General features: G+C 32.4%; 10 protein-coding genes and 5 pseudogenes across 28 annotated transcripts; 6 read left to right on the top strand and 9 right to left on the bottom strand.

Annotated features, from left to right (window-relative positions):
* Nucleotides 1–12,836: 12,836 nt before the first annotated feature.
* On the bottom strand, nucleotides 12,837–15,479 carry LOC114169328 (uncharacterized). Its single transcript, XM_028054440.2, has one exon. The coding sequence runs from the start codon at nucleotides 15,362–15,364 to the stop codon at nucleotides 13,016–13,018; it is 2,349 nt and encodes a 782-aa protein (XP_027910241.2). The 5' UTR covers nucleotides 15,365–15,479; the 3' UTR covers nucleotides 12,837–13,015.
* An 18,378-nt stretch (nucleotides 15,480–33,857) lies between these two features.
* Nucleotides 33,858–35,370, top strand: LOC114168551 (PLASMODESMATA CALLOSE-BINDING PROTEIN 5-like). The gene is made up of 3 exons (XM_028053425.2): nucleotides 33,858–34,432; nucleotides 34,544–34,571; nucleotides 34,949–35,370. The coding sequence occupies exons 1-3, from the start codon at nucleotides 34,099–34,101 to the stop codon at nucleotides 35,097–35,099; spliced, it is 513 nt and encodes a 170-aa protein (XP_027909226.2). The 5' UTR covers nucleotides 33,858–34,098; the 3' UTR covers nucleotides 35,100–35,370.
* A 743-nt stretch (nucleotides 35,371–36,113) lies between these two features.
* LOC114168550 (RING-H2 finger protein ATL40 pseudogene) lies at nucleotides 36,114–37,212 on the bottom strand (annotated as a pseudogene).
* A 4,520-nt stretch (nucleotides 37,213–41,732) lies between these two features.
* Nucleotides 41,733–45,179, bottom strand: LOC114168798 (transcription factor TCP4-like). Of its 3 annotated transcripts, none has more exons than XR_014986111.1 (3): nucleotides 42,693–45,179; nucleotides 42,213–42,323; nucleotides 41,733–41,989 (listed from the first exon to the last, which is right to left on the bottom strand). XR_014986111.1 is itself a non-coding variant. In XM_028053752.2 (3 exons), the coding sequence occupies exon 2, from the start codon at nucleotides 43,686–43,688 to the stop codon at nucleotides 42,735–42,737; it is 954 nt and encodes a 317-aa protein (XP_027909553.2). In that variant the 5' UTR covers nucleotides 43,689–44,117; nucleotides 44,237–45,179; the 3' UTR covers nucleotides 42,021–42,323; nucleotides 42,693–42,734. The 3 variants fall into 3 exon arrangements, 2 of the variants coding, with proteins under 2 accessions (XP_027909553.2, XP_027909554.2); XM_028053752.2 differs by lacking the exon at nucleotides 41,733–41,989 and having other exon boundaries at nucleotides 42,021–42,323; nucleotides 42,693–44,117; nucleotides 44,237–45,179; XM_028053753.2 differs by lacking the exon at nucleotides 41,733–41,989 and having other exon boundaries at nucleotides 42,021–42,323; nucleotides 42,693–44,117; nucleotides 44,512–45,179.
* Nucleotides 45,180–56,117: 10,938 nt separating this feature from the next.
* On the top strand, nucleotides 56,118–57,903 carry LOC114170079 (GTPase-activating protein gyp1-like). The gene is made up of 4 exons (XM_028055560.2): nucleotides 56,118–56,361; nucleotides 56,703–56,788; nucleotides 56,989–57,090; nucleotides 57,637–57,903. Exons 1-4 carry the CDS (start codon nucleotides 56,202–56,204, stop codon nucleotides 57,796–57,798), a joined length of 510 nt encoding a protein of 169 aa, XP_027911361.1. The 5' UTR covers nucleotides 56,118–56,201; the 3' UTR covers nucleotides 57,799–57,903.
* Nucleotides 57,904–58,289: 386 nt separating this feature from the next.
* On the bottom strand, nucleotides 58,290–59,417 carry LOC114169995 (pentatricopeptide repeat-containing protein At1g62350-like). The gene is made up of 3 exons (XM_028055446.2): nucleotides 59,109–59,417; nucleotides 58,632–59,027; nucleotides 58,290–58,512 (listed from the first exon to the last, which is right to left on the bottom strand). The coding sequence occupies exons 1-3, from the start codon at nucleotides 59,400–59,402 to the stop codon at nucleotides 58,483–58,485; spliced, it is 720 nt and encodes a 239-aa protein (XP_027911247.1). The 5' UTR covers nucleotides 59,403–59,417; the 3' UTR covers nucleotides 58,290–58,482.
* LOC114169996 (uncharacterized) lies at nucleotides 59,171–60,320 on the top strand. The gene is made up of 2 exons (XM_028055447.2): nucleotides 59,171–59,344; nucleotides 59,618–60,320. Exon 2 carries the CDS (start codon nucleotides 59,686–59,688, stop codon nucleotides 60,181–60,183), a length of 498 nt encoding a protein of 165 aa, XP_027911248.1. The 5' UTR covers nucleotides 59,171–59,344; nucleotides 59,618–59,685; the 3' UTR covers nucleotides 60,184–60,320.
* On the bottom strand, nucleotides 60,301–61,417 carry LOC114169994 (endochitinase PR4). Its single transcript, XM_028055445.2, has 2 exons — nucleotides 60,962–61,417; nucleotides 60,301–60,878 (listed from the first exon to the last, which is right to left on the bottom strand). Exons 1-2 carry the CDS (start codon nucleotides 61,362–61,364, stop codon nucleotides 60,469–60,471), a joined length of 813 nt encoding a protein of 270 aa, XP_027911246.2. The 5' UTR covers nucleotides 61,365–61,417; the 3' UTR covers nucleotides 60,301–60,468.
* A 6,537-nt stretch (nucleotides 61,418–67,954) lies between these two features.
* On the bottom strand, nucleotides 67,955–72,223 carry LOC114168478 (pentatricopeptide repeat-containing protein At2g37320 pseudogene; annotated as a pseudogene). Of its 2 annotated transcripts, none has more exons than XR_014986193.1 (2): nucleotides 69,688–72,223; nucleotides 67,955–68,299 (listed from the first exon to the last, which is right to left on the bottom strand). The product of XR_014986193.1 is annotated as a pentatricopeptide repeat-containing protein At2g37320 pseudogene, transcript variant X1 (transcript). The 2 variants fall into 2 exon arrangements; XR_003600682.2 differs by lacking the exon at nucleotides 69,688–72,223 and adding an exon at nucleotides 68,482–68,614.
* A 2,045-nt stretch (nucleotides 72,224–74,268) lies between these two features.
* LOC114168467 (pentatricopeptide repeat-containing protein At3g58590-like) lies at nucleotides 74,269–80,397 on the top strand. 10 transcript variants are annotated; one of them, XM_085668987.1, is made up of 6 exons: nucleotides 74,269–74,535; nucleotides 74,648–75,354; nucleotides 76,779–76,848; nucleotides 77,047–77,097; nucleotides 77,826–77,965; nucleotides 78,082–80,397. In XM_085668987.1, the coding sequence occupies exon 6, from the start codon at nucleotides 78,130–78,132 to the stop codon at nucleotides 80,320–80,322; it is 2,193 nt and encodes a 730-aa protein (XP_085525113.1). In that variant the 5' UTR covers nucleotides 74,269–74,535; nucleotides 74,648–75,354; nucleotides 76,779–76,848; nucleotides 77,047–77,097; nucleotides 77,826–77,965; nucleotides 78,082–78,129; the 3' UTR covers nucleotides 80,323–80,397. The 10 variants fall into 10 exon arrangements, with proteins under 10 accessions (XP_085525113.1, XP_085525109.1, XP_085525117.1 ...); XM_085668983.1 differs by having other exon boundaries at nucleotides 74,269–75,138; nucleotides 75,250–75,354; XM_085668991.1 differs by having other exon boundaries at nucleotides 74,269–75,354; nucleotides 77,055–77,097; nucleotides 77,826–77,885; nucleotides 78,148–80,397.
* A 9,452-nt stretch (nucleotides 80,398–89,849) lies between these two features.
* LOC114168473 (pentatricopeptide repeat-containing protein At2g13600-like) lies at nucleotides 89,850–93,301 on the top strand (annotated as a pseudogene). The gene is made up of 2 exons (XR_014986643.1): nucleotides 89,850–90,118; nucleotides 90,212–93,301. The product of XR_014986643.1 is annotated as a pentatricopeptide repeat-containing protein At2g13600-like (transcript).
* A 3,182-nt stretch (nucleotides 93,302–96,483) lies between these two features.
* LOC114168471 (polyadenylate-binding protein-interacting protein 3-like) lies at nucleotides 96,484–104,958 on the bottom strand (annotated as a pseudogene). Its single transcript, XR_014986574.1, has 14 exons — nucleotides 104,883–104,958; nucleotides 104,634–104,684; nucleotides 101,333–101,469; nucleotides 101,001–101,190; nucleotides 100,086–100,263; nucleotides 99,739–99,969; nucleotides 98,879–99,006; nucleotides 98,685–98,751; nucleotides 98,542–98,575; nucleotides 97,981–98,294; nucleotides 97,731–97,871; nucleotides 97,322–97,417; nucleotides 97,178–97,234; nucleotides 96,484–96,873 (listed from the first exon to the last, which is right to left on the bottom strand). The product of XR_014986574.1 is annotated as a polyadenylate-binding protein-interacting protein 3-like (transcript).
* Nucleotides 101,379–104,952, bottom strand: LOC146881819 (pentatricopeptide repeat-containing protein At2g13600-like). 3 transcript variants are annotated; one of them, XM_085669135.1, is made up of 4 exons: nucleotides 104,883–104,952; nucleotides 104,634–104,684; nucleotides 102,679–104,294; nucleotides 101,379–101,469 (listed from the first exon to the last, which is right to left on the bottom strand). In XM_085669135.1, exon 3 carries the CDS (start codon nucleotides 104,217–104,219, stop codon nucleotides 102,684–102,686), a length of 1,536 nt encoding a protein of 511 aa, XP_085525261.1. In that variant the 5' UTR covers nucleotides 104,220–104,294; nucleotides 104,634–104,684; nucleotides 104,883–104,952; the 3' UTR covers nucleotides 101,379–101,469; nucleotides 102,679–102,683. The 3 variants fall into 3 exon arrangements, with proteins under 3 accessions (XP_085525261.1, XP_085525262.1, XP_085525260.1); XM_085669136.1 differs by having other exon boundaries at nucleotides 102,699–104,294; XM_085669134.1 differs by lacking the exon at nucleotides 101,379–101,469 and having other exon boundaries at nucleotides 102,528–104,294.
* A 12,035-nt stretch (nucleotides 104,959–116,993) lies between the features above and the next one.
* On the top strand, nucleotides 116,994–121,446 carry LOC114168472 (pentatricopeptide repeat-containing protein At3g58590 pseudogene; annotated as a pseudogene). The gene is made up of 2 exons (XR_014986527.1): nucleotides 116,994–117,675; nucleotides 118,387–121,446. The product of XR_014986527.1 is annotated as a pentatricopeptide repeat-containing protein At3g58590 pseudogene (transcript).
* A 17,130-nt stretch (nucleotides 121,447–138,576) lies between these two features.
* LOC146881818 (CLAVATA3/ESR (CLE)-related protein 12-like) lies at nucleotides 138,577–139,264 on the bottom strand. Its single transcript, XM_085668579.1, has one exon. The coding sequence runs from the start codon at nucleotides 139,256–139,258 to the stop codon at nucleotides 138,974–138,976; it is 285 nt and encodes a 94-aa protein (XP_085524705.1). The 5' UTR covers nucleotides 139,259–139,264; the 3' UTR covers nucleotides 138,577–138,973.
* Between the last annotated feature and the right edge of the window lie 4,915 nt (nucleotides 139,265–144,179).

The following is a 144,179-nucleotide window of genomic DNA, read 5'->3' as shown; positions in this document are numbered from 1 at the left end:
TTAAATTAGTTTTTTATAGTATTCATTATTAATCTAATGCTTTGTATCTCATATTTATTATATTACATTTTAATAGAAAGGTATTTGTATTCATCTTAGACAAATCTTAAATACATGTGCTGGATTTCCAATATTATTTTTCATCCGAATGAGTTATTGAATTATTTATTTTTTGAAAATAAGATTATTATTTTCATGTGTAATTTGTAATAGAATCTTACACGTGTTATCAAGGGTCACAAAGATCTACATTGAATGAAATTCTTTTTCTCTATTTTCTAATTTGAACCAAAAGATTCCTAAATAAGTATATATATATATATATATATATATATATATATATATATATATATATATATATATATATATATATATATATATATATATATATATATATATATATATATATATATATATATTAATTTTTTTCTTTATTAAACCAGATAATTCCTTCTCTATTTTGGGTTTGGTAAATATCTTTTTTGTAGATCTTTAGTGAGAATTTTTTAATTCATTTTTAACAATTCAAAAGTAATTCTTAAAGTATCCTTGTCATCTTTAATTATACAATGTTGTGAGTTGTCATGAGTTGTTGAACGAGGTGGTGGATGACAACACCCTGATTTTTCTGCAAAAAATGATTTATAGTTATTGATTTAAATTGCAGTTCTAATACATATTTTTCTGCGAGATTTATACTTGTTGATTATAAAGTTGAAGTTCATTATTGTTATCATAAGTGAATTGGGTGGGTGATGGAGGAGCATGGAGAGGTTGAAGGGCCTAAAAAGGATGAAAAATAAGGACCGTCATTGAGATGTTGGAGAAAGAAAAGAGTATGGTGCAAGAAAGGCCAGATTTGGAACTTGAAAATGAAATAAGAAGGCATACACAATGAATTTGTTTGGAACTTGAGGAGAAAAAAAAGAAGGCTTATACAATGAATTTGTTTGGAACCTAAAGATAAAACAAGAAGTCATGAGAACATTGACCTTTTTATGGAGAAATTATTCGAACAAAAGAGTCACCAAGAGAGGGAAAAACTAGAGCTATCCATGTTATAGGATATTCAGTTAAACATGAAAAAGTTAGAGGATCAAATATCATCGTAAAGAATGATATAAGAATATCAAATGAAGGAAGCAAGATAGATTAATGCATTGACTTTAAATGTAAAATTTGTCTTAGTTTGTGTGTATGTGTGTTCTTTTTTATATTTACAATGATGTATTTGGGAATGAAATATTTGAGTATTTTGCTAACACTAACCCAAAATAGGTTTATTACGTCCAACATTTTTTGCTTTTTACATATAGTTTATATCAGACGTAGATTCGAACGTAAATTTACGTCTTGAAATAACATACGTAAATTTACGTCTAATGACATCATAACATGATTGTGTGTTTGAACTTTGGCTTATGCAAATTAACTTTCTTTTTGCCAAATTTAGTTTTGGCATGAATGTGGTCTAAGGGGGCAGCTAGAAGGGGTTGGGAAACCATCTTGAATGGTCGTTGATGAACCATTAATCACAAGATTAATGTAATTTTAGTTTTACTCTTTATGACCATTGAAATTAAGGTTGTAGAGTAAGGATAATAGGAAAATTAGAGAGATAGAGCATTTTGTTGGTACAAGCACACAAATAGCAGTGAAAACATAGAGTTTATAGGAAATTGGAATCACATTGGAAAATGAGATTAGAAGGAGTCAAGGAGGGGGCACAGTGCTAACACAAAGGACTAAGATTTTTGAAAATTAAGCAAGGAATCCAAGTTAGGGGTGTTGAACTCGTAATTTTGATGTGATTGGTTAATTGTATGTGTATGAAATAAATTGTGCATCATTTCTCTTTGTAAAATCTTGAGTTTCTTGTTTCTGGAAATTTTTCAGAAACCGCTTGACGGGCCTTCAAAGCCGCCTCTTTGTAAAATCTTGAGTTTCTTGTTTCTGGAAATTTTTCAGAAACCGCTTGACGGGCCTTCAAAGCCGCCACGCGACGCATGTTGGACAAACCCAATTTATGGGTTTCTGCTTTGAATCGCTTGGCAGTGATGAACTGCCGCCAAGCGATATACGCGGGTGTTGTTGCATTTTTTATGTTTTTTTTTTTGTTTTCTGGGAATTTTAGGGGCTCGAGGGAGCCTCTATGATAAGAAACATTATGCTCATTAAGAAATCGTGTGAGGTGACCCTTTAATTATAGTGAATGGGATGAATTAGAGATTCAATGGATATTAGGTTTTTATAAATTTGGGGAAAAGGAGTGTGGCATGATTTGGATTATAATTGGTGATGAGATTTTGAGCAGTTGAATTATACTCTATGAAAATGGAACGGGACGTGATAAAGAGTGGTTGTGAGAGAATTTGATAGGATGGTATGGTTGTTGGATATTTGGGTTTCATACAGGTGCAATACCAATTTGGAAATTGTCCAGAAAGTAATGCATCACCTGACGGTTCCTAAATTGTCGCCAAGCGACAACGTGACAATGGTTGTATTGGGAATTTTGTGGATTAAGGCTCCCAAGGTTGGAATCCTATGAATGGGTACTTTAGTTTATACGAAGAGAAAATAAAATAAGGAAACAATAGTGAAAGTGTGTCGTGATGGGGAGTATGCATTGATAGTGAATAACTAAGTAATAGGTACGAATGAGTTGTTCATTTAGGTTTGGTTTAAGTATAAGAGAATGAAGGTTATTACAGGAGAGAAAGGGTACACATTGGGTAAATACCTATGGGCAGGGACACAATGTGCGATATCAAAAAGTCTAAGGATGTCATGGTGGTACCTAGCTTCGCTATAAGTTAAGGAAACTGTACATAATTGAGACTTCATGCTTAGATCTATATTACTAGCGAATTGATGTATATAAAAATTAAGTATGATGAATTGGTACGGGGTGAATATTGCTAGTAATCTAGGATGCAACCTGGGTGGAAATTGGTAATGGTTTAATGACCTTAGACAGCAATCAGGATTGTCAAAACCAGTCAACTCGGGTACTGGTGTGGCACCTGGCGATGGTGGTTAAACCGTCAAGCGACAGCTGCAATTCCAAAAGGTCACAATGACATGGGGCGCCTGACGGTGAGTGTCGTTCCGCCAGGCGATACTTGCAGAAGTATTGATTGTAGAGGCACTTGGCGCCTAACGATAGATATGTCCCACTAGGCGGTCTGAAACTGAGTTTTGCCTGGCAACTTTGGAGCAGCGCCAGGCGATAATGCAGAGGCAGAATGGCTATTTGCTTTTTATGTGCGTGGTCTACCAGGATTTGGTGATACCTTAAAGATCGATTTGTTGGAGTGTTCCTTAAGTTATGGCTCAGAACGTATCCCTTGAGTTGTGGCTCGGGATAGGGGTTAAACACGTGTCATTCCTTGAGTTGTGGCTCAAAATGGCATTTCTTGAGTTGTGGCTCGGGATGACAGATGAACACGAGGAATCCTTGAGTTGTGGCTCGAATTGGCGAGTTGTGGCTCGTACTAATGGGTCGAAAAGATTGCTCTCCTCAATATGTAGCCGACGAGTTTGGTAGTCTTGGGACATTATGAACTATGTTCGTATTGGAAACTCCACCTGACGTTACGGAGTGTGGTCCGTAGCAGGTTTCCCGTGCGTGTTCTCTAAGTTATGGCTAGTAGGAATGGCAACAAGGCATCTTGAGGTATTCATCTAAAGACGTAGAACATGGATTACATGGTGGTGGTCATGTGGCTTTGTATCAAAGGATAGAGTTCCTTTGATGAGTGTATGTTATGTAAATTTGAATTATTATATGTTACTGTTAGCTCACCCTATCTGCTTGTGTTTGACGATGATCGTGTATTGCGTTACACAAGTGCATATGATATTGCAGGTGGTATTGGTGAAGCATGCAGCCGGAGCAAGGCTAGACTGGGGGAAAAGATTTATCAAAGTTTTTATTATTTATGGTTTTGAATAATTTTGTAAACTTTTATGTTACCAAACTTGGTTATTGTATTTGAATTTTATAAAGTTTGGATTTTAGTTATTTTCTGATGTAATAAAGTTTTTAAATTTCCTGTATTTTTGGAAACGATAGTATAATAAATGATGTTTAATTATTATTTTATTTTATTTTATTTAAATTTGTAATATCCGATCGGGATGTTACACCAGCACCCCCGTGAAACCCAACGTGCAAGCCACATTGGAACTCAACAACAAATTGGAGCTCCACCAAATCTCGCCACCATCCATGCACCACACCATAGACCTTCAAGTTGCACATCAACATATCAAATCGCGAAACCGCAACTCTCCCTTTCTTCGAAAAAATGCAAAGAGCGACAACCAAACATATTTGCATCACCGGAGCCACGCAAACCACCCTGCCTAAATTTGTAACGCAATGGAGGCCCTCCAAGGTTCGTGGTGCTCACAACATGTTTGGAAGGTGGTTCATGACGTCTTCACATGGTGGTTCGCAAGCTGTGAAGAAGAAAGGGAAAATATAAGTGGCGAGAATGAGAGTTTGATATTAGCAGAAGAAAAAACAACAAAACATACACCAATGGAGTGGTCATGGTGGTCATGAATGTGTTTGTTGGCACTATTGTGAAGAAGAGACTAAAAATCAAAGTGATTTGAGGGGTTGTATATGAAGGGATTTACATCTAACCCCTCTAGGTCAAACATAAAATTTGATTTTTACGTTTGAATTGCTATTACCAAACGTAAACTTATGTCTGACCTCTATCTACCAGATGTAAATTTACTTTTGACCAAAAGGATTAGACGTAACTTTTGACAAATTATTTTCAAAATTTTATTGTGCGTTTTTTACATTTGACATTTAATGACCGAACGTAAATCATGTGACGTAATAAGCCCATTTTGTGTTAGTGTAATTCAAAATGTTTGTTAATTTTTGTTGTACTGACATAATTTTTTAAATGTTTTAAATCTATATTATTAAAAATAGATTTTATTGAATTATGAAATTATAAATACAGGGTATAATAATAAATAATTAAATATTTGAATTTTGACATTTATAAATGTCATAATATGATGTGAATTATGACGTTTATAAGTGTCATTGTTTCATTGGATTAGTTTTTTAACTGTCATTAGTTACCTTTTTAGAACTTCATTTTATACAATATATAAAGTGGTATTTGTTGCAGCATTTGACTATAAAACGCCATATTATATTTTGTGGCAGCAGGAATTATGTCGTTTTCAAAAACTCCACGCGCGTAAATAACGTTTGAAAACATTGTAATATCCAAAAAATAAGCACTACAACCTCAGCCCTGAGATTGATATTATTTTAGCTTATGAGGCTTGAACCTTATAGTTATTACTACTTGTTCATTGGAACGGATACATTTTGGTTTAACCTAGCTACCATGCAAGACTCTTATTACACTTCGTTTACTACTACAGGGGGTTAGTGTATTGTGTAGGGCCTGAGCCTGATACATCTTAGCCAAGGTAGCTCAGTGAATATGGGATGTAGGGCTTGAGCCTAATACATCTCAGTCAAGCTAACTTAGTGAATTTGGGATGTAGGGCCTAAGCTTGATATATATCAGCCAAGACATGATAGAAGTGTGTTGTATAAAGAGTATGATACATAATGACCAAGCCAATTTGGTGTGAGGGCCTGATAGATGTCGGCCATGCCAATTTGATGAATATAGGATGAGGCTGGATAAATCATGACTATTTTGGACATGGACCTACTATTCGACAAGGCAATTATTTTACCTTTTAACATTACAACAGTTATAATAGAGTATTTATTAACATTTATGAAGGATTTTAAATGTCCCTAAAGGTAATTAATAAGGACCATATATATAAAGGTGACTCATTCCGGTAAAGTTATCTTAACCTTGTTATCATTACTAAAGTGGCTATATATTCCTCACCATTGACTTGAGCGTGGAGTACTTGCAGGTACCCACTCCCTCAAGGTACATTATAGACTTGGCAAGGACATCCCAATCTTGAAAACATAACATATCCCAGCAACTAGTAGAAGAATAATATCATATCTTGTAGGAAAACTCACTTCCATACAAGAATAGAATGAAAATGTAGTCATGCAAGAATCCCACTTTTTTTACAAATAGAATTAGCACATTAGCATGTCAATAATTAGACTACAATATAAATCCTAGTAAAGTAGAATAAACCTATAATAGAAGCTTTAAAAGCACAAATTATATCATCAAGAAGGTAGCATTTTAGCATATGAATGAATATAACATCATAACGTCCAAGTGAAGGCAAAAAAGCAAATACATTACCCGTACATAGTTGAAATAGACTATTATGTGAAAAACGGCAAGTGCACCGGTAGCACGTAACAAGTAATAAATATATCGTTCTCTCCATAGGGACTTGTGCAACACATGACAAATCTCACAATTCACAACTCAAATAGACAACAAAGCCCACAAAAATACAAAGAAACTCTTTTTGGTATTTTATCAAACAGTTGGTGTGCAACAAAAATTTAACATAGACTATATACAATTGTCAATACTAGATTTCATTCACTTTATTCTCATGCATTCACAAACATCTCAATTCCAATTTCAAGTCAAAATCAACTCATAAGAATACTCAAATCTTATTCCTAGTGACTTTGAGTCTATGATAACTCATTAAGTTCCAATTTCCTGAATCCTCAAGTGAAATCATGCATTAAGTTCAAGAGTCTTAAGATTACTAATGAATCATGTTCTATCCCTAGATACAAGCTCCATTAGGCATTCAATTTCAATTGTAGGTTCAAAAGACATTTTACAACACCTCAAGAACCATAAATCATGCATGAATGGCTAAACCAAAGCAAACATTAAGCATGGAAATTAATTACTAAAATAGAAATGGAAAAGCACATGGTTTAACATAAAAAAATGCATAAGATTCAGTTTATTACATCTAATCTCAACACATAGGTTTAGCTCTCCATGGAGGAGAACCTAGGGTTTACAAATAAAAGAGATAGGAAAGGAATTGAAACCAAAGAGAAGATGCAAGCGCTCTCCCAAGGTTCTTGGCAACCACTCCTTGTTCCAATTGCGCCTCTCATTTGCATCTCCATCTCCCAATCACAACCCATCTTCCTCTCCAACCCCAAAAGGGGGAAAAACCACCATGAATGGGCAGTTTGATATTGTTATGTATTTGAAGCACTAGGCGTGATTCCAGTGGCGCCCGACGCGGGTATTTGCTTCAAAATCAATATTTTCTTGTCAAATCATGTTCCCTTGAGTTTTTGCTTGTTTTCCTCCACCACAAATGTTTCCTATTAACTTATTTAACATACTTAAAAGAGATATTAGAGGCAAAACAAGCATAAAACAACTAAAACACAAAAACAATACAAAACACACTAAACTTGAGGATATAACAAGACAGAAGCTAGGAAAGAGTTGATTTATTCATGACAATAAACACACAAAAGGAGGTAAAAAGGGACATTATCATAAACCATATTAAAAAAATTATAAATCATCTAAATCAAAATGATACAAAAAAACATAAAGTGTATTCAAATACAGTGAGACTTTTAGCTCTTACCTTTTATTCTAGTCTTACTAAAAAATGTTATAGTAAAAGCAGTAATGTAAATATGATAATGCGACATTATTAAAATAGAATATAACTATATTAAAACATTAAAAATAATCAAATTCTAAAAGGATGCAAGAAACACAAAATTGTAATTAAGTCGAATAAAACTATATTAAAAAGTTAAGAACGATCAAATTCCAAGAGATGCAAGAAACACAAATTGTAAATAAGTCCAAAAATTTGTTAGTTTTACCTTTTACTTCAATCATTCTAAGACTCACAATAATCATATTTGACTATTTCATATTTAATATATTATAATTAAATTGTATAACAAAAATATCCTTAAATCATAGGGATCTACCTATATTTTTCAATAATATGGATATAATGAACGAACAAAAGTATAAATGATAAAAAAACAAAAAGAATGGACACATGCATAGTAAGAACATGAACATTAAAAAAAATTGAAAATGAGAAAAAAAATCAATAAAAGAAAAAGATGTGAGGAATATATACATGAATAAATGAGTATTTTTCATAGCAATTTGTTTTCTTAGAAACTTAATTAAACATTGTCAAAGTACATTGAGTACTCTTACAGTAAGACAAAGACCGAAAAACCAAGAAAAAAATCATGAATTCAAAGCATATTGATGGGTATGATGGTAAATTAACGAACAAAAGCGTAAATGACAAAAAAAAAAGAAATGGACATGTGCACAATTAGAACATGAAAATTAATGAAAAACAAAAATTAAAAAATGATGGAAAAACCAATAAAGAAGATAGATGTGAGAAATATATGCATGAATAAATAAGTATTTTCAATGGAAACTTGTTTCTTAGAAAGTTAATTAAAACTTTCCAAAGTACAGAAAATACTCTTACAGGAAGACAAAGATCGAAAAACCAAGAAAAAAATCATGTATTCAAAACATATTGATGGGTATTATAGTAAATTAACAAACAAAAGCGTAAATGACCAAAAAATAAAAAGAATGGATTGATGCACAATAAAAACATGAACAATAATGAAAAACAAAAATTGAAAAATGACAAGAAAAAAACAACAAAGAAGACAAATGTGAGAAATTTAGACATGAATAAATGTGTATTTTTTTATGGTAGTTTATTTTCTTAGAAAGTTAATTAGACCTTGCCAAAGTACATTGAGTATTGTTACAGGAAGACAAAGACCAAAAAACCAAGAAAAAGAAATCATGAATTCAAAGCATATTGATGGGTATGATGGTAAATTAACGAACAAAAGCGTAAATGAAAAAAAAATGGACATGTGCACATTAGAACATGAACATTAATGAAAAACAAAAATTAAAAAATGATAGAAAAACCAATAAAGAAGATAGATGTGAGAAATATATGCATGAATAAATGAGTATTTTCAATGGCAATTTGTTTTCTTAGAAACTTAATTAAACATTGCCAAAGTACAGAAAATACTCTTACAGGAAGACAAAGACTGAAAAATCAAGAAAAAATCAAGTATTCAAAACATATTGATGGATATGATAGTAAATTAACGAACAAAAGCGTAAATGACCACAACATAAAAAGAATGGACTCATGCACAATAAAAAAACATGAACAATAATGAAAAACAAAAATTGAAAATGACAAAAAAAAAACAAAGAAGACAGATGTGAGAAATTTAGACATGAATAAATGTGTATTTTTCATGTAGTTTGTTTTCTTAGAAAGTTAATTAGACCTTGCCAAAGTACATTGAGTATTGTTACAAGAAGACAAAGACCGAAGAACTAAGAAAAAATCAAGTATTCAAAGCATATTGATAGGTATGATGGTAAATTAATGAACAAAAGGTAAATGAAAAAAATAATGGACATGTGCACATTAGAACATGAACATTAATGAAAAACAAAAATTAAAAAATGATAGAAAAACCAATAAAGAAGATAGATGTGAGAAATATATGCATGAATAAATGAGTATTTTCAATGGCAATTTGTTTTCTTAGAAACTTAATTAAACCTTGCCAAAATACAGAAAATACTCTTACAGGAAGACAAAGACTCAAAAACCAAGAAAAAAATCATGTATTCAAAACATATTGATGGGTATGATAGTAAATTAATGAACAAAAGCGTAAATGACCACAACATAAAAAGAATGGACTCATGCACAATAAAAAAACATGAACAATAATGAAAAACAAAAATTGAAAATGACAAAAAAAAAACAACAAAGAAGACAGATGTGAGAAATTTAGACATGAATAAATGTGTATTTTTCATGTAGTTTGTTTTGTTAGAAAGTTAATTAGACCTTGCTAAAGTACATCTGGTATTGTTACAAGAAGACAAAGATCGAAGAACTAAGAAAAAATCAAGTATTCAAAGCATATTGATAGTATGATGGTAAATTAACGAACAAAAGCGTAAATGACCAAAAAACAAAAAGAATGGACACGTGCACAATAAGAACATGAACAATAATAAAAAACGAAAATTGAAAATGACAAAAAAATCAACAAAGAAGACATATGTGAGAAATATAGACATGAATAAATGTGTACTTTCCATGTTAGATTGTTTTCTTAAAAAGTTAATTAAACCTTGTCAAAGTACATTGAGTACAGTTACAAGAAGACAGAGGCCGAAAAACCAAAAAAAAATTATGAATTCAAAGCATAATGATGAGTATGATTGTAAATTATCGAACAAAAGTGTAAATGACCAAAAAATAAAAAGAATGGACACGTGCACAATAAAAACATCAACATTATTGAAAAATGAAAATTGAAAATGAAAAAAAAACAATAAAGAAGACAAATGTGAGAAACATAGACATCAATAAATGAGTATTTTTCATGATAGTTTGTTTTCTTGGAAAGTTAATTAAATTTTGTCAAAGTACACCGAGTACTATTACTGGAAGACAAAGACTGAAAAACCAAGAAAAAAAATCATGAATTCAAAGTATATTAATACGTATGATGATAAATTAACGAAAAAAAAACGTAAATGACAAAAAACAAAATATATGAATAAATGAGTATTTTTTTTGTGACAATTTGTTTTCTTAGTAAATTAATGAATATTTTATCGAGTTATTATTAAACACAGCATTAATTTTAAATATTTACAACATTATAGTTTTATTTTATTTTTAGATACTAATGCAGATTATTTAATATTTTATTAAATTTAGTTGCCAAAAATTATTTTATAACTTTAAAGCCTGAATATAATAATAATAATAATAATAATAATAATAATAAACATTATTTTAATTAGAATATGTATTTTGAATTAAAATTTAAAATAATGGATATTTTTTCTGAATTATGATAATTTACACTAGTTTGAGCCCTCAGTAATTTCTATAATAGAACATATAATACAAATTCAAACCATGTAACAAGTTACCATTTGATCAATTTTACTTAAGCCCTTCACGGTGATACGACAACGTTTGGGTTCTTTCTACATAGGCAAGGTTTTCATAGAACTATTCCATAATAGCAATTTCATGCTAAGATTCAACATTTTTTGTTAAGCGAAAATGGAAAAATGGTGAAACTTTCATTATTTAAGAATAAAATTAATTCAATAATGTTTTCCATTCAATTTCATGTAAATTAACCCGTGGAGTTTTTCCCTAAGATGCCCATGCATGACATTCCTCTTGCATTTGCAGCACTCAGTCAAAGCTCCATAACTACTCCAACGGTAGTGGTTTAATCTTCTAAAAAATAATGCAAGCTTTTTGTCTGGATCTGGAAAGAAATAGAAATAAATTGTTTCCCTTACAATGATATCATTTGCCTTGTTTACTACTGAATCTAAAATTTTATTTTCATCTTATTTCTTCTCCCAGATAAAAATAATAATTAGGTCCAGCCTGATTATTTTTCCTTCTGTAAAACCATTTTATTATTTTAAAAAATTATAAAAAAAAACGATGCTTTGAAAAATCCCTTTATGCATGTCTCTTGATTGCCATAATGTCTCACCAGCCTCAGCTACAGTTTCCTGTCTTCATCAACTCCGACAAGAACGACCACACCCTTAACATTCTATTCTAAGGTCTAATACAGAGGGTTGGTGATTAGGGTGCGGGGTTATGAAAGCATACAAGACCGGTTATTGTTTCTTATGTGCACATAACAGAGAAACAATTGAAAATCGGAAACTATTTCCTACCTGTTCTTGTATTTTACTTTCTGAACCAATGTTTTCAAAACAAATTTCAGAACTTCGTATAACTGTTTATCAAAGCAGTTTTAAAAAAAAAAAAACTGAAAAGAGAAACAAATAAACCATTAGGTATATTTCTGTTTCTTTTTCCTTCCACAACACAAACAAGGAATAAAAAGAAGAACGAAACCTCCATAGGATGCAATCACTAAAGATTCCACTAGAGGTACTTAATTTTTTATCATAAAGTTCAATCCATGCTGCAAGTCAGTGGCAAGTTATGATTTTTACATACATCTAATTCGCAGAAAAATTTGTAAACAGATGGCCAACCCATTCCCCTCAAGTAGCAATCAATCTCGTGATTCTAAGCATATCATGGGCACGTCAAGGCACTAGCAGGTTATCTCTTTCCAATACTAACACGTAATTCAGTACAACTCAATGCACACTACTAACCTCTGATAGTAAAGCTAAGGACTTTTTAGATCTCATTAGTTTACGCAGAAGGGCCTAAACTTCTCAATAGCTTGGATGATAATAGGGTACTATCCTCAAGGTAACAAATTTCCATAATTTGGCCATCAAGGAAACAGGCCTGGTAATGTAATGGTTTAGTTTCATGTTATCGCCTAAATTTGCAGAGAGGACCGAAAAGCTGGAGATCACAGATCAGGTTTCCCTTCTTCTTACAGTCGAATAATTGATAAATGTAGGTTATGAAACATGACTACTAACATACATCAACAATTGTTTCTGTTGATTTTTAAAAGTTAATACTATCAACCTTAACAGAATGTAGTCCGAAATTCTACCACAGGATATACTAACAACCTTCCCAGTAACTGATAATGCATGGCGCTCCAAAGAATTCAACTATCCAATAAATCAATTATTAATCAGACAAAAGATCACCCAAATGAATGTTTCTAATATTTCTTCTATAACTATCTGATCACATTTTTTCAACAAGATATAAATTGGTCAGAAGATGAAATAACAACTAGAAGTGAGTATCAAACACTATTAAAATTGCTAGCAAAGAATAGCAGAGAACATAGAAATGCAAAACATAAAATGTTTCCACAATTTGTGACTTCATCTCAAGATAATAAAAGGTAACAATTACCCTAGTTAAAGGTCCTGGTTTCAAAATAAAGCTCTGTACATTATATTATAATTATAAACATAAGCAACCAGCAGCCTTGAATTGGTATGAACTAAATTTAATCAACTTCTACTGGAAAAGCTAAACCTTACTAAGCAGTTTCTCCTTCAGTAGTTGGAGCACTTTCAACAGGATCAGAAACCTTGCGATTAGTATTCACTTCATTCAATTGTTTCATTTTTTCCTCCAAAGCAAGAAACCTCTCATTTAGAGATTCAACTCTACTCAAATAAGCTTCAAATTTACCAGACCATTGAGATTCAAAATCAGTACAGTTCTTGTCAAACTCTATCATAAAATCCCTCAACTTCGCCCTTTCTTCGGCTTCTTTCTTTAGACGTTCCTTCTCCACCTCCATCACAGTCAAAACAAGTCCACCGGAGCCAGGAACATCCGCATACAGTGGTTCGTCACCTTGAGGATAGCGTGCTCTATATTCAGTAAAAGCCTTTCGTGTTTCTTTCAAGGCCTTTCTATATCCATCGACAAGGCTTTGCATCATATAAAGTTCTTTCTCAAACCTATATACCTCCATCTGTCTTTTCTGACTCTCCTCAAACTTCGCTTTATGCAAATGTTCAATCAAGTTATCTCGCTTCTGTAGCTCATCCATTAAGAGTTGTTGATTCATTGTAGATTCTTCGCAAGCCTGATCTTTTGTGGCATACATCATTCTAGCTTTCCCCATCCAATGTTCCATCTGTTCCATGCATGTTTCAAAGTCCATTGGTTTGGTATTCCACGGGCTATCACTTCTCAGCCTCTTATTACTTCCATTCAAAGAATGATGAGAGTTATGATTATCCAGGGCTAGGCTGTCTCTCTTGTGACCATTACCAAAAAGTGATGAACCAGAAATCATCTGAGGCTCATCCCTGGATGACAGGAAATCCCCGACCGGATTGTCACGAAGATCAATCCCAGAACCAAAAGGCAATTGTCCAGCATCCATCACTTGAAGACCATTTCCAGAAGCTATCCCCTCCATAGGAATACACTTTGGAGAGAGATGGAACCCGCCCTCGTGCTCATCCTCTTCTCCATCCTCCTCTTCCTCTTCCCCTTCCTCCTCTTGCTGCCCATCTTCTCCTTCGTCCTCTATAAGTTGTTCACAGTGCAGACCCTTCAAATCACCATGACAGGGCCGCAGAAATGGCTCTTCCACGCAGCTCTTTTGATCCATAAGCCACATCCCAGGCTCTTCAACGTCCTTAACCTGCTCAAAATCCATCATTTGTTCCTGTCCACCCTGCTCCTTCTCCACTTCAACCTTCTCAACATTATTGTCTTGCCCAAGACTCAACTCAATGTGGTGCTCCTCCAATTCCTGAACCTGACCCTCCAATTCCTGAACCCGCCCCTCTAACTCCTGAACCTGACCCCCATCAACCTCGCCCATCTTAACATCTCCGCTCCCATCCACCTCCTCCTTTACCCCCTCCTCATCTTCATCTTCCTCCTCTCCTTCCTCCTTCACCTCATTCTCCTCCTCCCCCACCTCAACGCCTTCCTCATACAACTCCTTATGTTGCGTCTTAATCAAAAGCTGCAAATGCGAAGCGTAATAACAACTCACCAACTGCGGCGCCCTCAATTCCTTCTCAACCATACACCAAATCATTCCCGCCCAATCCATCTTCTCGAAATTCCCCTCCTTTATCAAATCCAACCACCCTAAAATTTCACCAGTCATCATACAAGCATCATAAGGCAAAAGCATCCAATGATACGCTAACTCCTCAACAAATGCAATAGATTCATTCAAGTCTACCGAATCATCGACCACAGCAGCGACCGCAGCGGCGCCAACGTTCTTCTTCGGCAGCTTCAGGGCGCGGCCGAGATCGGCGCGGCTGACATTGATCCTGAACCCGTTGACGTAGCCGCACCGATAATTGGGGACATAGCTTGCGATGAGCTGCGCAAGGAGATCGGCGCGGAGCGCCGAATCGAACTCGACGTTGACAAACTCCCAGAGCCCCAGACGCTTCAAGAGGCTCTGGTGTTTCTCGAAGTCAAGGGTTTTCGCAGGCGTGAAGGGAATAGGTTTTAGGGTTTCGACGATACCCGGAATCTTCTCCCGCCACTTTCTCTCCTTCGCGGTCCTCCTGTTACCCATTTTCTTCTTCTTGGTCGAGCGTCGTATGTTAGTACCGCCTCCTCCGACGGCGGCGCCGGGGATATTGGGCTCCGCATCATCAGGCTCCGTATCATCAACGGTGACTATGGGAATCGGTTCACGCATCATAGAATCATGATCTTGGTTAGGGTTGGACAATCTCGGATCGGGATCGGGTAGGGTTAGGGTTTCAGTTTGGGGAGATTGGGAAACGGTGGGTGGTGACTTTTGAGATGGTGATGGGTCCTTTGATCGGCATTGTTCGGCGGCGCTAGGGTTAAAGGCTTCGTCGGAGATTTCACTCTCGATTGGGTTGGTCATGGCGAGAGGGAAAACAAGAAAAGAGAAAACTTTTCGAAATGGAGAGAGAGTGAACTGTGAGAGATCAAAGGCCAAGTTTTTTATACTCTTAAGACGGGTTTGGAGTGCAGAGTGGAAACACTTTCACTAATCGCCCCTTCTTATTCCCCTCACCCACGTTATATTTTTAATTTACATTCAATCAAATAAATTTAAACATTAAACAAATCTTATTAAATGTAGACTGTCAGAATTTTTTAGGGACAATAAAATTTGTTGATATTTAATTGAGATTTCAAAATATTAAAAAAAATGAGTTTTAATAAATTATTCTGTTAATTACATACTTTTCAAATATTTTATTTTATATTTATAAATATCATTTTTAAATCAAGTATGTCATTCAGATTTTTCATGATCATAACCGTTAGGGTATCATTACTTTCTTCCAATTTCAAATATATATATATATATATATAAGGTAATTGTTTTGTGTTATGTTTCTTACAATCAATTTTTAGTTTATTATTAATATTATTACAGATAATGATTCAATAAATAGATAAAAACATTATATTTCTTCTTTAACTAATTGTGTTTTTAAATATTTTCTTATTAATCATGATATTATCAAAATATATTTATATATATATATAATTAAATTTCATAAAGATCGAGAAAGATTTGTGTTTTTTATTATTATAATACAACTAATAAATATATAGTAAAAGGTTGAAACAATTATATTTTAAATTACACAAGATAACTTATTTTATTGAGTTTTTTGTAAACAAAAATAAAGGATAAGCTTGTTTATATTATATTTTTTTAGAAAAAATACTAATTGTAATTTTTTTATTTATTTGTTTAAATTATTAAAATAGAAACAAAAATTTCTAACCGAAGTTAAATAATTTATTTTAATAAACTATTGAGAATAACTCATGGATATAAACTATTGTAGAAAGTAATTACGAAGACTCTAAAGTAAATTTTATAATTTCTTTTTATAATAAAGAAAAACTACCTCTCTAATTAAAAACAAATGTCTCGTGTCTTCTTATCTTTTATACACTACAATCTCGTGTCTTTCATTCTTCATTTTATTTTCATTTTTTATTTTCAATATTTAAAACAACTATAATAATAATTATATAGTATTATAATAAATATGAGTTTCTTCTCTTTTTCTTCAAGAAATAATTCTCAGCTCATCTGTTTTTATTAGTTTTGTACGCAGAAATCAAGCAATATAGTAAATAAAATAGTTATAAAAGTCTCTATTTTAGTCATTATTATTTTTACATAATACTTGTTATAGTTAATTCAAAGCATGTATGTTTCTGTTAGTTAGTTTACACTTTTTTATCTGTACTTAATTCTATAAATAGAGTCTTTGTTTTTTGTATTCAGCAGTTGCAGTAATAAAAATCTACAAAATCATTTCATATAGTGTGTGCATACATGCTACATGCTGTTGTGTGAGAGTGCTCTGCCTTCTAATAGTGGTATCAGTAGCAGCAAGGTTCAGGACATGTGTGAGAACGTGTTGTTATGGTAGATGGAGGAGGAAATTTTCTACAAATCTCCCAGTTTTTTATGGCATACATGTTGTGTGTGTATGAGTGTTCTGCCTTCTAATAGTGGTATCAGTAGCAACAAGGTTCGGGACCTGTATGAGAACGTTTTGTTATGGCAGATGGAGGAGGAAATTTCCTAACAAATCTCTCAGTTTTTTATGGCAAGAACTTTGACTACTAGGTGATAAGAATGGAAGCCATTATCGGTTATCAAGAAATGTTAGAAATTGTAAGAGATGGTGTCTGAGGGAAGGATGATGATGCAACCAAGAAAAAGGACTGCAAGGCTCGTTGTTTGCTTCATTAATGTGTGGATATGGTGAACTTTGAGAAAATATCCAAGGCAAAGATAGCCAAGGAGGCCTAGGACATCCTATAGAAGACGTATGGAGGTGTTGAGAAGATTAAGATGGTGAAGCTCCAGTATTTTTGAAGGTAGTAAGAGTTATTTTCTATAGCTAATCAAGAAATAGTGGATGAATACTTCAATAAATTGTAATTGCTGGTAAATTCCATTAGGCTTGTGGAGAAAACATCATTGATCAACAAATGGTTGAAAAGGTGTTGAGGACATTATCCTCTAAGTTTGACTATGTTGTGGCAGCAATAGAGGAATCCAGGATTTTGAACAGATGAAGATAGAAGAACTTCAAGGATCACTTGAAGCCCATGAATTAAAAATGGTAAACAAGAATGTTGAAAAGGTTATAGATGAGCAAGCATTGCAGGCCCAAGTGTCGAACAGATGCCATTCTTCCCGTGGCAGGTGGAAGAAAAATAGTTTCTGTGGCAAGTTGAACAAAAGGAGGATGATCAACCAGTCAAGATCACGCAACGGGTGAAGGAAAATCAGAATTCTTTGGCAAAGCCAGTAGAGGTGGTTTCAATGGCAGAGGGAGAAAAGGAAAGAAAGTGCAAGATTTGAGAAAGATCCAATGTTATAACTGTAAGAAGTGGGGACATTATGCGGTAGATTGGTAGCATGGGAAAAGGAAGTAAAAAAGGGAATCTGGCTTTGAAGCACATGTGGCTCAGGGTGAATAAGAAGAATGACCAGTAATGTTGATGGTTACTATCCAGAGTGAAGAATTTGGGTCAGAAAGTTGTTTTCTTGACACAAGTTGTAGCAACCATATGATTGGGCATAAAAATTGGGTTTCGAATCTTGACACTAGCAAGAAAAGCATGGTCAGACTTGTAGATGATAATACAATTGAGGCTGCTGGAATTCGTGATATAAAAATCAAGAAAGATGGAAGAATTGTGGTTTTTATTGAAAGTGTGTTGCATGTTTCAAGCATGAAATGTAATCAGCTTAGTGTTGGGCAGATAGTAGAAAAGGGGTTTTTTTTTGTATGCATGAAAAATGATCTATTAAAGGTGTATGATTTAAAATAGGGTTAAATATGTTTTTGGTCCCTCAAGTTTCAGCGAAATTTGGAATTAGTCCCTCATCAAAACTTTTGACCAATTTAGTCTTTCATTTTTCAAAATGCGTGAATTTAGTCATTTTAACCAAATTTTGTTAAGTTTATCTATAGTTTCGAGCGCATTTCATAATAGTATTTAAATTAACATTGAAGCAAAAATGTGTCAAACAGTATAAATAATTTAAATATTATCATGAAATGCGCTTGAAATGTCAGATAAACTTAACAAAATTTGGTTAAAAGGACTAAATTGACGCATTTTGGAAGATGAAGGACTAAATTGGTCAAAAGTTTTGATGAGGGACTAAACCCAAATTTCGCTCAAACTTGAGGGACCAAAAACATATTTAACCCTTTAAAATAGAAGTTGATTTAAAGCAAGGATGTTATTGTGAATGAAGAAGGTTCTTGGGACTGGACAACTCAAAGCACACCTTGTACGCATAACATAACCATTAACCCACGTGCTTTCTCACGTTAATATGCACACCACATATTTAAAAACACATATCTTCCAACCCAAAAAAAATCACCTCAATTGGACATCTGTAAAAAATATTATGAGTAAAACCGTAACAAATATTGGTGTGTAACGCTGACACTATTTTGCAAATCCATTCGGAATTTTCCAAATTAAACTACAACTTCTACGAAACTCCAAAAATTATGTTCTAGTAATCAAATTAAAGTTAATTGAGTCTAGATTCTAAGAAAAAAAAGAATCAAATCATTTGAAGATTTTTGGAAAAAGTTATAAACAAAATAATAAGAAAAGGCCACGACTACTAGAATACAATTTTAACTATTCTATGACATTGTTGGTAAAATTAAGTTTTGATTGCATGAATTAATGTTATGGAATGTGGATTTCGTGTATTTGATTTGGAATATTTGAATATTTGTGTTTTTCTTTCCTTTAAAAATAGTAGCATAAACCTTGGTGGAGATGAGGCTCGGTTATTATTATGTTTTGAAAGCAAAAGGCATGTATGGGTAACATAAACATATAAAGATTTGGTGTTTTTTTGGTATTCAAATATTAGAGTTATAAAACACATATGTTAAAAAGTGGTTGTTGAATATATGGTATATTATATCCTTATAATAACATTAGGTTATATTAAATAAAGTTATGGTCGTTGAGAATTGTACGTTTGGATTCTTTTTAAACTACGAACAGTATATTCGAATATTATATAATATTGCTAAATATTATATAAAATATAGCTTATATAATTTATACATATTGTGGATGTGGAAAGTTAGTTTGGATTATTGTATAAAATAGATACACATAAAAACGTTAACAGGGTTGTTTTCTTTAGCATTTTGATTTTTCATTACTTTTTATGTATAATAATAATAATAATAATAATAATAATAATAATAAGAAGAAGAAGAAGAAGAAGAAGGTTGGCATTTTAGTTTGGTTTGGCAATTAATGGCGTTAGCTACCTTTTATGAAATTACTATGAAAATTCAAGTTTGAAGGTTTTTATGCGAATGCAATAGATTAAAATAAAAATATGGGTACACTCTTTAAATCCAATTTAATTATGAATTATATATTAATTATAACATAACATATATCTGATATACTTTGAGGAAACGAAGTATACTGTATGATTTGTATGAGATAAAAAGAGAATATTTATATGGTATAAGATTGATGTTGTTGATTCTAAATTCAATTGTTGTTGTTTTTTTCAATTAAAATGTTGTTGTTTACAAAATGAAATATTGTGTTGTTTACCAAATAAAATGTTGCCTTTTTTTGTTTGGGAGGTTTTTGTGATGATGAAACAAGTATAATATGATCTTGTGATGTTATTGTATGATGAACTCATATGATATGTTGACGATGTATGATCAATTTTATGATGATGATTGTATGATTGTATAATTTCTAGGTGATGCTAGTTTTAGTTTTTTCACGTGGATTAAAGGTAATGTGGATTTCACTCTTGTCTGCACGAGTGATCTTGAATGATAGGTTGTTGTGATGTTTTTTGTCGTATCTAGAGACCTAGTGATGACTCTTTCGCATGTGTGAAGCAATGGAAAGGGGTTCTCTTTGCCTGTGTGAAGTAGTGGAAGAGGATTGGTTCGAGTGTTGTACTCTCTCACTTGTGCGAAGCAGTGGGGAGGGAAAATGTGTTTCGCCTTAGTTATGACTCGTTGCTCAGTATAGTGCCTGATATGTGATGCATCAAACCGTCTATTCTAGAAAACTAGATGATGTGGTTGGGAAAAGGTGATGGGAAAACCAGAGTGTGGTTATGATTATGATGCTTGAATATTTTACTTGGATGATATTATGATTAGCTTACCCCTGTTTGTTTATTTGTTTGTGTGTTTGTTGTGTGTGAGATGATCGTATGACATGTGTGTTATACGAAGCGGGTGATATGCAGATGCATCTGGCATGGAGTAGATTGACGAGAGGATGGGGTAAACTCGGAATTTTATTCATATTTATTAAGTTCTTTTAAAACAAAGGTTAAAGACGATGTAATTTCTTTTAATTGACATTGTTATTTGAAAATATTTAAACACATGATGTTTTAAACTACGCAACTTAAAATTAAATTATAAATTTTTACTTAAGTACATGTTGTCAATGATCATTTCCGCTAAAAGTGTACGTTTTATAACTTTCCTGACAACCCAATTTAGGGTGTTATTAAAGCCAAACATGGTTTTTGACTGAGTTACTTATTAATAAGAAACTCATTGATGTTAAATGGATATTCAAGTTAAAACTCAACCCAAATGGAACTATTGCTAAAAGGAAGGCAAGGCCGGTTGCTAGAGGCTTTCTACAGAAACAAAGTTTAAATTATTCAGAGGTATTTGCTCTAGTGGCTAGAATTAAAACTATAAGGTTGGTGGTAGACTTGAGGAAGAAGGTGTGAAAAGGGTGGCCTATGTTTTAGTTGGATGTAAAATCAACATTTTTAAATGGTCCACTTGAGGAAGAAGTTTATGTGACACAACCTTCTAGGTATGAAGTTAAAGGGAGAGAGAACAAAGTTTATAGGTTGAGAAAAGCCTTGTATGGCTTAAAATAGGCCCCTAGAGTATGGAACAAATTGATTAATGCATTCATGATAAAGCATGAATTTCATAAATGTCTAGTAGAGCATGGAATGTATGTGAAGTTGCAGAATGGTGTGAATCTGGTACTGATGTGTATCTATGTGAATGATTTGATGATAAAAGGAAGTAATCTTGCAGAGATTGAAAGGTTTAAAAATACCTTGATGATGGACTTAGGGAGGTTGAAGTATTTTTTGGGAATGGAATTTGTTGAGATTGATAAAGGGATTATTTTGCACCAACATAAATATGTTATTGAAGTGTTAAAGAATTTTAGCATGGAGAACTACAATGCAACAATCACTCCAGCAGAGGTAAAGGCCAGTGAGATAGAAATTGGAGAAGAGGTGGACAACACTCTATTCAAACAAATTGTGGGTTCACAAAGATATCTCTACAACAATAGACCAAATATTTGTTTCTCAGTGGGAGTAATCAGCAAGCATATGCATTAGCCAAGAAATGTGCATTTATATGCTGCCAAAAGAGTGCTCATGTATATTGAAGGAACAATTGGGTTTAGAGTACTATTTCCTAACAATAATCAGGTGCAAATAGATTTTTTGGGCTATTCAAACTCTGATTGGTATGGAGATTGTAATGACCCGAGAAGCACAAATGGGTTTCTGTTTTAGTTCATGGGAGCACCAATTTAATGGGGTTCCAAAAAACAGCCAGTAGCATTATCCTTATATGAAGCTGGGTACATCGTAAGCAGTGGCGGATCTTCAACCAATATTTTAGGGGTGCCAAAATTTTGGTTGAATTATTCTTTTGATCCATTTTTTGTCCAAAAATATCAAGTTGGTTCTCTAATTTTTTTTTAGTCTCAATTTGATCTCGATTTTTAAAAATTGATGCAATTTGATTATTTTTGTTAAATTTCTTGAAGTGGAGGAAGGATTTTTCATCAAACTTGACATTAGGATTATGTCAGTTACACCAACAAAGCAAACCATTCTTATTCACAACTTCAATTTTGATGAAAAAACCTTAATCGATTCAATAAATTTAACGAAAAATGACCAAATTTCATCATTTTTTTCAAAAATTGGGATTAAATTGAGACTAAAAAACATTACAAGACCAACTTGATATTTTTGAATGAAAATAGGAACCGAAAATTCTTTATATATAGATCTAGATGTATAATTTTTTCTTAAAATATCAAATGTGTAAAATATATTAAAAATATTTATTTTTAAAAAAATATATTTAAAATTATATAAATATAAAAAAATTGGGGGGTCATGGCCCCCTTAGTCATTACTATGGTCCATCAATGATCGTAGGTGCTTATGCTACATGCCAAGCAGTATGGCTTCACTTGGTGCTAACATAGATGACTATAGAAGTTAAAGAACCCATTCAGTTACTTGTGATAACAAGTCAACAATTAATCTAGCTAACAATCCAATGTCACATGGTAGGAACAAACACAGAGGTCAAAACAGAGGTCAAATTTCACTTCCTGAGAGAATAAGTTAATAGTGGGAAGCTCAAACTCACATATTGTCCTACTCAACAACAACTAACATATATTCTAACCAAAAATTAATTAAACTAAAAATATAAGTTGATAAAAAAATGGTTAATAGAAACTTTAAAAAATGACAAACAAGTAGAAGTAAAAATCTTTTAAAAATTTGAAAATTAAAACTATATATTATGATCCCAATTTCGTCGAGTGGCATCATAAGGGTCAATCACCACACATCCAAGATATTGTTCGCTTTGGAGTTTGTGTTTCGTCACGATTTTATTCTTGAAAGACATATCAGATCGTGAAAAGAGTATCTAAATTGTCTTTTGCTTCGACTCCTAAACAATATGAGATTATTGTGTGTGATAGAAACGAAAAACATAAATAAATAAATAAATATTTTTAATTTAATTAAAGAAAGTTATGATATTTCAAAAACAAAAATATTTTGTAATAAATTAAAATAACACATATATAAGAATGTTTTTTTTCTAAAAAAACATGTTATATTTTACCAGTATTAAAATCTTTTATATAATTTTAGAATAAAAAAATTATAATGACATTCTCACACACGTTAATAATTACTTTTAATCAAAAAATGCTCTTTTATAATTGTAATCAAATATAATTTTAAGTCTCTTTTATAAAAATCATTTACGAATTAATTAGTTTTTGATTAGTTTAGGTTAGTGATGTACTACAAATTACAATTTTATAAATTATGGATAAGGTGTTTGAATTACATATGGTTTATCATTTAATAAAGAGTTGTGAAGAGATTTACTTAGATATCAATGTTTTCTTTTTTGAAATACATAAAATCCTTTAAATTTGTGTATATCAATTAAATTATTTTGAATATTATGACTTCATATTTTCTGTAAATCTTTTAAAATCTAAATTATAATCAGAAAAGTCTCTCAATAATATTATATTCTTACCTTATCTTTTAAAATTTATGACTTTTTTATGTAAATTTTTACTATAACATATTTAATAATTTATTATTTTATTTGTTTATTATAAACGTGAAGCCCTTTCTTTTTATTTCTTTTATTTGATTTTCTAAGCCTAAGTGCATCAGTTCACCTCACATTGAACAAAACACTCCTCACCCCCCACACCAGTTTTCTCTCAAGTTCTCCTCCTCATAACCCCTCTATTACCTCCATAATTTTGCAATCAGATTGTGGAAGGGAAACTCCTGTAGAGCTCCCAGTTAATTCCACTTCCAACTTCCTTCCTCAAAGTAAGTCAATCCTCCCATGTTTGATCCTGTTTAACTTTGAATTCGAAATTCTGCCTCTGTTCTGGGATTTAATCAGGTGTTTTTCCTTTTCCTGTGTTATGGTGACGAAATACTTTAGGTTGAATTGAGGTTATGTGCCCTCACGGTTGAGGTGGTGCCTTGCCAAGTTTAAATTCAGAAAAAGGTAAGGAAAGCTAACCATTTTCCTAAAATTTGTATGGAAATTTGTTCTAATGGCTCTGGATTGCATGATTGAGTGTTGAATTAATGTTTGGACTGCATAATTGGGTGTGTGTTTGAATTGTGCAAAGATTCTGAGCTCTTGCATGTGGGAACAAATTAGAAATATGGCATTTTCGTCTAGACGAGTGGCTCTCGCCCGAGCGAAAACACCAGAAAACCCACGCCTGTTCCTATGTGAAGTCTCGCCTAGGCGAGCTGATTTCACTTGAGCAAGAGACACTCTCGTTTAAGCGAAACAGCTTAGCTTGAGCGAGAGTTCGCCCAAATTTTCAATTTTCCCACTATTAGAGCCTCGCTCAGGCGAGAATGACCCGCCTAAGCGAGATAGCCTCTCGCCTGGGTTAGATCTTCTAGCTTGAGCAAGAACCACTACAGTTGAATGTGTAATTATCTGTTTCAATGGATGAAATGAGATGTTTGAATGTGAAAATGTGTCATTAGCTTATCGTATGCTTGGATTGTCGTGACTGGTAACATGTGTGGTGGATTTGCATGAATTTGGATCATGAGGAGATGTGGTTGAACTAGAATTTCAAGGGAAATTCAAAGGAGTATGTTAGTGTGTGTGTGTGTGTAAGGACATGAGGACTCCGGATTGGTTGGTATCCTGAAACTCCAATAATCATTCACGCTCAGATAGAGCATAATGGATTATGTCGTGAGGAGTAGCAGGAGGTCCTAGTCGTTGGACTTGATTAGTCTTAGACGCGAAGGGGACTTACCTTGGGAGTGGTCGAGTGATAACCCCTTGCGCCCAAACTCTGCAAAGTTTGGGGACCGTCACAGGTGCATGCCACCAAGAGATCCAATGTCGCTTACATAATCCGGATATTCAGTCTAGAGTCATGTATTTGTGCTATGTTGTGATGCATTTAAGTAATTATAATGATTATGAACATAATTGACTGATATTCATAATTTGAACTGCATGATTCCTCTTATTTAAGTTAGCCTACCCTTCTTGTCTATGTTGTCCCATTTGTATGTTTTCTCCTTTGCAATGATCACCTTATAATTGGTGTGAGCAGAGAAAGAACCAAATGAAGACGCTCCCCTCTTGGACAGGAGCTGATCCATGGCTTGGGATATTCAGTAGTAGATCTAGCTCATGCCTTGTATTAAAGTTTTTGGGATGTATTAGTTATCTCTTTCCAGTATAGGTTGTGCATATGGCCAGTGACTTATACGGTTAGTTTGGATGACTATACTAGCACTCCATAATAGTTTATTCCTACCATCTGTTTTGTTTGATCATAATATAATGTTTTATTTAGTAGTGTAAAAACTATTAAATGGGATGTTACAATAAAAACACAAGATTTGGAAAGAGTAATAATAAAACTAATAAAAATGTTAAAAATTATATAATATAATAATATAAATGATCGTTTATAATAGGTATAAATACAGATTTGGTATCCCAACTTTTTGAGAAAGTTCAATTTGGTACCCGAACTTTAGGAATTTTTAATTTGGTACCCAAACTTTTTAAACGGGTTTATTTTGGTACCTTCCGTTAAACACTACATAACGTTGCTTGGCTTCTGTTGAGGTAACACTATGCATGGCATACGTGGCAAAAACATGGTTGGGCACATGGTTTTTATGGTAAAAAAAATTCGAAGTAAATAATTTGTGAAGTAAAAAATTTTACAAAAGCGTTCTTCTCGATTTGAGGAAAACATTAGGGATGTGAAATCGAAAAATTTGCAGAACGGAAAATTAGGGCAGAAGCTAAATTTGGGAATTAGGGTTCAGTGGTTGATTTGCGTTCGGTGATCGGAGAAGAAGGACAAAGATTTCCTTCCGTTCGTTGGAGAGGGCGAAGCTGGGAAGAAAAAGCTTCAGCCGTTCTCCAAAATTGTCTCCCACCATTCTTGATAGTTCTAGCCATTCTCAACACAGTTTCCACTCCGCAATTGCATGTAGGTGCTTCACCCAACCCTCTACAGCCACCACTAGTACAGGACAAGCTTTGATTTCGCATCAACCATGAATTATGAGAGCAAGAGGAAAATGATTGAGCCCTTAACATTTCTTCAATGTATAGAAAAATCAGAAGAAGAGAAAACCACCTATTAGGGCACTCTCCACAAAATAGGGCACTTAAAGTTTACAAATAAAGGGGAATTCCAACTCATTTTATCTGAACCATTGTTTCTGCCACGTATCCCCAGCACAGTGCCACCTCAACAGAAGCCAAACGTCGTTATCTACTATTTAACGGAAGGTACTAAAATAAACCCGTTTAAAAAGTTTGGATATCAAATTGAACATTCCTAAAGTTCGGGTACCAAATTGAATTTTCCCAAATAAGTTGGGGTACCAAATCAGTATTTATAACTTTATAATATATAACTACTATTTATGTATAAGTCTTTTTATCTTTTTTTTTTTCTTCTTATAATTTTTGCAAAGAAATATATTAGCTTTTAAAATTTATTAACAACATATATTAAGTTAAGAAATAGTGGTAAATAGAAATATGGTCAAGTCAAAGCTTTTAATAATATTTTAACTAAGAACAAAGTTAAAGAGTTAAAAAGAAAATTTTTATTAAAGTGAATAAAAATATAGGGATTTTTGTTATAATATATATATATATATATATATATATATATATATATATATAAATTTCTTATATTTTTTTACCTTTGAGGATAAACAATCTTGTTTGAAAAAGGATAAGTCATCATTACCAAATGTAGCTTAATTATATAACTTTCTTTGTTGGTTACAAATTTCAAGGACTTAGGAGTAAGTATCATATGCAAACACAATTTTGAGTGTAATACAAATAACAAAGTTTGTGAAAAAAAGTAATTGTTATTCTTTTATTGAAAATTTTTATCTTTTGTAGGTGATCCTTATTTCCTTTGCACTACTATAAAAAAAATGTTATATTGGTTATTTATAAGTTTTCACATTAATTTGGTTATTGATGTGACATCCCAATTTAATAGAAAAATTTTAATAAATAAAGCATAACATAATTATAAATAATTAAAGCACGAGTCATAAAGTATAAAAGACTCAAACATCATAGTTATTCATAATATACTAGAAGTAATACCAAAGGCATAAGACAATGCCAATAACAGAACTAAAACAACAACAATTTAGCAAAAGATTGCTCACAGAGCAAGGAATTTAAAGTAGAATAGTTCCAACAGGGTGCTCAGAAAGTTATAACACTAAAAAATCTAGACTAAACAACTACGTCTCCACCGACATCGCGATCACCTCCACATCTGCTCACACCAAGTATTTGTGATCATCACAAATAGGAAAACTAAACAAGGAACAAACACAACAAGAGAGGGTAAGTTAGAGATAAAAAAAAATTCTTCATCATATATTTAAACAAGCATATTTTAAACCAACATTTTCAGTAAGCACACAAGGCATGTGATGGCAAACAATAAAGACCCTCTGACTCAATTATCCGGATAAATATAAAAAGATCAGATTCATTGGATGCTTGCACTTGTGGTGGCCTCTACCGCTTTACAGAGCCATTGCCAATGGGTTTCACCCTACCATGCACAAGGTTAGTCCATAATCATTTAGGGCTATTATCCTGCCAAAGACTAGGACCTCCTACTACTCTCACCACTTGAATCAGTCTACTCTATGTGAGTCTGATTGATTCTTTAGAGTTTCAGGATGTAACCTTTCTTGAATCCTTATCTGATTATATACACTACAACACCACTGTGAAATCTCGCCAAAAGTCTCATGGAATTACGTCTAGCTCATACTATATCTATATTTCTCAAACCAAATCCACATGTTATCTTAAAACATCATAATTTCATGTCAATGCACAACCAACCAACCAAGTCATGTTTCACTTCATACCAAGCACATCAATTCTAGTCTCATTACATCGCATAAAACATACATGGTATCATACTTTATGCTTTAAGGAGTAAATCAATCAATCATGGAAGCAACCAAGCAATTAAAACAATTATGTTGTCAATCTCGCTCAGGCTAAAGAGCTCTCACTCAAGCAACATGAGCCTCTCACTCATGCTAAAAGCTCTCGCCTGGGAGAGATTGCAAACATGGAGCACTGTGAGGTTTTGTAAGTTCTCACTTAAGCGAGACCTCCCTACTTGGGCGAGATCACTCTCGCTCAAACTAGAGCTCATCACCTGAGCGACAACTCAAGCAGAAACCTGGGTAAGTTTCCTGCTACTCTCACTTAGGTGAGAGCTACTCGCTTGGGCGAGATTAATAAGCTCATCACCTGTTCGCACATGCAAAAGACCAGAATCCAGTCCAAACCAAACACAACTCATTTTCATACAATCAAAGCATCAATCAACATTTTAAACACAATTTTGAGAAAAAACAAGCAAGACATACTTACGCGAAAATGAGACCATAACTGAGACTCACGTGGAACCATAGCTACCAAACAAAAAAGAAATGAAAGGATAGGGGTTTAGAGCTATACTTACGCGAAGGGGGAGCGTTTAGTTAGCTTGGAAGAGAACGTGCAATAATCTCAAAGGGAAACTTGCAAGTGCCCTAACTCAAGTTCTGCTTTAGTAGGGGGAGAAGAGGGATGAACTATTTTGGAGAAAGGAGATAAGAAAGGAAGTAACTGGGCAGATGGAAGAGTCTTGGGAAAACAAGTGGCTAGCTTGGGCCTTTACTCACTAGAGTTAGGCCCATTAACTTAAGACACATAAAGTGGGCCTCATAATTGATGAAGATATTACTGGTGTAAAAAATGAGACAAATTTTTCATTTATTGTCAAACTAATGTAATATATATATATATATATATATATATATATATATATATATATATATATATATATATATATAGCAACAGTTTAAATATTGACTAATATATAAATGGATTGTAAAGTTATTTTGAAAGACACATTATATTGGTTGAGAAAATGTTCCCTCTTTTACATCAATTTATATTTTAGCTAGAGTGAAATTGACAATATTACATTGTTAAGTTTCAATGTAATATGTTGTGTTATTTTTTTGTAAACAATTTGATTACATTTGTTCCTTTCCCAACCTATAAATGTAAATCATGAACATACTAGATTACAAAGAAAATAAACTTTTGCATTACCCAAACTTACAAATAAAAAAAAAACTTGTCCAAAAATAAAGTATATCAACACTTTAATGTAAGCATTAAAATATAAGTAACCATAGTTATTAATAAAAACTAAACTAGCTATCTTGAAAGACAATGTCTAAGAACCACAGATAGCCATAAATCATAATAAGCATAAGTTTAATTTGTGAAAAGTCCTTTGCTCATTCATGATGAATTTCTTTAATTATGTTTGTGCCCAATGACTCATCATCTATAAAAGTTCAAATATAAAATAATATTGGTCTTCATAATAACATATATGAAACCTCTAATTGGTTTTCTAATAATATTTAGATGTGTTAATATTTACTCGTAGGATTCAACAACACTAAAATGAATTATGATCCACATCCAATGCACTATATTATAGCCACACTCAAAATTTCCTTATTGTCTATTGTACTAATATATGAAATTCAACGAAGTTAATTTATTGAAAAACTAAAAAAACATGATTTTAATAGTTTGAATGAAAAACTAAATACCTTAAAATAAATCCAACGTAGATTATGAAACAACGAAGTGGATTGCATACATATTAATGACACTAAAAAAGGCATTAATAATTTACTATTATACGAATTATAATTAGATATTATTTTGTAATTAAAACATACACTTATACTACAAGTTTCACAAGTTTCATATTTTTCCGTGATTTTCAATGTAATGAATAAAACCACATGACAATATTGTTGGTGGGACAAATAAGCATCAATCGTTAATGAAGCCTAAAATAATTAAATAAATTAGTAATGTTACTTTAATTATGCAACATATAAAGGTAGTGAGTTATAATTACGAATTAATAAAAGGCACCATGTAATATTAATTTCAAGATTGTTGAATCCACCATAGAACGTAAGTTTGACATTCCATTTTTTTTTTTACAAACTTTTGCATAGATTGAGGCTCATGGAAACCATAGATTTCAACATTCCTCCTGTTGACAATTAATTGATTTATATATCTACATTATTAACACAAATATATGCAACAATAGTCGATCTCATGAAACATAAATTGAATAAATAATGTTTAGAGATTTAAAGTGTACTCACATAATTCATAATTGGATTATAATTTTAAGCATCTAATTACCTTAGGTGATTTCAAAAACATCATTGATATTTATATACAATGTTCTATTATCATTGTCGACATTAAAATTGTTGTATCCCAAGGAATGACACAAGATGTCTGAAACAAATAATGTGAAATCATGACCAACTTCTAAATTGTATTAACATTTTAGTGTATTTGTGATTGAGGCTCAGAACTAAAAACAAACAAAATTGGGACTTTTGGTCTCTTCCTGGGATCTTGTAAAACATAATAACAAATATTGTGATATGACAATCTAAATAAGACAAATATATAGATAAAAAGATATATACCAAATATACTAGATTGATTTTTGAAATTTTCTTAATTTGGTGTAGGTTATGCAATGAGTGTTCCAAGGGTCTCTCCCACTAATGTAACCTCCATTGTGGGCATTACAATTGGAGTAGTGGCACTTCTAACTTCTTTGACCATCACTATAGTGAAATCATCATGCATGGATAGGGTGTGCATGGTTGAGCCTCTTGGTTACACTCTTCTAATGATCACTAAATGAGGAAAAACTTATCCAACAAACAACCTACATTAATGGCACATATCTTTGTGTATTTCCTCCTTTTCTAAGCCCTCGATAGCACAACTACCTTTTATGATAACATGACCATGAGTAGGAAGTACATATGGATCAACCTCATTATATGAATGGTAGATGCCCATAGAAACCGTTGGTTAAACTCACATCTCAACTCATGACTAGAGTGATCTTTAGTAATAATATCAATAATCAATATGTCATGACAATCTTGGAAAACAAAACTTCCTTGTGAGTTTCGCTAGTATACGACTTCCACTAAACAACAAGTCAATATGTTATTCATAATTAATCATGAAATACGTATAACTAAAAAATAAAACATTATTAATAAGTTATTATGACCTTACATTTTGTTAGACATCCTCTAACAATTTTACAAATCTCATTTGACCTCCTTCTATAGTTTTTCGCGACATCCACTCTCATGTTTATTAAGAGGAGATGCAAGAGATAGAACTCCTTCAGGAAAAGTTTTTTTTTCTACCTCTTTATCTTCTCTTCCATTAATATGGGGTAACTGTATTAATATTCTTATATTCGTCTTCACTATCTATTTTGTTTTATCATTATATAATATTTTGTTTAGTAGTTTAAAACTATTAAATGTGATGTTACAACATATAGATATGTCAATTTGGCTATTGACCCATGGGTCAGTCCTAACCCAAATGAAGGGGTCAAAAAGAGTCTCAACCCTCTAAGCCCCTTCTCAAGTGGGTTAAAGTTAGGGCTAAAGTGGATTTGACCCCACTAAAATACTTTAATTAACTCTTTAAAACGATACTAGTCTGAGTCAAAGATCGAGCCGAGTCTCTTAGGCCAAAGGTCGATACAGGCTAATCTAGATCAAAGGTCAAGACAGGCCAGCTCGAGCCAAATGAACGATTTGACTGAAGGTCAAGACAGACCGACCTAAATCGAAAATTTAATAATATATTTAAAAAAAATATTTTTATGTTTTAAAAATAAAAGCTCATAGACTTACCTGACCTACATAAATTTTGTGAACTTTTCAATGTGAGATTTTTTGGCCTTGTGAATTTTCTTTTTTTGCCTAAACCCATGTGGATCAAGCCTAGGGTGAGTTAAATTGACATTTTTATCTACATATTTTTGAAAGAAGAGAAACTAATATATATATATATATATATATATATCTATAACTATATATAAAGGGGATTCCCTCTTTTGTGTCCACATTTCATAATTCCAACTTTACCCTTTATAATTTAATTATTTATTAAATTTTTAAAAATTAACGGTTACTTTTACAAGTTTTTATAAAATTATTTACTTATCTCCTTTTTCTTTTTTTCTCTTACTATTCATCAACAATTATTTTTCTCTTATTTTCTCCGTACATTTTATTTTATTTTTTATAAATATACTTTTATTTTGTTTATTAAATTAATAACATTACAATATCATCAATTATTAATATAATTCAAAAAATGCGTACACACAGGCGCGATAGCGCCTGTGTTTACACTAGTATGTATATATATATATATATATATATATATATATATATATATATATATATATATATGTAAACCGTTTTAATACCGAGGGTGAGTAGTTTCATATCTATTATTTTTTTTTATTGGTTCATGTTCATTTTCATATTCATTTAGTTTTGACATGTAAAAAGGAAGATGCCGGAAGGAAAGAAAATATAAAAATGAAGAAACATTACAATGCAACCGAAAAATTAAAAAATATCAATATTAGGTTAAAACATTTTTACATGTAATGCTAGTATTATATTGTTCACCAGGAGAGCCTTTTTTTTTTCTCATCCATGCGTTTCAAAGAAAAGAAATTATGTATATTGAGACAATAACCAAAACAGGTTTTATACAATATATGACTTGATTTATACTATTAAGTCAGAAAAATGAGTTAAGAAAATGTTGAAAGCATGATTATTAATTATTATATAGGATGTTTAGGCCAGAAAAAACTATAACAAAGTGAAATATTACATTCATGATTTTTTTTTATTCACTATTTTTTCATACTAATTTGCTGTCCTGATTTCACATTTTACATTTGGTACATTAAGTTTTAATTTTAGCGTGATATTTTACGGTTATCCTAGAGTTTCTTGTGGATAAGAACACAATCAATTTTGTTAAATGGTTTTATGTTAAAATGAGCAAAATGAATATTTTAAGGGAGACTTAAATGAGTTTCATAATTTTGTAAATTACACATGATCTAGAATGGTGAAGAATGATAAATATAAAGTTTATTATAATCTTTGCAGATTGTAAGTTATTATATAACCAAAAATAAAAAAGTAAATTGAGAAGCCAATAAATTAAACTAAAATTTTATAGTTTATCAAATAAGTTGAGAAATATAATTTATTGGATGCTCAATAAAATTCATCATAGAACTAAATCTGTTTTAAATGTTTTAAAACTTCATCCACCATAAGATGAAAACACTAAAACATAAAAGATTACAAAAGTAAGATTTATTTAAATTAAAGTTAATTTATTCTATAAGAATTATATATATAAGTGTAAATAAAATATTAGCACATGTGAACGTTGTACTGATTTTAGTAACAAAATAAATGAAGAAAAGAGAATGCAAGCAGACAAAGATCCAGATGTACAAGACAGTCACTGTTGCAACTCCAAAACACGTTCCTTTCTCTCATTCATTCCTTCTCTGTCTCTTCAGTTTCCCTCTTCAAACACAAAAACGGTCACATTTCCAACATCCCAATAACTCCACCATCTTCCATCTTATTCTTCTTCTTCTTCTCTTCACACTCTTAAATTCCACACATTAACCCAAATCCAAACCCAACCCATTTCACTTCCCTCATCTCCTTCACTTTCCAGCCACTCTCCCACAATGTCCACCTCAAAAAGCCTTGTTCTTGCGCTCTTCCTCCTTCTGGGTCTCTCGCCGCTCATCGCCGCCGCCAACGGCGGCGCTCCGCCGCAGGAGCTCTGGTGTGTGGCGAAGAACAACGCGGAGGACGCGTCGCTGCAGGCCGCGCTCGACTGGGCCTGCGGTGCCGGTGGCGCGGACTGCGGCCCAATCCAGAGTGGTGGGCCCTGCTACGACCCCAGCAGCGTGCAGAATACGGCGTCGTTTGCATTCAACGACTATTTTCTCAAACACGGCATGACCGACGATAGCTGCAACTTCAACAACAACGCTGCCGTCACTTCCCTGAACCCTAGTCAGTGAAAAACCCCTTTCTCAATATGGAACATTGATAATAGTGTCTTCAGATTCGGTTTGTTTTTTAAGCAGAAGGCTCATTCTTTCTCGTTTTGTTTTTTTTTTTCAGGTTTTGGCAACTGCAAGTTCCACTCCGGGTAAATTGAGCTTAGATTTTATTTTATTTTTATCATGAACCTTGTTTTATTTACTGGGAAGGTTTTTGAGTTGAGGAGTTTGGCAAATAAAGAAAGTTTTGATTTTGGTGATTGAAAATTCATATACGTTTATGCATTGCTAAACTGAAACCGTTGGCTGGAGGTAGAAAGGTTTGCATTTGAAATGCATATTTTAAGTTTGATCTCATTTACCAAATGAATGAACGAGGAAATCCCCTGAATGCAGATTTCAACACATTCATTTTGTTATATATAAACATAATATTGATTAGTTTTGATTTTCCTTTCCAAATTTGTTACTATATTCTTGAAAGTGAGTTGGATCCTGTCTTGAGACATTCTTCTCGGTGATGCAGTATGGTAGGGAGCAATGTGAGTTTTTCTGGGTCGGCACCTTCATCTTCTGTTGGATTGGGACCAAGTGAAGATTTGAGTGGGTGCAGGAAAGTTTCTTGGGGGTGGTGGTTATGGCCTTTGATGTTTATGGTTTCTGTTTTTGGATCATAGGAGGTGGAAACTGAAAATAGCCCTTGATTTGATAGGGAATTGCCAAAAAGAGAAAGTTTTGCTTCTTCGCATTGCACAGGTTAGACATCTTAGGATATATATCAAATTTTGTGTTATGTTATGGCAACCTAGATCAGAATGAATGTACCTGTTTTGTGCCTAGTTTTTGAGTTTTGGTAATGCTTTATTGTAGACATGTTCAAATTATGGGAAGATTGCCAATATTACTTTTGTGCGGCAAAGTTGAATAAAAGCATACGTAATTACAGTAGAGATAAGAAGAGAAGAGGAAATGTGAGACAAAACTGGAAACTGTAATGAAGAAAAACAGAGGAAACTAACAAAGATTGCTATGCATGAGGTGGTCCTTCCTTGACTTCTGCAAATTAATTCTTCAAATTCATATATGATGATGCCAGTTTTGTATGACCATGTGATGCATGACATAGTATTCGTTAAGACATTCAATCCTGAAAAATCTGACTATGGTTTTCTTTGAGAAAATTCTACCTAAATAGTGGTCAACCTGTGTGAACATGTTATAAGGTTTGGAGAAATAAATATATTTTATTATAATATTTATTTCAACATCTAAGCAAACAAAGTCATGTTTACATGTGATAAAAGAGATATGGGGAGTTTGGTAGTAGCAAGTTGCGTGGAAATGACTGTTACAAGTTCGTAAGTGGTCATGTGTTGAGACATTTTAGGCAAAACAATAATCAATGCTTTGATTCTCATAATATCAAAGTTAATAATTCGGAATCTTGATCAATTTCCCAAAAGAAATTAATTAATTAACCACTCACTGACAAAAACCAAAAGCCAAAAGAAGCTTACATGGTCTACTATCTACAAGTTGGTGTGATTCACACCAAATCTCTTCAACTTTAACTAATAACGCGTAAAAAGTAAATTAACTAAAACAAAATACTCAGAACCTTTTCTAAAGTGTTTTTCTGATGTTCTGCAACTGCAACGAGTTCATCTTATTAACCTGTGTTGGTGTTGATATTTCATACAAACTTTTAACTGTATACTTCACAAAAACATGGAATTCGAATTTCAATTGAAGATCAATATAAAAAAAGACACCTCCAATTTAAAAACCAGAACAAACATTGGTATATTTCTCCTTCTGTATGTGCATCACTGACGAGAAAACTAAGAACACCAGATTATGAACACAACCTACCATAATAAACTCATTGTCTCTCCAAATCATGATCAACACCACCATCCTCATCATGGCCATTCGGTTGAACTCTTCTGGAAGATCTTTCCCTGCTAAGCATCCTTCTAAAAGAGCTCAACCGTGAAATCGAACCATTACCTTTGAAAGATTCACCATCATCAACCACAGGAGGTGGTGCATCATCAAGAACAAGACTAACAGGATCTTCACGACCATGTGGTTGGATCCGAGGTTTCACCTCGGCTCGACAAAGAGGACACGTAGAGTGAGAACCAAGCCACATGTCAATACAACTAACATGAAAAAAGTGGTTACAGTTGGGTAGCAGCTTCACTTTTTCTTCACCTTCTAGGGCATTCAAGCACACAACACACTCCATTACCGATGAAGCATCACCACCGCCACTGTTATTATTATCACCACCACCATCTCTTAAAACCTTTGCCTTCACGGTGAAGGTTGGCAGCGACGCTACTATGCCAGGATCGAGCCCTGTATTTGCAGGTTCGATCCTACGGTTTGCAGCGTTGATGTCGGAGACATGAAGGGCTGCAAGGGTGAGTTGGCGAACGGAGGCACGGTGGCGGGACCGGCGCGTGAGCATGCACCGCGCGTAGACGTAGAGGGAGAAGACGAGGAACAAGACAACTGTGAAGGAAACCATGGATATGTAGAGTATTTTTTTGTTTTCGTTGCTGGTGTTGTCTGAGTCGTCACTGTTTGGAACATATGGGAGGTCATGTTCTTGATGATCATTGTGGAAGATATCCATGGTTTCAGGTGAGAGAGAGAGAAAGAGAAAGAAGAAAAGAGAGAAAGGGTATCTGTGAGATGGAAGAAAAGAACTGAGTGAAGAATTAAACTTTGTTTATTCTGAGACTTGGTTTCTTATGTTATGCGTTTGTAGGTCAAGAACATTCCAAGATTTTTCTTTTTCTTTTTCTTTCTTATTAAAATTTAAACTATTCTATTTAAATTATGTTGAATAATTGACTTTAATGTTTTTAATGTATAATATACAAGGCTTTCACATCTAGAAATTGTGTCCACAAAGTATGGTTTTTAAGTAGTATTTAAAAAAAAAAGTTTATTGCTCTCTTGGATTTTTAGTTAAATGATAACCTAAAAAGCATTTTTAGATTTTTGAGCCTAGTGTTGATATACATTTTTTAATGATAAATTTTAATAAAATTTTTTGAGGCACTATCTTTAATAATAATAATAAAAAAAAAACTTTACGTGTACACTATGTTTTACTAATTTTCTTATATATTGGGTATCCAACTATTATTGTTATACCGAGAAATGCCAAGAAAAAAGAGTATTACTATATTGTTAGTGTTTTCAATTAAATCATGATTTTGTCTTACCAAATCAGGTTTATGAAGGACAGTGGTTTCAGTTATAAATAACATTTAATATTTATAGTCATTTAAGTAAATATGTATTAAAATGTTTTGTCCAATCTTTACATTAATTTTTAGATTGATTTTTTTTTCTTTCAACCCTGTATTTGGTTCCTTTTCATTTATATTTGTTTTATATGTTTCATCTAAGTAATATGTTTTAATTTAGTCAAAATTATTATATAACATGCTTTTGGTAAGAAAAAACATTCAATGATAGATTATAGTGATAATTATAAAACTAAATAATAAAAAATGTAATCCATCACTAAATATAAATATGATGAAAATTGAATTTCATTTTAACACGTAAATACTTGTATTTTTCTCGTATTGGGAATATGTATTTTTAAGCAAGAAATACAAGAAATTCTTGTTCTGATGTCACGTGGAAGAGGAAACAGAACAGTCAAAGAAACTTCCATTTTCTTTTTTTTGAAACTTTGACTGCGAAAATATATGGTCAACTACGTTTAGGCACTCTAGAAGACCCTCCAACTTTATTTTTGTGAATAACTTTTTAAAAAAATTTCTTTTCATTTGACGAATTTGAAATAATAATTTGTCATACTATTAAAAATAATATTTAATATATTTTTAATAAATATTTATTTTAAAATTTCGTTAATATACAATTAATAAAAATATTTAAAATATGAAAAATTATAATTAAAGATTATTAATGCATGTTGATTTCATGATTTGAGGTTGACGTCCTTCTTGCAGCTAATATTTATCTTTTATAATTTCAGTACAGTGATGCAAATGAGCCTGAGTCTTCTATGGGTACAAGAGGATCATCTAGCGGTAGCAACATTTAAGATATTGATGATGTTTTTTAGGATGAAACTATTTTAGTGTATTATGAACTTTGAGTAAGTATGGATTAAGTTGTAATTGTTTCAATTTAAATTGCTTTTATGTTAATATGTTGATTTTGATAATCAAAAGTTCTAATGATATATATTTGAGCAATTTGGTTGAAGTATTTGATTGAAGTTTAAAAAAAAATATTGTTGATATAAAAATATAAGTAGCTTAAATTGTGACATTGTCAAGTATAGTAGGAAATTCTAATTACAAACAAAATATTGTTTTTATGAGATTTGAATAATGTAAGAAAAATACAGTAACAAATTCACAAATTAAATAAATGAAACAGGTTTTATAATCCTCAAATTGAGGAGGGTATTAACCCCACAACAAAAATGAAAAACAGGAGTTTTGGAATCAAATAGGTTTATGGAAATAAAGGAGGTTTTAAACCTCCACAAAATAATAGTCATGAATAGGAGAGGTTATAACCCTCCATTAAAAAACTTTCACAATATAAACTTGGTACCAGAGGTTGTAGAAAACCTCCACAAATAACTTGTGGAGACTCTATTTGTGGAGATTTGGAAAACCCTTGCAAAATATTTTGTGGAGGGTAAAAACCCCACTAAACAAAATTAAAACCTCCGCAATTTAGTTTTTTTTTTTTTTTGTAGTGGTAGTATTAAAAATGTTATACAATATGATTATGAGTAATATTAATTATAATTAATAACAATTTAGTATTATACTAACACAAAAGTATTTAAAATATGAAAAGTTAATGTTAAAATATAGGTCTTTCACATTTTATTTAAATTTGATTTATTGAATTATAAAGTTTATAATAACTTTTAGTTTAAATTATATATTCATAACATTTAACATGTCTTTTGAAGTGATCTTTTTAATAACGATCAGCTTTCAGAAGCATATTCAATACCTTTCCGTACGAGTTTTTTATGAAATTATTTTTTTAGAAACAAATTTTTCATAATGCATAATGTATTTTGAAGTGATTTTTTATTTTATTTTCTCTCTTCTTCCTCTACAGTGAAGGATGTAGATACAATGGTGGCATGAAGAAGGGAAAGATATTTTCGTCTTTGTCTCTTAATATAAGGTGCAGTTAGTAATAATTAGGGTGCAAGAAGAAAAAAGTCTTATATTTAGTGTGACAAAAGGGACCAGTTCCCTCCTTTCAGGTCCAAGCCATAAAAAAATAATAATTGGACTGGTCCATAATTTCAGAATGAGTTAAAAATATTTGATTTGTCCTATAAAAAATGGGGTTAATGTATCTACACACTGACCTGCCACAAAGGAAAAAGGAAAATATTGAAACTATTTATTTCATAAAATTTATTTAAATAAAAAGATTCAGGTCAAAAGTAAAATATATCTATAATTTAGTTTACATTTTATTTGAATATTAATTTATTTATCATTAAATTAAATCTATAAAATAAATCGACAATTACAGCAAATAAATCTTTTAAAAAAGTACATGACAAAAGCTTTAACTTCAATTTTGAATGCTGTTTTTTTTATTTTTTGTTCATTTAAAATGGTGGATTTGCCCAATCGGTTGATTAACGACCAAGACGAAATGGATTATGACGAGCTAACAAATTAAAATCTTCAATTATTTTTAAACGAATTGAGGTTACCAACATAAACCTACTTTATTATTTTAATTTTTATTATATCACACACTTTATGGATAATTCTGAAAAAAAAAATCAACTGATTTATTTCAGAACAAGATATTCATTTTATCACATTGAATTAAACTAATGTTAAACAACTAAGTAATATGTGTCCAATCACCTGTTAGAAATTATATTTTCAATATCATCCACAATATATAATGAGATTTCTCCTTTTAATGTATACATTTCATATTTATATTTTATATTTAATTATATATTAAAACAATAATATATATATATATATATATATATATATATATATATATATATATATAAAGAGGATTATTTCATTAAGTAGACACATTTCATATTTTTATTTTATTCTTAATATATTTTAAAACTAAAAAACCTTTAATTTATAACAATATATGATACGAATTCTCTAAATGTATACATTTTATATTTATATTTTATCATTAATTAAATTTTAAAAAAATTAAAAAAAATATTTTTTTTATAGCAAAGAAATATATATATATATATATATATATATATATATATATATATATATAAATTAATATAAAAAATTACAGAGTTTTTTGTCTATGCTTCCCTATTACAAAATCATTTATCTATTGTAAGCATCGTAGATTTATTCTTGATGGAAGCGCAATTACATTCTTTTTTTTCCTTTTCTGAAAAAATATAGAGGCGTGATGTGTTGTGTTTTGCCACTAATTTGGATATAGTGATTACACCAATCTCCCATGCTAAAAATATCAGTGCAACTTTTGTTTCTCTATATGTAGAAACTAATTTTGGACTATTATGTGATCATCAACATGCATTTTCACTTTTGTGAATAAGCTACGATTATAACTTTTAGTAGGAAGCGATTTAAAGGAGAAAAGGAAGTTTATTGCTAATCACGTTGACAAGTCTGAATTATCAAACGTCACCAGAGTTGCAGAATCACATTTTCCATATTCCAAACTTAGCCTACTATGTTGGATAGTGGTGTAAAAGGTACTTTAGTGTCAAACATACTTCTAGACAAGGATATTCTTTGTATTTTTTGGTCTGGAAGTGCTTTTGGAAGGATCTTAACAGCAATATCCAAACATGCTGCAAAAAATATATACTTATGAACAAGGATTAAGTTGTTTCATAGATCTACCATCCTTATTAAATTCACGATCCTTTAAAGTTTTGATATAATTCAAGTATGCACAGTAAAAGTCTTAGATAGGTAGGATTAGCATTCATATTCTAGTATGCTCAACATGCCAACTTTGACTTCTTTTTTTTTGTAAAAAGTGGCATTAACACTAACACACTAAACAATGTATAGGTAGTTAATTAGTTACTAATAGCCTGCAACACAATTTTCTTCTAAATTTATTGGTGTTTAACTTTTCTTCTAAACTTGATGTCATCACATAGTTTGATTGTAACACTGTTGAAGCTTAGAGTTATGTTTAGGGGATACTCTTGACCATTATTTCTGCTGTTTTCAACAACCACGTGCATGAATGTACCACATAAAGAGCAAAAGAAAATAGATGAGTTTCATGAAACTGCTGAAACTATTCCACAAATCTCATTAAATGCAAAGGGGTGTCAGCCCTTTACGTCAGAAACAAAAACAAATAATGTGCATACATTATGGAATTTCTAGTTTTCAATGACAGTACTATTGAGTGAACTTGAAGCTGACAAACAAATACACTGTTACTGACCATATGGTTTAAGGAAATGTTTGACTTCCAAAATGTTCCTTTAGGGTCGTACTTGAAGGGCAAGGAAAAGGGAAGCCATCTCTTCCTATTACAGGGAAGAATAAGTCCAAATCAGATTCTGTTTATTTGGATGTGGTTTTGCCAAGAATGGACATGGATCTTCTGATTTTCATTAGATATCAGATGAAATATGTTATTCTCAGAATTCACAATACAGGAAGGACTATAACCACCAAATTCAGTTCAAGGACATTTTCATCAATGTAAATTATACATATAGATTGCAGGGTAAAATTAAGGGAACTCACATTAAATTTAAAACCAAAAAGGAAAGTCAAATTGAAAGGAAATCTTTGTAGATCATAACAATGTGCCTAAATAATCTTCACTCGGTTCCAAAATCTGGTAGAGAAACATTCCTGCATGTAATGAGATGCATGAGAGAAAACTCAAAAAAAATGTCGCACTAAATAAATAAAAAAATGCAAGAGAGAAATTTAACAAGGAGTGGTTAATTGAAGAGGGGGATAAATAGCTTTGTTGCTTGGATTGAAGCTTTGCATGTGCTATTGCTTCGCCTAGTTTATAATATTTGTTCCATAAAAGGCAGATTATGACAACTGTGCTAATATTATCAGGAACAATACTAAATCTTCTTTCAACATATTCCTAATAATCCTTCTTCTTCATTTGCATAGTAAGTATTAAATGTGTTTTCATTTAGTATTTTCTTTATAAAGTAGTAGATTGTAAGAGGAGATAACATTACTCTATTATGAGTAGAATACCTGATATGAAGACCACAGCATTGTTCAGTTCTTGTTGTGGGTTCAGTGGATAGAACTAGGAGAAGAAGATGGCCTATTGGAAGCAACTCCATGGTTCTCTTCCACACTTTGAATTCTATCTGGAATGCAGAACCCGGCTAACCCATCAGAGACAAACCTGCTGCCAAAGATGGAAGGTTGGTGAACTGGCTGGGGCCTCTGATGCTCAGAGGAAGTCACCGGAAATGAAAAACTGGACTGAAGGGTCTCACTTTGGGCATAAGCTGAAGCAGAACCTTGGCCTAGAAATGGGTGTGAGTTGAGAAAGAACCCCATTCTGCTCACATGATCCCCGGTTGTTGCTTCATTGTTCCAAGTCACAGTTCTTTGATAATGGTTCTCAAACGCAACTGGGGTTGAGCCAGCAAAAAGGGTTTGGATTTGGTGTTCATTTGAAGGAGGTGCTTGATTTGCACCTTGTTGAGATGGCCAATTAATAAGGCCAGGGTGGTCTTGGAAACAGTGGAGAGATAGGCCAAGATCTTCCGAGGAGTTGTTGGTTTGAAAATTGATGGGGTCAGTGTCAACATGGGTAGAAATAAAGGCCCCCAGTTGCCTCTGGAGCTGAAAGTTGTAGCCACAAGACTCTGACTGTTGTTGTTGATGATGATGATGTTCTTCTTGTTGTTGTTCAACGGCCACGATTCCACTTGATCCTGCAGCATCATTCTGCTTTTCCTCATCATGAGTAGGTGGATGCCATGGAGGAAGCTCAGCAAGCTTGTCAATGGAAGACTTTGCCTTCTTGATGAGCCAGTCCACAGCCTTGCTTGGTCTGTCATAGCCAAGTCTGTCTTGAACGTCATAGAACTCAATGGCTGTGTGTGCTGAGAGTCTAACCCGGCGATCACGAGGCCCTTTGGAAGTATACACCTTGCTGTGCCGATCTTTTCTTCCCGTGGACCTAACAATGTGTCCTCCTTCCACTTGAACAATATCTCCTACACTGCTCCTCATGACCCTTGTCAATGTTCCTCCTCTATTATGCTTCGAGTGCTTTGTGGCTTGGTTCAAAGTAGATGCTTCTATTCTGTAGGAACTTCTTGCTATGCCTTCAACATATCCAGGTTGGTTTTGAGATGTGTGTGTGCTGATCAAGTTTTGTTGTTGTGAGTCATGTGGACTTGGTGGTTGATACTGATTCCCACTGAAATCCAGTTTTTTTGCTTTTCAATATCTCTCCTTTTTCTCTTCCTATATGCGGCTCTATTATTATTTTTTCTTGTAAGGGTTTGTTTTCTCATAGGTTTTCCTTAGGCAGACACGCTTTGTTTTGCTTGCTGTTGCTCTTAACTATAGTTGCCTGTAGTCCTTCATCTGCTGCGGCTGCCCACAGGCTTTGAATTGTGACAATTCTGCCACTGTGCTGGTCCCAAAAGCCCACACCTGCAATTGCAATCTTTCAGATTCCTTTACCCACTCACAAAGCCATATGAATGAATACATACAAACAAAAAGCTTAATTACTCATGCTTCTTCATGTGACCTACGGTAATCTTATCTACCTTCTCTTCTTCTACAGAGAGTAAAAGGACCGGGTAAATCAGTAGATTTGTGATAAGTTAACTGATGACATCTACATGGGAACTCAAATCTTGGAGAAGAAATAACATGCAGCAGTTTTTTGTTTTTTTTTCAATTGTACTAGGAGGGTAAAAGCACAAACTACTAAAACATTCAAGTATTGATTTATTCAACTTTGAGGAGAGGGTATATCACATGGCTCAAAAGGTTTGCAGCAAAGAATTGATGGACAGAGAGTGAGAGGGGAAAAAGGTACCTTGGCCTATTGAAAAAGCTTGCGGATGCTTCTGCAAAGCGTGGCAGGGTGAGGTCAGAGAAGAAATTAAAGATCTTTTGGTAGTTTGTAGCCCCACAAACGCAAATGTTAAGAAACCATGTCACTATGCTCTCTTGCAGTTATATATAATATATATCTCTTTGGATCTCACCTTCTCTTTTTCAGTCAATCGGGTATTTTCAAGAGTCAAAAACTAAACAGATTCAACATGCATTATTTCATACACATAATCTGCACTACACTTCACATACTTTAAGGGTGCGGTTATCCATCAATCATTCCAGACGATAATGATACCTCAACTTTCTCTTCTAATGCACGTACCCTTTAACCTATATGGTAACTGTAATAACCCCACGTTGCTAGTGATGAGCTATGATTATCAAGCTCATGAATGATACACATGTAACTATCAATGGCCATCTCTTCCACCCACGCTTTTTGAAGGCTTTGATCATGACATGTAACATTTTGTTGCTTCCTTTTCCTCTATGTTAAGAAATGAGTGGTTCCTCTAAAACAACTCCATGCACCCTCTTCTCCCCTATTATGCACTCTCATCTCATTTTTATGATCAAGTTCTTCTTCAAAATTTTCTACCAACTCAATTCATGCTTCCTACAAGAGAGGAAAATTTTGCTTCTAATAGCTCTTTCAAACCCATTTTCAAATAGGTCGCATGCATTGATTTAACCAGCCTGATGGTTCCTTTTTTGGCTGTAGGGAAAGAAACAAAAGGTAAGGAACAGCAAAAGAGAGAACATAGTAACAAATTATGAAAACTTTCTCCATATTCATATATATTCACTGCATAATTTAATGCAAAATTTTCATCTCTCACTTATTTACTTCCATATCTCCCTCACCAGATTCTTTATTATTTTTTTTGTACTATTATATGCTGTTTTTAATATATTTTAAAAATCAGTTTCAATTAATATATTTTAAATATACAACAAAGAGACAACACAAAAGTTTAATAAAGAATTCAAATTCTATATCTCCTAAATAATCTTGAAGGTTGAAGGAACTTAACATTATATTACCATTTAATAGCCTTCTTATAAGCCAAGATTAAACATCTGATTTTCTTAACTTTGATTAAGGAGTGGTAGAATTCTTGATGTTTGTAAAGTTTTGTTTGAAGAAAATATAAATATAAAATATGTATTATTTTATTTTGAAAAGTATTTACCATTCAAAACTAAAACATTATATTTCATGTTTTCTTATAGACGAGCCTAAAGATTGATCTATAAAAGGATTTTTACCAAGTTAATTTTAGTAAAGTGAAAGGAAAATTGAACTCACCTTTTTAGAAAAGATTAAATTTTACTCTAGATATTTTATCACTTTTAGATGAACACGCGTTATCTCTTATTTTATTTCAAACAATATTGTGTAAATACTTAAAACAATCATCTAGGTTTATTCTATTCCAAACTGTACACGACACCCCCAAAAGCCACATGGGATGACTAAGTGATATTCTTTTCACATTCTTACAAAACATTCATATTGATATTTGGCAAAAGCACCAAGATAGTTCAATTTTTTGTGTATTTTCTTTTTAAAATTATTTAAACTTAACAGATTTTAAAAAATTATAAAAATAAATAAATTATATTATTTGATACAATTTTATTATAAAATATTCATATCAACGTGATATAACTTTTAACTAAATTTATATCACAAATACTAACACAATTTTTTATAATAAAATTAAATTCGTATAATTTATTCATTTTCATGATATTTTTAAATTTATCTCATTTTAGTAATTTTTTAAGTTTGAAAAGAAAATACACCTTGATGATAACATTACTTTTACAGAAGTAATAAATATACTTGTATTAGAAATTACAATAAAGTGTATTGGGTTAGTATGTGAAATAATGTCACTTATCAATATTCTTTTATTTATATTTTATTTTTATTCCTACCCTAGGCATTGTTTACTTCAAGGTATTTATTGCTCACATGTTCACATGGAAGGGAGAACACCCATTTGGAGATACACCTGTTCACTTGTGTGGATTGGAGAGAGGGAGAAAGAAGTAATAAGAAGATTCCTTCATTTTACCATTATCTTTCATGAACATAGATTTGAAGGTGATACAAGTAAGATTATAATTATGTCCTCACTTCATTTTTCGTTTCTTTAATTCAATTTAATTCAGGAGCATCTTTTCTTGGTGCTGTACATTTGAAATAGCCAATCCAACATAAAGATACCTGAACTGAACAGGGAAGATGCCTGACATTTATCTGTTCAATTGTGTGATGAAAAAAATTTACTTTTCTTTCACACAATATGTGTATTTTTTTTCACACTATATGTTATTATGATTACTTTATCATTTACTTATATATATATATATATATATATATATATATATATATATATATATATATATATATATATATTACAATGTGATTATTATCTTCACAATTTTATATATATTAATGACACAAATTATGTATATTAATTTCAAATGCTGCACATTTGAAATAGCCACTCCAACGCAAGGATTCCTGAACTGAACAGTGAAGATGCCTGACATTTATTTGCTAAATTGTGTGATGAAAAAAAATTCACAAATTCATATTTTTTTCACACAATATGTTGTTATGACTACTTTATCATTCACTTTTATATCTACTATAACGTGCTTATTATCTTCACAATTTTATGTATATTAATGACGCAAATCATGTATATTAATTTCAAATGTTGCACATTTGAAATAGTCCCTCTAACATAAAGATTTCTGAACTGAACAGTGAAGATGTCTTACATTTATTTGCTAAATTGTGTGATGAAAAAAATTCACAAATTCATTTTTTTTTTCACACAATATGTTATGACTACTTTATCATTCACTTTTATATATATTGATAAAGATATTATATATCTCCTGTTTTTATTTATATTGATAGAAATATCATATATTTGATTCTCTTCTATTATTATCAAATATTCTTTTTTATTTGGTTTTTATTTTTCCCTCTATATGATGTAACATTATACTCTATATATTGAACAAAGGTTCTAATAAATAAATAAGCAAGTAAGCTCTCTTTGAGTGATTTTTCACTCAAACTTTTCTTATGCGTTTTTTGTACGCATCCTTTTTTTTTTTCTTTCTCTCATGGCTTACACATGTCTAACATGGTATCAGAGTCAAGTTAAAGCCTATTCCAGCGAACTTTCTTGGACATTTCACCCGATATCGGGTCGCTAACGGATCACCCACTAATTTCTTGCTCACGCACGAGATGAATATACCTCGGCGTGAGGAGGTGTGTTGGAAGTCCCACATCGACTAGAGATAAGGCTAATTCATAATATATGAGGTGCAAACCTCATCTTACAAGCCGGTTTTGGGATTGAGTTATGCTTAAAACCCACTTCTAACATGGTATCATGGCTTACAATGTGTTTATTATCTTCACAATTTTATGTATACTAATGACCCAAATTATGTATATTAATTTCAAATGTTGTACATTTGAAATAGGCACTCCAATACAAAGATTCCTGAACTGAACAGTGAAGATGTCTGACATTTATTTGCTAAATTGTGTGATGAAAAAATTCACAAATTCACATTTTTTTTCACACAATATGTTGTTCTGACTACTTTATCATTCACTTTTATATATACTACAATGTGTTTATTATCTTCACAATTTTATATATATTAATGACCCAAATTATGTATATTAATTTCAAATATTGTTCATTTGGAATAGTCACCCCAACACAAAGATTCTTGAATTGAATAGTGAAGATGCCTGACATTTATTTGCTAAATTGTGTGATGAAAAAAATTCACAAATTCACTTTTTTTTCACACTTGTTATGACTACTTTATCATTCACTTTTATATCTACTACAATGTGCTTATTATCTTCACAATTTTATGTATATTAATGACGCAAATCATTATTAATAATGTTGCATAATTATGATAATAATATAAAAATATGATTTTTAAAATTATTTTTACAATAATAATTAATACCCAAAATTTTAAAATTGTTATAAAAAAAATAAAAGTTGAAAAATTAATTATTAATTATTAATTATTTTATTAAAATATTTTTTTAATTTAAATATGTTATTTTAATTTATTCATTTTATTGTTTTTTTATAAAATAAATCTAACTCATCTAATTATAATTAAATTACTATCAAAATCAAGGACACTTTGATAATCTTGTTTTTCTTTTTATTAAACTTAATTTTTAATTTATCACATCAATTAAATCACTCACAAACTTTGAGAAACTTTACTTCTAACTACTTCTAAATTCACTCACTTTCATCTCTAAATTCCTTCAAGTGAAAAACACAAATCTCACTCTTAAATCCACTCAAATTCATCATCTTCCTCTCCTTCAAATCGGTATTGACAAGTAAATACACCCTAAGAATAACAACATCGTATTTATTTAAATGTGAAACTAGTTAATAACCAATTAATTTAAAAGTTGAGTTGAAAAGAAATATATATAGTTGGAATTATTTCTAGTATTTTCTTATTTATTTTTCATTAAAGTTAATAAAAGTCGTATATATTTCTTTAGTACTATTTTTGTTTGTGTTTTAGTCTCTTTAATGTTTGAAGTTTGTAGTTAGGCTTTTAAACTCATACAATAATTTAGTTAACTTCTAAGACATGAACAAAGCAAATGGAGGACAAACACATAACCGAAATGTCAAACATTAACCATGAGACGTTGGTTTTTCGGACATAATTTTTATTTAACATAAATTAATAATTTAGTTTAATATATTAATATATTATTTACATATTCTTTTATATATATAGTGTGCAATGATTATTTCTTTAGAGAGGAGCAAAGGGTGGGGATATATCAATGAGAAAGAAGTTAGTGTAGATGGATGGTGACAAGTGGAATCTAAGAAGAAAAATGTTGACCAGTAAAACCTATTGATTTTCAGTTTTCTCTTGAATATTCATGCATGCCTTTCAATTTTTGTTATGTCTATTAATTTTTATCTTATTTCTGTTTATTAGTTATATATTTATATAGCAAGAGGAGATTCCTAATTTTGGAACTCAACTTTTTATAAAAATTTCATCAATCATAAATATTGTACCACAAATTTAGACTTAATGTTTTTGACTTTGAATCATAAATATATTATGTATACAACACACCTTTGCTAAATAATCAGAAGAAGAGTTTTGTTATTCATAATAGAACTTAAACATGATTGCCTATATAAAAAAAATAGATGTAAATGGTAGTAACCTAACCATGTACAGTGCAAGCTAGTGAATAATGGTAAAACTAGCATGTGATCAATACTAGTCTCTATAATTTGTTAATTTATTTGTCACAGAATTTAATAGTGCATTATTTAATACATTTTATTATTATTATTATTATTATTAGCTGCAAAGACATAGGAATGACCTGTGTTTGATTTTTTAATTTTTATAGAAATTTGAGTAAAGATCAATAATATTTATTTTTAGAATGTGTAATTATTTTTTAAAATATTTGTTAAATAAAATAATTATTAAAGAAGTTTTAGTATAACGATTAAACGTAAACTATTTATAAAATTTTAAAATAATAAGTAAAATTGAAAAAACAAATTATGTTCACAAAAGAGGCTTTTAAATAATTGTTAAAGACAAAAGAGGTTTTCAGAATAATTAAAAGTAAATTATTTATAAAATAATTAATTTTGAAAATAATAATTAAGAATAAAACTAAAAAAATAAATGTGAACATAAAAAAATCCACCTGATATATTATTATTATTATTATTATTATTATTATTATTATTATTATTACATACAGTCTATTAAAAGATAACATCTTTTGAAATATATTAGATACAATAATAATATTAAATTATAATTTAAATGTAGTGATAAAATTTAATGATATTATCTTAATAAATTTAAAAATAAAAAATTTGTGTTTATATTAAAAAAATTCCTTATTAACAATTAATTTTATTGACAAAAAGATATTAATCATTATAGTGACCTTTAAATATCAATTTATAAAATTAAAAGTTATTATTTACTAAAATAATCATTATTATGAATAAAAAGTTATAATTGGTCACTAATTAGTTAGAAACTACTTTAGAAACTAATTTATCCTAATTTATTTGGTAAAAACTAATAAAAGATATTTAATACAAAAAATGTTTCTAACATATTGCAATGAATGATTGAAAATATTTTCTTCAAATAAATTAGTAACTTAATTTCATTTTTGCGCAAAGAAAAAATATATAGAGATATTGGATATAATTTAGTTTTACATTTACTTGCTTGTGAAAAAGTAAAAATTGAAAAGTTTTCTTGTACTAGTAAAATTTTGGAGCTTATAGATTATATATTTTTATCTATAAATAGATTTGGTAAAATTAGGAAATTGTCAAATCACATAAATTTCGTCGAGTGGTCTATATAGACCATGCATAAATTTTATTTATTAGTATTAGAAATGATAAGTAACGTATATAAAGTGTTTTTTTAGTAGTAATAATGACTAAGTGAAGAAAAAAGAGAGCTATACTATAGTAACAAGACATTGGTTAACATAACATTTTTTTTTATTACATTCATTTTAATACAAATCATAAAATTAGGACAAAAATTCATTAAATATAACGTGAAATTCAATAAATTTTATCATTAAAAATAAATTTTAATCAATAAAGTATATTAAAAAGAAAACAAGAAAATGTGTTTTTAATATCTTTTTCATATTGATGTCTCGCATAATTTCAAGAGAATGATAATTAATAATGTATTTTTTTACTTTATTAAAAATATAATTCTGTAAAGCAGTTTTTCACACAACATTTTAATTAGGCTAGATTAACTTTCATAAAAGTAGTGCAAAATTTAGATAAATAAGTCAAGTTTAGTTGCTGTATATATAAATCATTATTTAATGTATTTATTCTTCTGCATATACATTGTATCTACAATGTGATTGTTATTTTGTTATGGTCTTTTATGTGAACAAATATCAATGAAGTTAATTAATATATAAGGCTATGATTGTGATTATGATAGGTTGGGATGACTTTGAAAATCTTGATTTAGAGCTAGAATTATGTTAGCAAATATTATTATAAAAGCGAGTATGGTTTAGGTCGAAACATATTTTCTAATCCAAAATCTTAAAATATTTTGTGAATTTTTTCATTTTTATAAAGTATTCAATTTTTTTTATATTTAAATTTAGACTTACAATTAAATTAGAACAAATAGTTAGGAGTTGGAAAGGTAAATATTAATGTTAAATTAATAATCAACATCGAATTTTGTTTTTTTTCTAGAACCCTTAATTCTTTCTCTTTATTGTTTGAAAAAATATTTGTTTTATTAGGTTCATTAAAAAAATCATAAAAACTTAACATTAATAAAATATTTTTTGGTGATAAAATATTATTAATAAAAATTATAATATTTATTTTAACTAAATTTAAAAATCTTAAAAGCAATTAAAATTCTAAGAAAACTCTTTATAAAAGTTAGTTGAATATGATAATATTTTTATATTTGAAAAAGTTATTTATTTAAAAAATAATAATAAATTACTTGATAAGTTGTAGTTGTATATGTGTGGTAACAACTAACACACATGTCACTTATTTTCCCTATGTGATAATGTTTAAGTAAATATATAATTGACATGAGTAAAACTCAAACAAAATTGTATATATATTACATTAGTACTAATTAGTTTTTTACCATTAAATTAAAAATGAAATTGATAGGTTATTTTTATGGCTCTTCCATTTGTTTATGATTTTGTTGTCCTTTGGTGATTGATAACTTTAATGTGAATGGTAATAATTAGAAAATTACATGAGAAAAAGTTAAATGCAGGTTCCTTTAGAACTAAGTCAATTCACATGATCTGACTAGAATGATGAGCATGATGAAGATGAAGAGAAAAAGTTGGATAAGACATATGGTACACACAACATGCCAAAGCAACACAAACACTTTTTTTTTTCTTGTCCTTTTTCAATTTGGTTACTTTTATTTTTTACTTTAATTATTCTTTCTCTTTATTTCCTAGCACGCTTCTTAGTTAATTTTAAAATCATCAATGCTACAAATTTAAAATAAAAAGTATGTTATATATATATATATATATATATATATATTTATATATATATATATATTTATATATACACACACAAAGTTTTAGCTTTCAAGAAATTAATAATCTTTAATTTGAAATTTAAAAAAATTAGAATCAATAATAATAAATAACTAAAATTGTGTTAGTTGATGCTAAAGATAAATTTAGAATTTAATTTACAAACTAATTATAAATTTTAATTTATAATATAAAATAATTTAGATACTAATAATTATTTGTAATTTATAAAATAGTATCTTACTTAATCAATATAATAATTAATTATTTTAGTTTTTAAAATTAATTACTATTTAATATTTTTTTCATATATTTATACAGAAATGAAGTCATAATGGTTCAGAAAATTAATGAGTTAAAATTAATTTTTATGTATTTTTCAAAGTTAAAACTGGTTTATACAAGTTTAAAGAATAACAATTAGTTTTTTTTTGTTACATTATTTTGACGTTTTTTTACACGCCTAAGCTAAATATATAACATGTATTTTCTTTCACTCTACCTAATCCTAACCTACACCTTGATCATTATTAATTTTTATTATTTGGTAATTAATAATGTTCATTAATACTAGAGAGGCCATTTTGACATTTAGAAAATGTAGCTCGGCTATAGGTTTTGATTATAATGTCATTAAATAAACAGCTCCTTCTAATTAACTAGAGTTTAATTTGACAATGAATTAGGTTTACATAGAATAAATGGATGAAGTGTATCAATAAGAAATTAATGTAATGAACATATATAGATAAAACATATTTTAAAAGTATTATATGAATAATTAAAAACAGACTATTTGTCTTTAAATTATGGAAGAGAATTTTTAATATAAATTTATAATTCTTTTGTAAATTTATGATTGATTATAAATTCTCACTTTACTTAAATCAAAAGCTAAAATTAATTGTATACATTCCTTTATTTAAATCTATAAAACTGCGTTTATAAACAGTTGTGAAACTTATACATGGACACCAACTAACAAATTTATTTTTTATTTGGACAGATTAGATTATTCGGAAATTAGTTTTACCTCTCTCTCTATATATATATACCCTTTCGTTTTTAGAAAGAATAAACTAATAAATTATGTTTTATCTGTATTTTATAAAATTTATATTTTCAACTTATTTCTTATTGACAAGCAAATGGGAATAAGTTAAACCCATTAATATTTGTTATTTTTCACCGTTCTTTGTTTAAGAATAAGTACTCTCATTTTAGTAACTTAAAACTAATAAAATAAAATATTTCATTATATTATTTAAAACAATAATAAAATATATTAATATAGTCTTACAAATGATGAAACTATAAAATATAACACTAATATAAATAAACTAAAATCAATAAAGCTTTATACAAAAACTAACCACTACTAAAGTTTTCTGAGACCTTTCACTATTTTAAATTATGACTCCTCATCCTTCAGGGGTGTCTGTAAACCTGCATTTTCATATGCTCACACCAATATGGTGATCATTATAAATGAAAGAGACAAACAAACACAAAGCACACAAACAGTGAACTAGTGTACAAAAAAATTAACCTAAACATGGATAAAGTACAAGAATGTATATGTACACAAAATAGATAACTTAAACTCAATTATCCGGATACATGCCAATGACGTAGGTCTCACTAGAGGTGTGCACTTGTGGTGGTTTTGAGGCTCTACAGAGCCTAGCTTCAAGGGATTATATCACCCAACCACACAAAAGGTTAATTTCCTTCGCGCTTAGGACCAAAGAAGTCTAGTGACTATGACCTCCTACAAATTTCACCACATAACTCATACTACTCTATTTGAGTGTGAATGGTTATTAGAGTATCAAGATACCTCCTTAGTGACATACATACATAAATGCATACACTAAACTCACCACCACAAAGAATTTCTTCTTGAAATTCCTTAAACTCCATCCTCATACATGTCCACAACAATATTTTCACATCAATACTCTAACCATCAAAGCCATGGATATCGATGACATCAATCATCAGAATCACAAGGAAAACAATTAAAAAGATAACAAAACCAGCAAAGGGTTGGCGCTCAGAGGTGGTGCTCAACGCCAATCATTTTGCAAATTTGCCGCTAATGACCCCCTTTTGGTGCTCAGTAGTAGAGTGGTCTCAAGCAGTGGCACTCAACCGTGATATTCTCCACTCAATGCTTTGGAACAAACCCAAAATCTGAATTTTTGCGAATGGAATAGGGCTCAGCACTCCCTAGGCGTTGCTTAATGGCATGACAACACAACATTGAATGAGAAAACTAAATTTGTCCTATTAATCAAATGGGATACTTCCACCTTTGGGTTTTTGGTTCAAAATAGTTTTGAATGTCTTGAGACTTGTACCAATTTGCCCAATTGTTTTGATTCTAAATTTGTCGTTCAAACACCAACAACAATTTCAATCAAACCTAACCATTTTAACACCCATTTATCACCAAATTCATAAATACACAACAAAACAGATCCAGCAGCAAAAACATAGCGTAAACATTACATGCAACAACCCAAATTATCAATTCATGAATCAACCACCTATTGTGTACCATAATGACACTACCTAACCACATTTTTCACATGCAATCAAACAATTTAGCAAAAAAACAATTATAACATATAATTTGAACGACAATCTAGCTTCCTTTACTTGACCAAGCAACCCATACGACTCTAACCAGCGAAACTCCTCTCAATTTGCAAGATGTTCTATCTACTCATTGAAACATCATAAGAATTATCAGATAAAAATTGTTATGACTATTAATTAATAGAGACTTATATTGATGACTAAAAAGACGCATGGAAGTGAAAGAAGACTCATATAAGACAGAAAATAGAAATAGACCAAGAAAAAGGACCAAAATTCATCTTATGCGAACGGTGAAACTAAGCAGTCCAATTTGAAGAGCTCGTCGTGAGGATCAATGTTATGGTCTCAGTTCTTTAATTAAGCGAGAAGAGAGGAATAACTCTAAAGAGAAGTCGAAGAACTTTAGAAATGTGGTTTCTAGAGAGATTGTGTTTTAAAATAATTAAACTCGCTTATAAAAAATATTTATACTAAACATTTTAATATTAAAATAATCGAATATCACTATCTTTAAACCACTATCAATTCTCAAATATCATTTCTAGGTCTTTACAAAGTCCGCAAGTATATTACATTATTTTAAAATATTAATTAGTATATCTTGCTAACTAACTCATTTTGAAAAGAAATAGGTGAAGGTAAATAAGGTGTCAAACTGAGCTAACTTGACTCACACGATTTGACTCATCATAGTTGAGTTATAATTGAGTCAGCTCATCTCAACTAGTAAAAAAAAATTGGTAACTTGGTTCGACCCACCACAAGTTGATGGGTTAGTGGGTTGACCAGGATATGTTCAGGGGATAAATGACCTTGTCACGCCATTTTTAGTTGTTTTCCTATCAGAATACCTAGAAGGGGCCATAGATAATTGGTCAATGTCTGGTTTATCTTCGGATCAAATCTCTAATGTAGAGGCCGACTGCTATTGGTGTTTGTCAAAGTTGCTTGATGGCATGCAAGACCATTATACATTTGCTCAACCAGGAATTCAAAGGCTTGTTTTTAAGTTGAAGGAATTGGTCAGGAGGATTGACGGTAACCTTTTCTCAGGACTGCTGTTTTTTCTTCAAGTAATAATTGCATGAACTTAAAGACTCCACTTTTGAATGTTTAGAAAAATATAACCACATTTGACTAATTATCCTGTCACTCTATGTTAATGCTCTCTCTTGTTTCACTTTGCAGTTATACCGAGAGAAAATAAGAATAAAATTGAAAGATAAAGCAAAATGAGTAAATAATGACTTGGTTTTTTGAACTGACTAATAAAATGAAACAAAATTTCTTTAAAAAGATAACTGACATTTGAAATGTGGAGTATATTATGATTCGAATATCTCAAATTGAATCCGATACTGAATTTTGAGTTCCACCAGATCCTGTTTCAAGCCATATGGAGGAGCAAGGACTGGAGTTTCTTCAATTTGCTTTCCGCTGGTTCAACTGTCTTCTAATTCGAGAGGTTTGCTTTCAACTCCTTTTTTTTTTCTCATAAAGTACGATAGTCTTTTCCCAAGAAGAAGTGCATGCATATTTTATAAATTGGCTGCACATCAAGCCTCAAGAACTGGTACATTTAGTCAGTAGAGAAATTCTAAACTACAAAAAGATAGGCATAATTTTATGCTTTTGTTGACTCTGATTTCTGATTTATGCAATTAGGTACCCTTCCATTTGGTCACACGTCTTTGGGACACGTATCTAGCTGAAGGAGATGCCTTACCAGACTTCCTTGTGTATATATTTGCCAGTTTTCTTCTAACGGTGAGTCAGCATACTTTGGCCTTTTCACCAATACAACTTATTTGAATTAAATTTCATCCTGTAGCGAAGAAACCGAGGGGTAGTATTTGTTGGTCCATTTCCCTCTTGTACATTGCAGTAGGTAATGGTAATTATGATTTTCATTTTTTTTTTGACAGAGTACACTTGTCTCTTGCACCACTTTTATGCTGTTAGAAATCCCTTTTTAGAGATGATTGTGTTATTTTAGAAATCTCTTGCTCCTCTTTTAAGCAGAAACACAATTGTGATCTATTATGTTTTCTTACTGTTATAATATAGTATAATCTTACGTTTTAGATGCTAGTTAAATAAATGTATTCTCTGGTTTCTGCTTTCACTTCAAAGCACACATTCTGGTTATGCTTTTCGCAAGTACGGTTTATTAGGTTGTTTATGTTTTCTATTTCTGTCACCATTTCTACCATAGCCGTTTTAGAATAAACGTATATTATCTGTTTTATCAGTAATATTGATTATGTGTTGTAGAGAATGAACATGGTCTAATCTCTATGACTGTTTTATCAGTGGTCAGAGCAGCTCCAGAGGCTTGATTTCCAAGAATTGGTTATGTTCCTTCAACACCTTCCAACAAAGAATTGGACGCACCAGGAGCTGGAGATGGTACTTTCTCGTGCGTTTATGTGGCACAGCATGTTCAACAGTTGTCCCAGCCATTTAGCTAACTGAGCAAGGAAGCAGTTGTGATTTTTCTGTATTTAGTCACTCAGTTTTCTGGTTCTTTCCTCACTTCACATCCCATCTTTTTCCCCTTTAGTGTGAGATGAACTAATTTTTTTAACCAATTTTTACCTGTATTTTGCCTTGTAATATCTTGTAAAGGAGAGACAAAATAATCAGAAGAGAGAGAGAAATGCTTTTTATTGTATTAATTTTTTTATATATGCATATTCTAGTAATGTCAGCAGATGATCATAGTTCCTTGCCATTTCTTGGTAGAAATCATAGCATATGGTTTTCAAATTCAATTATATTAAGGAATTGGACCTCATTGAAAAAAAAGAAGAAGGAATCCACACAGTAATCAGATTTGTAATACAATGATAAAAGGAGAAGTGTTTAAATACAAGTTTGTTTCAACAGGATTGTTTGTATTTTCGTTGCCCCACACCCTAATATTACTGTATATAAACGTTATTCTCCAAAGAAAAAACTCCAACTTTCAAATCAATATCACAAGCACTACTTATAACACGTGAAAACATCATCATATTTATGAGGTACAAGTCTACTACTAATGTTTTTACATGCCAAGAGCATATACTGATCACTATAACCTAAGATTTCAATTCAAGTTCAATTTTGTGTAAACAAGAGCCAACAACACCACCCTGAAGCAGAAGCTGCAAAATTTCATACAAGATCCACACGTCTCTTTCTGGGCTGAACACAAAAGAAAACACATAATAATAATAATAATTATTATTCATAAAATATATATATATATATATATATATATATATATATATGCTCACGAATGATGTACGTATGTATAATCTTACTTTATCTTGTTGAAGTTGTTGAAGGAATTTATCAGGAAACTCCACATAGTGAAAACAGTCTTGTTTGAGAGACTCCACCAGTTGTTGATGTTGCTGTTGTTCGTTTCTTTCTAAATTTGTGATGAGTACAGTGAAAATGAACTTATCGGGGGAACAACCCCATTCCTTCATGGACCCGTATATCTCCATCGCCTTCTCCGTCATCCCAGCTTGCAAATACGCCCCAATCATCTCACCGCACATCCTCGTGTCCGGTTTCAATCCCTTCTCCGAAACTTGAGAGAAGAGCTCCTCCGCCATGTCGATTTTCATGTTTCTTCCGAGCAACAGAATCATGTCGGCGTAGAGTTGCAGCAGCGTATCATGCCCCACCTCCTCGCGAATGAAGTGGAAAACCTACGGTACAAATTGAATTAAAAAAATTAGATTAAAAAAAAAGTCATCATCATTGAAAATGAAAGAGACAGTGTGAATTGCCTTGAGGGATAAACTGAGTTCGTTTTGTCTTAGCAATTCGTCGAAAAGGTTTAAGGCGTCGGGTTTCAAAAGGCGTGAGAGTTTGGCGTCGAGAACGTGGTCGGGGGATTTGGCGAGTTTAAGCGCGTGAATGACTTGAATGCTTTCTTTGGAGAGTATCCTTGTGCGCCGCCGCGCTTTGTAGCCTGAACGGAGGCCGCATACCGTCACCGGTCTGTTGTAATTCAAATTTGACGGTGAGAACCGCCGCTCAAAACCCCATAGCGCAACCCTCTCAGAGACTCTCAAAATCATTTTCAAGTAACTCTATAAATCAAAATATAATTTTCCCAACTTTATTATATCCTTTTCAATAATATTTAAAAAAAAAAACAAAAAATTGGCAGCTTATATTTATTCTACTTGGTTTCTTGATAAAAAGCAAATTATTAATAAAAAATAATATTACAATGACATCATTTAATTTTTTTTTTCTGTATCATTGACTTTTTTGACTATTTATGACTCAGGGGTTCGTTAAATCTTTTGTGTGTGAAATAAAAAACGTAGCTTGAAGAAAATTGCAGAGAGGAGAGAGATGGGGTCATCGTTATCGTCGTCAAAGAGAGTGGAGAATAGTTTGTCAAACTCGGGCGATTTTGACTCGGTATGCGACTCAGCCTTCTCCCACTGCCTCGCTCTCACTCAGCACGCTTTCCATGGAGTGCTTCCGTACCAACTCAAAACCGCCTCCGACTACATCCACGCCAACGCCACCCACGCGCTCCTCCGAAAGTGGGTCCCAGCACCACCCGATCGCACTCAAATCGACGCCGCACTCCGCCGCCTCCCTCCGAATCCCGATGACGACACCCTCCCACTCCCCCTCTTCAAACAATGGGCTTACCACCTCTACACCGACGCCGTCGTCTCCGCCGCCTCCAAAGCGCTCATGGTCCGCCTCCCCGTCGGCGTTGCCGGGATCGTAGGAATCGGCGCCGTCACTCGCCCCCCTCCCCAATTGGTTGGCACCTTCGTCGGAGCCTACTCCCTCGCCGTTACCCTCTCCATTTTTCTTGGCTTATCCTCTCAATAATAATTGCAGTTCCAGTTCTCTCTTTGTTCATATCATTTCCCCTTTCTCTTACCTCTTTTGTGTATTATTTTTGTAGTAAATTACAATAAAATAATATATCATTTTCATACAATAAAGTGCAGAAAATTCATGTTGGATGCTATTTTTATTTTACTCCACAAGAGCGATTACAATAACAATGAGATAGAATGAGGCAACAAAAAGCCTTCAATTCTTTATCAAGGGAAAAAATACAAATAAAAATGATTCATACAAAACGAATCATTTATTATTCACAGTATGAATTTAGCAAGTAAGATTATCACCAGTGTCCACACCCAATTGTCTGCAGTATTCTGTGTAGTAATTAACGCGAGCCTGAACAGTAGAGGGGTTTGCACCATCACACTCGAGTTGACCATTGATGGCTCTGATGGTTGCACCGAACCCCTGGTTTATGACAGGCCGCACGTGTTGCATCCAGTACCACAACGCTGTCTTGAAAGACACGACAACATCGTTCGACACTGTTTCCGGCGCGCCCAATCCATCGAAGTTGTTAGCCTCCCCTGCTGGTCCATAGTTGAAGTTCCACGACAATTGGATCGGGCCACGACCGTGGTACCCTCTGCTCGAAGAACATGGATACTGTGCAATCGAATCCTCGTCGCAGTAGTCCTTGCTCGCACCATCAATCTCTTCGATGTAACAAAAATCTGCACCCAATCTCACAGTTAGAACACAACATAACATCCTCAATTGTTTCAACAGCACAAAACATTTATAACCTAAATCTTACGTCCAGTTTCGTGTGTGAAATGGGCAAAAGCAGCTGCAATCTCGCGCTTGGAGTCATCCTCGGAACCAACTCTGCCAAAGTCGGTGTAGGAATCGAGAGCACTGAGGAAAGCATCTCTTGTGTAAAAGCTCTTGCCAACACAACCAGAATCAGCTTGATCGATTATGCCGTTGAAAAACGCGTCTGTGACAATGTCGGCAACATTAACGTTGTTGCTCGGGGAACTTGACGAGGTACAAGGACCCTGCTGGCACCCTGTGCCGCAGTATTCTTCACCGGTTCCACAGTACCCGTATTGGCTGCAGCATAACCCTTCAGCACAACCACAGTTCTGAGCACTCACGTTTTTTGGCACCGTGACGAGAGCCACTGCTACAAGAACGAAAAGCAATTTGTTTCCCATTTTCAGGTATGAGATAGTTTCAATTTGATTGATGATGAAGAATTGAGTTAGTTGTGTATTTATACTGATACTTCTGGGCATGGCGCCGCCTGGGATAAATGCGTGAACAAGTGTCTGTGGTTGAAAATCGAGTTTGAATGTTTCAATGCAAAATTTGAATCCTTTCTAGAACGTTGATTTGTTGATTTGTGGGTGGACTTTGATTTGTCAATTGTAGTACAAAGGGTACATTTCCATATGCATTAGTCTAGGTCATCGTTGTTAAATATTCACAATTGTTTTTCCACCGTTAAGGACTTGTTAAGGAGTTCGTTGTAAAGATCACTTGAGAGAGACTTGTCTCGATTTTATATGGGCTTCTTTTGATTTGAGTCTAACATGTACACGAAATGAAATTGACACAACTTAAAATATATATTTTTTAATCTAAATTCGTCAAAATTATTTTCAACACAAAACGTGTGAAGGCATCTGGAGTGAGTGGTTGAAAAACAAGGGCACAATGCTCATTGTTGCAGCGATGGTTGATCATTTGTATTATTTATTTATTTATCACTCAAATTTTCTCGATGGGATCAAGACTTTATGGTGCGTTTTTGCTTTGATATGATGGGGAAGGAGCGCAACCGAAAAATTAGAACTTTATGTTTCTTTGGTTTGATTTGTTAAAGTAAAAGAATGAAAGCATTTATATGTGAAACACAAAAATTGGAAATTGATCCGTCTAAGTAGAGAGCGTGGCTTAAGGTGCATGAACATTAAATTAGCCTTATTTATTGTATTATTGGCCATAACTATATATATATATATATATATATATATATATATATATATATATATATATATCACTTAAAATATATATTTTCTCTATACAATATATAGATTTAAATTTGAATCATCTAGATTATATATTGAAAATGGGAAATTATTTTTGCGGAGTTGACTACGTATATTATTTATTTATTATAAAAAAACAAAAGTCCTTCCTATCATTATTGCTGACATTGCATTTTAGAAGTGTAAAAAGTCTTCAAATTCTACGATCTAAAGGTTGAAAATTATTGTTCTCCTCTTTCCTTTAGGCGTACTCATGATATCTTTCTTATTGGTTTTAGTGATTAATCTAGGTAAAAAATTCAATTTTTATGATTCAATCTATTTTTTCTATGATCCAATCTATTTAATATTCATTTTATTAAAAATTCAATTCATTTAAAATCAATTTTATTGGATCTGGATATCAATCTAATTTACATTTTATATATTTTATGGATTGGATATCCATTCTCGAAATCTAGATTTTCAAAATGGATAATCCAAAATATCCAATCCAAATTTTCACTTTATATTTTTTGTTAGGTTAGGCTAAAGGTTGAGACGGACTAGCCCAAATTTAGTCGTATTTGATTGAGTTGGCCAAAATTCTGTCAAGTCGGTCTCGATAGAAATTTGGCCCAGTTGGTCCTGGACAAAATTTGGAAGTATTTAGTTGAGTTCACCCCGACCCAAATTTGATTACATTGGCCTAAGTCGACCTAGACAAAATTTAACCGTATTCGGCCGAGACAACAACGACCAAAATTTGGCTGTATTGAGCCTAGTTGGCTCTAGTTAAAATTCTGTCGAATTCAATCGAGTTGGCCCCGATTGAGATTTGGTCGAATCGGCTCTGGTCCAAATTTGGTCGTATTTGACTGAGATAACCTAGGATGAAATTTGGCCGTATTCAAATGAGTCGGTCACGATCGAAATTTGGTCGTATTCAACTGAGTCGGCCACAACCGAAATTCGACCAAATTCAGTCAAGTCGGCTTCGGTCAAAATTCGGTCGTGTTGGTCTCGACCAAAATTTGACCGAGTTGGTTCTGGCCTGAATTTGGTCATATTTGACAAAGTCGATCGCGACCGAAATTTTGTATAGGGGCACGCCAACTCAATCAAATACGACTAAATTTGGACTAGTCGGTCTCAACTTTTAGCCTAACCTAACCAAAAATATAAACTGAAAATTTGGATTGGATATTTTGGATTATCCATTTTGAAAATCTAGATTTAGAGAATGAATATCTAATTCATAAAATATATAAAATATATATCATATTGATATCCATATCCAATAAAATGGATTTTAAATGTACTGAATTTTTAATAAATTAGATATTAAATGGATTATATCATAGAAAAAATAGATTGGATTATAAAAAATGGATTTTTTGCCCACCCTTGATTAGAATTTTGTGACACATCTCTTCGCATATTGAATGTCAAAATAGAAAATCAATAAAAAAATATTGTCTGGCAACATCTAAACACTTTTCTAAAATCATCCATGTAATGATAGTAGACATCTGCAAAAACTTCAAATTATTGTTGTTGCATAAAGTTAGTTTTCCTATTTCCGGTAAAATAATGTCCTTTTTCTTCTTTCGATCAATAAGAAACTTGAAGAAGGATAAATATTAAAGAAGAACCTTAGCTATACTGCAACCAGTAAACCAAAACACCATTATTTTATGAAAAAATAAAGTATTTCAGTGCAATAATGTGACATGTGCGATGTGGGACATGAGACGTGCTGTGTGGAATGTCAAAGGTGAGACGTGGACGTGATATGTGGGACATAGGACATGCGACATGAGACGTGTTTGGGACATAGGACATGCGACATGAGACGTGAGATGTGAGACGTAGGACGTGGGACATGGGACATGGGACGTAGAACAATGGATGTCAGACGTGGGACGTGAGACGTGAGACGGCGTGCGACGTGAGACATGTAACTTGAAACGTGAGACGTGTGACATGAAATGTGAAACGTAAGCCATGAGACGTGAGACGTGGGACATGAGACGAGAGACGTGAGACGCAAGACGTGAAACGTGAGACATGAGGTGTGAGATGTAAGACGTGAGACGTGAGATGTGAGACGTGGGACGTGAAAATTGTGACGTGGGACTTGAGACGTGAAACGTGAAACGTGAATTTAAGCCGTGAGACGTGAGACGTTGGACGAGAGATGTGACACGTGCGACGTGAGACATGTAACTTGAAACGTGAGACGTGTGACATGAAATGTGAAACGTAAGCCATGAGACGTGAGACGTGGGACATGAGACGAGAGACGTGAGACGCGAGACGTGAAACGTGAGACATGAGGTGTGAGACGTAAGACGTGAGACGTGAGATGTGAGACGTGGGACGTGAAAATTGTGACGTGGGACTTGAGACGTGAAACGTGAAACGTGAATTTAAGCCGTGAGACGTGAGACGTTGGACGAGAGATGTGACACGTGCGACGTGAGACATGTAACTTGAAACGTGAGACGTGTGACATGAAATGTGAAACGTAAGCCATGAGACGTGAGACGTGGGACATGAGACGAGAGACGTGAGACGCGAGACGTGAGACGCGAGACGTGAAACGTGAGACATGAGGTGTGAGACGTAAGACGTGAGATGTGAGATGTGAGACGTGAAAATTGTGACGTGGGACTTGAGACGTGAAACGTGAAACGTGAATTTAAGCCGTGAGACGTGAGACGTTGGACGAGAGATGTGACACGTGGGACGTGAGACGTGGGATGCGGGACATGGGCCATAGGACGTGAGACGACGTGAAAAGTAGAACGTAGAGCGTGGGACGTGATACGTGGGACGTGACACGTGGGACGTGGGACGTGGGACATGAGTCGTGAGACGTAAGACGTAAGACATGAAATGTGAGACGTGAGATGTGAGACGTGAGACGTGAAATTGAGACGTTGGACATGGGACGTGAGACGTGTGACGTGTGACGTGGGACGTGAGATGTGAGAGACGTGATAGATGTGAGACATGAGATGTGATACGTGGGATGTGAGAGGTGAGACGTGGAACATGATACGTGGGACGTGAGACGTGAGAGGTGAGACGTGGGACGTGAGAGGTAAGACGACGTGGGACGTGGGACGTGAGAGACGTGAGACGTGAGACGTGAGACCGGAGACGTGAGACGTGAGACGACGTGGGACATGAGACGTGAGATGTGAAACGTGAGACATGAGACATGAGACGTGACACGTTTGATGTGGGACGTGAGATGTGAAACGTGACACGTGACACGTGGAACATGGGACGTGGGACGTGGGAAGTGAGACGTGAGACGTGAGAGACTTGCGACGTGAGACGTAAGACGTGCGACGTGAGACATCTGTAAACACTAAACCTTGACATTTATATTCATAAATTTTAAAGCTTACAATTTAATTGAAAATTTTAGAAGTTTAATAAAGGAATTGTTAAAGTATCCATAAATTTGTACTAACAAATTTAAATTATACTCTTGTAAAAAAATGTATTAATGAAAAGAGATTAAATACATATAAAATTGAAAGAATAAAAATATGAGAGTAAAAATAATAATTAATGTTTATTTAACACATAAAAATAAAAATTATTAGGATAACAACAACAATTTATATTTATTGAACTCTTAAATGAACGAAAGGAAGTAGAGGATGAACTGAAAAGTTAAACTAGGGATGGGCAAAAACCTAATTTTCATGATCCAATCCATTTTTGCTATGATCCAATCCATTTAATATTCATTTTATTAAAAATCCAATCCATTTTATTAGATTTGGATATCAATCTTATCTACATTTTATATATTTTATGGATTGTATATCCATACTCTAAATCTAGATTTTCAAAATGGAATATAAAGTATTCAATCCAAATTTTCAGTTTATATTTTTGGTTAGGTTAGGCTAAAGGTTGAGATGGACTAGCCCAAATTTAGTCGTATTTGATTGAGTTGGCCAAAATTCTATCAAGTCGGTCCCGATAGAAATTTGGCCTAGCTGGTCCTGGACAAAATTTGGAAGTATTCGGTTGAGTTCACCCCGACCCAAATTTGACTGCATTGGACTGAGTCGACCTAGACAAAATATGATCGTATTCGACCGAGACAACCGCGATCAAAATTTGGCTGTATTGAGCCTAGTTGGCTCCAGTTAAAATTCAGTCGAATTCAATCGAGTTGGCCGAGTTGGCCCTGACCCCAATTTGGTCGTATTCGGCTGAGAGGGCCTAGGATGAAATTTGGCCATATTCAAATGAGTCGGTCACGATCAAAATTTGGCCGTATTCAACTAAGTTGGCCACGACTGAAATTCGACCGAATTCAGTCGAGTCGGCTCCGGTCAAAATTCGGTCGTGTTGGCCTCGACTAAAATTTGACCGAGTTGGTCCTAGCCTGAATTTGGTCGTATTTGGCAAAGTCGATCGCGACCGAAATTTGGTCATATTTAGGCGAGTCAGTCCTGACCTAAATTTGGCCAAATTCAGTCGAGTTGGTCATGACCAAAATTTGGTCGAGTCGGTCATGACCAAAATTTGGTCGAGTCGGCACTAGCGCAAATTTAACTTTATTCGGTCGATTAAGTTCTGAACAAAATTTTACTATATTCAACTTAGTCGGTTGTGATCGAAAATTGGTCATATTCAGTTAAGTCAGTCCCGGCCAACGAATTTAGTGGAGTCAACCCTGACTGAAATTTGACTGATCAGGCCCTGGCCTAAATGTGGTCATATTTGGCCAAGTTGGCTCTGGCCAAAATTTGGTCGTATTAGGCAAAATTGACACTGGCCAAAATTTAATCGAATCCATTCAAGTCGATCTCGACTGAAATTTTGTCAAGTCGACCTTGGCCCAAATTTGGTCACGTCGTCCCCGACCAAAATTCGTTCGAAAGTCATCCAAGTTCATCCTATGCTGAAATTTGGCCTCGTTGGCCCCGATAAAAAATCTGTCAAATTCTATGGTGTCAGCCCTATGGACAAAAGTTTTAAAAAATTTAATTTGAATTTATTTTATGAAAAATGGATTTTGGATTTTGAACTTGATCCAAATATTTAGATCTGGATTTAAACTTTATCTAGATATTTGAATCTGGATTTTTAAAAAAATCAATCTACTTTTTTTGAAAAAAATGGATTTGGATCGAAAAATCTAATCCAATTATTTGGATCCAAAATGGATGTGGATTGGATCATTAAAAATCCAATCCATGATCACCCCTAGATTTAATAAATGCGAGACAAAAGTCATTCCTAATTTATCTTGGAATTCTATTTACATTTTTTCATATGAGTTTTTAGGATTTATTTAACTGATGCTCAATTATTTTTTAAACTTGATTATTAACATGTTTACTTTAATTTCATAGATCTGATCTTTCTATTGTTCTTGTGGTCGTACATGCATATATTCCTCGATTGCAATGAGAATGACAAATCATGACCTAATAATCGCGTTTTTTTGGAAAGTGAATGGTTTACTTCCCAACAAAATAAAATCATTCAAGGATTTCAATGTGATAATGTAATATCACATAAAACACCTAAATATAAATAAATTAACTATATTTAGTTTAAACGAGTATTCCATTTTCCTTTTTATTTTATTTGTTTTAGGTATTTATAAGAAAATTTATCGAAATATACATATACACTAACATACTAAAACTAAGACAATAAAAAGTTTCATTTATCTATCATTATCCATTTATTTTAATCCGCTCTCAAGTACATTAATTAAATACAACAAATAAAAACATAAATGGAATCAAATTCATCCATTTTATTTTATAAATAATTAATCATCAATCTATTATCGTACAAAGTGTACTGTGTAGCCCATCGGCAGATCGGTAAAGCGGACTAAGGTCAAACGGCCCCAGGCCGCCTGCTACAGGCGAACTTCACATTGAACGTTGAGATGATCGTTCCATCGGAGTCTCAGTTATGAACACGCTAAATCGGCTACCTGTCGGCCAAACGGACTAAACACTCCCTCCGCCTTCATCTCCATTTGAACTTTGTCTCCATCTTCATGGAAACCCTCACCTATAAGGACACCCGTACGATCTTCGATCAATCGGCCAAACCAAAACCTGGATCAGTAAGGTAGACATTAATTAAGATAATACAAATCAGTAATCAAGATTAAAAAGCAATTGGGCCATGATTAAAGAGCCCTGATCATAGGCCCACATCAAAAACTATAGATAGGGGCTCAAGGTAGGTTGGTGAACATCTTTAATTCGCATTTATTACAATCGTTACAATTATATACCTTAACTCACTTAAGCATAGGAGTCTTTAGACAGATACACTAATCGTCTGCACGGCCGATTGGAGCAAATGGAAGACTGTATTGAACAGAGGATTGGACGAGCTAATCGAAGAGAATATGGATAAAAAGGATTGAAGAGTAATTTGAGTGTTTACCGTAGGGCTTCGCCCCTAAATCTAAAACACAAAGTTTATACGTTTATAGGTATTCTAATCAATATCGGTTCTTTGGAGTCAATCAAACCGAACTCCTCCGCCGTCTCTGTCTCCGTCGCCTCGTCCGGCCACCACGCCCTCCCACCGAAGCAACCCCTCAATCGCCACAATCAATCCCTAACCGACACATGAATCCGCCTAATGTAGAATAGCTAAATGTATACTTAAAGGTAAAATCTGAATGTATGCACATGAATCTAAAACTAACATATTTTGCTACTTCTAGAATAGGGACTAAGTGCAAAATTTAAAATGGTATGTAGAAATATATGGATGAATGCGTATGCAAGTCTAGAATGACTAATATGAATGGATTATGAAGCCAAATCACAGCAGAACAGTGCAGACTTCAAAGTTTAAATGCATGTAACAAGTCTCCTATGACCTATTAATATGAGACATGCACTTAAAATTCAAAGAAAGACTCAAGAAATAAAATTCATGCATGAAAACCTAAGCTAGACAGATTTCTAATTCCTAAGATGCTAAAATGCAATTGCAGTACTTAAACTAAGCTTAAAATTATGTACATTGTGCTGTAAGGTATGAGAAGTAAAGGAAAAAAAATAGTCCTACACCAGTAACCACATAAGTAACAAAAGAACACACAGGTAGTGTAAAACTAGGAAGAAGTGCAATAAAGGTGAGTGGACATGTGCATAACAGTAGGTGCAATTAAAGCTCAACGTAAAAGCCGTTTTACTAGTGCAATTCATGCCGCACTGTTCCACAAGGACACACAACTACTGCAGCCAATTAAAAAACCTCACTTTGCAATTGAACATTCAATCAGGTACACACTACACTATAGCTAGGCACTTTTTAGGCAACAAACCCATTTGTCCTTAATCACATATATGGATATTAGATTGTGGTTACTCTTTTTTGAATGTTGGGTTCCATATTCAATGACATGCAAAATAGTCATCATATTTAGATATGATAACTAAAAAGGAACTGATCGTTAAAACCAATGAATAATCAGACTTACACTTCATATTTACTGTGTTATCATACGATGGTTTAGAGCTGAATTTCCATCAAGTCCTATGCCATCATAATACGCTATGAAGTTTTCATGGTTTCTGTGTAGTGTTTTTGCTATCTATGTAATTTAATTCTCATATGATTGTTGAGAAGTAACCTCATCTACAACTTATCTACCTCCACCAAACTCCACCCTGCACGTTTTCTCATTCTCTTCTGTTGCATAACCCTTCTAACTTCAGCTACTTCATTCCATAAACCTTTTCTTGCATAGACATGTGCTAATGTTAAATATGGTGCTGCATTACATGGTTCCATCTTAATAAGTTGATCAGCAGCCTCCTTCCCAAGTTCTACATTGCCATATATATTACACGAACTCAAGAAAGAGCTCCAAATTACATAATTAGGATCATAGGGCATTTCTTGCATTAAATCCCTTGCCTTACTCAAACTCCCTTTTCTAGCATACAGATCAATCAAGCAAGCATATTGATCAATATCTGGAGACAAGCCATAATTTGTTGTCATTTTGTTGAAGTATTCCACCCCTTTGTCAAGCAATCCTGCATGATTAAGAGCTGTTAAGACAGCAGTGAAGCAGATATGATATGGAACTAACTCTTGCTTGGTTAGTAGACAATCAAAAAGTTCCAAAGCCTCTGAACTTCTCCCACATTGAGCATAACCCATGATCATGGATGTCCACAACACATTATTCTTCTCAGAAGTCTGATCCAACACGCGTTGAGCCTCGTCAATATCGCCACCTTTTGAATACATATCAATCAAAGCACTGGCCACAAACACATTCCTTTCCGAACCAGTTTTTATAACAAGAGAGTGCACTTGCCTTCCCTGAAGGAGCAATGCAAGGCTGCTACAAGCATTTAGAATCGTACATAAAGTATGATCAGTAATACCCAAATTTCGCCCCCTCATTTCTACAAACAGCTTCAATGCATCGTCGCTGCACATGTTTTTAGAATATCCAGAGATCATAGAATTGTACACAACAATATCCTTCTCACTAGTTTCAACAAATAAGAGTACAACATCATCAATTTGTCCCTGATTTGCATAACAATCAATCAATGAGCTGACCACAAAATTGTTAGTATCACATCCCTACTTGATGATATGAGTATGAAGAGCAGAGCAATGTTGAAGGCCACCATTTTGCCTAACACAGGCACTAATCACACTAACAAAGGTAAGACAATTGGGCTTAATTTGGGTGCATAACATCTCTTTGAACAACAAGAAGGCATTTATTCCTTGTCCGTTGATCGATAATCCCGTTATAAGTGAAGTCCATGAAACTTGATCATGCGTTCTGATGCCACTAAATACCTTCTTTGCATCCAGAATAGCAAAACATTTGGCATAGAAATCAATCAACGCACTGCAGAGGAACAAATTGTCTTCATATCCAGATCGAATCACGAAAGCATGGATTTGTATACCCAAACGCTAATTCCGGGTTTTTGCACAAGAACTAAGTGCAGTACAAAGAGCATATTTTACTGGCTTCCTCGTTGGTCCATTCACTGTGCTTAATGACTCTATTGCTCCACAGATGCTAGCAGGTTTAGAACACGGTTTGCCAAATAATCTGTGCCTGAAACCATAAGCAAAAGAGCTTGAACAATGCACCATACTACAGAGCTTGAACAATGATTCACATCTCTCAATCATCTTCTTCACGCCGCAACCCAAACCCAACTTTTTACCACGAACTAACCAATCTCACACAGTACGCCAAACACTCGCATCTCAAAATCCAGTAACCCAACATCAAATCAGAAGCAGAAAACCAAGACAAGAGAAACCCTCGCCGGTGGCCTCGCCGCCAGCGATTCGAAGCTCTGAACGGGAGTGTGGTCGCGTGAACGGATGAGGGATGGTCATGTGGTGACGAGCCGCGGCGTCCTCGCGCACCAGCGTCGTCGGAGATTCCCTCGACGGTGATGGCAGGACCGGCGACGACCTTGAGGCGGCTGAACCCGCTGACGGCGGTATCCGGCAAGCGAGACCTCGCGGCCATGAAGGGGATCAGTGCAGCTCCTGTTTGAAACGCATTAGAGAAGCGAAGGAGGAGACGCCGGTGCAGGAACGTTTCGCACGAGGTGGAGTGAAGGGCGATGGTGTCGCCGGTGAAGCCTCCGGCGGAGGTCGTTAGTGCGGCTAGGTGGAGGTACGACGGAATCGGCAGCTGCTCGAGAGAAGGGCCTGATGTTGGATGGGGTTTACGAATTAAGAAGAGATTAGGGTTAGGTTAATTAGGTTTTAGTTGGTTTTAGAAAGAGCTGAACACTGTTCCGCGCACCCCCTTTCAATCTTCGCACCCCTCCTAGTTGATGTTTCAGAACTGTTTTGTGTTTGCTCAGCACACCCCTTTATTTACTGCACGCACCCCACCTGTTACTTCATACACCTCCATGTGATACTCATGCACTCCATATCTTTGTCTGTTGTTTTGTTTTTTGGCTTGTTGTTGTGTTTACTTTGTCCACCCTCAATAATCACTTATGTACCCCATATTTTGTTTTCCATTTTTATTTTTTTTAATTAAATTTCATCTTTCAATTATTTATTTATTATTATTTTTTTTAAATAATAATATTTAAAAATTATAAAAATTACAAATATAGAAAAAAATCAAAAAAATGTTCTCTTTCATTTTATTGTGTCTGTCCGGTCGCTCGCACCGTGTGACACTTATTTTCTAAAAATACCACCAAAAATTAGTTTTCTTTCTCTTTTAGTATCTGTCCGACTGCTTGCGTCGTGTGACACATATTTTCAACTAATTCAAAAATATCAAAAAAATATAAAATTTTCAAAATACAAAAATATCAACATTTTCAAACAACAACGTCTTTTTTAAGAGTCTTTTTTAAGAACTACGTGATCCTTGATTCACTAAGGTCAATTCTTGTCGGGCCCAAAAAATAAAAAAAAATATTTTGTTTCTTTTAGCATTTTTGTCTTATTATTTTTGGGGAAATTAATATTTTGAAAACCACATCAACTTTGCATTTTTAATTAAAGGTACCGCCCTCCGGCGGGCGCGGTAGGGTGCTAACACCTTCCCTACGCGTAACCGACCCCAGATCCAAAATCTGCTTTTTTGCTTTTTTATGGTTTTCCATAGTTTTCCAGAATAACTATAGTGGTGACTCCAAATCTCTTTTTCAAACTCGTTTTCTTTTTTGGTTTGTCGTCCCGTTGCGATTCCGGTTGCGACACATCATAAAAAATGTCAGAACAATAGAGCTATAATTGTGTTCTTCAGAAACATAAATACATAATCAAACTTAAAAACCTAAGGTAGGGGTTTCTATATTCTTTTAAATTTTTACTTTGTGTATGAAAAGAAAAATTGTGAAATAAAAATAGTAAAATTAAATGAAATAAAATTATAATAAAAAATTATATAATTTTTTATTTAAAATAACTTATTTATTTATTTAGCTCTTTTTTTGATTTTATTTATCCTCTATCAAAAAATAAGTAATGTTAATTTTTCAATTTATACGCATTTTTTTTTATAAAAATAGTTCACACATAATGTAGTATGATTTGTACTTAGTATAAACATATAAATTTTATAATAATATAAAAAGAAATTAAAAAACAAATTAAGAAACATACGAATTACAAGAAAATAAAATAAAATTTAAATACTTACATTTTTATTTTCATTTTTATTTTATATTCTTATAAGCAATAAATTTATTGTTACAACTTTTTTTTAATTTATATTTTTATATTATATATGTAGATTTATTTTTTGTCTTTTATTTTTATTTCATTTTATTTTATTGGATCTTTTTTTTTTAATTTTTCTTTCGTTTCTATTTTATTTATTTTTAATTTGATTTATATTTATTTTTACTTTTTATTATTTATCAGATTTTTTAGAAAAAAAAAGAGTAAAGTAAAACAGAAAACGGATTTGAAAATAAAAATAAAAAGAAAGACATTTAATCTTTTTTCTCTCTTTATTTCACTCTTTTCTCTCTCACGAAATAAACACGTCACACTTTATTTCCCACTTACACACTATCACATACACACACATTTAATCTAACCTAAGCACAACACACGCAAGGGCTGCACGAAAAGAAAAAAAAAGGAAAAGAAAAAGGGGCCCGGGCCCACGAAAAAGAAGAAAAAAAAGAGAGAGGAAGAAGAGAGAAAGGGAACGAGGGATAGATATAGGGATGGCAAAATGGGCCAGCCCGACGGGTCGACCCGCCAGCCTGACTGAAAAAGCATGGGTCAGGTTAAGAATTTCAGCCCGTCAATCCATGACAGCCCGGCCCATCAAGTTCGTTGGCCCGTCGGGCCTGCCCACGGGCCAGCCTGCGGACCGTATAAGTTAATGAATAAAAAAAAAACACGTGCAGTGTAGTAGCAGGAGGTGGGTGAAGTGTTTAATTTTTAAGATTTTAAAAAATTCGTTTTCAAAAAAAAATCTAGAATAAGTTCTTTTATTTATTTATTTATTTTTGCATAGTATTATGTTTTTCTCTTCTTTCTCTGCAGAGATCTTTCTGTCTTTTTCTTTTCACTGCAGCGGAGGCAGCAGGAGTGTTGTGCACTAAGAAAGGATATTTTAGCCTTTTTGATATTAATATGGTGTGCACTTAACAATGATGGGGTGCAAGAAGCACAAACCATGTGCGAATTCTGAAGTGGACGCATTGTGTTTGGGCAAGCCCAATCAAACCCAATTTCATTGTTAACAAAAACCTAGTTTCACCGAGACAAGTAGTGGCGGCAAACTCCATTATTATCGTTGTCACTTTCATCCAAATTCCAAAACCCAGACAAGGCTTAAAAGGTATTAGGGTTTTCTTTCTCCATTATTATCGTTGCCACTGCCAGACTTATTCCTTCATTCCTCTCACACTCTCTTCTCCTCCTCCTCCACCACCCGCGTTTTGGGAAACCAGAAGAGAGCACCCTCGTTTCTCCTCCACCCACGTCGCTGGCCAAGAAACACGAAGGCAGAGTGCAGGCCATTCACGGCGTCTCCTTTCTCCTCCACCGTGACATCCACCCTCGTTCCTTCGTGGCAGCGACGCAGCAACTTGGCCTTCATTCCACGCAGCAATTTACTTAACCTTCATCAATCCACGCAAAGTGATTTCGTCGGCAGTATTGTTCGGGAGGAAAGGGAGCAAAGGGTCCCAATGGGGTTGAGGTTCGACAGCTACCACAACCCAGCTCCATCCAAAACGAGGTTCACGCTTATAAAACAGAACCCTTCACAAACCCTAAATTTGTGCACGGGAAAGGAATCAGAATCCCTTCTAAATTTGTGCACGGGAAAGGAATCAGAATCCTCTGCGTATTCTCATTTTGGGATGTGGTAGCTTTTATGTATATTGGTTGCTAAATCGTTGTTATAAGCGAATGAAGGGATGAATTTTTTAATTATGTTGTAAGCTTTTCTTTTGTATGTGTGTTCATGAAAAAATCGATCTTTGCTATGATAAAATATTTTTGTTTCTGATATTGGTGAAGTCGTATTGAATCATGTTTGATCATTCAGGTTCTAAATTGCCATGAGTTTGCCATATACATCTTAGCACCTTTGATATATGCTATTGTTTACGGGTGTTCAGATGCAACAATAGTTCTGGGAGCAGGAGGCAAGGTAATACTTATCCATCTCTCCATTATTGTTTATTTTTGTATTTCTGTCTCTTTTTTTTTTCCATTTCTATATTCACATGCAAACAAACAGATAGAGAGAAATTGTAACCGAAAGAATTGCACACAAAACCATACAAACACAATTCTATGACGTTTTCCTTTGTTGCAGATTGGATGTGAAGAGTTGATATTTTTTTAAAAATTTCCCCTGCATTTTGATTGCTGTCTAACTTTTGTGTTCCTTGAAATTGGATTTTTATGGTAGGATTTGTTTAAATGGTTATTAGAGGGGTTGAAATAAATGATCGCTATGTTTACACATATTGGGATGAAGAATGCCTTGTTGAGCTAAGACAAGAATGGTAATATTGGTGTAGATACTTGACTCCTGTGAATCTGATATTGCTTAAACTATGATTGCCCCAATGTTTGAAATTTTTTTGTTCTGATTCACATCTGTAAACATCTCTGCATAATGTTAGTGTCTATAAGCCATGTGAGGTGCTGGGTGATTTTGGCTGAAATATTAAATGAGGAAAGGACTGTTTCTTGTTCAAACATGACTTTTGCAGGGGATTACACCTTTGCTATCATATAGTAAGAGTGTTAGCCCTATGTGGCCACCAATGTGGCCGCCATCAATTGCTATTTATTGGGGTCCGAATGCTCTTAATATTCTAATGTTAAGACATGTTTTAATACAGTAGTTGATGGAATTCAATCTCAATAATGGTTCATATTTGCAACTTGAGGAGGGTACTATATTCAGGTTTTCTATGGCTTTTCAAAATTCTGTCTTTTATTTAAAACTTCCGACCAAGCCTCTTATTTGTGGGGACTATTCGTTTCAAATTTAGATGTCCTGGTTGTCATATTACTTAATGGTAACTTACTAAGGTATTGGCTTTATTTTTCAATAATTTTATTTGCTACACTATTCTGCTGCAGAAATGGAGATAGATGTGCTATGGTTATTTATTTGATTATTTTAATTATGTATTGGGCATCTTTTATATGTTCTCATGTGTTCCTTAATGGTTCTTATATGCATCAAATTGATTACGTTCGTATATACATTCCAAAAGATGAAATCATAAGCATAAAATATAAGTTTATTTATTGTCTCATAAAGCATGGCCATTTTTTATGCCGCCAAGACAATCCAAGTCTGAAATGGTCCTCATTATTAAATTAATATTTGATTTAAATAGTTAAAATATGTAATAGGATTTTAAAATATTAAAATTTCTATTAAAATAATTTTTATTTTTAATTAATTTCATTTCCATAAAATTGTTAAGTTAAATTAGTAAGACATATTTGCAGTTCTAACATGAGGAGCAGTAAGTTTACTGTTTGCGGGTTACTGCTGCATTAAATTTTATTTTGTTAACTTATTACTGATACTTTTTTTGTATCCAATAGCTTATCATTAAAGAACTTGGCTTGAAGCTTGAAAAAGTGGATTTGGATATGCTTGCTACTTGAAAAAAAGGTAAGAATGTAGCTTTATTTGTAACATTAGAATGCATTATAGAATTTTTATTGTTGTTTACTGATTGTGATGCAAGAAAAAATTCAAGAAATTTGGTATATATGTATACATATTTACAATTGTGGAATTTCTTATATAAATTACTCTAGCCTTATGCACCCTATATAACAATAATACTTAGTCACGGTGGTGGCATAGGTATGCAGGGACATCTTTTCAAATGGATTCGCCATCCTTTCTTGCGTAGAGGTAATATATAGTAAAATTTAGCTAGAATTAGTTTACTCTTTTAGATTTAATTCTTCTTTTTCATATCGTGGATATTTAATTATAGTGTTAATAACAAATGGTTAATTAGGTTTGATCTCGGGACCTCTTAGAGAGTAGGCAAATGCTCTACTACTTAGCTAAGTATTATACATTTTTGAAAGGATTTTTGATTGTATATATATATTTTGAAAGAATTTTAGAATTTTAGAATGTTTTAATTTTATTTTTATTTTTCAATATTTGAGTTATCTACGAAATTTTTCGTAGGTAATTTACCTATGCTGGTTTTCGTAGGTAATTATTTACGAAAATTTTCGTAGATAATTTATCTACGCAATATTTCGTAGGTAACTCGAATATTGGATGACAAATTCTTTTACGAATATTTTCGTGGATAATTATAGACACTCTAATTTCGTAGATAATATTCGTAGATAAATTATCTATGAAACATATTTTCGTAGATAAAGTTACCTACCATCTCAATACCTACGAAAATTGTTTCGTAGGTAATTTGTAGATAATAACACATTACCTACGAAAAAAGCACATTACCTACGAAAATTTGGCGTAGATAATAAGCTGATTTCTTGTAGTGGATGCTTAATACGAATTGATTTTAAGACGAGTTCTAACAATCTATATGCAAAAGTTCATATGTTTTTAATTATTTTATTTTTGTCCTCATTCTTCTTATATTGTCACAGGGATTGTTACCTCTCCAAGTTCAAAGATCCGTAATGGTGCAATGGCTGGAATAGTCTTAGGTACAATTGTCTTTGTGGTTACTTTTTCTACAATTGTTACAATTGAGAGATTATCGTACACCTTCTAAACGGGACAAAAGGTGAGTACCTTAAAATGAATAACCTTGCCTATGATTATTTCCTCTCTTTGACTTGTCTTCAATGCTTCTAGGATTTCAAAACGAATGTAAAGGTATAACATCATTTTATTATGAAGAAATTGCAGGCGCTACAAACAATTTTAGTGAAGTAAAGTTTTAGCTGAATGAGTTGCATTGGACAGGGTTTTCAGCATGGCCAACTCCTCCTCCATTTACTCGAAGCGTGTTCAACCATTCAGTCATTCAAGATCGTTAAATGTCTCCATGCAGTCTCCATCACAATTGGTCCCATTCCAAAGCAATCCATTTTCATCCACAACAACATCCTCTCCTCATACATTTCCCTTGGTGAAGTGCTCCACGCACGCAAGATGTTCAATGCTATGCCTCATAGAACAGTTGTCTCTTACAACACTCTCATCAATGCTTATTGTCGACTTGGGCATGTGGATGATGCATGGGACCTTTTCTCCCATATGAGGTGGACTGGTTTTACACCTACCCAGTACACACTCACAGGGTTGTTGTCGTGTGAGTTCTTGAATCTTTCATTAGGTGCTCAGTTGCAGGCTTTGAGCATCAGGAATGGACTCTTTGATGCCGATTCTTTCGTGGGTACTGCTTTATTGGGCTTGTTTGGGAGGCATGGACATTGGGAGGAAGTTTTTTCTACCTTTGAATATATGCCCCAGAAGAGCTTGGTGACATGGAACTCCATGATGTCATTGTTGGGGCGTAATGGGTTTGTTGAAGAGTGTAAGCTTTTGTTTCATGATCTTGTAAGGACAGGTATGTCTTTGTCGGAAGGTTCTTTTGTTGCTGTGTTGTCTGGACTTGTTTATTTTGTGGAAGATTTGGAATATGGTGAACAAATACATGGGTTAATGGTCAAATGTAGGTTTGATTATGAAATTAGTGCACTTAATTCTCTTATCAGTGTGTATGTCAGGTGTAAAGCTATGTTTGCAGTAGAAAGATTGTTTGAGCAAGTTCCTATTCAGAATGTTGTGTCCTGGAATACAATTATGGATGCATTAGTTAAAGGTGGGAAACCTATGGCGACACTGGAATTGTTTTTGAGTATGGTAAGCAGAGGATTGATGCCAACTCAGGCCACTTTTGTTGTTGTTATTGAGTCTTGTAATTGCTTGAGAATTGTGGTATTTGGAGAATCTGTCCATGCTAAGGTAATCAGGAGTGGCTTTGAGACTGATGTTATCGTGGGTACTGCACTGATAGACTTCTATGCCAAATGTGATAAACTTATTTTAGCTAAAAAATGTTTTGATCAGATAGAAGCGAAAAATTTGGTTTCTTGGAATACTTTGATAGTGGGTTACTCAAACATTTGTTCTTCCACAGCAATTCTATTGTTACAAAAAATGCTTCAATTAGGTTATTTCCCAAATGAGTTTTCTTTTTCTGCTGTCCTCAAGTCATCTTCAGTGTCTAGCCTTCATCAACTCCACAGTTTGATTATAAGAACAGGGCACAAGAGTAATGAATACGTATTAAGCTCTCTCATCTTGTCTTACACCAGAAATGGTCTCATCAATGAAGCACTTTCTTTTGTTAAAGAATTTGAGAATCGGCTTCCCGTAGTTGCATCTAACATCATTGCTGGAATCTATAACAAAAAATGCCAGTACTATGATGCAATAAAACTACTTTCTTTACTTGAAAAACCAGATGCTGTGTCCTGGAATATTGTCATTTCAGCTTGGGCTCGGAGCAATGATTATGACAAGGTTTTTGCACTTTTCAAGCATATGCATTCAACATGCATTCTTCCAGATAGTTACACATTTATGAGTGTATTATCTGGGTGTACCAAACTTTGTCGTTTGGATTTAGGTAGTTCTCTACATGGACTTGTTATAAAGACTAATCTTGGTAATTTTGACACGTTCCTTGGCAATGTACTAATTGACATGTATGGAAAGTGTGGAAGCATTGATAACTCAATGAAAGTTTTTGAAGAAATTATGCACAAAAATATGATTACATGGACCACTTTAATCACTGCACTTGGGTTAAACGGTTACGCTTATGAGTCAGTAATGAGATTTCGAGACATGGAAATGATGGGATTGAAGCCTGATGCCTTGGCATTCAGAGCAGTACTTTCTTCATGTAGATATGGTGGATTAGTGGAAGAAGCCATGCAAATTTTCAGTCAGATGAGAGCCAATAATGGAATGTCACTAGAACAGGATCATTACTATATTATGGTTGACTTACTCGCAAAAAATGGACAAATTAGAGAAGCTGAGAAAATCATTGCAAGCATGCCTTTCCTCCCAAACGTCAATATATGGCGTAGCTTTCTTGAAGCAACAATATGCAATAACTTGTAAATTAACTTTTGTAGAACAAAACTTCATTAATCTTTTGATAGGGATGCACATATATTTTGTTGTTTGGTTGTTGTTCGGTGTTTAAATTTGGGTGTGTATAATTTTGCTTATTTTAAAGAAGAAATCGCTTTCTACAGAATAACATTTTATAGAAGATTATTAACACGTGTTGGTGAGGAAAAAAGAAATAGATTGAGTGCAACGTGATTTTTGGTGGTGCATGATGTTGAGATTGAAGATTCAAGAAAGCATGTCTGAGTTTATTTTATGTTCCCATCCACTTGGATTCTATTATGGATGGATGAAAACTTGATCTTATAGTTAATTTTTTGAGTTGTAATTTTAATGTATAAGGTGTTCTAAACAAGTTTTCATTCTTGAACTTGATTAGTTTTGACTTTGGGAAGTGTTATAACCTTCTTTTAACCACCAAGTTAATTTTGGTTAATTAACAATGTTTTTTAATCAACTGAATTTTTTTTAATCTCAAGGAATCTGCAAGTTAGAACATTTTAGTCAATTAAAATCAGTCTATCATTCAACAAGTATTTAAAATGGTAATAATATTAATTTATGTTTTTATTTTATTTTATTTAATCAACTTTTTTTCTTTATTTAATCTAACTTGTGTCGCCTTATATTTTTTATTTTTAATATAAAGAAGAATTAAGAAATGATAAATTACATTACTTAAGGATCTATCATTGTTATATAATGCAATTTTTGTATTTATCCACAGCTGTTTAGGTCAAAGCCCTTCTCAAGCAGATCCAACAAAAGTGATATAAAAGTAAGATAAATTACGGTTCTAACATGTTTAAATGAATAAACTTTATAAAGATTCTTATAATTAAAAGAGAGAAAATATAAAAGAAAAATGAGATAAAACAAAATGTAGTGAAAAGACATAAAAAGACAAAATATTGTTGTATGAATTGTCAATTAAATTCTTGTATAAATATTACAACTCTTTTCAAGCTCAATGTAAATTATTTGAACAGTGTATTCATACTCTTATCAAATTCTATCATTGCAATTGATGTAATACGAGCAAGGAAAGAAATATAATTTGAATTCAATATTTTCTAATATGATTTTTATCTGAATCCCATCCTCAATGTCTTCCCAGGAAGATCAGAAACCCTAACTTGTTGTTGGTGGAAAATTGTGAAGGTACTTTTAGCAGAATTGTTGAAGAGATTGGTGATATCAGTAAGAGGCACCCTTTTACAATTTGTGTTGTTTTTGTTCTTCACCTTGTTGGTGTTGCATGCTGGAGGAACATTCTCTTTGTTATTCTGACTCAATATAGTGCTAGTGTTATCAACCTCCATTGATAACAAACTTTGAGAGTGAAAAAATGTCTTCTTTCTTCTGCTAGAGTGGAAACAAAAAGCCTTTTTCTTTTGAGTGAAAAAAATGTGGGTGGAGTTGAAACTCTTAAGAATTGTAATGCTGATGGTGGTTTTAATTAATTTGTGAATGGAGGGTAAAGCCAAAAGTTTGAAACTTTTGGATAATTCAAAATTTTAAATTAAACTTTTGTGAAGAGCCAAAATTTCAAAACTAAAATGATGTTTTGTGAGTTTTTTAATTATTATTAGAAGAAACATTCATTTTATTACTTTTTATTCTATTGATGACATGTTTTTTTTTTCTTTTTGAGGAATTTGGCTATTCAATGAATATATATAAAATATCAATTTTGGTTCTATGATATACATCTATTTTAGTTATCTTTTCAATATATTAAATTTAGTTTTAATATCTTACAATTAATTTTTTGTAATATATATATATATATATATATATATATATATATATATATTAAATAATTGTTTCTCTTGATGTTAGGAAATAATAAACTCGTTCTTAATTAATTGCTGTAGAATTAGGTGTTATAATTCCTCCTAACCAAAGAAAATTATGAATCAACTATGGCCCCTCTATTTTAACTATTTACTACTTTTTAAATTAAATATTTAGGTTGTAGAGAATGTTATTTTTAAATGAAACTAGAAAAACAAATATCTGTAATAAGTGAAAGTAGTGTCATATACTAAAAAATGTGAATGTCGAAAAGGGATAAGAAATATATTGAAAATAAGAAAGGTAAGTAAAGGGTGAGAAAGATATTGGTCCACAACATCGTTGTTTCAAATAAGGCCTTTTCTTTCTACACTTCTATAATTTCTAACTACACCTCCCTAATTTTCTAAATAATTATTTTACCATTTATAAAAGTTACTTTTGAATTATTTATTTTGCAAATTTTCTAAAACAAGATTTTCAGAATTTTTGGAACAAAGTTCTTGAAACCAACCTTTTGGAACGCATGCAATACATTCAAGAATAAATTTTCTAAAACATAACTTTTAGAATAAGTTTTTCAAAATGAATTCTCTCTCTTCTCCTTTTACATGAAGAATGAACAATGAGAACTACGACAATAATAGCATGTTACAATGATGGAGAGTATTTTAGTTTTTTGCTTATTAAGATGATGTAGTCAATAATAATAATACGATGCAAAAAGAAATTTTTTTAAATAAATGAAAATCAACCACCCATGGGTTGAGACAGTTGAGAATAGGTTGGGTTGATGGGCTTTTATAGGTCCATTTCACAACAGTTTCTTCCTGCACCTTACATTTCATCCTACACTCCCTTACACTTGTCAAATAACTTATTTAACCTTATTTTCTTTTCTTCCTCTCATTCTTCTTTCTCTAGAGAGACCCCCCTACACCATGTTTTTCCACGTCATTTCTCTTTTTTTTTATTTTTTTATTGAAAATTATATTCTAAATTGTATAATTCATAATATTTTTTTATTATTATTTTAAATTTCACAATTTGAAATATAATATTTGGAAATACACTATCTAACGTACAATATCTCAGATTTACATTATAAAATATTTTTAATTACGAAACTCAAAATGAGATCCTGAATTAGATAGTAAAGTGGGAATTTTCAAGTGTATAGAGGTGCATAATGAAACTATGGAGGCCCTTGTTTACAACTTGAACCTTACAGGTCCAAGAGGCACACTTTGGTGGCATGCACATATCCTATGGCTTAGACCACCCTCCATGATGCCATTGTCATCTTCTTCAAGCTTGGAGTTCCTTATCCTTTTTCTGAACCAAACATGGAACAAGTTATCATATTGAGCAAGATCTACTATATTTTCTTGGCTGGTAAGCATTTTTTCTTTTCAGCTTGTTTTGTGATAATTTAGAAGAAAAACAAATTATTATGAGATCAAACCTGTCCATAATTAATTAAATGTTTCATAACTAGAGCAATTATGTTCATTCAAAGAAATCTGTGGCCCTGATATCCGCAGACAAAATCTACGACAGATAGTTGATATTTATGTATTTATTACTCACAAGTAATTGATATTTTAATATTCGTTTATAAACGGGTTGTATATGAGTATCATACTATCTGTGCCCGCGGATATCTGTTACCCACAAAAAAATTAAATTTATATTTTATTAACTAAATTTAGTTAAAATTAAAATTATATTTTATTAGATTAAATTTAATTAAAATTTAATTTAATTTTATATATTTTTTAATTTTATTTTAAAAATTTTAAAAATATATTTTTTAAATATCCGCTCGTATCTATGAGTACCCACAGATTTTAAAATATCCGCGATTATATTTTAAGCGGGTAACAGACGGATTGCGGATGAATTTGTTATTGCAGGCAGACACTATTCATGTCCAACCCGACTCATTGTCGTCCCTATCTAGCACTAAGCATATAATTCATGATACAATTATTTACATTTATGTCTTCAAATCAAATGTTATAAAGAAGTTTTATTAAACATTAATGTGAATTCATAGTATGTAAGTAAGTGAAAATATTATTTTAGAAGCTAATTTTATAGAATTAAATTAAATAAAATTTACTTCTTATTTGAGGTGAGTGCTAAAGATTTTATATAGACTAGATATAAGATAAATTCACATACAAACCTCACCCTAGTTTTATAGGGTTGAGTTGTTTAAAATTCAATTATTAAAATCAAATTCTACCATTAAAATTGAAACTAATTTTCCTGTGAAAGAAAATTCAAATTTCAAGCCTAATCTCATCTTTGACATGCATGAGTAAAGGTAGTTGTTGCAGAAATATTGAAGAGATTGGTGACTTCAGTGAGAGGCACCCTCTCGTACATTTGCTTACTACATTTCTTGCACTTATCTATGTTCGATATGCATGTTGGAGGGACATTTTCCTTATTAATGTGGTTGGAAGTGACAAGGATAGTATTAAAAAAAAAAAAAAAATTAGAGAGAGGTACAAAAGAGGTGGAATTATGGATTTGTGAATTGTTGTATATATTCATCCTTAAAATGGATAAGAAACAAAAAAAATGGAGAAGTTTGCAAATTTTGGTTTATGAAACACGAATTTTTGTTTCTGTAAATCGAAAGAAAAAGGAACAATTAACAAACTTACAAGTGTCTATCGTTAGAGCCTTGTGTTTTTAACCATAATTAGTTCTTAATCTCTTTGCAATTGAATTATTTAAATTTGGACCAAAAGAACTAGTTAGGTGTTGCAACAAACAACTACTGTCTCAAAAAATATTAAACTTACAAATTTGTAATTGTTATGAAATAAAGTGAATAATAGAGAGAATAATAGATAATAGAGAAGAAACAATAGAGAATAGAGAATATGGAGCAACGCATTTGTATATTATTATTGATAGAAAGGGAAAAGTTCTATTTATAAATACATAGATACAATATGTAATTTATAATTAATACAAATACAAATATTTATATAAAGAGTAATGAATCATATGAGTAAATGTATCAAATCAATGGACAATCATTAGTTCATAACAGTAATAACAAATTAATATTTTAAATAAATGCTTGATTTATAATTTGAATAACTAATTTTCATTTTCTATTTATCTTGTTAGCATTTTTTCTATTTTCTTACATTCATCATAATATTTATTTATTTTCTCCCATGAATGTTATAGATGAAAATTCTAATTTCTCATGATCAAGTACTTCCAGTGTTATGATTATGTATACTCTAGATACTAATATTTTTTCCATGGTTTAGTTTTATTATATACTTTATACACTTTTTTGAACACTTAATCTTACTTTTTTTTCTTGAATTATAACTAAATTTAAATATATTATTTTAACCGAAATATGTTTAAATGGGATTAGTTGAACAATTATGCACTAGAATCAGTTTTTTAAATCGACTTAGAAGATAGTAAATTTGTATTGTAAATTTTACCTGCAAGATTATGAAGGATATGAGAAAAATTAATATGACAACAATAATATAATACATTTATGTCTTTTGGATAATTTCTTAATTTTTTTAATTATTTAATAATTTTATAATAATAAAGTATTGCAAAGATTATATTTAAATTGAATTGCAAAAAATATTAATTTAAATTTTATATTAAATTAGAATCAACTCAAATGGTATTCAATTTATGTTGAATTTGTTTGGTTCAAGTAATATTTTAATAAAATATTAATCAAATCATGAACATGTTTGTTTATGATAGAAATGTTATTAAACATGTTCATAATTAAATTATATTAATATAACTTTTACCACTATTTCTTTTAATATCTTTCTATTGAACCAATTCCTTTTGCCTTTTGCTAAAGTTTTACTATGCTACCCTAACTAACAAATAAAGTGCTTAACCACCAAAAGAAATTAACTATATTAAAGAAAGTGCAAACTCTATAACCCTCAAATCACTACATTGGGTAATAATTTTCAAAAGAATAAAATACCAATCAAGTAACTAGACCTACAACACAACTTTAGCTTAACATGTCCATGAATGCACCTTGGTCAGCTCAACTAAATTATCATTATTAGTTTAATTATGGATCTCATTGATCAAACAAAAATCCTAAATATCTCATATCAACTACTACATTTTTAACATTGCTACATATATTATTCCTTTCAATATTAATTTAATTTAATTTTTGTAGGAAGAATGATGAATGAAGTAAACTGACCCTGTAAATTTCAAGAGAAAGAAGTGTAGACTTAACATGAGAAAGAAAGACAAAAAAAAAACAGTATAGGTGTTAATTAATAAAAATATTTGTTATGCAGAATTACTAGCAGCAGTATATTAATTGTATTGATCTCATGAGAGATACAAATTATTTTAATATTTAATTATATAATAAACAAAGGATAATGTTGAATTTATCCAACACACTTGTAAAATTACTTATCAACTTAATCTAAAATTATATCATTGTTGAAAATTTAAATGTAAATGTAAGTTTCATGTCGAGTAAATTGAATATTTTGTAAGAAATAAGACTCATCAATTTATTGTTTTAAAGTGTAGAATTAGTCGAGATCAAGTACACTTTAAATTTTTTTTTTCTCTTTAATTTTTAAGATGATCATGTAGAGTTTCACATTTCAAAACGGATAATACCTCAGAAACATAATGATTGATCCTCGACTAGAAACTTGTTCGAGTATATGGTAATCCTATATCACTTAGTGATGTTAATGTATTGGACTTCAACATTTGGAATAATAATTTGTGATGACTTCATCGTAACATATGTGTTTATAATTAATAAACTGTGAAATGATCAGAAATAGAGTGACAGAGAGATTGTTTTCTACTAAACAGCAAAGGGTCCGAAGAAAAGAAAGTGATGAAAGAATGATTTAGGGTTGATATGATATAGAAATATAAGGAATGAATTCACAGACAAAAGGGAATTTTGGTTTGTGATAATTATAAACCATGAAAGTGGGACAGCAATTGATTAGTGTGTGAACCATGCGCAATCAATTTATTAGCAGATAGGTTGCAACACATGATGGTTACCACACACGTGCTCTATTTTAACACATCCTTTCTTCTTTCAATTTCTGCTCCTCCACTCACCATGCTCAAATGGATAACATCTTACTCTGGTTAAGCTTTTCCTCACACAATGTTTCGCATGAAAATCTAACTTTAACTTACAAAAAAAAAGAATTGTTTTTCACATAAATTCTCCATACATATTGAAAAGAGTAAAATGTTATGTTAATGTTTGGTGGATGCATTGGATCAGGAGCTTATGTTTGGTGGCTTTCATGGGGATGGCTGAGGTTGTGTTGTGTGCTCAGGCTTATCTCTTTCTCTGACATCCTTTTTCTAGGAGTTCTCTACTATTGTTTGGTACTTTTGTCTCTATTGCATGCTTATGCTTCCATGCATGCATGCACCTCTCATCAGCCTCAATCCCTATGTCTGTCATGTTCTTTTCACACCTCTCATCAAATCAAATCAAACGCATGGAGCCCAATTCAACTTCTTATATATTTAACATTTCAGTATAATTATACTAACAGTAATCAAATAAATAATCAATAATACAATATTTTAACTACTCAAAATTACAGTATCTTTATTAATGTAAGTTGGCTTCCCCTATATTAACTACTAAAAAGAAATTCAAATTTTAATACATAAAAATATATACTTCAAAATTTCTTATTATTAGTTTATATCATAAGTCTTTTGAACAGTGGGTAACATATTAGTTTATTTTATCAATTGATTTAAGTCAAATTGTACAATAACTTAAAAAATATAGTGTTACAATTATTTTATGACTGAACATTAAATAAGTACATACTCATGCTTGACTTTTTTCACATAAGATAGTCATGTTAACACAACATAATTATGATTCTTATAAATGATTACCATATGTGTTTAGATAATGAATAATATGTTAATTTATGTTCTATTTTATCAATTGTTTTAAGTCAGATTGTATAACAATAACGTAATTTAAAATAAAAGTATGTAAAAAGTATGAATATTAAATAAAGTAACTCACATATTCTTATTCATGGATAATAAAAAGTACATAAGGGTTATAAATTTAATTACAAAATGGTACTAAATACAAAATTTTAATGTTAACATCATTCTTGTTGAGTTGTCTATATTGTTTTGTCATAATTTGTCTCATATGATAACCAATTTAACCATGGATTACTTATATTTATCAAATTTTCATCATAGATGCACGTAAAAACTTTGAATAAGTTTATATTTTTACTAGTAAACCACATTTTTTCTTTTTTCTTTTTTATTTCTTCCTTGTTATTATTGCTCGTCTCTTAACAGAATTAGAGGACAAACACTCTAATTTATACTAGAATACAATACATGTAAATTTACAATGTCAATTATAGAACACTTATTATATTCGTTATTTTGACAGAAGAGAGATCATTGTTTGGTTGAGTTAAAATTAAAGAAATGTTCATATAAGAAATAATTAGGAGTAAACAAATTTTTGAGTTGAATTAAATTTTAGGGGTAATTATTACAAATTATATTTTTTAAATTTAATTTAAAAATACACGTTTAATTTTATTTTCAGAAAATAAAATCATTAAGTTTTGAAATACATTTATGATGTCTTGTATATATAAAAAAAAATAAGAATACTTTTTTTTTTCTAAACGAAAGAATATACCATCATAATAAGGAATTGTTAATTTTTTTATCAGTTTTATTGGGAATAATGTGAATGAGATTCTTACGGGTTTCTCGTGACTCGTGAGAATGAATGAATTAGATTATTAAAGTTATAAATCATTACTATTAATTAAAAAATAATTCACTAAATTATGTATGGTTGCTCAGTATAAATAACTACCACTTAAGCCTTTTAATCTTTAAGTTTATGATATTTTTACTTATTAAAGCTAATATATTTTTAAGAGAAATTAATAATGTTTAACTATTTTTATTAGTTTAGTCTATAATACACAAATTAGATATATATCGGATATATATCCAATATATTTATATATTTATTTAAAAAATAAAAAAGATATAAATATATATATATATATATATATATATTACAAAAATATATAAATAATTTTTATAAATATAATAAATATAAGATTATTTTTTTTGAATCAAAACTAAAATCACACACATTAAAATTATAAGATATATATCGATATATTTATATATTTATTTTAAAAAATCAAAGATACGTGATATATATATTAAAAAGATATACAAATAATTTTTGTAAATATAATAAATATAAGATTGTTTTTTGTGTGAATCAAGATTAAAATCACACACGTTAAAATTATAAGATAAAAAATTATAAATTATTACTGACTTATTTTGTAAATTAAATATTTTATTTAATAAATATTAATAAAATATTGTAAAAAATAGAATTAAATCCTTGCCTTTTGCATGCATGGATTCATTAAATATCTATTTGCGAACAAAATAATATTAAATAGATTAAACGGGTAAGTAAATCACAGTAATGTGAGATTTTTCTTTTTTGAATTGTATCTGTTAAGATTAGATATGGTGAATAAGTTTTTGGAGGACATAAATACATGTAATTGAACCATACGATACGAGAAAAAGGCCCACGATACTCCAAACCGCAGCCGATAATTTCTTGATTGTCTTTTGGGTGTTTCTGCTTCGTTGCGCTCTCGCTTCGCACCTCTCTTCAAAATCTCAAAAACCACTCTCTCTCTCGATCACGCCGAGAGAACCTAACCAAACTGAACTCCTCCGCCGTCTCTCTCTCTCCGTCGCCTCGTCCGGCCACCACGCCCTCCCACCGAAGCAACCCCTCAATCGCCACAATCAATCCCTAACCGACACAACCTTCCCTCTTTAGCTCCTCTTTTCACCTCTGTCGGAATCCGTCAGTTAGGTTCTGCTCAACCTCTCACAGGTGCGTTACTTCGTTTTCAATTCGTTCCTTGCCTTCTTCCTCCTTCCGTTTCTCTTTCCAATACCTCTTTTCTTGCTATTTATGGAGCCCTAGATTCATTAAGCACAATGAATGGACCACTAAGGTATGAGAGAAACAGGGTTGAAAAAGGCCAGCTTAGTTGGATTTTTTCCATTTACTGTTAAGGGTTCAATTGGGTATTATGCGAGATTTATTTGACACAAGCCCTGTAGTATGGTGCATTGTTCAAGCTCTTTTGCTTATGGTTTCAGGCACAGATTATTTGGCAAACCGTGTTCTAAACCTGCTAGCATCTGTGGAGCAATAGAGTCATTAAGCACAGTGAATGGACCAACGAGGAAGCCAGTAAAATATGCTCTTTGTACTGCACTTAGTTCTTGTGCAAAAACCTGGAATTGGCGTTTGGGTATACAAATCCATGCTTTCATGATTCGATCTGGATATGAAGATAATTTGTTCCTCTGCAGTGCGCTGATTGATTTCTATGCCAAATGTTTTGCTATTCTGGATGCAAAGAAGGTATTTAGTGGCATCAGAACGCATGATCAAGTTTCATGGACTTCACTTATAACGGGATTATCGATCAACGGACAAGGAATAAATGCCTTCTTGTTGTTCAAAGAGATGTTATGCACCCAAATTAAGCCCAATTGTCTTACCTTTGTTAGTGTGATTAGTGCCTGTGTTGGGCAAAATGGTGGCCTTCAACATTGCTCTGCTCTTCATACTCATATCATCAAGCAGGGATGTGATACTAACAATTTTGTGGTCAGCTCATTGATTGATTGTTATGCAAATCAGGGACAAATTGATGATGCTGTACTCTTATTTGTTGAAACTAGTGAGAAGGATATTGTTGTGTACAATTCTATGATCTCTGGATATTCTAAAAACCTGTGCAGCTACGATGCATTGAAGCTGTTTGTAGAAATGAGGGGGCAAAATTTGGGTATTACTGATCATACTTTATGTACGATTCTAAATGCTTGTAGCAGCCTTGCATTGCTCCTTCAGGGAAGGCAAGTGCACTCTCTTGTTATTAAAATGGGTTCGGAAAGGAATGTGTTTGTGGCCAGTGCTTTGATTGATATGTATTGAAAAGGTGGCGATATTGACAAGGCTCAACGCGTGTTGGATCAGACTTCTGAGAAGAATAATGTGTTGTGGACATCCATGATCATGGGTTATGCTCAATGTGGGAGAAGTTCAGAGGCTTTGGAACTTTTTGATTGTCTACTGACCAAGCAAGAGTTAGTTCCTGATCATATCTGCTTCACTGCTGTCTTAACAGCTTGTAATCATGCAGGATTGCTTGACAAAGGGGTGGAATACTTCAACAAAATGACAACAAATTATGGTTTGTCTCCAGATATTGATCAATATGCTTGCTTGATTGATCTGTATGCTAGAAAAGGGAGTTTGAGTAAGGCAAGGGATTTAATGCAAGAAATGCCCTATGATCCTAATTATGTAATTTGGAGCTCTTTCTTGAGTTCGTGTAATATATATGGCAATGTAGAACTTGGGAAGGAGGCTGCTGATCAACTTATTAAGATGGAACCATGTAATGCAGCACCATATTTAACATTAGCACATGTCTATGCAAGAAAAGGTTTATGGAATGAAGTAGCTGAAGTTAGAAGGGTTATGCAACAGAAGAGAATGAGAAAACGTGCAGGGTGGAGTTGGGTGGAGGTAGATAAGTTGTAGATTAGAGATGTCAAAATGGGTTTCAACCCGTGAGCCAACCCGGCTCACCACGGGTTCGAGCCGGGTTGGGTTGAGAAAAATTCAACTTTTTCAAAAGTGGGTTGAATTCAACTCGACTCACTTAACCCACGGGTTAAACGGGTTCGAGCCGGGTTGAACCCACTTAACCCACTAACATTTTTTTACAATTTTTTTTTTATTTTTTTAAATTTTCTTTTAATTTTTAATTTTTTTTTAATAATTATTTACTACTCCTATTATATTTGTTCACAATTTCATATTTTTAAATGCTAGAATGTTGCTTAATTATATTTAAATAGTTTGAATGTTTAATTAATTTGATTGTCAAGTTATATATATGTTGATACTTTAATGTTTAACTATAATCTTTATAGTAAATTATTCAAGTAAACATCTTATAAACATTTTTTTCTAAATTAGCATGAAGAAAATGTATAGTTTTTTTATTTATATTTTGTTGAATAGCATGACAGAAAATTTGTAATGTTAGCCATGCTGTTTTAGACTAATGGATACTTTCTTGGAAATAATTCTTCATATATTAGTGATGAGTATGATCAAAACATTGGTTCTTAATTTTACTATGATTGTCATCTTATGGGTTACTTAAAAAATTATTTAAATATTTGAATACTAAAAAAAATAAATAAATAATTTTTTTAGGTGGGTTGGTGAGCCAACCCACTTAACCCACCAACCCGTGGTGGGTTGAGCCGGGTTACAAAATTTCTGGCTCACCAAAAAGTGAGCCGGGTTGGGTTCATTCATTTTGAACCCGGCTCGTGGTGAGCCAACCCGTGTGAGCCGGGTTGACTCACTTTGACATGTCTATTGTAGATGAGGTTACTTCTCAACAATCATATGAGAATTAAATTACATAGATAGCAAAAACACTACACAAAAACCATGAAAACTTCATAGCGTATTATGATGGCATAGGACTTGATGGAAATTCAGCTCTAAACCATCGTATGATAACACAGTAAATATGAAGTGTAAGTCTGATTATTCATTGGTTTTAACGATCAGTTCCTTTTTAGTTATCATATCTAAATATGATGACTATTTTGCATGTCATTGAATATGGAACCCAACATTCAAAAAAGAGTAACCACAATCTAATATCCATATATGTGATTAAGGACAAATGGGTTCGTTGCCTAAAAAGTGCCTAGCTATAGTGTAGTGTGTACCTGATTGAATGTTCAATTGCAAAGTGAGGTTTTTTAATTGGCTGCAGTAGCTGTGTGTCCTTGTGGAACAGTGCGGCATGAATTGCACCAGTAAAACGGCTTTTACGTTGAGCTTTAATTGCACCTACTGTTATGCACATGTCCACTCACCTTTATTGCACTTCTTCCTAGTTTTACACTACCTGTGTGTTCTTTTGTTACTTATGTGGTTACTGGTGTAGGACTATTTTTTTTCCTTTACTTCTCATACCTTACAGCACAATGTACATAATTTTAAGCTTAGTTTAAGTACTGCAATTGCATTTTAGCATCTTAGGAATTAGAAATCTGTCTAGCTTAGGTTTTCATGCATGAATTTTATTTCTTGAGTCTTTCTTTGAATTTTAAGTGCATATCTCATATTAATAGGTCATAGGAGACTTGTTACATGCATTTAAACTTTGAAGTCTGCACTGTTCTGCTGTGATTTGGCTTCATAATCCATTCATATTAGTCATTCTAGACTTGCATACGCATTCATCCATATATTTCTACATACCATTTTAAATTTTGCACTTAGTCCCTATTCTAGAAGTAGCAAAATATGTTAGTTTTAGATTCATGTGCATACATTCAGATTTTACCTTTAAGTATACATTTAGCTATTCTACATTAGGCGGATTCATGTGCACACATTCAGATTTTATATGCTATAGCCTGGATCAGCATAGTGAGCCTGAAACACAAATTTTAGGAAAACATATGCATATATCTTCCATCCACAAGAACTTGAGAATATATCTACTTACAAGTGTTTGGCTTTGATCCAGTAGTGGAGGAGGGAAGGTGAAATCCTGATTCTGCATAAATGACCTGATGACACATCCCTCGGTTGTGCCAAGTGTTGAACCAATAGAACTATGCTGAACAGACATTTCAACTATTATGCAAAGAGCAGAGAAAATACTCATCAATATGGTATATGAAGTAGCATGCCAGGGAATTTGACAAGAATTTTCTGATGCCGAATAAGCCATTTTGGAAGAAATCTTCTATCATGTGTGGATAAAACTTTTATCCAATATCCAATGCTGAGTGAGGATTTAATGCAACATAGGATCACATCACAGTCATATACCTTTGGTGCTCCATTTCATTTCGTTTACAAAACAGTATACTGCTATGCTACAGTTTCAATTACAGAAAGAAATGACAGAACCACAGATGATAAGTACAAGAAGCATTCAGAATTGTACAAACAGACAGGGTTTAAATCCAATTATCGGTAGAAGATTGACCCGAATGAATCGAAGATGAATCCTGTTCTTGGAATTGAAAGCTCAATGTTTTGCTCCTGTGGCATTGTTGTGGCAGAAAATCCACTTCTAAGCTCAAACTTCTGGATTCTGAAGTCCCCCATGATGAACAATTCATTGTTTTCTGACCTCTTGGAACAATATTCCCTTGACTTCGAAAAAGAAAACAGAAAGATAAATAGAATTGAGAAATCATCTATCTAAGATTTGTTCCATCATCCTAAACTTCAAAAACTACCCTTTTAATGATTCAGGGCATGTCATGAAATTGCAAATGAAAGAAGAAAGAAAGCAAAGTGGAAAAGGAAAAAAACAAGGAAGAAGAGAGAGAAAGACCTTGGAAGTTGGATGAATTTGGAGAGGAATCAGAGACTGAGTCACACATCACACTTGAATGAGTGCATCATTGTTTTAGTCTTTTTGGTCTCTTGGCTTTAGTGCTAAGAAATTGTTGACCCTTAAAGTGGCTTATACAGAGTCTTAAAAACAGTGACTCTGTTGCATTAACACACACCAACTACACTCATCTGCTACCATGTTAAAGAGAAGAAAAAAAAACATTTTTCAAAATGAGAATCTAAGTTTCAAAATATCTATGAATTAAAAATGATTTATGGTGATGCATTCCATTTTTGTCGTTTTGTTGTCCCTACTGATATTCCTTGTTGTCTGGTTTTAAAAAAATGAAATGAGAATTTTGTAATGGAGCATGGCATCGCACTCTCATTATCATGCTTCCTGCTGCTTATCATATGCTTTTCTTATTACATCTTCAATGCCTCCAAATTTTCAACCTCAGTTATGTGCTGCCAAACCCCATTAATGTACTTTCTTTGTCATTTCTTCTGCTTATTTAATTCTTGCAAGTTAATAATTACACAGCTTAATTTATATTAAATCTGCAGAAGACAACTATTTTCTTTCATTAACTCACCAAAAGAAGAGCACTATTATTTCAATATTACATTCAAAAACCACTTAATATATTAAGGTAATGAACAAATGATATGGCCAAGAGAGGTAGAAAAAGGAAGAAGAATGTTATTGTACAAATGGTTATGTGAGTTGTTGTATGAATAATTTCTTATATTATTAACTAATTAATTAAAAATCGTACAATTAGTGTTTTTTATATAATTCAAATGCATAATAAATAAATTTTTGCATTTAATACATACATCGTCGCCACAACTAATAATAAAATTCTCATCTCAAATATCTCTCAAACTATTGTCATTTTATTCTTATCAATATATTTATTCTTTTAATTGCATATATATTTTGCCTTATTCTTTTCAAAATAAAACTTAGAGATAAAATTGGAAAGATAATAACAACTAGTTTAGAATTACATTTCTCAAAGGAAGGAGGGAAAAGACAACAACTTTAAGAATTTATAATTAAAAGAGAACGAAATTGGGAGTGTCTCCAAATTATTTATTCTGAACTTAAGTTAAAACAAATAAGCTATGTTAATTCATATGAATAAAATTTCTTAGATAATTATAATTAGATTTATAATAAATAATTTAACTTGTGAAATATTGACAGTTTGTGCAACGTTAATAAATAATTTAGCCACACTATATTTTGTGATAAAAAATTAGTTGAATTTTCCAATATTTTCTTATTTAAAAGATAGTTGAATATTCTTCACAGTAGATTTGGAAACATGTCACTAAACGAGACTGGGCTAAACAAACAGTTTCTTTTCTAACAAAATTGGGTTACATTATTTATTGAGAACTACGCTTTATCCATAAATTGAAATTACTATTACATAATTCGGACTTCTATTCTTCGAAAGCATGCGCTACAGAGCTATTAGAATAATCAATTAACAGATTCTGCCTCGTTACCATTAAATTAAGTGCTATCTTTTTTTTCTGCAAAACTAAGCTTCCACTACTACTATCCACAAAATGCCGATTTGTTAAAAACAATTTTGAATTACTGAATAATTTGCCAAGGCACACCCTTTGTTTGACCAAAAAAAACCCTAATAGAGTTTCCAACCAGAACAGAGTATACGTTTTTGACAATAGTAGTGACTATCTTCCAGTGATTTGTTTACCCTTGATTATCAGGTTTATGAGACACATTAATGTTAAAAATGGCACGAGCATTAAATCGATAAAATAAAGAAATTTACCATTACAGCAACTAAAATGGCAGTTGAGGTTAAAAGAAGTAAGCTTTGAATTTAAAGAGGGAGAAAAAAGGATGGGAAAGGTGAATCTGAGATAATCTATTACACAACCAAAGCCTGAGAAACCCCAAAAGATGATGTATATGCATGGGTTAAAACAAGGTCATAAAATTATATCCCAGAATTAGCAAACTTGGCAAATATCATAACATATGCCTTTAGAGATTTCGCATCAGCTGCAGATATCCTCGTTTAAAACTTAGCAGGACAACCACTTTGTTTATTCTTTTCAAGCAAGGGTTTGACTTGCCAACAAGAATGCTAATAGCCAAGTCGTCAATAGTCCCGTCCCTTGTATGGCATTTCCTGTAAATATTTATTTCAGAAGATCGAGTTCTAAGAACATTAATAAGCAGATAAAGTTTCCTCAAAAGTGTATATATAGGACTACAGATAAGATTGCTCAAATTCAGTTTGATATGTTCCACCAAGGTACGTGTCAAAGAAGAATATCCAACAAGCATCATGACACATCAAGGTGGAGCATCAACCATGTATAAAGTTATTGAAATAGATAGTTTTATATTTTATCTGCCCATAGTGTTCAAGACATGAGCAATATCAATTAAATACCAATTTTAAAAAAAAAATTAAGCACGAGGGTTCTTACGGGCAGGTAACTCGGCATGTATAAAGCTCGCCTAGGATGACCAAGGAGCTGTCCATACTGAAATCAGATTATAATAAGCAATTGCCCTGAAGCACCAATATTTACGGAACAGTCAACAGAGGGATAATGCGTGTAATCTTATACCTGTGGTGCATTCGGATGAAAATATGCTTGAGACGGCATTGGTGCTACCTGAGGATTATAGACCATAGGTTGTGGACCAGCAAAAGTAGGTCCAATCTGCAAGACATGTGCAAAACAATCAAGTTTATTAACAGAACCAAGGCTGGGAGGCGATTATTAAGCCATGCCCAACAATTCTGCATAACTTCTTTTGCAAACTATTTTACGCAATCAGCAAAATGAAATCTTTATCCTCAAATAGATTAACTAACTAGCAAAAATTTAAAACACCATAAGATTGGATACCCAAACTGAAAATTATAACCTGCAATAACGTGCGACTAGGATATGCAATAAACCTTAGAGAAGTAAATTCACTCCCTAATTATGCACTTCTATATATTCAATAAATGCACACCAAATGACTTACTCCAATACCCATGGGCATGCTTGGCATACTTGGTACAGTAGTTACATTAGTTGGAAAATAGAAGGAACCATCGGACACTGGAGTGGGAGGCCGAGCAGGTGATGGAATAAAACTCTTTGCATTAGGGTTAAGCTTGAATTCCTTACAACATGAAAGGGCAAACTCAGACATGTGACAGTAACATAAAAGACTAGAACCAGATTGCGGGAAAAAAATATTCTGTCAAAAAGTCAGGCTTGAACTTCCATACCTTTGCATTGGGATTCAGAGTTGATTTTTCAGAAGACAGTGAACCAACTGATGAGCTTGGAGATAAGCCAGGACCAGAAGATGCTGCAGGGACTCCAACTGAATCTGACACATATGGGGTCCCACATGAATTTACAGATTTTGTTTCCCCATTAACCTTGCCAGTTGCTGAACCCTCAACTAAATCTCCATGTGATCCCATCTTTTCATGAGCTTTTAATGAAGTATGAATTGAAGGGGCATAGGAGCTAGCATTAGGAGATAATACCCCTTTATCAGAGCCATCCTTCTTCAAGTAGAGTGGTCCCTGTGAATCTGCGCCACAATTTGCCAAAGATTAGAGGAATACATGTTTTATGAAAGAAGCAGCCACCAAATTGAAATGTAGGTTAGCTGCCATTCAGAAGCACTTATGAAGAGTAATAACAGAAAGCTTCAGCACTTCCTTTACAATAGACAGAATAATCAATAATATGAAAATGGTTGCTTCATTTGCATCATTTCAGGCACAACATCTTAAATCCACAAAATTTAAGAAAGCTAAGAAAAGGATTTCACAGACCCTCAGATTTTGACAGTTGAACATCCTCAGCTTGCTGCATCAATTGAAGAAAAAAAAGACTTTGAGTGTTAGAACTAATAACTCTCTCATGAGATGTTTTCCTAGACACAAGTTTAAGAGATAATGCACAAACTTCAACTCACAATCACACTTGCTTCCTTGGTAGTATCATTGTCTCCATGTTGATTACTAATTGAGTTCTCCAGAATCCTGTACATTTTGCATATTAAAAATCACGATAACGAAGAATTTAATTCTTTTTCAAGTTCAAAATTGATGTATAAAAAACAGAACAAAAAAAGAATGTATATACAGAAGAGAAAAGGGTAACAAACACCTGCTTTCCCCATCCACTGATGAATAGCTCATGGCAGGGAGTTCAGATGCTAACTGCTTAGCATGATCATAAGAACCAGAGCGGCTTAAATCCACACTAGTACTTGACTGAGATGATTGCGTGTGATCCTGCACACATAATTAACAAGTACTAAGGTGAGTTTAGAAAGTAAAATAATTACTTCATAAGAGGAGGGAGAGACAAGGACAAAAACTTCAAAAAAGGAATAGTTTCATATCAACATTTTTCCCCAACAAGACTCAGCTGCATCAATCAGAGGTTCATGTTGTACCAATTTCGTAAGCATAACAAGACTCGGGATTGATAGGACATGTTCAAACAGAACTTAGTGACAAATGTGTCATTTAAAATAATAGTCATGTACCAGAATCTTCACGAATATTTTCTAGGCAAGTAGGAGACAACAAGCCATTGTCTTGAACACACGTTTGGTACAGCTCATTTTCAAGAAATAATCATTTATTTTTGCAAACATTTTGAGAGAGCTTCTATTGAAATAAGCAATTACCTTTATAGAATTGCCGAACCAAAGATTTTCAGAATGCAAGAAAACCTAAAAGAAACTATTTACTTAAAATAAGGTACACACATAAAATATGGTAGTTCTAACAATTTACACCTTGGGATCTGATTTAGCCTTACAAAACTGGGTTCTATGGTGACAACAACCAAAGTCTTACATAGGAATGACATTGGTGATATCTATAATCTATATGAAAACTTAACAGCAGTATTTAATCAGACAAAAAAAAGGACAAGCCAGTAAATGTGACAATGAAAAACGATTAAGAATTACGTAATAGTAGAGTATGAATAATTAAATATAATTCAGGTGATACCACAGAGGAATTTGCCAATGCTCGAGCTCCATCATTTCCTTTCCCACCACTTATTTCACTAGACCTCTTAACAACCGAACCAAATACACCACCAAAAGTATCAGAACTGCGCGTTTCAAACAGTACATACTCATCAAATCCACTGTCATCAGCACGTTTACCCCTATAAACTGAAGAGAATCTAGTTTCTTCGTCAATATCAAAGTCTTCATGCAAGTGAAAGCCTCTTTCCTGTTAAGAAAATTTATGTAGGTCGTTGAATTCAATTAGTCAATTAAATAAAAAACAGCAGAGATTTACAAGCAGCAATGAAAATAAAGAACGATAAGTATTGAAACCATGCTAACCTCCGCAAGATGAAGATCTTGGGTTTCCTCACCCTCAATTTCTCTTGCTATTCTTAAAGCTTGCTTTTCCAATTCTCTTGTCTGAGGCCCTTTCTCAAGCTTTGTTGTGTAAAGTTCCTCGTTGAATGTACTTTTTACACCAAACAATGCCTCATTTGTTTCAAATTGATCCCATCCTCTTAAAAATACAAAAAAAAAATCATTAATTCTGTGCAAATTTTGAAATTAGTAAATTAAAGATAAAAATACATGTGTATAAATTATAATCATGGTATTTTAGTTAACTTCCTATACTCACTCCAGCCTCTTTTAATCATTAAGGATATAGCACAAAAAATCCTATTTCCTTTTTCTACATCAAGAACATAATCTCAATCAATTGTGTGCCAATGATCTTTTAATAATTCCTTTGGCAACATTTGTTAGCTTCCATAAATGATTATGGACTGAAAGCTCAAAACTATACTTGAAGCAACACAAGAAAACAAATAGAATACCTATAAACCCTCAATCTTTATTAAAATCAGATTCATAACAAAGGGTTTAGATTATTATAGAAAGCAAGGTGAATGGACCCTAACCAGAAATATGGTTCTAGAAGTCATCAAGAAAAATACAGGAAGTACATGTCAATACCTATAAGGAGGTTTTATTTCGTCTCCAGTATTTATTCTTTCGACATACCCAATATGAAGTGTTGATAATAAAAGGAGAAGTGTTGTCAATGAAATTTGGAGAAAGATATCACTCTAAAATCTACTACTTACAGCTGGACACTTGTAAAGAAATTTCTTATTGTATACTGAAAAGATGGTGTACTAATGAAGGCAACTAACAGTCCGAATGGGTGTCAAAGTGTCAAGAAAAACTGATATTTATTCTGTTCACAAAATTATTTTATAAAAAACAAGCAACCTATTCCAATGGCCATCAAATATGTTTTCCAGTTCTGGGCATTGTGGATCATCTTCATCAGGTACCAGGGTTTTAATTCTCTCCCTGACTCAACATGACGAGATTGAGATATCAATGAATCAACCATGATTTCCTGATGCATATCATGGTGAGATTCATTAGGTAAACCATCCCTGGCAATAGCAACATCCTGCCATGATTGAAACACGAATAGTATTATCAGCGAAGAAATCAACAATGTGTTAAAAGCTACTTCTCCTAATCTAAATTCTCCAAAATCATTGCTGAGCATACAGCATTCCAACAAAAACCTTAGCTGAAAAGTAGGAAACCTGTGCTGTAACTTGGACAAGTTCTTTGGCAGGTATAATTAAAATCTTCAGAGGGGGCTTGCTGACGAATTCTGCACCAGATTTCTGTCCTCGTGACGAACCATCTTTTGTTAAGCGAGCCATTTTCAAAATGATTCCTACAATATGATCATTTTATAAAATTAATTATGAAAACAGCAGCAGAAGCTTATTCAGATAGAGGTCTAGAAGAAGCTAGTGAAATCCCAGTTGAGCAATAACTCTTAAAACAAAGTCTTATTAAAATAAGACAAAACCAAACAGAAATAACAAAATATTCTAAAAAGCATAATTTCCGCCTAATGTGTGCACATGAATCCGCCTAATGTAGAATAGCTAAATGTATACTTAAAGGTAAAATCTGAATGTATGCACATGAATCTAAAACTAACATATTTTGCTACTTCTAGAATAGGGACTAAGTGCAAAATTTAAAATGGTATGTAGAAATATATGGATGAATGCGTATGCAAGTCTAGAATGACTAATATGAATGGATTATGAAGCCAAATCACAGCAGAACAGTGCAGACTTCAAAGTTTAAATGCATGTAACAAGTCTCCTATGACCTATTAATATGAGATATGCACTTAAAATTCAAAGAAAGACTCAAGAAATAAAATTCATGCATGAAAACCTAAGCTAGACAGATTTCTAATTCCTAAGATGCTAAAATGCAATTGCAGTACTTAAACTAAGCTTAAAATTATGTACATTGTGCTGTAAGGTATGAGAAGTAAAGGAAAAAAAATAGTCCTACACCAGTAACCACATAAGTAACAAAAGAACACACAGGTAGTGTAAAACTAGGAAGAAGTGCAATAAAGGTGAGTGGACATGTGCATAACAGTAGGTGCAATTAAAGCTCAACGTAAAAGCCGTTTTACTGGTGCAATTCATGCCGCACTGTTCCACAAGGACACACAGCTACTGCAGCCAATTAAAAAACCTCACTTTGCAATTGAACATTCAATCAGGTACACACTACACTATAGCTAGGCACTTTTTAGGCAACGAACCCATTTGTCCTTAATCACATATATGGATATTAGATTGTGGTTACTCTTTTTTGAATGTTGGGTTCCATATTCAATGACATGCAAAATAGTCATCATATTTAGATATGATAACTAAAAAGGAACTGATCGTTAAAACCAATGAATAATCAGACTTACACTTCATATTTACTGTGTTATCATACGATGGTTTAGAGCTGAATTTCCATCAAGTCCTATGCCATCATAATACGCTATGAAGTTTTCATGGTTTCTGTGTAGTGTTTTTGCTATCTATGTAATTTAATTCTCATATGATTGTTGAGAAGTAACCTCATCTACAACTTATCTACCTCCACCCAACTCCACCCTGCACGTTTTCTCATTCTCTTCTGTTGCATAACCCTTCTAACTTCAGCTACTTCATTCCATAAACCTTTTCTTGCATAGACATGTGCTAATGTTAAATATGGTGCTGCATTACATGGTTCCATCTTAATAAGTTGATCAACAGCCTCCTTCCCAAGTTCTACATTGCCATATATATTACACGAACTCAAGAAAGAGCTCCAAATTACATAATTAGGATCATAGGGCATTTCTTGCATTAAATCCCTTGCCTTACTCAAACTCCCTTTTCTAGCATACAGATCAATCAAGCAAGCATATTGATCAATATCTGGAGACAAGCCATAATTTGTTGTCATTTTGTTGAAGTATTCCACCCCTTTGTCAAGCAATCCTGCATGATTACAAGCTGTTAAGACAGCAGTGAAGCAGATATGATCAGGAACTAACTCTTGCTTGGTCAGTAGACAATCAAAAAGTTCCAAAGCCTCTGAACTTCTCCCACATTGAGCATAACCCATGATCATGGATGTCCACAACACATTATTCTTCTCAGAAGTCTGATCCAACACGCGTTGAGCCTCGTCAATATCGCCACCTTTTGAATACATATCAATCAAAGCACTGGCCACAAACACATTCCTTTCCGAACCCATTTTAATAACAAGAGAGTGCACTTGCCTTCCCTGAAGGAGCAATGCAAGGCTGCTACAAGCATTTAGAATCGTACATAAAGTATGATCAGTAATACCCAAATTTCGCCCCCTCATTTCTACAAACAGCTTCAATGCATCGTCGCTGCACAGGTTTTTAGAATATCCAGAGATCATAGAATTGTACACAACAATATCCTTCTCACTAGTTTCAACAAATAAGAGTACAGCATCATCAATTTGTCCCTGATTTGCATAACAATCAATCAATGAGCTGACCACAAAATTGTTAGTATCACATCCCTGCTTGATGATATGAGTATGAAGAGCAGAGCAATGTTGAAGGCCACCATTTTGCCCAACACAGGCACTAATCACACTAACAAAGGTAAGACAATTGGGCTTAATTTGGGTGCATAACATCTCTTTGAACAACAAGAAGGCATTTATTCCTTGTCCGTTGATCGATAATCCCGTTATAAGTGAAGTCCATGAAACTTGATCATGCGTTCTGATGCCACTAAATACCTTCTTTGCATCCAGAATAGCAAAACATTTGGCATAGAAATCAATCAGCGCACTGCAGAGGAACAAATTATCTTCATATCCAGATCGAATCATGAAAGCATGGATTTGTATACCCAAACGCCAATTCCGGGTTTTTGCACAAGAACTAAGTGCAGTACAAAGAGCATATTTTACTGGCTTCCTCGTTGGTCCATTCACTGTGCTTAATGACTCTATTGCTCCACAGATGCTAGCAGGTTTAGAACACGGTTTGCCAAATAATCTGTGCCTGAAACCATAAGCAAAAGAGCTTGAACAATGCACCATACTACAGAGCTTGAACAATGATTCACATCTCTCAATCATCTTCTTCACGCCGCAACCCAAACCCAACTTTTTACCACGAACCAACCAATCTCACACAGTACGCCAACTTTTTGCCTGAAAATTTTCGTAAATAATTACCTACGAAAACCAGCATAGGTAAATTACCTACGAAAAATTTCGTAGATAACTCAAATATTGAAAAATAAAAATAAAATTAAAACATTCTAAAATTCTAAAATTCTTTCAAAATATATATATACAATCAAAAATCCTTTCAAAAATGTATAATACTTAGCTAAGTAGTAGAGCATTTGCCTACTCTCCAAGAGGTCCTGAGATCAAACCTAATTAACCATTTGTTATTAACACTATAATTAAATATCCACGATATGAAAAAGAAGAATTAAATCTAAAAGAGTAAACTAATTCTAGCTAAATTTTACTATATATTACCTCTACGCAAGAAAGGATGGCGAATCCATTTGAAAAGATGTCCCTGCATACCTATGCCACCACCGTGACTTAGTATTATTGTTATATAGGGTGCATAAGGCTAGAGTAATTTATATAAGAAATTCCACAATTGTAAATATGTATACATATATACCAAATTTCTTGAATTTTTTCTTGCATCACAATCAGTAAACAACAATAAAAATTCTATAATGCATTCTAATGTTACAAATAAAGCTACATTCTTACCTTTTTTTCAAGTAGCAAGCATATCCAAATCCACTTTTTCAAGCTTCAAGCCAAGTTCTTTAATGATAAGCTATTGGATACAAAAAATGTATCAGTAATAAGTTAACAAAATAAAATTTAATGCAGCAGTAACCCGCAAACAGTAAACTTACTGCTCCTCATGTTAGAACTGCAAATATGTCTTACTAATTTAACTTAACAATTTTATGGAAATGAAATTAATTAAAAATAAAAATTATTTTAATAGAAATTTTAATATTTTAAAATCCTATTACATATTTTAACTATTTAAATCAAATATTAATTTAATAATGAGGACCATTTCAGACTTGGATTGTCTTGGCGGCATAAAAAATGGCCATGCTTTATGAGACAATAAATAAACTTATATTTTATGCTTATGATTTCATCTTTTGGAATGTATATACGAACGTAATCAATTTGATGCATATAAGAACCATTAAGGAACACATGAGAACATATAAAAGATGCCCAATACATAATTAAAATAATCAAATAAATAACCATAGCACATCTATCTCCATTTCTGCAGCAGAATAGTGTAGCAAATAAAATTATTGAAAAATAAAGCCAATACCTTAGTAAGTTACCATTAAGTAATATGACAACCAGGACATCTAAATTTGAAACGAATAGTCCCCACAAATAAGAGGCTTGGTCGGAAGTTTTAAATAAAAGACAGAATTTTGAAAAGCCATAGAAAACCTGAATATAGTACCCTCCTCAAGTTGCAAATATGAACCATTATTGAGATTGAATTCCATCAACTACTGTATTAAAACATGTCTTAACATTAGAATATTAAGAGCATTCGGACCCCAATAAATAGCAATTGATGGCGGCCACATTGGTGGCCACATAGGGCTAACACTCTTACTATATGATAGCAAAGGTGTAATCCCCTGCAAAAGTCATGTTTGAACAAGAAACAGTCCTTTCCTCATTTAATATTTCAGCCAAAATCACCCAGCACCTCACATGGCTTATAGACACTAACATTATGCAGAGATGTTTACACATGTGAATCAGAACAAAAAAATTTCAAACATTGGGGCAATCATAGTTTAAGCAATATCAGATTCACAGGAGTCAAGTATCTACACCAATATTACCATTCTTGTCTTAGCTCAACAAGGCATTCTTCATCCCAATATGTGTAAACATAGCGATCATTTATTTCAACCCCTCTAATAACCATTTAAACAAATCCTACCATAAAAATCCAATTTCAAGGAACACAAAAGTTAGACAGCAATCAAAATGCAGGGGAAATTTTTAAAAAAATATCAACTCTTCACATCCAATCTGCAACAAAGGAAAACGTCATAGAATTGTGTTTGTATGGTTTTGTGTGCAATTCTTTCGGTTACAATTTCTCTCTATCTGTTTGTTTGTATGTGAATATAGAAATGGAAAAAAAAAAGAGACAGAAATACAAAAATAAACAATAATGGAGAGATGGATAAGTATTACCTTGCCTCCTGCTCCCAGAACTATTGTTGCATCTGAACACCCGTAAACAATAGCATATATCAAAGGTGCTAAGATGTATATGGCAAACTCATGGCAATTTAGAACCTGAATGATCAAACATGATTCAATACGACTTCACCAATATCAGAAACAAAAATATTTTATCATAGCAAAGATCGATTTTTTCATGAACACACACATACAAAAGAAAAGCTTACAACCGAATTAAAAAATTCATCCCTTCATTCGCTTATAACAACGATTTAGCAACCAATATACATAAAAGCTACCACATCCCAAAATGAGAATACGTAGAGGATTCTGATTCCTTTCCCGTGCACAAATTTAGGGTTTGTGAAGGGGTTCTGTTTCATAAGCGTGAACCTCGTTTTGGATGGAGCTGGGTTGTGGTAGTGTCGACGAACCTCAACCCCATTGGGACCCTTTGCTCCCTCTCCTCTCGAACAATACTCTTGTTGCTGCCGACGAAATCACTTTGCGTGGATTGATGAAGGTTAAGTAAATTGCTGCTGCCGACGAAATCACTTTGCGTGGATTGATGAAGGTTAAGTAAATTGCTGCGTGGAATGAAGGCCAAGTTGTTGCGTCGCTGCCACGAAGGAACGTGTTTCAATTGAGTGTGGAGGGTTCTGAGTGAGTGTGGAGGTCTAAGTTGCTGACTTTGTAAAATAATTGTGTTAAACAAAATGAGGTACAATGTCTCTAACTCAAAAGAATATTTATTTTTAAAAAATTAATATAATTTTTCTATACGAAATATTTAGATAAATATTTTTAAAATAATTTTTATATATTTTTTTATAATATTTGTTATCTACACTGAATTTTGTAAGTAATATTTTGAAGGAAAAATTCTTGGCAAAGTGCATCACATTTATCTACGAAATTTTGTTAGATAACTTATTTTCCTTTTACCCATAAACTTTTACTTTATCTACGACCAGTTTTCGAATATAATTTCATTTTATCTACAAAAATATTTTGTAGATAATAACTAATTTTCTTGTAGTGATCATACTATTAAGTTGCATGTTCATTGATAAGTTGTAGGAACATTGAGTTCCCAGTATTAACCGGTTTTGTTTAAACTCTTCATTTGACAACAACACAATATTATTATGAACTAGACATTGCATCTCAATTGTGCAATGCTTACTTATCATAGCACTAGTGTAGTTGTCATGGTATCTCAAATGAATTAAACTGAGAAAATGAATATAAAAAACTTAAGTTGAAGAGTAAATAAACATATGATTACTTTTCCGGAATACCATAAGTGGATAAATCGTAACAAAATGACCTGTCACCTATCAAACAGAACTACTAAAGCAAAATTTTAGTTTCACAATTTTAATCAAACATTGAAAGGTGAGAGACATGAATTATACTAGAGAAACCCTAATTTATTAACAAGAGCAGAAGAACTACTGACACAAGTACACAAATGTGATAGGAACAATTATATTAGTAGGACTCGAACTTAAAATTCACACAATAATAATGTTTAACCGCCTAAAAACTACTCAACGGATCATTTAGTGTCCAACTTCCGCTAAGAATTTTCTAATCATGAGAAGTTTATGTGACTTACCATCTTTGTAAGCATGGTTATCAAACTCGCGAGTTAACTCGTTAACTCGGACGAGTTTGCGTTCCTACACTTGGTTTCCGAGTTAACTCGGAAGCAAACTCGTTTTGTTTTTAAAGTAGAATCGGTGGAATTGGAAGTGGGATCGTTAAACTCGCATAAAATCACGAGTTTGCAGCGTTTGAGCGAGTTCGAATGGCTAAAATTTAAAGGAAAATAAGGTCGTTTTGGGTTGGAGAATTGACCTAATTTTTCGTGATTTAGGGTTGTCGTTCAGTTGCGTTTTGCCTATCGAAGCTCTTGCGTCTGGAGTTGTTTGTCGCCGCGCTCGCTGTCGCGCTTGGAAGTGTTGACCGCTGCTTTCGCCATTGCGTCTCCGGCCACTGCAGTTCGCATCGCGTTCGTCTGCTTCTGCCTCACCTCGCCGTCGAGTTCGTGTTGCCTTGCCGTCGCCTCTGTCTCGCTTCTCCGTCGCATCTCGCCTCGCGTCGTCGTCGGCAGTAGTGATTTCGTAGCATTCCCTCCCAACAATCGGGGCTCTTCAAGCCATATAATTCTTTGTTCCAAAAGAAACCAACACCATTTCCCAATTTGAACTTGAACCTGTAATTCCTGGTCTCACCCTTATTGCATTGATTCAATTAACAATTAAATATTAACATACATACACAGCAATCAACTCTTAGTTACTTGCATCCAATTACATAGTTCCTTCAACATATTAGCGGTAATACCCAAGAGCTATAATCACAGTGGGTATAACATTACCCTTAATCACAAGCATAAATGTCATACTCAAATAAAATAAATAATCCCTTCACTCAAAGCCACAAAACAGCACAAAATCAGTTTAAATCACATTCATTAAATCTCAAAACCAAAACAGAATACGAGCATGAGAAAGATTTTAAAATGTCCAGCACAGCGCCAACAGAGATTGTTGTTACTCTAAGAGTCTCGCCGGAAACAACAATAGTGGGCTCGGAGGGTTGTGCGAAGAAGACTCCAGGGATGTGCCGCAACTCTGGGAAGCTTCGATGGAGATGGCAGAGGCGGCCTAGGGATCCGAAATTCCAGTGCAACGAGGTGATGTGGTCTAGTGGCAGCGAGCTCGCGAAGTGGTTTCCCGGAGCTAAGACGGAAGTTACATGGTGATTGAGGAAGAAATTCAAAAAATCAGAAAGGGGTTCCCAAGGGTTGAGAATCAATGTGTGATGACTTGATGAAGAATCAGGGAACATTTTTTTTCGCGTGAATTTCATCCCCTCGGGGTTTTATTGTGAGTGTGTGTTGTGTGCGTGAATTATGAGTGGTGTGCGTGCATGAATTAGGTGAAGTGTGTGCGTCAGGAGAATAACTTTAGTGTGTGCGTGAGTGTGTGAAAAAAAAGCTTTTCTTCCTCAATCTGAAACTAATATATAACCTTCACAGAGACCAAAAACTATAATTCACTGACCGCATTCAATTTCAACAAATTTAATAAATCCAAATATTCTAAGAACGAAATAATAAACATAATCAAAGTTCAAAATCTCCATATACACATGTACATTGAATTAGCATATACTTCCATCAAAATCCCCAAACTGTATCACTAAAAAAAATTGCTAATCCAGTATATTCAGCATTGAATGATTGTGAGTACAAGCATCTCAATCATAAATCAGCGACTTCATCAATTTAAACTAGTATCAACAACAATAATAGAACAAAACAGAGGTAAGAAAAAGGGTGAACGTCAACTTGCGGCTAATGTGTATTGAGGATTCGCGCGCAACACTGAGCTTCTTTTCCAGTATACCGTAAATGTGGGAGAAGAAACAAAGGAATGGATGTCCGTGCTGCAGCAAGGAGGTTTTGACAGTAGACGTTGTCTCGATGAGTCGACAAGAGTGTCGACGGTGGGATCCAATGGCCACGGCAGTGAATGGGGAAGCGGTGCGGCGAGCTCGGAGGGTGGTTGTTGCGGATCTGAGATGGAAGGGTAGAGGCAACCTCGTCGGAGTATCTTCGACGTCTTACTTTGTTGTGCGTGAGAGAAGATGAAGAAAATGGAGAGGTTGGGATTTCTTTATTACGCGCCCCATATCTATCCCTCGTTCCCTTTCTCTCTTCTTCCTCTCTCTTTTTTTTTCTTCTTTTTCGTGGGCCCGGGCCCCTTTTTCTTTTCCTTTTTTTTTTCTTTTCGTGCAGCCCTTGCGTGTGTTGTGCTTAGGTTAGATTAAATGTGTGTGTATGTGATAGTGTGTAAGTGAGAAATAAAGTGTGACGTGTTTATTTCGTGAGAGAGAAAAGAGTGAAATAAAGAGAGAAAAAAGATTAAATGTGTTTCTTTTTATTTTTATTTTCAAATCCGTTTTCTGTTTTACTTTACTCTTTTTTTTTTCTAAAAAATCTGATAAATAATAAAAAGTAAAAATAAATATAAATCAAATTAAAAATAAATAAAACAGAAACGAAAGAAAAATTAAAAAAAAAGATCCAATAAAATAAAATGAAATAAAAATAAAAGACAAAAAATAAATCTACGTATATAATATAAAAATATAAATTAAAAAAAAGTTGTAACAATAAATTTATTGCTTATAAGAATATAAAATAAAAATGAAAATAAAAAAGTAAGTATTTAAATTTTATTTTATTTTCTTGTAATTCGTATGTTTCTTAATTTGTTTTTTAATTTCTTTTTATATTATTATAAAATTTATATGTTTATACTAAGTACAAATCATACTACATTATGTGTGAACTATTTTTATAAAAAAAATGCCTATAAACTGAAAAATTAACATATTTTTTGATAGAGGATAAATAAAATCAAAAAAAGAGCTAAATAAATAAATAAATTATTTTAAATAAAAATTTATATATTTTTTTATTATAATTTTATTTCATTTAATTTTACTATTTTTATTTCACAATTTTTCTTTTCATACACAAAGTAAAAATTTAAAAGAATATAGAAACCCCTACCTTAGGTTTTTAAGTTTGATTATCTATTTATGGTTCTGAAGAACACAATTATAGCTCTATTGTTCTGACATTTTTTATGATGTGTCGCAACCGAAATCGCGACGGGACGACAAACCAAAAAAGAAAACAAGTTTGAAAAAGAGATTTGGAGTCGCCACTATAGTTATTCTGGAAAACTATGGAAAACCATAAAAATAAAACAAGTCTGCAAAAAACCAGATTTTGGATCCAGGGTCGGTTACGCGTAGGGAAGGTATTAGCACCCTACCGCGCCCGCCCGAAGACGGTACCTTTAATTAAAAATGCAAAGTTGAGGTGGTTTTCAAAATATTAATTTCCCCAAAAATAATAAGACAAAAATGCTAAAAGAAACAAAATATTTTTTTTTAATTTTTTGGGCCCGACAAGGATTGACCTTAGTCCTACATATCTCACGATGAAGAATCAAGGATCACGTAGTTCTTAAAAAAAAACGTTGTTGTTTGAAAATGTTGATACTTTTGTATTTTGAAAATTTTGTATTTTTTTGGTATTTTTGAATTAGTTGAAAATATGTGTCATACAACGCGAGCGGTTGGACAGACACTAAAAGAGTAAGAAAACTAATTTTTGGTGGTATTTTTAGAAAATAAGTGTCACACGATGCGAGCAACCGGATAGACACAATAAAATGAAAGAGAACATTTTTTTGATTTTTTTTCTATATTTGTAATTTTTATAATTTTTAAATATTATTATTTAAAAAAAATAAAAAAATAATAATAAATAAATAATTGAAAGATGAAATTTAATTAAAAAAAATAAAAGTGGAAAACAAAATATGGGATACATGAGTGATCAGTGAGGAGTGGACAAAATAAACACAACAACAATCAGTTCTGAAACATCAACTAGGAGGGGTGCGAAGATTGAAAGGGGGTGCGCGGAACGGTGTTCAGCTCTTTCTAAAACCAACTAAAACCTAATTAACCTAACCCTAATCTCTTCTTAATTCGTAAACCCCATCCAACATCAGGCCCCTTCTCTCGAGCAGCTGCCGATTCCGTCGAACCTCCACCTAGCCGCACTAACGACCTCCGCCGGAGGCTTCACCGGCGACACCATCGCCCTTCACTCCACCTCGCGCGAAACGTTCCTGCACCGGCGTCTCCTCCTTCGCTTCTCCAATGCGTTCCAAACAGGAGCTGCACCGATCCCCTTCATGGCCGCGAGGTCTCGCTTGCCGGATACCGCCGTCAGCGGGTTCAGCCGCCTCAAGGTCGTCGCCGGTCCTGCTTGATGTTGGGTTACTGGATTTTGAGACGCGAGTGTTTGGCGTACTGTGTGAGATTGGTTGGTTCGTGGTAAAAAGTTGGGTTTGGGTTGCGGCGTGAAGAAGATGATCGAGAGATGTGAATATGTTGTTCAAAGTGAATTTTGTGAAGAAGGGTGAACTTGGGGGTAGGAAAATGAATCTGTTTGCATTCAGCTTGGGTTGATCACGGCGAAGAGGTAGATGAAACTGGTTTTGGGTTTTGGGTTATGCGTGCACAGGTGAAGGAGAATGGAATGGTGAAGGAGGATTCAGTGTATTGGACTCTGATTCTGATTCTTTGTTTTTTTGGTTTTTATTTAGATGACATATACCCATTGTAAATGGAGACTACAACATATCTGTAAAAAGCCACATACACATACATTTTAGTTCATATTCACGGCAACGATACTTACCTGTTGATGCGCCCTTCTCTCGTGTTACTCCTTTTCCCTTGATTCCAGCTTTTGTTTTGTTCTCCCCAAACCTGGGATTTCTCCCAACTCTCTTTTTTCCGCTGCCCCGCTATCGGTCAGGAACTGTATTTTTCAAACTGTATTTTTCAAAAATCCTTTTTTCTTGTCCCCTATTCCCCTCTCTCTTTTGTGCTGAGAACCCCTTTTTGTTTACGGTCCAGAGAGGTAAAAGGATGGGAAAAAGGATGGGAAGCGGCGGTTGCTTCCCTTCCATTTGGGTGTTGACAATATATTTTCATTTAAAAAAAGTTAAATGAATATGTTTAGTTGCACTTGAACTAAAGAGTAATATTGATATAAAAAAGTTATTTTAAAATTATTTACATCATTCTATTTTATTTTATTCAATTAAAATTTAATTTTTGTAATAATTTTTATTAGTTTACATATTAATATATATTACATATTATTTTATTTGAATTTTAAATATTATCTAAGATATTTAAATTAAATTAATCGCATTGAATCAAATTTTGATAATTATTTTGAAAAAAAATTATATATATATATATATATATATATATATTAAAAGGTAAAATATTATAACCTTTTTTATAAAATTAAATATGTTTTTTAACTTTGATGTAAAACTGAATTTTATTTTTGTCTTAAACATTGTTTGATAAATGAAGGTAATATTGTAATCAAAGGATGTTAAGATATGTTGGTAGACGAGTAAAATGACATTGCAACCTTTGTGTCTATATGTGCTGACATGATAACTTCATTTATCACATCAACAAAATCTTAATATTATTTAATAATCATAATTATGTCTATTTATATACATCAATATTTAAAGTTTAGGAATCAAATTATATAGATCGAGAAGATAAACACAATTTCATTTAATATTATAGTTTCAAGATTAAAAATATATTATAAAAATGACATTCAAAATAATATAATATAATATAATATTATTATTGTTATTTTTATTATAATAATAGTTAATAATATTATTATATTTATTTAAACTATTATTATTTTAATTATTATTATTATTTAGTTATTTGGTTATTATTTTAAGAGTTAATTATGTTTTTGGTCCCTGAATTATTAAGCGATTTTGGTTTTAGTCCCTCTTCTAAAATTTACTCTAAATAATCTTCGTCCTTTCAAAATTCATGGGATTAGTCCTCGATATCTAACGCTGTTAATATTTTTTTAAGCGTGGCAAACGGTATCTTACGTCAACAAATCTATTTAAACATGTGACAAATTTTTTAATTAAAAAATAAAATTGATTTTTCAGCTAATCTTCTTCTCCTTTGTTAGGCTAGGTTTCTCTCCCAAATCTCCATTAGAGCTTCTCTCGCTCCTTCCATTCTGCAAAATCCAAAAGCACAACAAATCTTCATCTTTTTCTTCTCTCTCACGTGGGATGTAGCTTCCCCTTGTCTCCCCATTCGAGCACGCAGTCACCGTTGAAGCACTCGCTGGCTGACGTTGTTGTCGCACCTTGCATCTATTGTTTTTCTTCCGCACGCGAGATCCCTAATCCAGCCACCACTCCACAACTACAATTGTTTCGTTTATTCAGAGCTGTCGTTGGTGACGCCGCTTGGGGTCGAAGTGCTTGCCTGCGTCAACCACGTCAGCCACCGCACAAAACCCTTCTATTTCTATTCACTCACACGTGTTCTCCTTCAAGCTTTCATGGCTTCTTCCTTCCGCGGGCCACACGGGATCCACTACTGTTAGCACAACGACGTTCACAATCGGAGGCACCAATTCCCCATTTAATTGTTTTTGTTTTTTCTCTGATTAGTTATTCTTCTTGATTTTGGGTTGTTTTTATTGATGATGAAAATGTGAGCTTTGGGTTGTAATTCATGAGTGTGCGTATTTGAGGATGAAGATTCTCTGTGTTGGTTTTGTGAAAATGAAATAAATGTAGTGTGTTTTTGTGTTTATCGACATTGATGGAAGAATATGTGGTTGTGTTGGGTGATGGAGACGAAGGGTGAAAGTGGAATAAGATGGAGGTGATGTTTTGGAGGAAGGGGAAGCAACATTGGAGATCCAGGTGGAGCTACCCCACGGAAGGTGAAAAATCAATTTTACTTTTTAATTAAATAATTTGTCACATGTTTAAATAGAATTGATGATGGAGAATACTGTTTGCCACGTTAAGAAAGATGTTAACAGTGTTAGATATTAGGGATTAATCCCATGAGTTTTGAAAGGATAGGGATTATTTAGAGCAAATTTTAGAAGAGGGACTAAAACCAAAATTGCTTAATAATTCAAGGACAAAAACATAATTAATCCTTATTTTAAAGTATGTGACTCTCAATACAAAAGAGGCCTTCTCGTTTCTTTTTTTTTTATTTTCTGGTCTTCTACAGATTATTTTTTATTTCTTTAAAAGTTGTGCATATCCAATCGAACACTACTACTTCTTTGATCAGCGTTTGCTCGTTAGTCAATGGGAGCCGTTTCCACTTTTTAAAATTTAATAAAATATGTTTTACTGTTAATGGTGCATTTAAATACAACGTTTAACTTTTCTTTTTCCTTGTTTACTATTGTTACGCAGGTGCTTGTTGTCTTCAAAGTTTATTAGGTCATCTTTTTAACATTGTATTTTTTCTTTATATTTTACATAATTCTTTTGAGTTTTTTTTATAAAAAAATATGTTTTTATCCCTAAAGTTTGACCTAAATTTGGAAATGGTCCTTTGTTGAAATTTGGTCACTGTTTTGTCCCTATACTTTTAAAATTATTAATTTTAGTCCATATTTTTGGACGGCGTTAAAAATAACAACTGGCGTGTTACATGTTATTTAATTTTTTATATAAAAAATAAAACTAGCGTCGGCCTGGCTGACGGTTCTAAAAAAAATTGGAAAAAATATGTTTTTGATCTCTGAAGTTTGAACTTAATTTGAAAATGGTCCCTGATTGAGACTTGGTCACTGTTTGATCTCTGCACATGTAAAATCATTGTTAAAATATAATAATACTACTATTAATAATAATAACATTATATAGTAATAATAATATAATTGTTAATAATAATATTATATAATTATTAATAATAATATTATCATATATTAATAATAATTAATAATATTAATATATCAATAATAATATTAATAATTATATATTAGTACTATAACTATATTTATTAATAATATTAATATTATTATTATTATATAATCTTATTAATTACTAATATTACTAATATTAAAAAATATTAATAATAAATAATAATAATAATAATATTAATAATATATAATAGTAATAATTTATTATTATTATTATATATTAATAATAATATTAATAAATAATAATAATATTAATTATTATTAATATTATTACTGATATATTAATATTATTAATTATTATTTATGTTATTACTGATATATTATTATTATTATTATATAACTATTATTAATATTAATAATAGTTATCATATTATTATTTATTTTAATATTATTAATAATTATATATAATAATAATTATATATTATTATTATTATATAATTATTATTTGATGTGCATGGATTAAACAGTGACTAAGTTTTAATCTTGGACCATTTTTAACTTAAGTTCAAACTTCAGGAATAAAAACATATTTTTTCTAGTTTTTGTGAAAAGCGTTAACTATATGCTAGTTTTATTTTTTATATAAAAAATTAAATAACATGTGACACACCGTTTGTTACTTTTAACGCAGTCCAAATATAGAAACTAAAAATAATGATTTTGAAAGTACGGGACCAAACAGTGATCAAATTTCGACCAGAGACCATTTTTAAATTTGGGTCAAACTTGAGGGAAAAAAATATATTTTTCCTCTTTTTTTTCTTCAATACATTTAAATATATATTATTGGTCAGTGTGTTTGCACCGAACTTTATTGCTGCAATATTATATGCCTTCGTTGCCTCCTCTTCGCTGGTAGTTTGTTATAATATGAACTTAGTTACTTGATCACCCAATGCTGTGAAACTAGACTAAATTTTAATCAACCAATTGTTTTTCATAACACCGCAACTATGGAAGAAAAAGAGGGAAAAACTCAAACTTTATAACATGAAGGTAACAATTAGCAAATCAAACCACATGAAAAAGCGTACCAAAAACGGCCTAGATGAATATGAGTTAATAAAAATTCCACGATTAAAAAAGTTGACCAAATATATATTTTTCTTAAGAAAAAAAAAAACAAAACTTTGGAAACATAGTATGTTAGGTTGTTCCATGGCTTATTAAAGAAAAGAGGAATTAAGCAAAGGAAGAAAATTGAAAACACCAAACTACAAAATGAGGTTTAATTTTACACCCCAGTTGATTAAAACTTCCACAAACCATAAAACAAGAGAAAGGCATGTGATGCAAATTTGGAAAAGTCTGGTGGCAGTTCCCAAAAACCAGAAACAAAAAGAAGAGGCAAAAGTAAGCTTCTTTGAGGGCAAATTGTAATTTTATGAGTTTAGGTGACTTTCTCTTCTTTTTCCCTCACACACAATGAAGGTCCTCTTCTGAATCCTGTAAATTCGTCGTTGCATTTCTTTGCAAATTAATGGATCTAAACCGGTGACTCACTCGCCTTTACCTCCTCAACAACAGTAAAGCCGTTGAAACAAACACAACGTGAAGGGTTGGGAGAAACCCTCCGGAGAAAACGATTGGATGGCAAAGTGGTGGTCAAGCCGGTGTCGGAGAGGGAGGACAATATAGTTTTAAACGCCTCACGGATTGGGAAGAAACGCGATTGAAATACATACGACATATGAGCATCAATGAGTGGAGCCATTGACGGTCACCGAATGGTTTGTCGTCAGAGATTGAGTTTTCCTTCTTCTTCTTTTTATTCACATTTTTGCCTTCTTCAAATTGGGTTCTTACAGGAAGCACGAGGATTAACTAAATCAAGTGATAATAGAGAGAGACCAACTCCGTGAACAAGTTTGTATCTTGATCGGTAAGATTTTGGTGAGTAATTCAAAGTGATGAAACTTAATAATATTATTAATGTTTAATACTTCTGCATTGATACTGGTGAATTTGGGAATAGGAAACTCCTCTTCCTTGTATTTTTTTTTTTTTTCAACAAGGACCAGAAAAGATTATGTGCATTCATTTATTGATGGTAGCATAATGTAATTTTTAGGTTCACCAATGCCGAGAAGGTTCATGTATTTGATATTAAATTCAATTTAAAGTTACCTAGATTATTTGTTGGTTAACTACCCCTTTGTTGATTCCGGAGTTTCTTCATTGAAAGTTTTTTTCTTGAAAACATGGTATGAATAATATTGAGATTATATAGGTCCTGAATATTGACTTCCTTAAAGTCTAAATGGTTCTATGTATCCTTATCATTGTTCTCTTTGGACCAAAAATAGAAATACTTTTATTAATACATTTAATATTTAGTATTATCGCTCCTGTTATATTCTTCTTTAACTTTATCAAGGATCCCATAAACCATAAAAGATTAGTATTACCCTCTTGAAAATGGAACCCACATTTGCTTAAAATATTATTAAACGTTTGGTGTCAAGCGTATCTTGAAAACGGGTGTCGGTATAATGTTACCAATAACAGAAGGATTTGAACACTACTATTTTACCTTTAGAAATAGTCGTCGTGTCCAACATCTTTTTTTTTCAAAGACTTATCTATTTACGGATTTCATAATAGGTGCAGCTATGATCTTCTCCTGTGGCTAATTTATAATGGAGTGGAGCCTTCCTTTTTATCAGTTCATCCTTTGAACATGAATCATAGTTTCGATCCAAGCTATGAAGTAATGTTGACTCTACTTGCCCCTTTTGTGATGGTAGCTTTACGATTATTGACGGCATAAACATCACTCAGTACAACTGCAACATAAAATTTCTCCCCTTTTTCTGGTGTTGGCAATGTTATAAAGATTTAGCTGCATGAGTTGCCATAGACGGGGTTTCCGACATGGCCAGCTCCTCCTCCATTTACTCGAAAGGTGTTCAACCATTTTGTCTTTTGATACCATTAAATGTCTCCATGCACTCTCCATCACAATTGGTCCCATTCCAAAGCAATCCATTTTCATTCACAACAACATCCTCTCCTCATACATTTCCCTTGGTGAAGTGCTCCACGCACGCAAGATGTTCAATGCTATGCCTCATAGAACAGTTGTCTCTTACAACACTCTCATCAATGCTTATTGTCGACTTGGGGATGTGGATGATGCATGGGACCTTTTCTCCCACATGAGGTGGACTGGTTTTGCTCCTACCCAGTACACACTCACGGGGTTGTTGTCTTGTGAGTTCTTGAATCTTTCATTAGGTGCTCAGTTGCAGGCTTTGAGCATCAGGAATGGACTCTTTGATGCTGATTCTTTCGTAGGTACTGCTTTATTGGGCTTGTTTGCGAGGCATGGATGTTGGGATGACGTATTTTCTGCCTTTGAATATATGCCCCAGAAGAGCTTGGTGACATGGAACTCGATGATGTCCTTGCTGGGGCGTAATGGGTTTGTTGAAGAGTGTAAGATTTTGTTTCATGATCTTGTGAGGATGGGGATGTCTTTGTCGGAAGGTTCTTTTGTTGCTGTGTTGTCTGGACTTGTTTATTCTGAGGAAGATTTGGAATATGGTGAACAGATACATGGGTTAATGGTTAAATGTGGGTTTGGTTGTGAAATTACTGCACTTAATTCTCTTATTAGTGCGTATGTCAGGTTCAAAGCTATGTTCGCAGTGGAAAGATTGTTTGAGCAAGTTCCTGTTCAGAATGTTGTTTCCTGGAATATAGTTATGGATGCATTGGTTAAAGGTGAGAGACCTATGACAACACTGGAGTTGTTTTTGAATATCTTAAGCAGAGGATTGATGCCAACTGAGGCCACTTTTGTTGTTGTTATTGAGTCTTGTAATTGCTTGAGAATTGTGGTATTTGGAGAATCTGTCCATGCTAAGGTAATCAGAAGTGACTTTGAGACTGATGTTATTGTGGGCACTGCATTGATAGACTTCTATGCCAAATGTGATAAGATTATTTCAGCTCATAAATGTTTTGATCAGATAGAAGAGAAAAATTTGGTTTCTTGGAATGCTTTGATAGTGGGTTACTCAGACATTTGCTCTTCCATAGCAATTCTATTGTTACAAGAAATGATCCAATTGTGTTATTCCCCAAATGAGTTTTCTTTTTCTGCTGTTCTCAAGTCATCTTCAGCGTCTAGCCTTCATCAGCTCCATGGTTTGATTATAAGAGCAGGGTACGATAGTAATGAATACGTATTAAGCTCTCTTGTTTTGTCTTACACCAGAAATGGTCTCATAAATGAAACACTTTCTTTTGTCGAAGAATTTGAGAACCCACTTCCTGTAGTCTCATCTAATATCATTGCTGGAATCTATAACAGAACTTGCCAGTACTACGAAGCAATAAAGCTACTTTCTTTGCTAGAAGAACCGGATGTTGTGTCCTGGAACATTGTCATTTCAGCTTGGGCTCAGAGCAATGATTATGACAAAGTTTTTGCACTTTTCAAGCATATGCATTCAGCATGCATTCTTCCAGATAGTTACACATTTATGAGTGTATTATCTGGGTGTACCAAACTTTGTCGTTTGGATTTGGGTAGTTCTCTACATGGACTTGCTATAAAAACTAATCTTGGTAATTTCGACACATTTTTTGGCAATGTACTAATTGATATGTATGGGAAGTGTAGAAGCATCGATAGTGCAGTGAAAGTTTTTGAAGAAATTATGCACAAAAATATGATTACTTGGACAACACTAATCACTGCACTTGGGTTGAATGGTTATGCTTATGAGTCAGTAATGAGATTCCGAAACATGGAAATGATAGGGTTGAAGCCTGATGCATTAGCACTCAGAGCAGTCCTTTCTTCATGCAGATATGGTGGATTAATGGAAGAAGCCATGGAAATTTTCAGGCAGATGAGAGCCACTAATGGGATGCCACTAGAACATGATCATTACCATATTATGGTTGACCTACTCGCAAAAAATGGACAAATTAGGGAAGCTGAGTTAATCATTGCTAGCATGCCTTTCCCACCAAATGCCAGTATATGGCGTAGCTTTCTTGAAGGCTACAGTATGCAATAGCTTGCAAATTGACTTTTGTACAACAAAGTCATTAACCTTTTGACAGGAATTCACTGAACATATTTTTGCTGTTTGGTTGTTCAACCTTTAACATTGGAGCACATGTTTGATTTTGTTTATTTTAGAAAACCCTTTTTGTGCATATTGTGTATCCAAGCTTGTTTCTTCCTCTTTAGAAGTCAAAATTCTAACTCATCGTATCAGGGACTTAGCTATGAGATTCATATGTTCCTTTAGCGTCTGTATTGTTTCCTCTGGAATTTGGATATTACATGTGGCTATTTGCTATCAAATCATCTCAGTCATGACATAAAGATTCATTCATTAAAATTGTTCCTAAGAAGTTTGGTTGAGGCAAGCACACCACAACCAAAATGGCCAAGCAGAAGAATTCTCTCGAACCAACAATGGTAGTTGCTCGTGACAGGTGAGTGGGGCTAAAGCCAACTGCAAAATAGTACAATGCTCACGTAAGGTATTTCAGCAATGAGTATTACATGCATTGAAGATGGAGCTCCTATGAAATAAAAAATCTTATTAACCGTATTATCAGCATTCTTGTGAGCCATATTGTGAGAAGCAACGTCCATAGTTTCAGAGCAGCGATCTTATGAAAAACAACAGAATACTATTGCGATATTCAGGATAAAAAAAATCAAATTGCTCAACTAAGTACTATATTGGAAAGCATAAAGCAATCTTCAGAGTTTTATCAGCCACCACGGCAAGCAGAGTTTGTGCAGACTTATCGTGAAATACAGGATGTAATTGAAGGAGAGGACTTTCAATCAGAACAAGAAGGAAAAAGGCAGTTGGAGCAATCTGAAAAACCTGCAGATTGGTGTGAAAAGCAGGATAGCATACCAGCTATTATTGTTCATGATTCTAGTATTTTAGCTGATGCTTCCTCTGATTTTAGTGATGTTGTTTCTTATGATTTGAATGTTATTGCTGCTTCCAATTTTGATAATGTTGATTCTGACTTTATGCCTGCAGTTCAATATGGTTCCAATGATGTACCTGCTTTTTACATTAATTTTACAGCTGTTGATTTTCATAATAATACCGCTAACTGTTCTAAAAGTATGGTTGATAATCACACTGATTTTAATGAAATAACTGCAGTTCAAGATTTTGATAATGCTGTTGCTGATTTTGATGCTTTTTGATCATATAGATATTGATCTTATTAAACCTATTGCTGACATTGCTATTATTGATTTCACTTCCAATGCTCTTGATTTAGTTTATGCTGTTGACCATATTGATATATCTGCTGCTGTTTTTGATCCAAATGTTGACGTTGCTGATTGATCTGATTTTGGCACAGTTTTAAGTGATAACAACGTTGCAGTAGTTGGTGAATTTCATGTTGCTGTTTCTGATCTTGATGTTGATTTTATTACTGCTACTGCTGATTATGATTTTAATGCTGTTGATTCTGAATTTTATGTTCATTCTGAACTGAATAATGTGGCAGCTGTTGTTGCTGATTTTACTCCTGCAGTGTTTGCTGATTTTTCAAGTGCTGATTTTGCAATTGTTGATGCTGATATTCATACACCTCTCATTCAACACATTCAGCAACCTTCACTGGATGACATGTGTCTGCTGCAACAGAATTAAAGAGAAAGCTCATTGCTGAAAAGGATAAATTCTATAGATTTGTTGAGCATAAGGAAGCAAAGCTGAAGAGTCAATTTAAATTTTTGTTTGTAATAGTAGTAGTAGAAATTTGATATTTTCTGTAGATAGTATAGGTAGTAAATTTGGTATGGTGAATAGAATGATAGAAAATAAACTGTATTACATAGAAATAAAGAAAATAAATTTTGATTTATGTCCAATTTGAGTTGGGCAATGTTTTATAGATTAGTCTAGTTTCCTGCCTTTTAGTTTAGCTCAGCCTAGTTTTCTACAGTTTATATTTGCTGGTTTTGTTACCTTTCATACTTAGTACTTGTTTGTAGATGTTAGGATTCTTGTTTCATTTCAGTTTCGATGTTGTTCTTCTATTTTTCTGAATTTTTTGTTTGCTTTCTTTTTGACTCTCACTCACATTCTCGGTCTCAAATTTCAGGTACAGATTTCATACAATTATCAATATAATTTTGATCTCTTTTCCAATCTCCTTTCTTCTTGAAAGCGGTATGGTCTTTCTTCTTCTCGATAAAACGGTAGTATGAGTGTTTTCCAATCATACTTTGATTTCTAGGTTTGTAACTTCTTATTCTATTGATTTTCCTTTTCTTTGACCCAAACCTTAACCATTATTTAGAGTAGATGTGATTAAAATGAAAGAGTTCTTTAAGTATAATTTCTGGTAGAAGGTATTGCTCATACTTTAGGAAAAAAATTTCTGTTTATCATATTCTCTAATTTTGTTGTTTGATAAAGTTACTATTCTTTTCGATATTATTTGGTTCAATTTTGATTGTTAATAGTTACTTGATTGCTGCCGTTATTGGTTTGTCTCTTTGATGGTATATCTTACTGAATTTTATAACTATTGGTCTCCTACTAACTTACTTTTTCGTTAACAAGTATTAGATAGCCTTGGGCATTTGTTGGTAGCCTTGGGGTATGGTTTATGGCCATCAATGGTTCTTTTCTCAGAAATTGTCCTGACTTCATCTTGGCGGATTTTTGTTACTATTATGTCAAAAGATTGGTTTAGTTTCTGATGTAATTCTTTGTCTCCCAAGCATTCTATAATGCTTTTTTCTCAGAGTTTTTCAATATCATTCCAACGCTTCTCTTGTATATTTGACCTCATGATTTTTTTTTTTATTTAATTGCAGTGTTTTTGGGGTGGTGTGATTGACAATATGCTTTGGTGTAAGCTGTCTGTCACACTTAGTTTAACATAATCATGCCTTATGGTCGGTTACCCTTGTTACAGTACATTTTTTGTTGGCTCACTTGTTTGATAAAATAATTATTAAATTATTACAAAAATCAACCAATGTCGCATATAATCAATCAATGAACCCATCTAAGTTTTGCAGCTTTCCCAAATACATCACTAATTCTTTTGGCTTATTTCAGGACAACTCAAAGTTCTTGTCCTACTTGCAATGAAATGTCATTTTCATATGAATAATCATCTATGACTTATGTTTGCAATGTAGTTATTGGCTATTGTTTTTGCTTGCTCAGTCATTGCTTTTGCGAAGTGGTTATATTTATGATATCATAATTTACCTTCATTCTTTTTTAACAGGTATGAGCCAAATACAATTGACCTATGGGTTAACCGTGAACTAGAGTAAGAAATTTATATGTACTTCATTTGTATTAGCCAAATATCATACTAGTCATAAACTAATGATAATTTATTCCTTATATAAGTTTTGAATAAGTTTATTCTTTTATATCCAATCATTTACAGCTAGGTTTTTTCCCTTGAACTCAGCCTAGATAGATCTACTAATGGATAAGTCATGGATTGATATGCCAAGGTATACAACTGAATATTTTGATGGGTTAAATTTGGATGACTACTTGTCATATGTTCTGAAACAAGAAGGAAGTGAGAGATTTTTTGCTTGGGAGATTGAAAAGGGTGTGGCGAAGTGCTCAGGCTTTAGATATGTGCCCTTTAAAACTAAGAGAGAATTGTGCTTCATGGTAATAGAGCTCAGTGTTATTTTCTTCTTAAAGATGCAGAAGGTGCCATCAGTGATGCCACTTGAGCACTGTGCCTATCAGGCGTTGCGTGTCCTCACAATAAGAGTTTATGGAGAAGATAACAAGCTTATGACATGAAAGGGCTTGGTTAAGAGATCTTGATGGATTGTTTAACGTTCATGAACTCAAAGGGGTTCAAGATGCCATATATGCAGCACGATTTTCCAACAAGCAAATGAATTCCACTTGGCTCTTTTTCAGCTTAGTCAAAATGGTGTAACAAACACCAAGAAATGAAAGAATTTGTTGCGAATTTGGGTCAGAAATCGAGGAGAAAAATGAAAGGTGAGTACTGATTAAAATTTATCCTATTTTTGTCTCATTTTAGGTTCTACATGGAAGGTTTAGTTGTGCAATGCATGAGTAATTTATAATGGTTATCATATTATATCAGTTATTAGAGACAGAAGCAGTCACTGAAGTGGTGAATGGAAGACCTTAATGAATTGTTTTGGTGTTTGCATTGTAGGTAGGTATGAGTTGGTATATTGTAGAGGAACCTTTGAGTAGAAGAAGAGGATGGGATAGAAGAAAGTGTAGAAGGGTGAGGGAGGGTAGAAAATTAGTGACTGCAGATGTTAGAAGAAAAGGGAAGGGTGAGGAACAAATTGTTTTATATGAAGGTTCTAGCATGGAGGAGATGGACCATACTTGATGCCTCTTTCACATTGGCATGCCCTGTACTTTTTCCTTCATTCACAAGAAAGGGGGAAGATATTCTTCTACCTTTTCCGTTTTAATTGCTTTCGACCATAAATTAGTACACACATAAAAGAAACCAAAAAAGGGAAGTGAACCTTTTTTCTCTCAATAAATAACCATTTGCTGTACATTTTTTTCGGGTATCTAAATTGCTTCACAAGGGTAACAACTCATTGGTTGCTACTAGAATAGAGGTCTGGTGGCCAAAAGATAAGACGTAAGTATCTTGGTGGCATCTCTGCACTAGTCTGATACCAATTTCCAACCAAGTATATTATAGCCTCAGCTTCATTGGTGAACTTTATGGACATGAGTATGTTCATCCTAATGTCTCATTTGCTCTGTGTTGTGGAACTCGTTTTTCTCCTGCTGTAAGTTCCTCAACTTAATAATTTATGAATTGGTTTTCCTCACTTAAAAGATTGCTTTCATTTTTGGAAAAATGATATGCACTTGATGCAGGTGAGGATACACACAGATGGAGTTACAACTGAATGCAAACATAGAATGTAACAAGTTTTGTCCTGTTCAAATATGTCTACTAAATGCCACTGAAAATATATAGCGATGACATAACGATGACATGCTAACTATATATGTTTGATAAGTTCAACATTATCCTTTGTTTATTATATAATTAAATATTAAAATAATTTGTATCTCTCATGAGATCAATACCATTAATATACTGCTAGTAATTCTGCATAACAAATATTTTTATTAATTAACACCTATATTTTTTTTTGTCTTTCTTTTCATGTTAGGTCTACACTTCTTTTTCTTGAAATTTTCAGGGTCAGTTTACTTCATTCATCATTCTTCCTACAAAAATTAAATTAAATTATTATTGAAAGGAATAATATATATAGCAATGGTTAAGAATGTAGTAGTAGATATGAGATATTTAGGATTTTTGTCTGATCAATGAGATCCATAATTAAACTAATAATGATAATTTAGTTTAGTTGATCAAGGTGCATTCATGGACATGTTAAGCTAAAGTTGTGTTGCAGATCTAGTTACTTGATTGGTATTTTATTCTTTTGAAAATTATTACCCAATGTAATGATGTGAGGGTTATAGTGAGTTTGCACTTTCTTTAGTATAGTTAATTTCTTTTGGTGGTTAAGCACTTTATTTGTTAAGTTAGGGTAGCATAGTAAAACTTTAGCAAAAGGCAAAAGGAATTGGTTCAATATGATTCAATAGAAAAGATATTAGAAGAAATAGTGGTGAAAGTTATATTAATATAATTTAATTATGAACATGTTTAATAACATTTCTATCATAAATAAACATGTTCGTGATTTGATTAATATTTTATTAAAATATTACTTGAACCAAACAAATTCAATATAAATTGAATACCATTTGAATCGATTCTAATTTAATATAAAATTTAAATTAATAGTTTTTGCAATTCAATTTAAATATAATCTTTGCAATAATTTATTATTATAAAATTATTAAATAATTAAAAAAATTAAGATGTTATCCAAATGACATATAGTGAATTGTATTATATTATTGTTGTCATTAATTTTTTCTCATATCCTTCATAATGTTGCAGGTAAAATTTACAATACAGATTTACTATCTTTAAAGTGGATTTAAAAGACTGATTCTAGTGCATAATTGTTCAACTAATCCTATTTAAACATATTTCGGTGAAAATAATAAAATTAAATTTAGTTATAATTCAAGAAAAGTAAAATTAAGTGTTCAAAAAGTGTATAAAATATGCACGCATAATAAAACTAAACCATTGAAAAAATGATTAGTATCTAGAGTATACATAATCATAACACTAAAAGTACTTGATCATGAGAAAGTAGAATTTTCATCTATAACATTCATAGGAGAAAATAAATAAATTATTATGATGAATGTAAAATAAATAGAAAAAAATGCTGACAAGATAAATGGAAAATGAAAATTAGTTATTCAAATTATAAATCAAACATTTATTTAAAATATTAATTAGTTATTACAAGTTTGTAAGTTTAATATATTTTGAGACAGTAGTTGTTTGTTGCAATACCTAACTAGTTCTTTTGGTCCAAATTTAAAAAATTAACTGCAAAGAGGTTAAGAACTAATTATGGTTAAAAACACAAGGCTCTTGTTTGTTTGTTTTTTCTTAATCTATTTGAATTCACAATTCTCTAACGATAGGCACTTGTAAGTTTGTTATTTTTTCCTTTTTCTTTTGATTTACAGGAACAAAAATTCGTGTTTATAAACCAAAATTTGCAAACTTCTCCATCTTTCTTGTTTCTTATCATCTTAAGGATGAATATATACCACAATTCACAAATCCATAATCTCACCTCTTTTGTACCTCTTTCCATAATCCCACATCTTTTAACAGTAAAAAAATATGATACATTTTGTAGCAGTATTTAACCGTCAAAATATAATGTATTTTGTGACGGTGTTTAACCTTCAAAATATGATAAATATAATCAAATTAGACTTTATTTTGTAGTGGTTTTTAACTGTTATTATGTTTTTTCTTTTTTCTGACAACAATACCCGTGGTTAGAATATTTGTCATAAACTGTTTTTGACATGGGTAATTCTGACGATTTTTTAAATCGTAAAAAATGACATTTGTGGAGATTTTTAATCGTTAGAAATTGTAATTTTAACCTTCATAAATATTCACTTTTTTTGTAGTGGTTAATGCTAAGAATATAGCTGATTAAATCTTCATTGATGATGATAATGTAATTTATTTTTGTAGATCAACAATAAATCTATACTTCCACATATTAGTTAGTCAGATTAAGTCTCAAATAAGAAGGTCTAACCTATTGAAAATTTAAACTATGTGTACTTACTCGGCCCATTGTTATAAAACGATTAAGTATGTTTTTAGTCGTTGGATTTTGACGCAACACTAAAATTCTTCCATGTCTAAAACTTTGATATATTTTGATTTCTAAACTTAAAAAATGAATAAATATAATCTTTTTAATCTTATTATGTTAATTTTTTTTTATGTATAAAGCGTGTTTGCCAACAAATATTGAAGCGGGAAATGTAAAACTCAATAAGAACATTTGGCATCCATCATGGGGATAGAGTAGAAATACTTCCTCACAACCACAAGTGTCAACCTCTTCAGTACATGACATTAATCCCTAAGCTCTCCAAAGTTCGGTGAGTTCTTTCAAAAGAGGTATCAATATCACTTTCTATAATTATATCTTGAATATATGGCACTCAAATGACTATTTTCCTTTTGTAATTATCTTGTGCTACAAAGGACATATATTCTTCATTCCTAATATCTTCATGTTTTTCATTTCCTTTGTTAATATTCTTTGTTATTGTCATCTCTGTATTTGGCTTTTAAGAGATCGTTCTTAATACTCGATTACGAGATTGATAATAGTTAGTGCTTAGTATGAAGGAGATAAGTCGTATCCAATATTTGGCCTAAAGAGGCTAGCTTTAGTACTTGACCTACTCGGTCTTAAGAGACCAACCTTAGTACCCGACTTTAAGAGGTTAACCTTAGTATTTGACCTACTTGGACTTAGTATTCGACCGAGTTGGATGAAAGAGAAAAGAAAATGTGTCTATTATTGTGAAAAGATGTGTATACAGGAGAAGGTACAACCCTATATGTAAGCTAAGAAACAGCTAAACAAAACCTATAATGTATAACTGAAAAAGACTAATGGATATATGCTTAACACGCCCCATAAACTTAAGGCGTAGACTGAAAGTCGTGAACCTTTAGTTTATACCAAAATTGATGAAAGGCACCACAGGAGATGGGCTTGGTAAGGGCGTCGACAACTTGGTCACGAGCAGGAATATGTTAGACAAGAAAATGATGTTTTTGAACATGATCTCAAACATAGTGGACATCAAGAGTGAAATGTTTGGTTTTTGAATGAAGAATGGGATTAGCAGTGAGGAGAACAATAAATAAGTTGTCTGAGTAGATCATAGAAGACGAGGGTGAAGAAAAATAGAGTTCTTGAAGCGGATACAAGATCCATAAAATAATAGTTGTAGTTGCTGCAATACTATGGTATTTAGCTTTGTACTACTACGAGAAATGATAAATTGTTTCTTTTAAGACCACGTAATGATGTTTGATCCAAAATAGATGTAGTATCCTAAATTTGACTTGCGATCATCTGGGTCGGATCCCCAGTCGACATCGATGAAAGCACGAAGAGAAAGATTAAAAGAATAAGTGAACCAAATCCATAAGAAGAGGTGCAAGCAACGTATCGAAGAATTCATTTAACAAATTTCCAGCGATGAAATTGTGGTTGATGCATGAATTGAGAAACTTTGTTAGCATGATAAGTGAGATCTAGACAAGTGAAAGTAAGGTAATGAAGAGCTCCAATGACTTGGCAATAGAGAGTAGGGTCAATGAAAACAATGGAGCTATCAACAACAAGCTTGAGCGATGAGACCATGGGTGTGCGTTATGGTTTTGCATAAGCCATGTCAGCTTTGTGAAGGAGGTGTCGATCATACTTAGTTTGGATGAGAACCATTGATCCATCAGAGTGCCAATGAGCTTCAATACCAAGGAAGAATTGGAGTGGTCTAAAATCTTTAAGGGAGAAATATTTGTTTAAGGTAACGATGAATTCTTGTATGGAAAGACGAGAGGTTCCTATAATCAAAATGTCATCTACATATATAAGAATGAACATTGTTGAACTTGCATGACAACGAATGAAAAGTGAAGAATTAGAAATGGAAGAATGAAAACCAAGATGAAATAAGGTGTTACTTGACGTTTGATACCAGAATCTAGGTGCTTGTTTGAGACCATAAACGACTTTATTTAGCCGACAAATTTGACCATATTATGTTGAAAACCCTTAGGGTTGTTCCATATATACCACAATGTCCAAGTCTCTGTTGAGAAAGACGTTATCCACATCAAGTTGGTGGATGGGCCATTTTGTAGAAATAGTTAGAGATAGAATCAGACGAATGGTGATTCGTTTGACCATGGGGCTAAAAGTTTTAAAATAATTGATACTCACAACTTGATTGAAACCACGAGCTACCAAGCGTGCCTTATGTCTTTGTAAATAGCCATCAGAACTATATTTGTTTTTGAAAATCCATTTGCACGTGATGATATGCGCTCCAAGAGGTGGGGTAACGAGAGTCCATGTGTTGTTTTTCAAGAAAGCCTTATACTCACGTTTCATGACACTTTTCCAAGGAGGATCATTGATAACAACTTTAGAATTTAGTGGAATAAGGTGAACGACAATAGTATTCCAAGCCTTTGGTTTGAATATTCTAGATTTTGCCATGGTTTGCATAGGATAAGTATTGACAGGAGGAGGCTCAACAATAATACGAGGAGACTAAGAGACAGTGGTTTCACTTTGAGAGGCAAAGAAAAAGTTTGTGGCCATAGAAGATGCTGAAGTTAGGGATTTTTGTATTTCAAGGTCCCTTTAAAGTCAAAATTATAAAAAAGGGTCCGTTGATTTTTTTTTAAATAGGGACAAGTCACCAAAATAGAGGACAACATTATAGGTGAAGTCATCCTCAACCTGACCATTCTTGTTATATTATGGAATGAGTATTTTGGTCTTTTGAACCATGCATCCAAGGGTTTAATTATTGCAAGCTTGTCCAAGTAGATGGGACATTTCTCACAAGAAGATATCAAGGGACATTGTTAACAGTGTTCGCTCAAGATGGATCACGTAATATATTCCCTTTGGCATTCGCGATAGTGGAAGGAGAAACAAAGAAGGCCTTAATCTAGTTTTTTCAACTCTTAGGGGAGTACGTCATACCACAATCAAATCTCTGCTTGATAACAAACAGGGGGAAAGACATATTGGCAGCCCTACAATCTGAAGAAGTAGAATGGGAAGCAGATGGGTTGCAATCGGTATACTGCATATGCCATATTGCTTCAAACATCAACAAAAAGTTCAAGAATCACGAGTTGAAAAGCCGGTTAATGAACATGGGTAATAAAAATATTCTTTCATTCACCATATTATCTCTTCATTGAAAATGATATTAAAAAATTAAACTAACTAATATAATTGCATTTTCACAACTTACGAGGTCAAACAACCAATATTGGCGGCATTGAGATCCTATTCACTTGAAGTGGCATCTTAGATCGACAGGATACCACTACAAAAGTGGACTCATGCCTACAACAGGGGTAGTAGATTCGGACACATGACAATAAACTTGGCAGAATGTATGAATTTTGTTTTAAAAAGAGCTCGTTCATTACCAATTTGTGCCCTAATTAAGGCAACATTTGAAAGGACTAAAACATGGTTTATTGAGAGAGGGGTTAATGCAGACTCGATGTTACGAGCAGGCCACCAATATCTACAGGAAATAAATGCAATTATTAGAAAAAAATCAACAATAAGCAGAAATGTGTCAAGTGTGCCGATACCCAGGAGAAAATAATGAATTTCAAGTTCAAGAGATGTTTTCTCCACATGATCACCGCCTACCAATGTCTTTTAGAGTTAAATTAAATGATCGGTGGTGTGATTGTGGTCATTTTCAAACTTTTCGACTGCCTTATCATCATGTAATAAATGTCCGCTCTTTCTCCCATATAGACCTAACCACATACATTCATCCAGTTTATAGCCTCTACAACATCAACAAAGCATATTGATTACAATTTTATAGCCACCGCAATTTTAGTTAAAATTTAATGGAAACATTATTGAATGCCAACAACTTAACTTTAATTAATGCACTGAAACCATAATGAATGCCAACGACTTTGCTTTAAATATTGCAAAGAAACCATAATGAATGCTACTAACTTCAATGCATAAGATTTAATGAAACTGCTAACCACCACCACGGTTTTAATGCGTTATAAATGAAAGTCGGTGCATGTTAGGACGACTTTGCTTTGGCATTTAATAGAAACTGGTGCATGTCAGGACGACTTCAATGCAATGAAACCGACTTAGGTGATAGCGACTTTAACTAGAAACTGTATGCATGAGAACGACTTTGCTTTGTCTAGGACGCTGACACCATCGCATGCTTTTGTTTGCTTCTGCTGGCAACTGCACTACTTCACTACGACAAGTTTCTTCCAAATAGTGGAGTTTAGAGATTCCTCTTATTACCGATGCCATACACAATATTAAATTTGCATGCAATTGTCTAAAAAACTTGGCAACTTTTCAAGCATTATTTGACTGCCATGAGTACCTCATTCATTGCAAATTTGAATGCATTCAATAATAATTAAGTGAGGGCATCTGGACACCAAAGATTCACGTCAATAAAATGCTTGCATTGGTTCAATTTACTCACTTTGGTTTGCTGCATTATGCATTCATTTGGCAGAAAGACTTCTCCACTTACGCATTCATTTTCCAGAAAGGGTTTTCCACTTAATTCCATGCATCTATTTTCAAGCTTTTAGTTATTCACTAATCTTAATTTTAAATTTCGTTTTTCAGATTTAAGCGCTAAATTAGGTTAATTTTTTCCCTTTCAAACCTTATTTCTTCTCACGTTAATGACATTTTTTTTAGCATGGCACAAAATCGACTCCTTCCTCAGGATATGTCACTACTCTGGCTTCAACACAAACATATCACAAAGTACTTATGGGAAGGGAACGAACAAGTTCTTAGACCTAAGTGAGCTAGAGTTTGGATTCTAAACAACTAAGACTTAATCGATCCATGTGTCAAAAATTTAATTGAATAGGCTGGATTCGGACACGCCTTGTATATTCCAGACATGGATGTGAACCACCTTCTCATCACTTCCTTATTAGAAAGGTGGAGGTTAGAAACTCATACATTTTACTTCCCACATGGAGAGACCACTGTGACACTAGAGGATGTGGCCGTCCTCCTTGGCCTACCGATAGATGAAGATGTGGTCACCGATCCCACCACGGTGGAAGACATATTCTCGACCTTCCATGAACATTTGGGGTCATTCCACCACCGACAACCATAAGAGGAAACTCAATTAGAGTTTCTTGGTTAAATAATACTTTCCAACAACTTCCACAGTATGCAAATAATAATGTTATTGCTCAATATGCGAGAGCATACATACTAACATTGATTGGAAGCATTTTAATGCCAGACACGTCTACAGCTAGGGTACATGTGATGTATCTACTTAAGCTAGCTGACTTGAATGTAGTCGGCAATTATAGTTAGGGGTCTGTAGTTTTAGCCTGACTATATCGTGGGCTAGACCATGGCATTCACCTAAGCTAAGAAAATATTGTTGGATACATGATTTTGTTACAATGTTGGGCTTGAGAGATGATTACTTTTATAGCTCCACAACTTGAGCCTTTAAGTGATGAGGAGGTGGCTGATGGGGATGGTTTCCTCGTTGTAAGAAGGTAAAGCTAACTTTTAACTTAATTTTTTTTTCTTCTTCTTGCCTTGTAATTTAACTAACTTCAAATTGCTACTATTTTTAGGTGAATGAACCTAACCCATCGGACAAATCCTGGTTCCATTTCAATTAGTGAATTTTGCTTGAGATTTGATCAAATACGTACAAGACAAGTAATAATTAAGGTAATTGAAAGATTTTTATTTTTAACATTTGAAACTAATGTCTACAATTTTGTTTCAGTTCTTGTGGAGGCCTTACATTCAAAACGAAGTTAGTCGGTTGATTGTGATTGACATACCTCCAATGGCCAGAGCCACAATCCCTATAATTTTCTTCGTGGCAATCGAAATCCATTAGGAGGATCGAGTCATGCATCAATTTGGTTTAAGACAAAACATTCCACCTGACCCGTTTAACTTGGATCAAGTTCACAGGGATGACTTGAGGGGGAGAAATGGCAGAGATTTGGCAGCACATCATCATTAGTGGATTGCAATTTGGAATGACCAACAAAATCAAATCATTCAAGGTTACCGGAAACAACCATTTGTGTGATGAAACACCCTACATACAGTGGTACATAAACCACATTATCCGTTATATATCTCTATCTACAAAATCTTCTGACTATGAGGTTAGTTTTACTATAATGTTGTACATTTGTTTATCATACGTACTTATTCATGGCAATAACCCTGCTATTTATTTTACAATATGATATGTCACAAGAACCTTCCTAGCCTGCTTCAGAACCCTACATTGCCATGTCGGGGCTTCTCCAGATTTTATACATCATCCCCACCAATTTTTTGGATAGTCGTCTATGGGTCATGGTGAAATGTTTGGACATTCACACCCTTAGTTTGGCAACCCATCAAACACCCCATTCCAACATGTCCCTACCTCATACAGTTTCTTCCCGCATCAGTCAAGTTATGGTGTTAGTCCATCACAAATGTTTGGCACCTCAACCATGACACCACCATCTACCCATTATCTAGGATCTTCATCATCAATGTCATTCTATCCTCTGTCAATGCCTTCTTAAACCCCCCAAACAACAGTTCACCATCCCTAATTTCCTCAAAGTCATCAAGATGAAGATGATGATGATGATGAACCACACCAACAACAACCAGCAAGATGACCAACTAGACCCAGAAGACGACCTCCATGTGGAACTCGAGGACAAAGATGATTGTCTTATTAATTTCCACTAACGTAATTGTTGTCTTTTAATTTTTAATCAATGTTAAAATATATTAATGTTTACTTTTATTCCAATAATATATTTTATTTTTACTATTTATTCTTCCAATAAACTTAAATTAAAAAAATAATAAAAATTATTTAATTACGTAAAAAAAAGTGAAAAGTGAAGTCGTCAGGATACATGACGACTTCACTTTTTTCATAAACATAAACCGGTCTCCATCAAGACGACTTAGCTTTTTGAAGAAAAAAAAAGAAATCGGCAGGATAAATGATGAGTTCACCTGTAATGTCGTCCTCTATCCTAACAATTTGTCCCTATTTTACAAAAAAAAAAAAAAAAATTCAAAGGGACCATGAAATAAAAAAAAAAAATTGTGAAGTTGGAGTCCACATTTATATATGCTTAACACAACCAAAAAATTTATATGCTTGAATAGTGGTTAGCTTCGGGACTCACCTAGAGATGTCAACGGGGCGGGTAGGGTACGGGTAGTAGCTTCCCCGTACCCTACCCGCTAGATAAATATTTGCCCCGTACCCATACCCATATCCGTCGGGTATCCGTTATGCGGGTACCCGTCTATTTTTTTCATACCCGCGGATATCCACAGGTACCCATGGGTATTTATAAAATTATTTAAAAAATAAATATTTAATCATAAATTCAAATAAAATAAAATAAAATACATCATTGTCATAAATTTTAAATAAATATAAATATAAAATGACGTTCAACATGATGGAAATTCTTTAATTAGTGTTTTGATCAACAATTCCACTTTCTCCGATTGATTCCTGAAAAATAATCAAATAATAAACCTCAACTGTCACGTGCAAAAAATTCTTATTTTGATTCCATCATTTGACAACAAGCATACCATAAACGTCACTATCTATATATGGTTTGATGTATATGCCCAATTTCAAAGAAGGAGAAGAGAAAAATGTTAAGGGATGTACTTGAAAGAAGACAACGTAACAATACTTGAAGTTGGAAGAATGAAAACAGAAGACAACGTAACAATACTTGAAGTTGGAAGAATGAAGACAGAAGACAAGATGTGCAACTTATAAAAAATTAGGACAAAATATTTTTTACTAATATATATATATATATATATATATATATATATATATATATATATATATATATATATATATATATATATATATCTATAAGGGTATTTTTGTGAATTAAAGTTTAGCGGGGATGGGTATCCACGGATACGGATACTATGATACCCGTACCCGCCCCGTTAACATGCGGGTATCAAAAATACCCGTACCCACGGGTAGCGGGTATCCATTTTTAATATCCATTTCTTATCCATTGCGAGTTTTATCCGCAGATACCCACGGGTACGGATATTTTTGACATCCCTAGACTCACCAATTAAACTTTAGTATTCCATTTTAAGAAATCAATCTCGATACTCAATCCATCGTGGATTAATCATCTTACATTATAATAAATTAACAAAAATATTTATATTTTATAATAATTTATATGCAAAAAACATTGTAAATTTCTTATATTAAAAAAATACAATAAGCATAAAAAAAAATTTATTGTCATTATTAATAATCTACTGGAGGGGGAGATGAACTACAAAATGAAGTGCATAATTTGTTTATTTTAATTTATTAGAGAAGTTGAATTTTTTTTATGTATATAAACAATATAGAAAAGTTTAATACTAAACCCTTAAATGAAAAATTTGAACTAGTTATAGATAGTAAAGGAATCATTGTAAATGTAAAAGCATGATAGCAATTACAGTTTTTACCTTATAGAAACCCTGTAGGCCTTAGGGAACAAAATACACATAGAAAAGCCTCTTACCTACCCTACAAAATTAAAGTGAATTATGGAAAATATGATAATTTAATGCCCTCGATTACAGCTAATGAAACCCAAGTGCATATTACTGTTACATAACTGTATGGTGTTTTATAATATTTTTTTAAATTCAATACTTTTATAATTTCTTTTTGTTCATAAAAAATATTTTTATAATTTGGATTTGTTTTCTCAATCTTAATTTAAATATAACTCTTTTAAAAGACCATATAGGCATAGTCCTGATGAATAACTTAATATTCATATATTTGCTTTTTAAAAGATATACTAATGCCGAAACCTTTTTGTGATTAACTAACTATACAAATCATGCATGCTATTAAAATACTATGCATTTAACGTACGTAAAGTAAACTAAATACTATATTATTTTATTAACTTGTCTTAAATATCTTTCAAAATGTTTTTTTTCTCTCATGAATAATTTGTAATTAATTTTATGTCCATTATTACTTCTCAAAGAAAGTAACTACATTAATATATAAAGATATTAGACATTTCTCAAGCCATATTTGAAATAAATCCTCCCTGAAATCTAAAAAATATATTAAAATTGGAATATATATATATATATATATATATATATTTCATAATTTATTCAATACACTTTATTTTTCTTCTCAATACGCATAAACACTCAGTTGTCATCATGTTTTTGTTCTTTTCAAATTTTCACTTTTTCTTGTTGTTTTTATGTTTTCTTTTATCGCATTATGTACAACTAGTTTCAAATGGAATAATATAATCATGATTTCAAAAGAGATGTGTTCTATTTTTTTATTTAAAAAAAATCAATTTCTTATTGTTAATTATTGTGACTTGGAAAGAGAGATGACGAGTTAATCATACAATACAACTATGAGTACAATTTTAAAAAGAAAACAAGAAAAAAAAATTTGATTCACACAAAAACTACAATTTAAAAGAAAACACAAAACACACTAATATAGAAAATATAAGTCAAAACTATAAGCAACAACAAGGAGAGAACGACACATGATTGTCTTTTTATTATATTTTCAGTTTATATCCTAGATTTAATTCAATGATTACTATTAGAGTCTCTCTGATCTCTCAGATTTATTATTATTATTATATATAAATATTATTTAATTGGTCACGTAAATTATATACGAAAAAGTTATATTACTATAAAGTTACTTTTGTTGAATAAAATTAACTATATAAATTTAAAATATATACTAAAATAATAATTATCAATTTATTAAGTTATATTATTTACTTTATTAAAATTTAACGTAATTAATTATGATAGTATAAAATCATAATTTAATGGATAGACAAAATTAAGTTTCATATATATATATATATATATATATATATATATATATATATATATATATATATATATATATATATATATATATATATATATATATATATATATATTAAAAGCGAAAGTGGAAAGCTTGAATGAAACATTCAACTTTATTCTCCTTTTGGCATATACACATAAATAAATATCCGTAGTACTTCCAATTAAGAAGTTCCATGACTAAAACTACTTTCCGTAGAAATAATTTTGCCTTTACGACGAATAAACAGAAAAGAGTTGGAAAAAGTACATTTTTATTTATGTAAAAAAAGTATAAATCTTAAGACGAGGTTGAATCGTGTATTTTATTTTCCGATTAAAATTACACCTTTATCTTAATTAATACGTTTAATAAAAGTTTGTATTAAAGCTAACATAAATTTTGGTATGATTTTTCTCGATAATACATGCAACAGAAGTTTATCTCAAACACCTAAAGTATTATAAACGTAATTAAAAAACAATAATAGAAAATATTGATTTTTCACGGAAGTTAAGTTGATGGCGTAGTTGATCCATGACAAAAACGTAAAGAAAATTATATTAAACGATTAAAAAAAAAAAAAAACCCTGGTTCCTCTTCATTGATCTTCCAAAACACCTCCTATAAAAGAAGATTACAGAAACTAAAAGAAACAGATAAAAGTTAAAGACAAAGACAGAAACATATCCACCTACATATGCTCCAAAACAGGTATTATTTGAAAGAGTAATGCTATTTCCACACCAATTTCTACCAGAGAGAGAGAAACCAAGAGAAGTTTGACAGAAGAAAAAAATGGTGCAGAAACTGTGAGTAGAAATAGCATTATTCTATTTGAGAATACTACAAAGCTCACAACACAGCTAAGGAAAGAAAGAAGGTACCACACCATGCAGCTTAAAGTTCTATACCTATAAAACCAAACAAAGGCATGATGCATGCATGGATGCATGCATGCATGCGTTCATACAACAAAACAAAACAAAACCCTAAGACCTGCGTGGAGGTTGTTTTCCATTGTGCTGAGGATCTGGTCCTCCTGGTGCAAGTCTGTCTCCAGGTGCAAGTGGAAGATCACCATCTTCATCATCACGTGCACGTTTTGCTAGGTCAATACCTGATTTGTGGAGAAGCCTTTGGATTTGAAGAGCTTTATGGTGGGAGAATGATGGCACGTGGCTTTGGAGAGTGGCACGTGCGTGGAGAGTGATGAAGAATGAAGAGAAGATTATTAGGGCAAGCATGGATAGTGGGGTTGCTCTTGTATTTGCCATGGTGGTGTAGATGTTGGAATGGAAGAAGGTGGTATAAAGTGAAGAGGATTTTATAAGCTTCAGATGGCTAATGGAATGATCGAGAAGTTGGGGTAGTTTCCAAGGTTACTATGAGTTTACTATTTATATATATGTGGTTAGGTTAGCAAACCCATCACTACACAACTGAGTGTAACACTAGCTTTAATTATTTCAAAAGTTACTATAACTATTTACTATGCTTAACCAACTTATCCAGAAGTACTTTTAAGAGATTAAAAGTAAAAATTCATTTGTAAAATTACTTATATGCTCTTTTGTTTTTATCTTGTACATATATTGAGATAGTTTTAATTTAGGAAGAAGTTCATTTTCTTTTTCTTTATATTTTTTTTCTTAGAACATCTTCTAAGAAGCTCGTGCATCTAACCTTGGTTGTTTTATGATTAAGTGATTTACTGTTTTCACTACGAATATGTGGGTTTGTTATTGTTAAAAAATATTATTTCCTATTGTGTGTTTCCTAATACTGGTGTTAGAGCTTGATTCATTTTAGTAACTGACTTGCAACAAGTATAATATAGAGTGGTTATTGTATCAAAAGTCTTATTCACTCAACCAAGCTTGTTCCATTATAGTAAATGAAGGTAAGGGTCATTAGTAAGATACTCGTGCTTAATCACTGAATGTAATAATATGGAAGAAACTTGCACTTGAAAAAGAAAATTGTTAGGAATCTAAATGTTAATTTGAGTCTCACATTAAATAAAAATGAAAAGGTCAAGTAATATACAAAGAAAAATAAAAGGAAACATATTGATAGATCTCAAGAGTAGCATTGAAACTAAACTTCTAATGAAGGTATGAAAGGAACAATTGCACATCATGCTAAGTAATAAAATATGTTTTATAGAGTGTTTGTAGATGTAAAGTGATTCTTGTATAAAAAGTATTCCGGATAGAGAGGCAAGTGTGTTCCGTTATGATAATGAATGTAAGGGTCACTAGTAATGTATTTGATAAGTATGAAAAATACTTATTATTCATATTTGATTGGACCTCTTAATTGTATTCATTCATGTGTTTTGTGGGAAGTTTTAGGTTGTTTTTAGGTTAGGTATATTTTGTGTTTTATTGGAGATTATTGTATAGGAGAGTGAAGGATTAGAGAAGAAGTAAGGTTGTTCTGTCAGGACCTTCTCGTCCAGCGAGATAGCCCCGGTCGCCCAGCAAGTAAGTCATCTCGCCCAGTGAGAGAGTGATTTTCTGAAGTGGTTATAGTTTTAAAAATTAAACGAAACTGGTGTGCTGGAGTGTGGGAACGCGACATAAAATACGAAAAATGCCATTCTAGGGCAAGGAGAACTCACATCACTTCATTCATTCCATCAAATTCACCCATTCTTTGTTCTCTACATGCCTAGGAGTGACTAAACTCCTCTTTCATTGGGGTTGGATGTAATGAACTTATACTCTCTGTAATTTTCCTATGCAATGTAATCTCTTTCGTTGTTCATATGTTCTATCTCAATTATTAATGTGCATGATGGAAATATTTGTTATTTGGTTGTATCTAATTATTGGGAAATGAATTGGAACTTAACCTTGAATAGAACAACCATGAGATTGGGTTCTAGGAATAGACGTAATCTCTAGGTCATTCAATACATCAAATCTGAATGCAATTCATGTGTTAAAATAGTTAAGGAATTAATGTTTTGGCATATTTGACTTAGAACTTGCTTCTAAGGAATTAGGGGCTAGAATGCTTATGATGAGGATGTTTGAGCAAGATAGAGAAATTGTGTAGGAAATATTGCGTTAGTATGGTTCATGAAATCCAACATTGGTGAAGTCTTTCCTAGATTCTTCTATAACTTTAGTGTTTATTAATTTTGCATGTTATTTTTAAATTAAACCAATATTTTATGTTGACATCATTGCTGAAATTAGTAAATAATTACAATTAGACAAACGAACACAAATCCCTTGGAAAAACGTTACTTGGACTTCCATTTTACTACTTGTAACGAATTGATACACTTATTAAAGAGTTAACACTATTCATGGTTAATCCTTTAAGGGAGAGTATGCAAAAGTGGAAGAAACTTGCGTATGAAGAGAGGAAGATTGTTATAAATCTAAATGTGATTTTAAGTCTTGAAGAAAAATAATAAAGTTGAACAAGGTAAGAAAAAAAAACTCACAAATCTATTAGCACTAAAGCTAAAAATAAAGAAGATTTAAATAATTGAACGTCATGAGAAGGTTTGGATATTAAGAAATGATACATATTTTGTTGAATGCTTGTGGATGGAAACATTAAAGTCATCTAACAAAGTTAAATTTAATTGTGTGCTCATACTTTGATTACTTATATCCAAAACATTTTTCTCATTTATATATCACTTAATAAACTTACTTTTACACAAAGTAAAAAAATCAACTCACTTAAATTATAACATTATCAGGTAAGAAATATGTATTGATAAAAGAAAATGTAACTTTAAATGTATGATTTTTTTTCATTTATTTGTACCTTCACTTATCTTTTAATAGTGAACTTTACAAATATTCCATTCATCTAAGATATTAATTTATTTTTAAGAACATAAGTCAAAGGGTTGATTAATTTGAACAACTACCCACCAATGATTATTCTTTCTTATTTCCATACTAGAAAGCCTCTCCTAACATTTGGGCTTCTTGCTCACTCTTAAAGACTATGTACTTTCCATTAATTAGGATATATAACGTAGACAAATGATAATGTCAATATCAGTAAAGAAAGAAATCTTGTAGCAATAATTTGCATTAAATCCTATTATTTTCTATAGTATTTTTTTTTTAATGGGCAAAAAGAATATATTTAATATGGAAATATTTGGAATGCTCTAACCCATACAACCATATATACAATAGTGTATAAAGTAGAGAAGAAATTAATTGAATATGATTGTGTCTATAGTATCCTTTATTTTCGAGTTATTATTCAGGAATATTTATTGCAATGATACTCCTCTAAATCAATCGTATCAACTCAAAATTTAATAAAATAAACTTGGAAGAAAATTGAGTCGAATCCCTTTTCAAATTTAAATTCAAAAATTGAAATAAATTCCAAATTGTGAAAATTTTGTATATATCTTGAAGTCAAAAGCGGGGTTTCACATCAACAAGTGGGCGACGCACAACTTAGAAGCTCTTTATTGATTTCACTTCTTTAAGATTATTACTATTGCAGACGTGAAAACCATTATAGAATATAAAGGTTTAGAAGTCAAAAGAGAGTTCAAAACCTTAACCATAAAAAAAGAGAGAAATAATAAATATCCCATACTACGTAGCCGAATAGCTAAATAATGGAATTTATTTTCTTTCCTCTCAACATAGGTTTCAATTATACATTTTTCGATTGCCATGAGATATTAGTATTACAAGATTTTACAACTTTATATCTTGATTTTATTATTAGAGGACGTTTAGATAGGTTAAAAGAAGAAAATGTATATAAATATATTTGATTTTTCAAATAGATATAATATCAACGAGTTTACGAATATTGTATACAAATATATTTAATCTTTTAAAGGAACACAATAAACAAATAATTTTATAAAAAAGAGTAAAAGAGGGTAGTAGTAGTAGTAGTAGGAGTGAACTTAGGTAAGCCCCTTGAAGGATTTGGATTAAAAATTGGTGAAGGTATGGACCATCCTGTGTGATAGGAGAAGGTGTTTATTTTGATATACGAAGCCCTAATAGCTTTTGAAAGGTCCTTTAATAGGTCACAAATTATTTGACTGCCGTTGCTATTGAGCAGCTGGTAAACTTTACATTAGAAAGCGATGTGCCTTCTCTTGTTCTCCATAAATTTTTCACAATATTATATCTTGCAAAAAAGTTTTACCCATAATAGACCATAGATATGGTGCTCTTTGGCCTCCTATCCCCTCCAACACATAAGGGTCACAATCTCATCATAAGAAATCAATAATAATTGTTATTAGGGTAAAGTTTTTTCTTTTCTTTTCTTTTATAATGCATGCAAGTGGTGCAGCCTATGAGAACACCATGTTGGAGGGTTTTGTTCTATAAAAACTTGGCTTAAATCTCACATTGGATGCAGTTCAAGAATCTTATTGATGTACGACTTATAAGTATTTTGTAAGTTTTTTGAGTTTAGAGACATATTCTAACCGTAATAAGTTATTAATATTATATATATCAGAAATTTTCATGTTTTTCAGATTCTTGGTGCACTTCTTTTTATGGAAGAATGTTAAATATCTATTAGCCACTTCATTTAAATACACAATAAAAGTTTGACACTCAACACCATGAGTTAGGGTTGGGGGAAGAAACACCATTTTTGTGTTTTTTTTTAATTGCTGAAATGGGTAAATTTCAAAAGAAAATTATTAAAGTAGGTAAGTCGTGCCAAGATGACACAACTTCACTATAAAGAAGTTGTGTTAAGATGATATGATTTTAGTTCAAAACATTTTTAAGGTTGAAGTTGTGCCAAGTTTACATGACTTTAATTCAGAGTATTTTTAAAGTTAAAGTCGTGTCAAATTGACACGACTTCAGTTTAGAATATTTTTAACTGAAGTTGTGCTAATTTGACATGACTTTTACCAAAATTGAACAAAGTTGTGCCAACTAGCACGAGTTCAGTTTAAAATGCCCAAAATTGTGTTAACTTGGCACAATTTCAACTTTAAAAATATTTTAAACTAAAGTCGTATCACTTTGACATGATTTACCTACTTTCATATTTTCTTTTTGAAATATGTCTCATTTTGATAATTTTGAAAAAGAAAGATTATACCATTTATGTGCTTTGTGCAAAAGTGAATGTATTTGTAAGTATAAAATACAAAGTGTGTAATTTGTTTTTCCTTTTAATTTGTTTTCCCTTTATCTTTCTAAACATTTT

Source organism: Vigna unguiculata, chromosome 11 (assembly GCF_037176805.1).
Source record: "Vigna unguiculata cultivar grain cowpea cultivar isolate G323 ecotype 2 chromosome 11, ASM3717680v1, whole genome shotgun sequence".
NCBI lineage: Eukaryota > Viridiplantae > Streptophyta > Magnoliopsida > Fabales > Fabaceae > Vigna > Vigna unguiculata.
This window is presented reverse-complemented; position numbering and strand designations above follow the sequence as displayed.

What these genes read in the sequence shown, in the direction of transcription:
- LOC114169328 (XM_028054440.2), bottom strand. Translation starts at nt 15,364, where the DNA reads ATGACCAACCCAATCGAGAGTGAAATCTCCGACGAAGCCTTTAACCCT.
- LOC114168551 (XM_028053425.2), top strand. Translation starts at nt 34,099, where the DNA reads ATGTCCACCTCAAAAAGCCTTGTTCTTGCGCTCTTCCTCCTTCTGGGT. An exon ending in CGTCACTTCCCTGAACCCTA is followed by an intron (nt 34,433 to 34,543) that starts GTCAGTGAAAAA and finishes TTTTTTTTTCAG; the next exon opens with GTTTTGGCAACTGCAAGTTC. An exon ending in AACTGCAAGTTCCACTCCGG is followed by an intron (nt 34,572 to 34,948) that starts GTAAATTGAGCT and finishes TCGGTGATGCAG; the next exon opens with TATGGTAGGGAGCAATGTGA.
- LOC114168798 (XM_028053752.2), bottom strand. Translation starts at nt 43,688, where the DNA reads ATGAGGAGCAGTGTAGGAGATATTGTTCAAGTGGAAGGAGGACACATT.
- LOC114170079 (XM_028055560.2), top strand. Translation starts at nt 56,202, where the DNA reads ATGTCTGGTTTATCTTCGGATCAAATCTCTAATGTAGAGGCCGACTGC. An exon ending in ATTGGTCAGGAGGATTGACG is followed by an intron (nt 56,362 to 56,702) that starts GTAACCTTTTCT and finishes GAGTTCCACCAG; the next exon opens with ATCCTGTTTCAAGCCATATG. An exon ending in TTGCCAGTTTTCTTCTAACG is followed by an intron (nt 57,091 to 57,636) that starts GTGAGTCAGCAT and finishes CTGTTTTATCAG; the next exon opens with TGGTCAGAGCAGCTCCAGAG.
- LOC114169995 (XM_028055446.2), bottom strand. Translation starts at nt 59,402, where the DNA reads ATGATTTTGAGAGTCTCTGAGAGGGTTGCGCTATGGGGTTTTGAGCGG. An exon ending in AACTCAGTTTATCCCTCAAG is followed by an intron (nt 59,028 to 59,108) that starts GCAATTCACACT and finishes TTTGTACCGTAG; the next exon opens with GTTTTCCACTTCATTCGCGA. An exon ending in AACAACTTCAACAAGATAAA is followed by an intron (nt 58,513 to 58,631) that starts GTAAGATTATAC and finishes TTTTGTGTTCAG; the next exon opens with CCCAGAAAGAGACGTGTGGA.
- LOC114169996 (XM_028055447.2), top strand. Translation starts at nt 59,686, where the DNA reads ATGGGGTCATCGTTATCGTCGTCAAAGAGAGTGGAGAATAGTTTGTCA.
- LOC114169994 (XM_028055445.2), bottom strand. Translation starts at nt 61,364, where the DNA reads ATGGGAAACAAATTGCTTTTCGTTCTTGTAGCAGTGGCTCTCGTCACG. An exon ending in TTTCACACACGAAACTGGAC is followed by an intron (nt 60,879 to 60,961) that starts GTAAGATTTAGG and finishes GATTGGGTGCAG; the next exon opens with ATTTTTGTTACATCGAAGAG.
- LOC114168467 (XM_085668987.1), top strand. Translation starts at nt 78,130, where the DNA reads ATGAGTTGCATTGGACAGGGTTTTCAGCATGGCCAACTCCTCCTCCAT.
- LOC146881819 (XM_085669135.1), bottom strand. Translation starts at nt 104,219, where the DNA reads ATGATTGAGAGATGTGAATCATTGTTCAAGCTCTGTAGTATGGTGCAT.
- LOC146881818 (XM_085668579.1), bottom strand. Translation starts at nt 139,258, where the DNA reads ATGGCAAATACAAGAGCAACCCCACTATCCATGCTTGCCCTAATAATC.